This window comes from Desmodus rotundus, chromosome 2 (assembly GCF_022682495.2).
Source record: "Desmodus rotundus isolate HL8 chromosome 2, HLdesRot8A.1, whole genome shotgun sequence".
NCBI lineage: Eukaryota > Metazoa > Chordata > Mammalia > Chiroptera > Phyllostomidae > Desmodus > Desmodus rotundus.
The window spans coordinates 7,943,299-8,085,484 of NC_071388.1; the positions used below are offsets into that span (position 1 = coordinate 7,943,299).

Here is a 142,186-nt window from a genome sequence, read left to right on the forward strand (position 1 = left end):
AATTTCCAGTGCTAATTCCAACTGGTTGTAACACATGGGGAGCTTTTTTCTTTTTAGTGCTTCAAAGCTTTGGGAGTCAAGGAAACATGTTTCTCCCAACTCTCAGGAAAAACATTGTAACATAGATTGAAGTACAAGGCAGTGGGCGCCCTTCCTTTCCACCGTGCGCCTGAGATGGACAAACTCTCTTTCTGATTTCCCAAAGCCATGATCTCAGACTTTAAGTCTTCCTCTTAGAATACAGCACGAATACTTCTTACACCTCAGCACCGTATGGTGCTAGTTACACGGAAAACACAAACCGCACTGAGATGCCCCGACGTCAGCTGTCAGGCTGGTCCACAATTATTCCCCACATGCATCCACGTACCGATCTTACAGGTCAGGCTCCACTCTCCCGGGGACTTATCCTACAGAAATGGAAACGTATGTCCGCAGAAACGCGAACACACCGGTGTTCAGAGCAGCTTTCCGAACTGGAAACAACTCAAAAAGTCCTTCAGCGGGTGAGGGGCTTAACCAACCGTGGTACCTCCGCACAACAGACTCCGCACTCAGAGGGAGCAAACAGCTGGGGCAGACCTCAAGGGTGTTCTGCGCAGTGCAGAGAAGCCAATCTTCGAAAGTGACACACTTAGTATACTGACTGGGGGGCAGACGCACAAGCCAAGGCCGGCAATGGATTTGTACAGCATTTAACACACACTCGCCCGCACACACACTCAGTCCCTCGGCTGCGCTGCCATTGGTATTCTGTGGCTTATTAAAAAAAAATCCAAAATGTCTTTCTTCACACTCCTGTAGGCTAGAAGTCCAAGATCAAAGTGTTGGCAGATGTCATGTCTGGTGAGGGCCCACTTTCTTGCTGTCCTCCGCGGGGGGAGGGGCAGGGAGCTTTCTGGGGTCCCCTTCATAAGAGCGCTGTCCCTATTCATGAGGGCCACCTACTCACTTTCCAAAGGTCCCACCTTCATGGGCAAAACTCAGAACAGGAGAGACGCCCTGGAGCCCGGGCCATGCTCCAGATTGTCACACAAGGTGGCGACTCAGCAGTGTTCAGGAGGAGCTGGGCGGCCCCGCGTGGGACAGACCTCATGCAGCGGGCGCGGAGTGCGGGCCCTCTGTCCTCCCTCTTCCAGGGCAGTGTGCTGGGCTGGGCTGTCTGTGAAGACACAGGTGGGTCTGCATCCTGTGGAAAGGACACCTTCCCGTGCATCTCCTGCTTTCCGGAGCAACAGTGGGAAGCAGACCTGTCTGTCCACAGGGAAAGAGCAGGCCAAGTGGCTCCAAGCCAGGTGGGTGCGGAACACTACGCTTCAGGTGTCCTCTGGGAACGCCAGCCGCCTGCGCCTGGGACTGGGGCATACGGACGCAAAGCCTCAGCCCCATGGGGAGCAGGGGTGGGTAGGGGTGCTGGGCCCAGCCGGCTCTTTGTCTGGGCAACCGTGGCCATATCGGGATAACTGTGCTGACTGCGTCACCACATGAGTATGCTCATGCATCCCTGTCATTGCAAAACAAGGACCCCTTGGCTATTGACGTGCTCAAGCCAGACACAAAAACTGAGGAGAGGAAGCAGCCGCTGGCCCAGCCACTGCCCCCCGCCTTCAGAATTTGTTTTTGATGCGTGTGAAAGGATTGTGTACGGGTGGGTGTGGCGCATTGCTGCTGGCAAATCGCTCCGCCGACATCCGACTTCAGAAGCACAGGGTGTGGATGAACCGAGTGCACGAACAGCACCCACTGCCGCCACTGCCCGTGGATACTCCAGATGGTTGGCCGCGTGCGGGAAGCACGCACGCAGGCCTGGCGCGAGGGAGGAGGTGCTCCGAGTGTGTGGACTGTGGCCAAATCAACTGCTACCTGCGCTGTGGACAATATGACTCAAGTGTCTATGGCAACATTTTGAGCTCAAATCCTTATTAGGTTGGATGGCGTTTCAGGTGTCTCGTTACTTTAAACTGGCCATCCCTAACAAATCAGAGTATATAACAATATCTGATCAATAAGGGATCGTTCCAGACCACCAGCCCAAAGAAATGCCTGAGTTAAGTTTTCCCCTCTAGCTACTCCTATTTTTTTCCAACTGTCCTCACTCTCTCTTTTTCATCCTCACCCGAGGACAGGCTTCTCGACTTCAGAGCGAGGGAACGGAGGGAGAGAAACACTGATCGATCGCCTCTCATTCACACCCTGCCCTGGGACCAAACCTGCAACCTAGGCATGTGCCCTGGCTGGGAATCAAACCGCCGGGAAAGCTTCAGAGACCTCACTGGACATTTCAAGTAATCCAAGCGCTGTACGGGTTCCACACTGCACAGAAATAAGGATGTCATTGTTGGTGACAGGAAATATAACTGTTCTCGAAGTCCATAAAATGAATCAATTACTTGGAAAAGGCAGTTTGAGAGAGGGCCGGTGATTGAAAAACACAGGTCACAGCACCTCTTATTTGTCATTAAACAAACTGATGAGACACCGAATATACCCGACTTCTCCAATCTCATCGCCTTTCAAAAGCCACTAACAACTGCCCCGAGCTGGGAAGCCGCGAGCTTTAGGCCTCTGGACACGAGAGCTGGAAAAGAAAACGGGCCAAGTCCGTGAGAATCGGCCTCCCACACCCGGACTCTCCAAAGCTGTGTCCCGTGGGACACAGGGAGGTGTCCCCTGGCCCAGAGAACACATCCCACAGGACAGTCCCCTCCTGGCCATGGAGCTCGGATGAATTCAGGTGTCTGAACTGGGGGGCAGCTCGGCAAGCTCCATGTCGCCTGTGGCCTAGAACTACACTACGTTACAAATTCACAGGCCCAAAACAAATTCTCATGATTTACTAGTTCAGAATAACCAAGCTGGCCTCACAGAGCCAGGGGGCCACAGAGGCTTGATCTAATTTCCTCTTACGGACACAGCTGTGCACCTGGGCTCGGTTAAAAACCCGAGCATGTCCATCAGTAAACAGTGACAAAGGCGCAGAAGCTAGACTCAATGAATGACACCTGGCTGAGCAGAACTTGGTTTTCTTGCCCTGGTTTCTCGAAGGCACATTCAGAGCGGCTGCCTGAAGATGACAAGCTGAGCCCATTTGCCCGACACAGTCACCCCATGAAGGCCAAACACGCCCATGGGAAACTCAGGAGTAAATTTCATTTTTATTTGGAGCTCTCACTTACTGTAACCAGAAGGATACCTGTGCGTCCGTTATTTAAATAAACAGTGGTCGTTCACCAGGCCACATAACCTGAATTAGGTTCTTTAAAAACATTTGATGCATTCTTACTCTTGGCACAAAAACAACTTCTTTAAAAAAATAAAACTGTGATTTAAAAGGCCTTTATTTCATAGGGAAGAAGAATAAAAGATAAATGATAGCAGATGTTTAATCATGTTTGGAATTTTTTAGTTGGTCATCCGCCCTTTCTATCTGCAAATGCAAAAAAAAAATTGTCAGTGATTTAAAAAAAAAAAATCTCAAGAACCCTGGCATTCTGGATGATTCTGTGGACACCTGGACCCCTTACAGTTGGAGAATGGAGACAATATTTTAGAAAATGTATCACCCCCCACCAAAATCCCTTTGATGAAACCATTATGTAAAAAGCAGTTAATTATATACATAAATAACATAAAAATAATTATCATAAATTAAAAAGTCAAACAATCTCCCACAATTAGTTCATCCGAGGTGAGAGCCGTGAGTGTGTGAACGAGCCGTGTGAGCGACGGGAACTCAGACGCCCCCTTCCCGGGCCGCCTGGGGGAGGACTCTCCTCGGTTCGGGAAGGCGTGTATTGCACAAAACAAATCCTAGCCCTGCCCTCAAAATCTTCCCCGTTGGAACAAAGTGAAGTGCTGAGAAAATCCTTCTGCATAACAAATCGTCCTTCGCCTTGCTGGCAACAGAAGGTAACTCCGCCTCATTCACCCACTACTGACTGTACTCAGTGTTTCTTCACAACGGCCTCCCAAGTCGTACAGGGTCTGGGACAAACAGCGATCAAGGACAAAATAAGGCAAATTTATCATTTCATTCTGGGCAGCGTTAAAAAAAATCAGGTGAGTAAAAACAATCACACTTCTTTCTGTGTCCCTGGCCGCCCCTGCTGCCCCGAGGCAGGCACACACACAGGGCAGCGGTGTCCCCGGGGGAGCGGGCTGGCTGTCCCTCGGCACGCTCAGTAGGGGTATCGACGCTTCTCCTGCTGAACTAGCCTCTGCTGGCGTGCCTGCCCGGCGGGACGCAGCGGCACCACCGCAGTTCGGGAAAGCGAGGCTTTCCAAGCTTATTCGACGCTGTCACCGAAAACTGGCCTGCAACCACACCGACCTTTGGGATTAGAGTTGAAACAGAAAGAAACGTGAATTTCTCCCCAGCTCTTCAGTTCAGGGGACTTTGGCGGGGCCTCGGTCATGAGGAACACGTGAGGGCGTCCACACCAAAGGTGCCACCAAGCAGGGACAGCACGGGGCTTCCTCGCTGCACACGACGGTGTGCCCTTCGCACTGGGGCGTGGTGTGGAACTGGACACGGACCAACAGTCCGACAGTGCAAACGACTTCAGCACGTTAAAACATAGAAACAACATGGCCACTACAGAGTCTTGAATACATCAACATGTGCTTGAAATAAGGTCTTTTAAAAAGTGAAAAAACGGTCCGGAAAGTCAATTCACGAATTAAATTCCTAAGAGACCTTTGCGCCCGAGTCGGCAAGCTCACGTGCCCCTTGCCCGTGATGAACCTGACCGAAGGCCAGAGGAGGGCCGTGGGCTCTCACAGCCATCTGCTTGCACGTGGTTTCCGCCCAACGTTGTGAAACAAGCCCCACGCAACTCGGGCTCCACAGGAGGGACGCAATGTTTCTTGAACTTCTACCAGCTCGCTTGCAAAAGCCACCCAGAGGAGAGAGCCGCCCGTCTCCGCAGCTGGTGTGCCACATGTGAGGACTGCCTGCATTCTGACACGGTGACTGAGCTCCTGATAACACAGCACTGGCCTCCGACGATCCTGCTTCTCTCCAAGTTTCGCTTCCCCGGGCCCATGTCCACCAGACCCATGCAGGGGGGGCGAGGCCCCGGCCGACGGGCAACCTGCTGGCACCTACGGCCGGCCTGCCAGGGCTCATTTCCTGAGTCAGGCTGGCAGACCTTCATGGTTACTGGGGGATTTGGAGATAATTCTGCAAAAACTAAGTCCACCTCACTTACGTTACCACCGTATGATTTTTTTCCTCTTTGTTTGGTATCCAGCAAACGCATCTCAACCAGGAACGAGGGAACCTGTCTGCGGCTCCCTCTGTGAGTCCTCTGCCAGGTGCCTCAGTAGCTGTACATCTGCTGCTGCTGCTCGGCCTGCACCTGGGGCTGCGCCGCCTGCGCTGGGGCGGCCTGTGGCTGCGGGGCTGGCAGCACATCAGTCTGCGGCACCGCCCGCCACGTGAGCGGGTGCTGGTCACTGAGCTGGTTCCCCAGGGGTGTGATGGAGTTGACCAGGGTGGTCAGATTGATGAAGTGGGCCACGGACTGTGGGTTCGAACTTTCCGGCTGGGGGTGCAACTGGATGTCGTTCTGGCGGTTGTGCAACATGGCGGAGCCACTGACTGTATCAAAGGTCACGGTCAGGATCGAGTTGTCCAGCTGCAGCTGACGTTCTGGGGTGGTTAGGTGTCCAACGGCCACCGGCTGTAGGTTGGTGAACTGGGTCCCGGCTGCCGTGGTGATGGGCGTCATGGTGATGTTGGTCAAGCCAACTGAGCTGGATGGAGTGGTCACGTTTGGGTCACCAAGAGTCACCACCACCTGGAAGAGTCACAGACAATGTAAAACAGTTAACAGTCGCGGTGAAAAGGAGAGTGACAGATGCAGGCGGTGCTACCATGCTGGAGCAATCACACGGCCACAGGGGAGCAGCAAAGCACCTTTGGGTGAATGATTAAATCAGGTTAATTTCGTCCTGAGACCAAAACTCCAGTGAAAACAGAGTAACAAGATACAGACATGATCACAGAGGCCACTGGGTAGAACTGAGAAACAAAAGATCTCACTGGCTACAAAGTAACAGAGGAAAGCAATGATGAGAGAGACAGAGAGCACCGTCTTCATGGCACATTCACTCCTCTGAAGTGTCGCTGGTCAGTGACAAGCCCAACTAGAAAGCTAAACGGGCGATGAACAACTCCGTAGCGCCAACAGCTAGTAAACCACAAAGAAAGCAGTTTTTCACATGCAGAGGATGAAAGGGCAAGTCAACACAGACGTCTGGGCAGCATCAGATGCACGCTGATGAAAGATTTGGGAGCCCTGAACCAAAGCGATGGAGGTTGAGCCAAGAGAAGATTCCATTAAGGAAAGCAGACCGGCGGGCTGCACATCGGCCCCTTCCTCTGACCCTCCCTGGACAGCCCCTTTGGTTTGGAGGTCCGCTTTCCCTGACTGGTCAGCAGATGCATGGGGACCACGCCCACCATGAAGGGACACACTTAGGCTGTTGGCAATCTCCTGGTTCCCAGCCAGGGTGGCTGGCTCTCCTTAACACCTGGAAGGTCATGCTGCTAGCCCCCGTGACAGGTGCGATTTCTAGGTCCCCACTGGGATTGCTTAGGTGGAAAACGGAACGTGTGCTGGTGGCACCTGCAGGCCTGTCAGACGGGGAAGGGAGCGGCACATGCGGGGCTCCCGCACCTGGGGCCCTGGCCCCTCCCGCCCCCCAGCGACTGGGCCCTGACTCCAGCATGGGAAGCAGCAACCTGCTGGATGCTCTGCACCGCAGAGTCGGTCTCGTCGCCCACGCCGCCCGTGAACGCAGGCTCCTTCTCTGAGTACTCGCTGAAGGCCGTGTCCTCAGGCACCGGCGCCCCCGCCTCCTCCTCTGGTTTCTGCTTCCTCTTGTGACTCCTCCTGGCGGCCTTCACTGGCTTCCCTTCTGCCAAGCCCTCCTGCTCCAGACCCAGTTCAGGCTGCAGGAAAAGAAGTGTCAGCAGCATTCAGATCAGTGGGGTCATGACCCCGTGGTGACAGTTGTGGTCCCAGAACAGGCCCTGGACATGCTCCAGGGTCAGCGACAAGGCTCTTGGGTCATGGAGCTGCCACAGGAAACAGAGTGACCACAGCTTATCCACTAGCTTGCATTTCTAAAGACTGATGGAAGTTTCAGGAGTTTTTGTTAAATGGAGCAAATTACCTACAAACCATATTTTTAAAAGCTATATTTTGTGCTGAAATATTAACAAAAATTAAAAAAAAAAGTTTAAGCCACCATTTCAACCCACACAAGCTCAGCCCCCTGAGAATGTTTCCACATCAGGCTCTCACCCCCAAATCAATCTTGGATCAAAATGGGTTTGACCACAAGAACCAGACGGTCATCTCCTTTGGGGACAGCAAATAGGCCCAGCCATGACGGCGGCTCCAGATGGTGCCCACACACTCCTCTCTCTGGGAGCTGGTGCACCGTGGCCAGTCTTGTGACCCACACCGGGCTCACTCGGAGTCACAGCAGCCACTAGGCAGTGGTGGTCAGCATGGCACTCCACCCTGGTCACCCAGCCCCTTCCTGGACCTCTGGTGCCATACCACGGGACTCGATCTGACACAGTGGCAGAAAGACCCGGAGGAAGCCCACCAGGGCACGGTCATCGCGGACTGCCCGCATCAGGGCTGCTGTGGCCTCTGGGGCGCCACTGGCCTTGTCATGCCCACGCAGCACAAGCCGGAGCCCGAGCACCACGCTCCAAACACCATTGGAAGAGAAAGAGGTATCATGCGATCTCAAAATAGCTCCGACTGAGACACATTCTCTTTATAGTAAAAGGAAATTTTTGTAAGGATGTTGACTAAAAGTTCCTTTAAAAAAGTAAGCTCATCTAAACCATTTAAAGTGAGCTTTCTTATCAATCTAATCATGCCAAGTTTTCCTGGAAGCCATCGGCGATGGCTAACTCTCAGTGGCAGCGTGGCTGGGCTAGGGTGCCGCTTGCCCGGTGAGGCTGCAGTCTGGACGCTGCCGTGAAGGTGTTCTGTGGGTGAGATTAACACTTAAATTGGCGAACACCGCGTAAAGCAGATGCCTCTGCATTCTGGGTGGGCCTCATCCAATCAGGTGAAGGCCTTACGAGAACAGACTGTGGTCCCTGGAGGAAGAGGGACTTGTCTCTGTCGGCCTTCAGACTTGAGCTGCGACATCAACTCTTCCCGGGGTCTCCAGTCTGTCCTCTGCCCTGCAAGTTTCAAACTTACCAGCCTCCGTGTCACAGGAGCTGATTCCTTACAGTTCTAGAAGCTTACAGAAGCTAAAAGGCTCTTGGGGAGAAGATGGGCCAAAAAGACAGAGTGTGAGACAAAGGGGAGACAAGCAGCATGGACCAAGGGCCTTCCCAACACGCTCCTGACATCTGCCCGCGTCCTGGAGGCCCCACCCTGCCGGCACCTGCATAGATGGAAGTCCCTGGGGACGCCGCGCTGGCAGGGCCACTCTGTGCTCACCTGCACGATGCCGATGGAGGAGGCATCGATGGTGGTGGTCTCTGGGAGGTGGTCCAGGTCGTCGATCCTCACGGCCAGGACCTGCGGGAGAGTGTGGGGCAGTGAGCCGGGACGAATATCCGTAGTCCCTCACGGGCATCCCCATGTTTCTGAGCCGGCTCCACATGGGGCTGACCTTGGGGCCTCGCTTCCAGAACCCCACGCAGGCCCGGGCTCCCCTTGCACCGCGTGCCTTCATGGCACGCGCCTGTGATGCTCCTGCATGTGGAGGGTGCCCCTGAACCCGTCTGGGCCTCACTCCATGCCCCCCCACCCCCGCCAGTGCCTGGGTGGGGTGCACCGTATTTCCTCCCTTTTTCTGCCCATATTAATGAGATTTCAGTCAGTAAAATTCCAGTGACTGTTGTTGTTTCAAATCAGTGTCCTACGAGGAATCACCAAAAATGAGATCTTTACACTTTAAACACTTTGCTCTTTAATTTGCCCCATGGGTGGGTGCTTTCTCCCCCACCTGCCCTCTGGGAGCCACACTGCCCGGCCCAGAGGGTGCAGACGCTGCACTGTGCTCACCCCCTCCCGTGTGCCCACACGTCCCTCACGCCAGTCACCGGGTCCTGCCCCGATTCCCGTCCCTGCTACTGTGATTAGTTAAGTGAATCAAATCGTAAGGGAGACCGTGGAACATGCCAGCAGAGAGAGAATGAACCCTCCAAAAAGCACAGTGAAGGTGAGCTGCTAAAAACGGGGAAATGGGACATGGAAAGTACAGGAGATGAGGGAAAACCGAGCATCTGCCTGTAAGGCTCTTCATCCAAACAGCTTTGCGAGCATCTACGTTTCTGCTCAACTAAAGCACACAAAGATGGAAAATTGTGGACCCCACGCTGTGCGTGTGGCTGGTTAAGACAGACCCGGGGAAGCACAGCGTTGGGGTGGCGGGCTGGCGGCGTCTCCAACAGGAGCGCGAACGAAGGGCGCGCAAGCTGCGGGTGCACGGAAACGCTGACGGTGGCGCTGAGGGCCCACGAGGGACCAGGATGCTGCGGAACTGAGTAAGAGCAGCCGGAGGCCACTGACGGGTTTGCTACCACTGTCACCGTCACTGCTGCCACCACCACCGCAACCAGGGCCACCAACACATCTACCACCACCATCATCATCATCATCATCACCATCACCATCATCCTCCTCCTCCTCCTCCTGAGCGGCGGCCTAGGCACATGGTCCAGAAGCTGACACCACAGAGCCGCAACCACAAAGGCATTCGTCAGCTTTACTCTCATTAGGAAACATGACCATAAATGGAAACTTTTTTGTGCCTTAATTTTTAAAGTGTTAACATTCATTCACACTGGAACGACCCCACAGTGAAGGCGTCACACAGCATCAACTAGGAAAGATCCCGAACCCGTGAAAGTCATTGGCGCCCAGCACCTGAACCCGTGAGTCTGCCTCCAGCGGCCGGAGTCCCAAGCCTGCGCGCTGTTGCGGGACGGGCCGCGAGGCCCACCGACACTGGCACCCAGCTGGCCTCACACCCTGGCAGAGCATCCCCCTCCCCGGGCCCCTGCCCGCCCCTCCCTCTGCCTCGTTCTCTGTCAGATGTCACCCCCTCCACATCACCTGTAATTACTTAGCTGCTTGCCTACTTCCTTTCCCTCTGCTCCCACCTGAGACTGGCACCTCCGGGAGGGCGGGGCTCACCCTGGTTGGCTGGCTCTGCAGCGCTCACCACTAGTGGGCGCTTACTACGCATTTGTCCGAACCAACAAAGAGAGGACAGCGAAACGACCCGAAGGATAGCCCAGAGAGAGCAGGCTACGGGCTTGAGACCAAAGGGGCTGAGGACTGAGCTGATGGCAGGAGAGCCCCCGTGGCACTTTCTCTCCCCTTCCAGGAGCCAGGTCTGCCAGCGTGGGCGTGCCTGAGGAGTGGGTGATGGGGACACACTGCCCCCGTTAGAGACGCAGCCACAGAAGGTGGCCTTGCAGAGCGATCTGTTTGGAAGTGATCATTATCCCCGGCAAAAGGACTTGGTGGACAAAAACGCTGTTGAGCCCCTCTGCGTGTGCCAGGCCTCTCTCTCCACCCAGCATCGCCCAGTCAGCAAACACGGACTGGCACATGCTTCTAACACCCGGAACGACAGAGACCCACGAAGTGACAGAAGGGCTCCGACTCGGCTCCTCGGATGCCGCTGGGTGAGTCTGCAGCGCCTGCTCTGAGCCCCCAGCCCCGGGCCACCGTGTCTGCTGACACTTCAGGGTCCTGCTCGGGACTTTGTTTTTCAGGGTTTAAACCCTGGCAGGGGGAGTTCTGGGGGGAACCCCAGCTCCACATATCAGAGGATGCAGCCCGTCGAAGGACCGGAGAGCTGGTGACCCCCTGCCCTGCCGGCTTGGGCGCCGAGGAGGACACTGCATGTATGCCCCCCCCGCCCCAGTACGGCAGGCTGTGCTCTTGCCACCACGGCAGAAGTGACTTCCGTCCATCAGAGGAGGTTATTCCACACAGAGTCAAGTGACACCCGTACCCTCGCCACGGGACAAACCCACTGTGCGGTGCTGCTTTCTCCCTTTCCTTCCCCACCCGTCTCATTCACACGGTGAAGGTGAGTGTTGCAGACACACGGACGCCTACGATGTGCGCTGTGCACGCTCACGCGGCGCACCCTGCTGTTGCTGCTATAAGCATTCCACAGGTTTATTGAGAATTCTGTTTTTAGAGAGTCCAGCATGTCGCTAAGCCAACGCTAACTTAACCCACTCCTCGTGCGTGGCATAGAGGCGCCCAAAGAATCATTCCTCACGTACTGGGGACCCGTCACGCTGCCTCCCAGAGGACACCCACGGCAGCCGCACCGTCACTTCGAATCTAGAACCCTCCTGCTGGGTCGCGGGCGGGGGAGGCACCTGCTACGTTAGCGCCCGTGTCTCTGGGACTCAGTGAGGGCGAGTTTCTCCTGTGCGTTCCCTCTCACAGTCTGCCTCTCGTGTACACACTGTGTTCCGCAGGCTCTTCTCACCCAACGCTACCACCTCTACTAGTGAAGGCGGCGCCTGGGGACTACAGTGACATCTCCCACACTTCCTGGTTTGCCCTCTGCGTGTTCCTTTAGCTACATCAGTTCTCAGTGTGATGTTGTTTATGTAGTCAAATTACTGGTGTTCTGTTCACAATGCCTTTCGTTGCTCTTATGCGTGGAGAGTCTTTCCCTTTTGGTGATCTGAGAGCTATTTACCTGCATTTCCTGCTAGTTTTATTTTCCAGCTTGCTTCTTTTTAAAGCAGAATGAATTATTTAATGTCCTGGACCTTCTTTTAGAACAAGCTTCCAGGCAAGCCAGGTCTTCTTGCCTCTACAATTTCCCCCTCTGGGTCCGCAATGCCACCCTGTAATCGGTCCCCAACACCACCTGGACACTCCCTGTTCTGCACATTTTATTCGTCTCTCCAGGGGGAAGAATGGGGGAAACAGGGCAGGGCTGCACTTCCATCTTGCTGTAATTCCAGGGAAAATTAATTTATAACCTTAGCAAACACCAGGTGAGGCTCTTCTGCTCACTCGTTCAGTGCCTCCCTCCTACGTGCCGGCCCTGCAATCAGAGGGAACGTGAGACCCAGGCCCTGCCTCCAGGAATTCTGGGTCTGCAAAGGGAGACAGATCCACGAGCCGGGTGGCGGAGTCTCAGGGTAGCAGGGGCATGCCCAGGGCGGAGGGCAAAGGGGCCAGGCCAGCGTGGGGTGGGGGCGGGGAGAAGGACGCTCACCTCCGGGTGCTTGCGCCGCATGTGCCTGCTCATGGAGGCCCTGGTGGACACCTTGGTCCCGCACAGCTGGCAGCTCTGCGCCTCGACCTTGTCGTGGGTGAGCTGTACGTGCTTCTGCAGCATGTACTCGGTGACGTATTTCTTGTCACACACGGAGCACGTCCACTGCTTGCCCACTTCACACAGACACGCACACACACGAGGAGGAAAAGACAAGCGCAGGCTTTGAGCGAGGCTGTCCCACAGCCTGCAGGACAGGCGGGGAGGGTGCTGCTTCCTCGGCACATGCTGCCGGGATGGCCCCCCAGGTCAGCCCGAGACCAGTATGACTGGTCTCCTCCCTCCCTGAGTGTGGAGCCACGCCATTGCTCCAGTATTTGAAAATTCCAGACCAGATATCTGGAAGTGGTATTGGGCTGATGTTAAGGGGGCAGTGGGCTGCCACTGGGGCAGGATGACACCAGACACCCCAAAACAGTCTAACACATACAGGGTAACACAGCCGTCCCTCCACGCGTGCCGGGACTGTGGCGCGTGGCCGGACACTCCCTCGGGCCGCACCTGCTCACCTGTGTGGATGAGCTTGTGGGTCTCCATCGTGTTCCTCTCGCTGAAAGTCTTCCCGCACAACTCACACATGAAGTCTTTAATCCCTGCGGGGAAAGCACACTCACTTTCAGGTTTTTCCAGGGGCTGTTACTAGGCACTGCGGGTGTCTTGTCCCTGACATTTGGAGAGGCCGCGGGGGAAGGTGGATTGCCAAGGGGCACAGGCAGTGAACAGAAAACTGTGGCTCGGAAAGGCTGCCCTCTGGAGGTGGCCGGCAAGGCCCTTTCCTCAGAAAGGGTGGCAGGTCAGTTTCAGCCTGGCGCCCACGGGACTGCCAGACACCCCGAACGAGCACAACCCAGGCAGTGAGCTTTATTCTGCACGGGCTCACAACCAGGGAAGGCAGACATGTTTGTGAAACTCAGGTGGGTACTGTTAGGGTTCCCATCGGCTCCAACCTAGATCCCAGAGCTCCCATTGGTCCCTCGGTCTGGGCCGATCGTCCCACTTGCCTGCAACCTGGTGAGCACACGGAACCAAGGCAGACAGGCTCCCATCAGAAATGTCACACTCTGGCAAAAGCCCTGGCTGGGGTAAGCCTCCTTCTGTTCTCACGTCTATCTTAGCGCCCTCTTACGTACACATTTACCCGTGTACACGTGTTTTATAAACAAGGGCGCATAGGTGACGTTGCAGAGGCTGCTTTTCCTCCTGTTGTACCATGAACTCTATGTAAACTAGCAGCATCTCATCACTTTTAATGGATGCATTCTTTTTTAGCCATTGTCCTAATGACAGACATTAAAGATGTCCCAGCATCTGACATCAGCTTGTGTACACACCCCTCTGGACCCGTGTGATTACTTCCGGGGCACACATTCCTGCAGAGGAACGGCTGAGCGGGGCAAGGGCCCTGCAGAACTGGCAGCTGTTGCCAACCTTGCGCTGGCGAGTAGGCAGCAGCCGGCTCCAGTGCGCATGCGCAGTGACGCGAGTGACAGGGCGCCTGCGGGGATTGGAAGCGCCAGCTGCTTACCCACGCCTCCCGGAGCTCCGAGCTCGCTGGAACCCGGGTTTAATGGGAGCTAAAGAAAGTGAGAAGCAGCAAGGCGCTCTTGACCGGGCCATTCCAGCACGAGGCGTAGCGGCTGCCGCACGCTTGCACTGCGGCCGGGACTCACCCGTGTGCCGCTTGTAGTGCTTGAGCATGTTGACCTTCTGCGCGAACTTGCGGTGGCACTCCTTGCACTCGTACTCCTTGATGCCCTTGTGCAGCTTCATGTGGTGGCGCAGAGCGTGCTTGGTCTTCATGCCTGCCGGACACAAGCAGGTGGGTGCCGGCCACGGCCCACCTGCGCCACAGACCCCCGACAGCGCCCCTGTCCAGGATCCCCGCACAGTGCCCTGCCCAGGAACCCCCCGCCCACTCCCAGGACCCCCCCCCACACACACAGTGCTGCAGGCACAGGTCTCAGTGATGGCAGAAAGGGTGAAGGGGAAGGACAGGGCTAGGGGCTCCTCTCGGGAAGGCTCGCCACCAAGGTGGGGGACAGGCAGTGGCGCCATTGAAGGTCCTTAGGATTTACTGTCAATGCCTGGCCAGCCCATCTCCGCTGTGCCCACCCCACCCTGGCGGTCAGTGCTCAGAACAATGAGAGCTGTCAGCAAGCATCCCCAGTGTGCGGCCATGGCCCAGTCGGCTCATTAGGGAAGGGCAGGACAGCCTCCTGGAGTGTCCTGTTGATACTGGTGTTGTAAAAGTAACGAAGATCAGGAATAAAGTCACTGACGTTCCAGCCTTACGGTCTAAGCCTGACTTTCAACCCACCTGTAGTTTAACTTCACAAAGTCAACCTTTGCTGAAGGCAATGAAATAAGCTACTGCCTTACTCAGGCCCACAGAGAAGGGATCACCCAGTTTGGGGTGTGAACGAGGGGCTGAGGGTCTTAGCCTGGGACGCCCACTAGGCGAGCAGTGCTGCACAGGAAGCACCACGGGGCAGCAGGCAGGGGCCCTCTGGAGCCGAGGGACAGCGGTTCACAAGCATGCAGTTGAGGCATCCAGTCCCCTAGCCGCAGGCTGACCCAGGAACTGGCCTCTGCAGGGGGTGGTGGGGGCAGACCACCGTCACTGCCCTCAGCAACAGCAGTGGGAGGACCCCGGCGCCCACAGAGTCCTCTAGGCTTCAACTGGTCAACAGCGCCCTTCCAGGTTACCTAGGAAACCCTTGGCCACGGCCCATGGGGATGTGAACTTCACCCAGCTCCTGACTGGGCTCTGAAACCCCGACCCAGATGAACCGCCAGGCCACTCCCTCCTCAGCCTGACTTGTACGCACAGAAAGGGGGCTCCTAGGCTGTGGTGGGGCGAGGACGTGTGTGGGCCTGGCACTGACTGCGGGGCAGCATCTTCCCCTTTAAAAAATCACACACACTCACAGTAAGAAAAGCAACAGGGGACAAGAGGTTAGCCCAGTGGATGGCTCTCCAATAGTCTGTCCTTCCAGGACCACACTCCTGGGTACATTCTGGCTACACACTCCGGGACCCTCTGCTGTCTGGCCACTTCCACTGGCTCCACCATTTGCTGTCACCTTGATTATCAGGCCCGGCCTGACCACCACACTGCTCTCAACAGCGCGCACCACTCATGGCGTGTGCTGCTCATTGCGGACGCAGGGGCGCCTGCCACCACCCAGGGCTGCACCAAGTGCCAGAGGGTGAGCAGGGAGCTGAGCAAGGTCCCCCGCTTCGCCGGGGAGGGGCAGACATGCAGAGGCAGAGTGCCACGTGAGAAGGACTGAAGAGGACAAAGTAACAAAGATGGCAGGAGTGCAGGCAGCCAGGATGCTGGCTTACGGAGGGGAGGGGCGGGGCATCTGAGAGTGACCTGGGAGACTGGGAGGGGCCGAGAGCTACTAGCGGGAACAGCATTCCTTGGGGGGGGGGGGGGGGAGGTGGGCGGCAGGGGATCAGCCAGTGCAGAGGCCCTGAGGCCGCTGTAACTGATTCCTCAGTGTTTCAACCCATCTGCCCGTCACAGGCAGTGCAGCAGGGGGCATGTCTTAAGTCTTTACGCAGCAAGCACACCCTGTCCTGCACTGGTTGCTCCCCCAGGCTGTGCCATCTTGGCTTTGACCCTTGAAGGGACAGTCACTGCGGGGTCAGCACCCAGTGGATGGATGGACAGAGGAAGTTGGTCTTTGCCCTTTGCCCCAACCAGCGCGTCCCTCCCACGTGCATCTAAGACGAACTTAGTCTAAATCACAAAAACAACACACGGTCATTCAAACACAAAACAGAAAACGCTCAGACGTAAAGGGACGACAAAGTCCACCGCCCATGCTGACCTCCCCGTCCCAGCCAGTGTTGGTGACGGTCAAGGTTCTCTTTCCAGTTTAAAAAAAAAAAAAAAAAAAAAAAAATCTGAGAACAGTTTTGAATTACACACGACTGCCACACGGTGGCCACTTGAGGGCAGACGCTTTAAGGCTCCACACTGTGATTTCAATTCAGTCTGCATCACATTCACAACTTCCTTCAGGGAAAATAGATCTTCCTTAAATACTTAGAATTCCCACCCTGGCCGGAATGGCACAATTGGTTGGGCACCATCCTGCAAACCGAAAGGCTGCTGGTTTAATTACCAGTCAGGCCGGTGCCTGGGTTACGGGTTCGGTCCCCAGTAGGGGCATGTGTAAGGGGCAACCAATAAACATTTCTCTCTCACATCAACGTTTCTCTCCCCTTCTCCCTCCTTTCCCTTCTCTCTAGAATAAATTAAAAAAAAAAAAAAAAGAATCCCCAAACCTGGCGCGGGCCCCTTTTTACCCTTTTGCATCTCCAAAGGCCTGGCGAGCCGGCCTCATGCAGGCCACACGGCTGTCTCACCAGGATCCGTCCCGAGCGTCTCATGGTACGTGACGTGTTTTTGAACGAGCTATTTTCCTGTGACCCTCGGCTACTACTGCTGCACGTGGAAACCCACCGGGCCTGGCACACTGGCCCCGGCTGCCAGGTTACAGGACTCCTACTATTTCTAACGGCCTCTCACCTGAAAGTCCCAGTAGACGTCGACTTGCTAAGGAAAAGTGTGAAGGAACTCTGTGCAAGGGCACCCCGGACATTCGTGGTGATGAAAGCTGTCCACACAGTAACGCTTAACGCACAAGTGACAGGGTCTGCTGACAGGGTGCCCAGGGCCAAATCCAGGCGAGGTTTTGAGACAAAACAAAGCTTATCTACCTGTCCTGACAGGGCAAGATGTCTAAGATGGGTTTTTAGGTACGTGAATAGCAAGGCCTGGGAGAAACAGGCAAGCACGGCATCTGCCTGCCCGTGCCGTGACCGTGGGTGACAGCAAAAGCACAGCACCGATGCCCCAGGGCTGTGTAAAACAACGTGGTAGCCCGAGAATCCACACCGGTGTTTGCTGAAAGCATGCAGGGCTCAGGAAAGAACTCTTTTAACTAAACAGCCGATCCATTTCAAATATGAAAATAGTATTATAAGATGCGCTCTGACCTCGGTGTCTGCCCTGGGCAGCCCTGCCTGCCCTGCCAGGCCTGCGGAGCGGCACTTGGTGGGGGGTGGGTGGGTGTGCAGCGCTGAGGGCCTAGGTGAGGTTTCTCCCTGCCTACCTGGAAGGGAGGCTCAATCACGCCTGTCTACCTCCAACCCTTCCCACCTCTACCCACCTCTACCGTGCTCTGCAGTCTCTTCCAGACCTGGGGGAGAGAGCAGGCGGTGGGCAGCAAGTGGGGCAGGGGCCGGGAGAGCTCGGGCACAGGCCGGGGCTGTGACTGGAGCTGAGCCAGCATGGTGCTCACTAAGACAGGCATAGAAACTGCTAGAGATGTTCCCACCAAAAGATTAACAACGGATCTTCGGAAGAGCGGAACTGAGGTCTGAGGCGGCAACAACAACCTGGCCTCGCACACCCACTTGTGCGTGGTGGGTGCCTGAGTTACTTCCGCAGTGAAACGGCCTGCGTGCTGCCCTCGCAGGAGGTGATCCTGGGAGACGGGGGAGAGGAAAGGAGCATCGCCTCGCTTTCTGCTTTTCTGGGCAGTTCATTCTCACAGCCTTTTACATGCAGTCTAATTTTAAGTGGGCTCGTAGGGTGATCCAGTGAGTGGAACTATGGGGCATTTGTGTTATCTTCATACTTTTCTATTTAATTTTAAAAACCAAATAGAGGAAGATGGTTTTACTGGTGATTTCTACCAAACATTTAAAGAATTAACACCCATCCTTTTCCAACTCTTCCAAAAAAATCAGAGAGGAGGTAATACCCCCAAATTCATTTCACCAGGCCAGCACTCCCCTGAGACCAAAGCCAAATGCGAGACACTACAAGGAAACCACAGACCAATATCCCTGATAAATATAAATGTAAAATTCTCAACACAATATTAGTGAACTGAATTTAACCGCACATTAAAAGGATCATTCACCGTGATCGAGTGGGATTTACCCCTGGGATCCAAGGATGGCTCCACAGCTGCAAATCAATTCACGTGCCGTGTGCCACACTGATAGAATGAAATATAAAAAGTGTGTGGGCATCTCAATAGACGCAGAAAAAGCATCTGACAAAACACGGCACCCTTTCATGGTAAAAATGCTCAACAAACTGGGTCCGGAAGGAATGTTCCTCAACACACTAAAGACCAAATTTGACAACCCCACATCATACTTAATGGTGAAAAGTTAAATGCCTTTCCTTTAAGATCAGGAATAAGACAAAGATGGCCACTCTTACCAGTTCTATTCAACTTAACATTAGAAGTACTAGAGGGAGCAAATAGGCAAGGAAGAAAAGGGTATTCAGATCAAAAAGGGAAGGAGTAAAATTATCTCTGTTCAGGGACGACATAATCTGATATTCAGAAAACCCTAAGCACTCCACTAAAAAACTGTTAGAACTCATCAAACTCAAGAGGAGGGAAGGATCCCAAACTCATTTTACCAGGACAGCGTTATCCTAATACCAAAACCAGATAAAGACACTAGGAAAAAAGAAAATTATAGGCCAATATCTCTGATGAACATAGGTAATAAAATCCTCAACAAAATATTAGCAAATCGAATACAGCAATGCATCAAAAAGATCACACACGGTGATCAAGTGGGATTTGTTCCAGGAATGCAAGGTTGGTACAACATTCGCAAATCAATAAATGTGATTCACCACGTAAACAAAATGAAGCATAAAAACCAAATGATCATATCAATAGATGTAGAAAAAGCATTTGATAAAACCCAGCCCCCATTTATGATAAAAACTCTCAGTAAAGTGGGAATAGAGGGGAAATAGCTAACCACAATAAAGGCCGTATATGACAAACCCACTGCCAGCATCATACTCAATAGGCAAAAACTACAAATATTCTTCTTAAGATCAGGAACAGGACAGGGATGTTCGCTTTCACCTCTCTTATTCAATATAATCCTTATGGGAAGTCCTAGTGACAGCAGTGAGACAAGAAGAAGAACTACAAGGTATCCAAATTAGGTAGAAAGAAGTAAAACTGTCTTTATTTGCAGATGACATGATACTGTACACAGAGAACCCCAAAGATTCCACCAAGAAACTACTAGAACTGATAAGGGAATTCAGCAAAGTAGCAGGATACAAAATTAATATCCAGAAATCAGTTACATTTTTATATGCCAATAACGAACTAACAGAAATGGACATAAAGAAAACATTCCCATTCACAATTGCTTCAAAAAGAATAAAATACCTAAGAATAAACCTAACCAAGGATGTGAAAGACCTGTATTTGTAAAATTATAAGACACTGAAGAAAATACAAAAAAGTGGAAGCACATACCATGTCCACAGATAGGAAGAAATGACATCATTAAAATGTCCATACTACCCAAAGCAATATATAGATTCAACACAATTCCTATCAAGATTCCAATGACGTATTTACAGAACTAGAACAAATATTTCAAAAATTTATATGGAACCACAAAAGGCCCCGCATAGCAACAGCGATCCTGAGAAAGAAGAACAAAGTAGGAAAATCATGACCTAACATCAAACTATACTACAAGGCCACAGTAATCAGAACAGCATGGTACTGGTATAAAAACAGACACATAGATCAATGGAACAGAGTAGAGAGCCCAGAAATAAACCCACACCTTTATAGTCAATTAATAGTCAACAAGGAAGCAAACATATACAAAGGGCTAAAGAAAGTTTATTCAGTAAATGGTGTTGGGAAAATTAGACAGATGCATGCAGAAAAATGAAACTAGACCTCCGTCTTACACCACACACAAGAATAAATTCAAAATGGATCAAAGATTTAAATGTTGGAGTCGAAAACATAAAAATCCTACATGAAAACACAGGCAGCAAAATCTCAGACATTGCCTGTAGCAATTTTTTATCAGATGTATCTCCCCAGGCAAGGGAAACAACAGAAAAAATAAACAAATGGAACTACACCAAACTAAAAAGTTTTTGCACAGCAAAGGGAATCTTCGACAAAATAAAAGGACAACCCACAGAATGGGGGAACATATACTCTGATACATCTGATAAGGGGTTAATATCCAAAATTTATAAAGTACTTACAAAACTCAACACCAAAAAAACAAACAACCCAATTAAAAAATGGGCAAAGGACCTGAATAGACACTTCTCCAAGGAGGACATACAGATGGCCAATTGATATATGAAAAGATGCTCAATGTCACTAATCATCAGAGAGATGCAAATTGAAAACACAATGAGACACCATCTCACACCTGTCAGAGTCGCTATCATCAACAAATCAACAAACAACAAGTGCTGGTGAGGATGTGGAGAGAGGGGAGCCCTTCTGTACTGTTGGTGGGAATGCAGACTGGCGCAGCCACTGTGGAAAGCAGTATGGAGATACCTCAAAAAATTAAAAATGGATCTGCCTTTTGATCCAGTGATCTCACTTCTGGGAATATATCAAAAGGAATCTAAAACACTAATTTGGAAAGAACACAAACACCCCCATGTTCATTGCAGCGTTATTTACAATCACCAAGATATGGAAGCGGCCCAAGGGTCCACCAGTAGATGAGAGGATAAAATGACTATGGGACAGTTACACAATGTACTTTTACTTGGCTGTAAGAAAGAAGAAATTTTTACCCTTTGTAACAGTTTGAATGGACCTGGAGAACATTATGCTCAGTGAAATAAGCCAGCCAGAGAAAGACAAACACTGTATGATCTCACTCATACGTGGAATCCAATGAACAAACTGAGCTAACAAGCACAACAGAGACAGACTCATAGACAGAGAGCAGATGACAGCTGGGGGGGGCATGGGTACAAGGTGGAGGGACTGAGCAAAACGGAAAAAGGACTCATGGACATGGACACCAGTGTGGTGACTGCTAGGGGGAGAGGGTATAAGGGGACTAAATGGTAATGGGAAAAATACAATAAAGATCAAATAAAATACAAAAAATACTATTAGAAATAATAAATGAATTAAGTTGTAGGGTATAAAGTCAATATACAGAAATCAGTTGCATTTCTATACACTAACAACAAATTACATGAAAGAGAAATTAAGAAAGCAATCACGTTTACAATAGTACTGAAAACAATAAAACACTAAGGAATAAGTTTAACCAAGGAGGTGAAAGACCTGTACACTGAAAACTGTAACACATTGATGAAAGAGATTAAAGAGGACACACACAAATGAAAAGATATACCATGTTCATGAATTAGAATTAATATGGTGAAAATACCCACACTAGCCAAAGCAAGCTAGAGATTCAATGCAATCCTGATAGAAGTTCCAATGACATTTTCCACTGAAATAGACTACTCTAAAATTTGTTTAGAACCACAAGAGGCCCCAAGTAGCCGAAGCAATTCTGAGAAAGAAGAACAAAGTTGGAGGTATCACTATACCCGATGCATCATATTATATATCGCACAGAACGGTAATCAAAACAGCATGGCACTGGTGTAAAAACAGGCCTACAGAGAGCCCAGAAATAAACCCTCACAGAAACAGCCCACCAATCTGTGACAAGGGCACCAAGAACACACAGTGGGGAGAAGACAGTCCCTTCCACAAATGGTGCTGGGAAAACTGGGTTTGCACACATAGAAGAATAAACGCCCATCTTTACACCACTCACAAAGACGAACTTGAATGGATCAAAGATTTAATGTGAGACCCGAAACATAAAACTCCTAAAGGAAAACACAGGGTAAAAGACCCTTGACATTGGTCGTGGCAATGATTACTTGGCTAAGTCACAAAAGCACAGACAACAAAAACTAAGACAAATGTGTGGGATGACATTAAACTAAAGAACCCTGCACAGCAAAGGAAACCATCACAAAGGCAACTTACAGAATCAGAGGAAATGGTCAAAAACCATATACCAAATAAGATATATGATAACTTGTATAACTCAATAGCAAAAGAAAGAAAGAGAGGGAGAGAGAGGAACAGAGAAAGATAGAAAAGAAAGAAGAAGAAGAGAAAGGAAGGAAGGAAGGAAGGAAGGAAGGAAGGAAGGAAGGAAGGAAGGAAGGAAGGAAAAGGAAAGAAAGAAAAGAGAATCCAGTTACAAATGGGCTAAGGACCTGAATAGGCATTTTTCCAAAGACTTACTAATGGCCACCAGGTACATGAACATGTGCTCAGCGTCCCTAATTATCAGGGAAAGCAAATTTAAACCATAATGAAATGTTACCTCACACCAGTTTAAGTGGTTTATCAAAGAGAAAAGAGATGATAAATGTTGGTGGGGATGGGGAGAAAAGGGAGCCCTTGTGTACTGCTGGCAGAAATGAACATTAGTGCGGTCGCTGTGGAAAACAGAACGGCAGTTTTCAAAAAATTAACAATTGAACCACCACATGATCCAGCAATTCCTCTTCTGGGTGCGTCCCCAAAAGAAATGGAAACGGAGTCTTGAAGAGACATTTGCACCCCTATGTTCACGGCTACATTCATCACAATGCCTAAGAAAGAAAACAACCCAAGTGTCCACCATAGATGAATGGATAAAAAGATGTGATCTATACAAGGGAATATTATTCAGCCCCAAGAAAGAAGGGGATGCCGCCATTTGCAAAAATGTGGATGGATGCTAAAGGTATTATGCTAAGTGAGGTAAGTCCAATAGAGAAAGACAAATACTATGTATCACTTATATGTGGACTCTTAAAAAGTGAAACTTGTGAGACCAGAGGAGAACGGTGGTGACAAGGGGCTGGGTGGGGGGACCAGGGAGAGGTGGTTTAAGGGCACAAGGAGCAGATGAGTAAGTTCCGGAGACGTAATGCACAGCGTGGTGTCTGCAGTCCACGCTGTCACATTGCAAACCTCAGAGCTGCTAGGAGCCTAGAGCTGAACTGCCCTCCACACAAACGAAATGACAATAAATACGGGATGTGGTGGGGGTTATCCAACCCACTGCAGCCATCCTACCTCGTTTGATACAAATGTGTCAAACCGATGCACTGTACGCGTCACACTTACACAATGTGGCGTGTCAGATATGTTTCAATAAAAAAAAAGGAAAAAATAAAACCTCCGTGGAATACAGAATTTCAACCGGACCCTAATGGTAGAGTGGACAACTTTATCAGAACGAGGGCAGGCCTGCTGCTCTCCACGCTGCGGCCGCTGGAAAGAGCCAAAGACGGGGCCCCTGAGTGAGGCCTCTGGGTCCTCGGGGTAGTACACGGTTAAAATCTTACCGTGTACTGGGGTTATCTATTTTTAAATTTCACTTGCTGGGAGATACTTCATGGATAGGCTTATTTAACTAACTTCACCTGATTAAACACAGGTTGCAGTGATCACTGGTCAGAGTAAATCAGTCTCAGCACCTAGTGGGTTGTGGTCGGCAGTAGTTCACGGCCAAGTCTCCACTCAGACCGCACAGTGATTCTTAGAATTATGTTGTATTTCAAACAATTACTATTTCCCTGCTCTCAAAACCCGTGGCTTGAATTCCTCGCGTCTGTGTGCCTTTCGGACTACTCTGTGTTTGTTCTCGGTCCCTCATTTAATGCTGCCCTCCCATCTGAGCTCCCTCTGATGGCCTTGGTGACCCTCCCACTGACGTGCCAGTTCTCGCAGACCCTCCAGTTAGAGCTCCGCAGCTGGCGGCACACCTGTGACCCCGGTGTCTGCACCTGGCCGGGCACCCGGCCCCGCACCTACCTTTCCCGCACTCGGCGCACAGGTACTCCCGGATGTTGTCGTGCACACGCATGTGCTCCTTCAGCATGTCCTTCCTGGCGAAGGACTTCCCACACTGCTCGCAGGCGTGGCTCTTCACACCTTACAAACAAACATCCAAATCTGAAGCTCGTAAGGCCCGCATCCTTGGTCACAGCATAAAGGCCGAAACCGGGAGGGAAGGCGGCCTCCCTGCAGCTGGAAGCGAGGATGCATCCCGAGGACTGGAGTGGTGACAAGCAGGGAGAGGCTATGCTGGGAGTGGACGAGGTGGCCAGGACGGGAGAAGCCAGGGACAGAAGAATGCAACGCGAGGGGGACGATGCAGGACTGCTCTGCAGAGAAGGCCAGTGCGCCAGGCTAGCCCTGGGCCTCGGGCCCCGAGGGGGACACCTACCCGTGTGGATGAGTTTATGCCGCTCCAAGTTCCCGATGCTGTTGAAGATCCGCCCACAGATCTCGCACGGGTGAATGTACCTGAAACCAGACCAAAGCCTCAGGGCGGCCCACAGCGTGGGGACCGCCTGCAGCCCCGCAATCAGCAAAGGTGGAACCGAAAAGGTATGACGGAGATAGCCACAGACACGCAGGTTCTACGGCGATCAGGGGCTTAATGTGGCCCCCACTCAAACCCACATCTATGCCCTAACCCTGACTCCCCAAAACATGACCAGATTTGGAGGCTGGGTCTTAACAAGTGACTGGGAGAAAACGAGCTCATTGGAGGTGGCCCCAATCCAGTATGACTGGTGTCCTCATGGAAAGGCGAGATTTGGACAGGGGCCTGGGTAACAGGGACGACTATGAGGACACAGGGAGACAGCCAAGTGCGAGCCAAGGAGAGGGGCCTGGAGCAGACTCTCTCTCACAGCCGGAGGGAAGCAACCCCGTGACGCACAACCTCAGACTCGGCCTCCAGAACCGGGATAGCATGTTCCTGCTGTTCTGGCTGCCCTGTCTGTGGCCCTTTGCTACGGTGGCCCGCACTGGCTACCGCAGCCTCCACCCGTCCATTCACTCGCTCAGGCTCAGAGCCCCGAGTCCAGGCTGCAGCCAGATGTGGGGCTGCCAGTCAGGGACCCTAATCGCTGGGGGACGGGCTTCTGGTGGCTCCACAGGCCTGGAAAGCAGCCAGTCACATGGAGTCCTGGCAGGGGCGTATGCGGGCCCGGGGCAAGGCTAGCAGAGAACAGGATCAACGGGGACCAGGCCGGGGCCTGCAGAGCAGACAGACTGGCGTGTTCCAGCATCGCTTCCCTGCACCTCCCTCGGCCACCACCCAGCACTGCAGCCCACAGCCCCGGGAGCCTCACTTCTGCACATTGGGGTCCGGCAGGTTCTCGCGGTGGATGACCATGTGGGCGTGGTAGGTGGCCTTCAGGGCGAAGCGCCGGTTGCAGGTGCTACAGCCGTAGCCCTTCTCCTTGTGCACCTCCATGATGTGCTTCAGGTACTCCTTCCCACGGCCAAAGGTGAGCTGCGGACAGGCACACAGCTTACCCCGTGCACAGGCTGGCCCCCGCAGCTCAGCACGCACTGCCACCCACCAGGGCACAGGGATGCCAATGAAAGCCTGTCATCCTGGCAGGTGTGAAGGGAACTCTTAGGGGCAGGGGCAGGGCCAGCGCCAGGCCAGACTGCAGTGGAAGGACCATGAGGAGTGGACCCCAGCCCCTCCTGTGCCCCCTGGCAGATCCCAGCTTCTCAGCCTCCTCTCCAGACCAGCTGCGCCCTGACCCCGCCTACTCTCCACCCACCTGACCTCCCTGTCTCTCACCCCTGCCTGATGCAGGTGCAGGGCCAGGTGCCTGGATGAGCACACAGATGCCAGTGCTCACAGGGAACAGGGGCACCTGCACTCCACAGGGGATTAACTGCGCTTTCCCAAGCAGCAGAGCCCCGAGCAGGGACCACGGCTCACTCGTACGGCAAGCTGCTGAAAATGGAGCCCAGGTCCCCTGAGAACAAACCACTGCTTCTGAGCAAGGCCCCCCTTCCACGCACGGGGCAGGTAGTGGTGAAGGGCCACTGGCCTGAGAGGGCGGAAGGAGAGAGGAGGGGAGGTCCCGCCTACAGCCGGCCTCCACGGAGCCAGATGTCCCCCCAGTTGCCACACAGCCGAATGCAAACCAGTCGGAGACTGGTTCCGAGAGGGTGATCCACGTGGCAGCAGTGAGACCATGCGCCACCCCTAAGAGGCAGTGATGGGGCAGCCTTTCGGGACACCTCTGACAAGGCCCCCGTGAACGGGGCCGCCACCAGGGCCAGGCTCACCGAGCCTGAGCCTGAGGGGTCCAGCAGCCCTGCACCCAAGCTTCCTGTCCTGATGTCCCCACGCTGGCCAGTTACCTGACACCTTTTGCAGCTGTACTTGTGAGGCTCTGAGTCTGCGCTCTCGTCAGAATTGTCATCGTTTTCCTCTGAGGAGATCCCGATCTTGCCAATAAACTCTTCCCTCTGGTGGTCATCCATCAGCGCGATGTCCTGCAAGAGTCACAAAGCCCGGTTTCCAACACGCCCGGCGGAGGTTCAATGGGTTATTTATTCTGCAGCTACGGTGAGGTTCAGCCACAGGGAGAAGGTAGTGCCTCTGTGATGGGAAGGCGGTCCTACGAGCTCCCTTTGTGGGACAGGCACGGGCCCGAGACAGCTGCTGTCCCTCGGGTCACCGGAGCACACCCCACCTCCCTGATGGTAAACCCATGGGGCCCCTGCTTATATTGAGAGAGACATGCCAAACCCAGGCTGATGCCACCACGCAGTGAGGGCAGGCAACAGAGAACTCCCTGCCCCCGTGCCTGGGGGTGAGCCTGGTGCTGCCTGAACTTGGAAACACCTCACGTCCCTGGCCTTGATGGTGGCTTCTGTCAATGGGGTGGGACTCTAAGGCCTCTCCCTGTGATGTGATGGTTATTGCCCTCAAGTTCCTGAAGTTCATTTACTTCTCTGAAAAAGACTGCAAAAAACACTCCGACAGTCGTTCCACAGGCTGGAAACCCCACGGAGGAGCAGCTGTGTGGGGGGTGAGCCCGGGAGCTGAGGAAGCAGCATTTCAGGGGCTCACCCTGCCTGGTGGTCAGCTCCCCGTCTTAGCCACTCCTTCCGATGGCCACAAAGGGCTGTCGGCCACTCACCCGGCCACTGCCCATTTTCAGGGAGTGGCTGCCAGGATGCACAGCACTGCTGGCCAAGTTTCATCAGAAAGCAAAACTTAGGACGCTGGGGGCAGTGGTGGAAAGTTCACTATCCTCTGTCCCCTGCTCCCTCCGTGCTCCCGCCAAAGCACAGAGGTCGGCAGTTCCATTTCTTCTACGGGAAATCCTCACGGCGGCTCTAGCTGATCACCTGTTGTCCATTAGCAGAGGAAGGGCAACGCTTGGAGAAGAGCAAGCCCAAGGAGGACGAGCACCCGTTCAGGGGCCACATACCGGGCAGCATTCAGACCTGCCAGGCCCTCACCTCCACTGGGTTTAGTTTGATCCCCTGAGAAGCCCACCTTCCATGGTAGGGCTCAGGGCCCTGTCTCACGGCGGGAAACGTGGGGGCTCAGAGGGTGACAGGAGTAGCACCCCGCAGGTCCCCACTGGGAACCTCCCGCCTCGCCCCCTCTGTCTCTCAGACCTGCCCGGTGAGACCCCAGCCTGTGCTGGGACTGGGAACTGCCCCAGTCACTGAGTTGTGGGCAGGTGGGGCTCTCCAGGGAGGGGTCTCCTATCTGCATTCGGGCCTCAGCACCCCATCACCTCTTCGTTTTCCCTGGATTGGCTCTTCTCTCACCCTTAATGATGACCTTGAGTCCTCACTGCCCCCCGGCTCCAGCCCTCTCCTCATTTTCCTCAAAGGCAGGGAGGAGCAGCGCAAACGCCACCACCCCACCACCTGGCAGGAGGAATTTTAATGGAGGCCCTGCGTGGGGCTGCACGAGACCACGAATAGTCACGAGGACTCGTGGGAGAAGAGGTGATGCGGCCCAGCTGGCAAGTGTGTTAGAACACAGCCCGAGGGCCCACCGTGCCCCGTGTGAGCTGCCGGGAAAGGGCGCCGCCACCGCCGACACCTTGAAGTGGACGTGGATGTGGTCCCTGAGCACGTCCACGCGGAAGAACTTGCGGCCGCAGATCTCGCAGGTGTACTTCTTGTCGCCGTGGGTCAGCAGGTGCTTGTTCATGTTGCTCCTGCAGGAGAACACCTGTGGGCCGAAGGACCGGGCATGAAGGCGCCTTTCCCAAACACCGGGCTTCGCCGGGAAAACCACAACCATAAACACAGTTTCCGTTTTCTCTGGAAAAGGTCAAAAAAAATCTGGTAATGTTGCTACACAGCAGCAGGCTGGGCCAAGCTGCCATTGGCCATCCAGCTGAGGCCATCGCTTCTCTAGTGTCTGGCCTGGTGGCTGCTGAGGATGCACCAGGGCTCCGGGGCCCCAGCACCAGGTGGCTCACGTGGACTGCACGTGGCTGACTCAGAAACTGGACCCAAACACAGGCCGGTGGGCACACCCCGCCACACCCCCTGCCTGTGGTGGCGCAGAGCCCGCTTGGGACCCCTCTGGGTCCCCCCTCTGCAGCACAAGCTCCGCATACTGAGAGGGACTCTAGTTCTAGTCCCAGGCACAGAGCCTACCTCGGCACATTCGCAAGTCATGGGAGGTGAGTCTACGGCGAGCACGAGGCCACGGAGCTCATTCACAGAGAACGCCAGCACTCTCTGTGGCTTGGACGGCGGTGCCAGCGCCAGCACGGGGCTGACTCGGGCCGCCCTGCAGGACGAGGCCCGAGGCCCCGCTGCCAGGCAGCGCACTTCTGGACATTTAGGGTACTATTCATCTGCTGACTTGGCCTCTCTGCTGGCCCACCTCAGACACACCCTGGATGGGTCTGCCCACAAAGGTGACGTCACCTTCGCTCATGCAGGGAACATGCCATGGAACACCTGTGGCCATGGGGCTGTTGGGCTGTCACTAAGAAATGCCTCGGGGGAGACCCGCCCCAGCAGACCGGCGGAGCCCCCAGGGCCTCCCGCCTCCTGGAGCGCTCACTCTGGTCTCTGCTTCAGTGCGGACAGTGTGAGAGCACACAGGTGGGGTGGCAGCAAAAGGAAACAGGCACTAACAGGGAAAACACTCACTTCTAAGCTCACTCACTAGAGACCCAGCCCAACAGCCAAAGTTTGAAATGACAAGGGGACCAATGAGTGGACAGTGCAGCCTAAGGCCACCCGAGGGTCCATTTCCCCCCAAACGTCCCCCCGGAGACTCAGGGGGCAGAGCTCTGAGCCGGAACATAGGAAACCTCGAGCTCCGGGTCTCGGGCTGCAGGGCCGCGCACACATTACCTTGCCGCACACAGGGCATCCGGAAGGCTCCTTCTTGTAGCGGACCAAGCTCTCACCGCTGGTCTCCAGGTCTTCTCTCTTCACCCGCCTGACTCCTGAAAAGCCCGCCCGCCCAGCGAGAGAGTCAACACGTGACAGCGGTCAGTTCCGCTTCAGCCCAGTGTCATTTCCTGAGGACAGCTGCCCACGGCGTGGGGACAAATGAATGAGTGGGTGGTGTCACTTGGACGTGACGTGGGCCAGCACTAACCGCCGCTCCTACACAGGGAGAGCAGAGACTGCGTGTGCCTCAGGTTCGGTGACACGGTTTTTGCACCTGAAACACTGGGAAGCCTGAGAGCAGCGAGCGTTTTCCCTCTCACAGCGTGGGAGAGTTACAATGGACGGCAGGGAGGGTGTTTGCACCCAAGGGAAAGGTTCAGAGAAAAGTCAGGCTGCTCAGGAGGGCTCTGGGTAGACAGGCTCTTTATCAAAAAGGGGCTAATACTCATCCTTCCAATTAAATCAGTTGAATCAGGATCAGGGTGCAAACTCAGATGATAATAAAATCTGTATGGTTTTAAAGCATAACTGTTCATAAATGGAATCAAAACACTTATAGAAGTTGGCATGAAATAGGTTACCCTTGAACAAAAGAGAGAAATTCACTTCTCACGTCTCTGTTTCTACACGTTCTGGGACATTCCTACGTAACATGGTGTGAAATGTGGGGCTGGGTGTAAGGACGCCTGAAAATATGTCGTCTCCACAGGCTGCCGTGGCGCCCGGCGCACCAGGCCGGAGCGGGGCCTGCACTAACTCTGGCATAGGGGGGGAGCCACAGAACGGCCACGGCAGCTCTGCCCATCCAGCACAAAATAACGAGCGACGCGCCACGTGTAACACCGAGCCGTGGAGCAGCCCAGGTGCAGGCATCTCTGGCCGTCGGGAAACACCAGGGCTGCGGCCGGCAGCCGGCACGTGGAGCTGGCACATGAAGCCGGCACGTAGAGCCGCACTCGGACTTCACAAGCGGGGTCTGGTTCAACCATCCGCCAGCCTAGGGAGTCCCACGCGCAGGTGAGGGAACGGACGCCACCCAGTCACCACACCTGGCTCGTGCGTCCCTGTGTGCACCCTGTCATGCGCCAGAGGAAGAGGCGGTGCATCTGACGGGGCCACATGAAGAACAGCCAGCCGAAGCAGCGGAGCGGACAGGCTGTGACTCCAGGCTGGTTTAACAAAGGCATGACGATGCGTGTGCCCGCACACTTGTGTGGCACAGTCAGGCTTCACACACTGCTTCCCAACAAGCACACACAGCAGGTCCTCAAACAACGTCATTTCAACATAAGGTTAATGACACGCCGAAGGACCTCGTTTCCATTAATTAGCCTATGGTAGAGCCGGTTCCGTTAGGGGTCATTTCACTTAGAGTCACAGAACCTGCCAACAGTGGTGACGGCGGGCTTAACTGTACCCCATTTGCAATTCTTTAGAAAATGGTTTTTTTCAAACTTCTGTGAAAAGGTGCTTCGCTCAGTGAGGGCTGATCAGCAGGAGAGCAGAGTCTTGTTAGGGAAAAACTCAGGACGGCCAACACAAACACGCCACCCTGAAAGAAGGTGAGCCGGGAAGGCTCCTTATGGAGGGAGGCCTCCGAGGGGTGAGGGTTCTCTACTCAGTGCTCATGCCCTCCCTTTCGGGGTGCCACCCACACAGCTTGGGGTCTGAGCCACCCCTGCCCGGACCTTGTTTCCAGCCCTGACTCATTGCCCGGCTCATCCCATCACTGGGCCCCTGAAGTCCATGCAGCCCTCACCCCTGACCTCTCGGAGACCTACTGCCTGGACAGGCAGCCCCTGGGCCCCAGATGGCAGGGCCAGGGTCCCCCACAGACAGCAGAGGAGCCAGGGAACATCAGCCACAGGCCCCACCAGCGGCCCACCCGCAACACTCTTCCCCGTGCACGTGGCGGAAAGCACACGCCACACACATTTCATATGCTGGTTTTCTCCCACCTTCTGTCATGTGAAAGGCATTCGCTCAGAATGTTAATGACTGCATAACATTCAGTCCTGTAAAGGGCCTGGTCTCCTTCACGCTTTCCCCTCTGAACACCTGGGGCGTGTCCCGCTGTTCTCATTAGCACGGGACTCTGGATCCTGTCTCCCTGCCTGAGCTGAATCCCCACAGTGCGATGACTCCCTGGGAGGGTGGCAGAGCCAAACTGCATCCAGCGTGCTTGTGACAACATGGGCGCGCCCCCCCCTCCCTCCCGGAGCCCAGCCCCCGGGCAGGTGTGCTCACCTTCCAGGTGCCTCCGCTGGTGGTCAAGCATGACATCCTTGCGGTAGAACATTTTGTTGCAGACTTCACAAGCAAACTTCTTGTCCCCGTGCTTCTTCTTGTGCTTGGAGAGGTTGCTGTTGGTGGAGAAGAATCTGAAACACATCTCACATTGGAACGTCTTGTCATCTGTCCGGAAAGCAAGCAAACACAGCAGCTCTTAGGTGAACAGCATCAGATGCAGGCTCCACGAGGCAGCCGTGGGAATGGCAGTGGGTGCAGGCGAAGGGCGGAGATGCACGAAGGCCACCCGGCCAGGGAGCAGTGTCACCGGTGCTACTGTAGCTTCTGCCCAAGCACCAGGCTGGAGCAAACATCTAGCTCACCTCCTTCCACCACCGAACCTCACCCCACCACCCTCCTCCACCTCCCACCTCCCCCCCCATGCCATCCAATGGCTCCTCTCCAGCAGACACAGCACTCTGTCAGGGACTCCATCAGTCCCCACCCTTCTCTCCGTCCCACAGCACTCTCTCCCTCCAGGTGCCAAGGACATCCCTCAGCTCTCCTGGCTCCCCTGAAGGCCTGCTCTGGGTGGGCGCAAGCAGCGTGGCCATTGGACACCTGCACCTCGTGGCCACCTTTCCAGGTGTCTGTCTTTGCCCGACCCACTTGGCCTCTCCCCTCAGCTCAGGGATCTCGGCCTCACGCCCAGCACCAGTGCCCAGCCCTCTGCTCATTCTCTGCTCTGCTCCTCACCCCACCCCCACAACACCTTGCCCCACCCACGGCCAGTTGCCCACAGGTCCATCACCTACAGGAGCCCCGGAGGGCAGCCCTCACTGCCCACGGCCCTCCTGGAGCACCGATGCCAAGGCTCTCAGTCCACAGGAACTGCCCCCCCCCCCCCAGGCCCTGGGCAGGTGGGCCTGACAGTGTGCAACACGGTGCACCTCCCTCTCCAGACCCAGAGCCTCAGACACACTGCGTCACCCTCATGTCTGGGCCCTGGGCTCAGCCTGCTGACCTCTGCTAGTGTCAGCACTCACTGCCAAACACACGCAACCCTGAGGCCGCACAGACACCTGCTGTTTTCTGCAGTGAATCTGATGTGGGTCTCACTGCTGCAGAGGAGCCCTGGGTGTGTGGAAGGACCCCCACGTCCAGCGTCTCCGACTGGGCTCTGCTGACGCGTGGGCCAGACCCTCCCTGTGGGGCCGACCTGGGCTCTGTGGGTGTTCTGCAGCATCCTTGCCCCAGCCTGCTGTGACAACCAACATGTCCCGGGGGCTCAGGCCACAGTTCTCAGGTGGCCCCGATGCACAGCCGAGGTGCAGCCCAGGTGCACCTCCACGATCGCCTGTACACACACTCACGTGTACGCAGTGTGTGTGCTTATGCAAAACACGTTCACGCTTACTTCAGTGGCTACGTGACAGTCCCTCCAGTTCACTTATCACAGTTTACTTCATTATTCTGACACTGCAGATAATTCAGTGATCTTTAGCAACACAGCTTTCTTCCCCCTATCTGCTAAATTCCCCCAGCAGCGCTTCTCAGGAATGGGACCACCAGGCTGAGGGCGCCTGCCACCTGTCTGTGAGGGCCGCCTTTACAAGGCTGTTCCGCCAGATCACAAAGACCCCTGCCTGGCCTACACCTGCTAAATCGCCCAGGTGAGCCCCTCTCCGGGCAGCTGCATCACTCCCCCGGGGACTGACAGCGTGGAAGGTGCAGTGCGCCCTGGGCTTTGGCTTCCTCTCTCACGAGTCCCTCCCAGCGTGTGGTGAGAAATCCCTTATAACCATCCCCGGCTCAGGTGTGGCCTCTGCCCACCAGAGTGGAGCTGCGGCAGAGCTGCTGGCGCCAGCGCCCCACCCAGGGCGGCTGCTCCCGCCGTGGCATCCAGGCACTGGTCGGGAACGCAGACAGTGTCTGGTGCCAGCACTGTCTCCCACCAACAATCCGGGTGCCCTCGGGCTCCACGTTCATGTTTCCGTGGAATGCAGCAACAGAGAGCAGAGGCCTGTTCATTGGGCTCTGGCAGAGGGTGCGGGCGCAGGGTGACCCCGAGACAAGGTGGTGGATCTCTCGGGCAGCCGACCTGCCCAGGAGCCTGAAGGGCTATGTTTTGCTTGAGGGCCTGGACGGGAAGCCTTGCTATCCTAGAGTGTGATGGTCAAGGGCAGTGCAGGGACCACTTAGAAGAGTTACACCAACACCCTGTCACACCCAAGACAGGGTGTGGTGAGCGAAAGCTTGAGGAAAGCCCACCAGACTGCACATTCCAAAGCTCCTCCCTCACATCGTACACACTCGTGGTTAACGGTCAATGGAAGACACACATTTTCCTGATGTGAACAGATAAAAAGTATAACGGTATACGAATACTATGTCATGCAAACGAGCTCCATTTCCAGGTTTATCCTTCGTTTTCCATCCAAAAATTCTAAACTGTGGAACGAGAGCACCTTAGGAAAAGAGAAAGAGCAGAGCAGCCACTGCTGCTCGGCTGCTTCCCGGGAACAAAGGAGGTCTGGTCGGCCAGAACTTTAACTGACACGTAGCAACCATGGCTTTGACCTCTGTTGTCACTTTCCATTTCATCCAAGACCAAGGAAGCAGTTGGAGAGGACAACTCCTCTTCCTGGACCCGAGGTGGCTCACCAAGCACTGGACAGGGCAGGGCACCACTCTTGCTCCCGACACCCGACAGCCCCACCCCATTCCTGCACTCCTGCAGATCCTCGAGTGGCCACACGGGGAGTCATCCCACCCGGCACCACAGTCCCACCTGCAGGTCTCTGCTGCTAGTGCAGCAATGGAGACTGCTGGGTGGTTTTGCCCCAGATCTGTGGCAACGCCTGGGGTGCAGGGCTCCAGGGAATGCAGGCAGTGCAGAACACTGGAAGTCTGTCTGAAAGCTTCTGAGGTCACTTAGTGTCACGGACACGGAGGCTGCGGAGCAGCTGGAGCTCAGATGAAACGAGACTCGCCCGCATGGGAGCAAGAGAGGCACCATGGACGAAAGACAAGCCATGGTTTCAGACAGGAGCCCTCACAGCAGAACAAACAAACAAATGAACCAAACGAAGGGACACAGCAGACGCCGCTGGGCCAGGCACTGGCTGCGGCAGGAGGGGCCGTGGAGCTTGAGCTAATGCTGGCTACATTCCCCAGAGACCCACCTTACCGAGAACCAGCACAGAGATACGAGTGACGCACACAGAGGGCCAACAGGAAAGGGTTTGGTATCAGAGGCTAACCTGGTAGGTCTCTAAGCCGACTGCCACTGGTCCCCCCCTCTCCCGGGAGTGCTAGGGTTCCTAGAGAGAGGGAGAACGCAAGTCACCCACGGGCACAGGGAGGGCGCAGAGGGGATGGGATGGGGGCTTTCTCCGCCGGCTAGGCTCCTATGCCACTGCCTCCTTGCAGTGCGTGGGGAATTCTATATTACGTGTGCTTGCCAGCCACCGGCTCATCCAGAGACAGCGCCCGGCAGGCTTGTCCAGACCCCTGGGCACAGCAAGGAGTAAAATGAGGTCCTGTGTCACTTTTGGAGACTGGCGGGCAGGAGTGGGCTCAGGGCAGTGTGGTCTGGGCGTGGCGGTGCAGCGCCTTGTTCTGGCCACTGGCAGTTTCACACGGAAGGGAAGGGAAGGCTAATGGTTACGGAAGACCCTGCCAACAAGGGAGGGACAGGCACTCCTGCAGGCACACCCCACCCCCTCTTCACTCCTCACGTGGTCCTGGCACAAACGCAACACCGCTGCTTGCCACACTTAGCGAGGGTGACGTGGGGTCCCAAATGCAGGGCATGCACACCAGGAAGTGAGAAAAGTAAGTCCTTTCAGACGCAGGGAGTTCCCATCTGGGCCTTTATACTAGCTAATGAGTGGTGGGAAAGGTTAGAAGTACAGTTATTTGTTAACTCCATCTTTACTCCCTTCTAACATTCCCCACGGTCTCCATCCCGTCCCCTGGGAACCCGCGCTGGACAGCGCCCGCTCACCTGTCCGGCAGTTGTGAAATTCCAGTGCGCTCTCGATGCGGAAGGTCTTCTCACAGGTGCCACATCGGTACCTGTACTCGCCGTCCACCTGGGCAAAGGGCAGTGCATCAGCGAGAGGAGGAGCCCGAGGAGGTTCAAGCAGAACGAGCTTCCTGATGGAACATTCTAGCAACTTCCACGTGTGTGTGGTTTACAACACTCCTCTATGACTCTCCTACTCAACTTGGGAACATGAAAATGTTTCCCTCCTCCCACCCAATTGCCCTAGAAAGAGCACCCCACACTCAGGTACCCACACAGCCCACAACGGCCACCTGCCCCCCATACCCCCGACTCCTCCGGCCCTCCCCGTCTGTGCCTGGCCAGGCCACCGAAATGTGTCCCGAGCTGCCGGGCTCGGCCGTTTCAGTTCGCTCCTCTTTCCCGACTCCAACTTCTGCCCCCCACCCTGACGGTGGGTCGAGGGCCCGCGTCACCCTGCAACCAGGAAGGGAACCCACGCTGCACCCACCTCGTTCCTGCTGTGCTTGTACGAGACGTGCTGCTTCAGACTCTCCTTACGGCTGAACAGCTTTGCACACTCCTCACACTTGAACAGCTTGTCACCTGCGCAACCAACAGTGAAAAGTTGACCTGATGGCAGGTGTGACCTGAGACACGGGTGCCCCTGAACCGCTGGCTGATGGGGCCCGCCTGGAACGGGCAGCCCCTCAGCCACTCGGCCGACGGCAGGGGCGACAGCCGGGACTCACCGTGCGAGCGCACGTGCCTGCTCAGGTTGCTGCTGTTCTGGAAGACCTTGCTGCAGGTGCTGCACTGGTAGACGCGCCGGTGCTCCCCCAGCTGCCGGACCAGCTTCCTCCGGATGCCGTGCCGGCTCGAGAGGATCAGACTCCTCTTGAGCGTGATGCTGCTGCTCTGGTGATGGGGGAACCTGGCCGGGGAGACAGGCGAACTGTGAGACACCTGGGGCACTGGGCTGCTGGGGGCAAGAGTTCAGGGCTACAGCCATCTTGGAAAGGGTCCTCCCAAATCGTCCTGGCTTGCTGGGAGAAGGAAGGGGACAAGCTTGGGCCTGCTCCAGAGGCCTGCGCATCCAGAAGGAGGGGCGGCTGGAACACACAAGGGCGCAGGAAGCTGTCTCTGTAACAGCCACACGTGCCAGGAAGTTTAACTCCGGCCACCAGGAGCCTCAGGCTCAGTCTGTGCTTCAGCTCAGGCAGCCACATCCACTCGGCCTTCCTCACTGCTTCCTACTTTCCCTGGGCCTGATTTTTAAAATGTCTTCTTCCTGTGAGGCGTGTTTCCAGCCGTAAGTCATGGAAACCCTCGGGGCACTTAAGATAGACTGTAAGTAATAAACAGGTCCCCGCACTTCTAACGTGGCTTTCGTTTCAGTGCGTCTACAGGTTTCCGGACTACGGAGGACCGGGCACACGTGACGGCGTAAGAGGAGCTCCAGAAAGAGCCAGAGGGGGGAAAATCGCCACCAGCTTATTCAACTTCAGGGTGAAAATTACCCGGGAATAACAACGGAAGACAAAATACACTTTTCCTTGTTCACTAAAAGAAAAAGGAAGACACTGAGTAAGGTGCTAACTTTACAGAAACTGAAATATAAAACTGCTTTATCATTACAGCCGAGAGATAGAGGCAACCCGTGTGCGTGCTCACTGAAGCCGGAGTGGAAAAGCAGAGTCTGCCCACGAGGGTCTGCCCACGTGGCCAAGTGCCACTCAGCCTTGAACGGAAGGCCGCATGGGCCTCGGGGGCTTCACGCTGACTGGCATAAGCCAGGTACAAAAGGACAATGCTGTGTGACCTCACTTACACGAGGTCCCTCCAGTATTCAGATTCATAGACACAGAAAGTAGAAGGGAAGGGAGTAATTGTTAAGTAAGTATAGTTTCAGTTTAAGGAAGATAACGAGGTTATGAAGATGGATGATGGGGAATTTATGTGAATATACTTAAAAACACTGAACTCTGCTCTTAAAGTGGTTAAGGTGACAGATGTCATGCTAGGTCTGTTTTACTACAATAAAAATATTTTTTAATTTTTTCACAGTGCCATTAAACTCCTAGGTTCCTGTTGCTTCCGAGCTTGTCTGTTTCCACCACAAGAAACAACCCCCCCACCCCGCCCCTGTCATCAGGCCTTCCCACTGAGAGGTGCCTTCCCTCCCAATGGGATTCGCGGCCACAGCGCTTCCTGTCCCGCGTGCTGTGGCAGACTCACTTGGGCACAGAAGCGGCGTCGCTGGGGGTGGCGGCCAGCTTCCCCAAAACCAGCTCCACGATGTGCTCCTCTGGGGTCGCGGCCGCAGGCTCATCCGGTGGCACCTCAGTGACGATCTCTGCCACTTGCTCTGTGCAGAAGGGGACAGGCCACGTCATCGCCAGAGCAGGGGCAGAACACAACCCAACCGAGACAACCAATGTGCCCAAGGGCGCCACAGCCAGGCCCAGGGCATGGATTGCAAGATTCACACGGGCAAAAAGAAAAGAAAGGAAAACCAGCACCATTTTAGAACCCACATGTTTACCTGCACATACAGAAAAACAGAATGATATTCTTAACTCAAAACTGGGGCTGTGCCCTGCGATACCTTTTTAAAGCCACAGCAGTCGTAACGCTATTTCAGTCCCTCTCCATGCCAAATGAAAACCGCATTTTGATAGTTGGTGGGATCTTCTAATTTATTACATTAGTCATGACAGAGATTTAGAGATACTAATTTTATCATTAGACGAGCCACCTTGGGTACATTCCGAAGCAGATAGCCACTCAGCGCAACAGTGAGCTACAAAGTAACCACAGCAGTAGGGGCCCTGGCCTGGACCTCTGGACGGACAAGACGTGGGAGATCACACAAAGCGTTAGCACTTCTCCGACTGCTTTGCCCAGCGTGCGTTTTCCCAATGCAACTACCCGTCCGGGAAACATTCACGGAACGGCTCTGCCCCTTCACCGGCCCCCTGTTCAGACAAGGGGGGGTCTAACCCCCCACCGCACCAGCCCCACAGAGCACACGTGGGCCCACAGAGTGGGCTGCACACCGGCCAGCAAGGGGCGAAGCTGAGGATGCTGAGTGAAGCCTGTTCCTCTAATTCTCTTTCTAATTTTCAGAGAGAATGGGAATTTTTGTCTCTTACAACAGGAATCCTGAGATGTAACAGCAGCACAGAGAAAAGTACAGTGGTCAGTACAGAGGGCAGTGAGGAGACCCATGCCACAGAAGTGGGTCAAAGTTCCCTCTAAACTCAAGTGGGGATGTTGTCACGGAGACTGAGCTTCTGCCGGGGCCAGGGACAAGCTACGTGCCCACCCACAGGTGACAGAGGAGTTGTCATTGGGGCATCCACACAGTGGACAACACTGCTTGGCCACCAAGGAGGAGCGGCTGAAACCCAGCATGGACAAATCACCCCACACGCCACACGCAAAACACCCCATGCTGAAGGAGGCCGTTCACACAAACTCCTGGGGTGGGCAAGACCGATTCATGAGAGACCGGGGGAAGTGGCTGGGAGAGGGAAAGGTTGTCTTAACCAAGTACTGCTTACACAGGTGGACCCGCCCGCCCAAGTTCACAACTTGCTCACTTTGGAATGTGAACTGTATCATATGTAAACTGTCCTCCAAAAGAACTAATTTACAGAAAAAGAGGACTTGGATTTCACCTCCGCGTGGGCTCCCAGAGTTCAGTTTTCTTGCCCCAAATGCAGGTGACAGATGACAGGGCCTCAGGTCCCTCCTAGTCTCCCAGGACCGGCCCTCACCTGCTGGCTCTTCTCCCAGGACTAGCCCTCACCTGCTGGCTCCTTGCCTTCAATGATGACCAGTGGCTGCTCTGGTTTCGAGGCTTTGGGTTTTCTCCCTCTTCGAGGCTTTTTCTTCTGCTCTTTGGCGGCACTGATGCTCTTGGGAGCCGCAGGAGGATCCCCCCGAGACGCGTCTGGTTCCTTGTCCAGAGCCCCCTCCTGCTGGCTGGCCGGGGCAAGGCTCTTGGTTTGCTCCAAGTGACCCAGCAGATGCTCTGCAGCAGAGGGAGGCACGTGCACAGGGCATGGGAAGCCCGTCAGCGTGGCCGCCCTCACCCCCTCGGTTTGTTTCTTCAGTTTTATTTGCTGATCACGTGCCCTCCGCACAGGTAGATAAACTTTATTCCCACTGCTTCTGAAAACAAAGCATTCCCGCTGCACCAAACGTGACTAGTGCTTTAAAAAGCCAGTGAGGTGAAAAAACAGAGCAGGTTCACCACGCACAGGTGTGTACAAACTAAAGGCTGTGTACACACGTGTGTGCAAACAGAAGTACGGAAGGATATGTGAGAACACCAATGGTCTCCAGACGGTAACGGGCCAGGCCGCCTCAATTTTCTTCTTTCAGCTTATTTGAATTTTGTAATTTTTCTACAGTAAGTACATAACACGATCACTTAAAAACGTAACCTCTAAGAGGAATATGAGAAATACTCAATTCACGTCTTTAAAAACACTGCATAAAAACAAAAACCCCTTTGCTTTGTTTTCAACCGAAGAAAGCCTCTGAGATGCCCCAAGCCGAGAGACCTGGACGAAACACAGGAGGCAGGTGGGTGCACAGGTGAGAGTGGCCAGGCTCCCCCGGGCAGGTGAGCGAGGCTCAGACCAGCAGGGGCTCAGGGCACCAGCAGGCAGGAGGAGGGAGGGCCCACAGGACAAATGGGGACTAACGCCCTCACATGTACTGGGGCCAAGGACTGGTTCCTCCTACTGTGGACGAATCTCCACTGGTTCAACTTGGGCGCCATGTATGAAGTATTTGTTGCGCCTTCATGGGTGTATATTTGGGGACACTGCGCTGGCAGAGTGCCTGCAAAGAACGAGTGAGGGAGAGAAACACACAGCAGACGCAATGCTGCGTGACACCTGTCGGAGGAAGGGTTTGGCAGCCGAGCCACACACAGCAGAGCAAGCTAACAATGACTTGCCTGGCTGAAAACACTTGGAAAGACGAGACACAATCAGAGCCTCCCCCGACCTAATGCACCGCTGTGCTTACTAAGCCAAAGAGAGTAAGACCTAGTGATGCCAGACGCTCAGAGTGGACCTTCAGGCCAAAGCATAAAAACGTGAGCTGAGGGAGGTACTGGGCGGACGGAGGGCCTGGTTCCCACACAGGCAGGTCTGAGAGGCACAGGCTCCGGAGCCGAGCTGCTCCAGGAGGCTGGGGAGTATCCCGGCGGCCGTGCGTTGTGCCGTCCAAAAGGCGAGGTGTACAAGTGACAGCGCAAATCCCAGTGACCAACCTGGGACTTCGAAAAGCCTAATGCCACAACCCGACCCTCGCCCCGCACCCCCCTTACCATTCAGGAGCTGCAGCTCCAGGAAGGTGGCGGAACACACCTTACACACCCACTGGCTCGGCTCCGATTCCACCGGGGCACTGTTTTCCGGGGTGCCTGCAGCTTCAAAACAGAGACAAGGTGATCTACAGCAGCTCATCTGTCCCTGAAGGCCCAGCCCCACAGAGAATGCACCCGTCCCTACAGGGGACAGCAACAGCAGCGATGGCTCGTGAGCACTTTCAAGGGTCCAGGCACCGCTCTGGTCTCGGGGTTTACACGCATGGACTCACTCGGTCCTCGTGAATCTCCCCACTTCTCAGATAAGGAAACTGAGCACCGAGAGGCGGAGCCACAGCAGCCTCATGCAGGGTCTGTCTCCAGTCACGGAAACGTGTCTTCCTCCAAGAAGTGAGTCCCGTGGGACCAGGCGTACGGTTCAAATGACCTCAAGGAAAAATATGCACCCTACAGAAGAAATCAAATTCCTCGATCTCTTATCAGCTCACACCACGAGAGAGTAGGACCCAAACAGTGGCCAGCGAGCCCCGAGGCCAGTGTGGCCGCGGCCTCAGCCCAGCGCTGTCCACCACGCTGGAATTCTGCGTGACAGGAATTCCATGTGACACCATGGTCCTGGATGCCGGCCGCATGCGCTAGTGCCCCAGAGGGAGTGAATTTTTAATTCAGTTTCATTTGAATTTAGACTTAAATAGCCCCCCAGGGCAGGTGGCTGCTGTCCAGGGAGAGCCTCTGTCTTTCTTCCTCGCAGAACCACAGGGGCCTAAGGAGGCAGAACGTGACCAGGGTCCATGGAAGACAGAGGGAGACCCTGGCTGGGAGGAGGCCAACAGCAGCCTCCTCTAAAAAATGCCTGAGGAGATCACAGGGAGGGTTATCAGTGGGGAGAGGGTGGGGGAGAATGGGGGGGAAGGTACAGGGAATAAGCAGCATAAATGGTGGGTACAAAATAGACAGAGGCAGGTTAAGAATAGTGTGGGAAATGGAGAAGCCAAAGAACTTTATGTACGACCCATGGACATGAACTAAGGTGGAGAAATGCTGGGTGGGGGGGAGGGTTGCAGGGCGGAGGGGAATAAAGGGGGAAAATGGGACAACTGTAATAGCATAAGCAATAAAATATATTTTTTTAAAAAATGACTGCTGTTCTTGTGGGACCTAAATGTCAGGGAGTGGACCTCCTGGCCCGGCCCGGCTTCTCTGAACTGCGCCTGGCAGCCTGTCCAAGCTGGCCTGGGCCCCAGCCGTCACCACCACGTCACCACTCCTGTCACTGTATAGCCTGTGCTGACACTCGTGGGCCACTCACACAGCAAACTCCCAGGTCCTTAATGAAATCATCCAGAATTGCGACTGCACAGGCTTTCACTATGGGGGGGGGGGGGGCGAGCACAGATCTTTCTGTATCGAAAACGAGCAACAAGGTTGCAAAGAATGGAAGAAAAAGATGTGCACCTTTGCTACAACTGTTTACATGCACTTTCTGAGTCCTTACAAGATTAAAAAAAGAAATGTAAGTGCAATATGAAACTTTTGTTATACTAAGAACAAACAGTGAGCGGAGGGTCAGGAACAAGAGGAATGGGAAGCAGGAGACTGTGATGGGCTGCCCCCTCCCAATCCCCCCCATCTCTGCACAACCCTCTGGGAATCCCCACGTGGAGAGTTTCGGGACATCGGGACGAACAGAGGTCAGAGCCAAACTCCCGTTTCTCACTTACCTTCTCAAACACACGGGCTTCTAAAAGGAAAACCGCCCTTGCCCAGGGAGTCCCAGAAAAGGAAGAGACACGGGTCGGCTGGAAGCTGAACCACGTGAGTCAAGGTTCGGCTCCTGGAACAACGTCACCACCACCGTCACCACCACCGTGAACGCGAGTTCAACCGACCTGAAGCAGGAAACCCCTGAGGCTAGGCCAGCAGGACTAACGAGACTGGGCTGACGACTGTGTCCTCATCAGGGGAAGGGCTTTGTGTCCCCAGAGGTAAGCACTTTTAAGGAAGAAAACAGCCAACAACCAGAAGGCAATGCCTGACGGCCAACACAAGAGCAGCGGGTCCCCCAAACGTGACACGGTGGCCATGAACCAACGCCATAGACACCGCGCCAACCGGGAAAGTGCCTGCACCAGGGGCAAGGAAAAGGTGTGCAGGTCAGTGAGAGCGGGCAGCAAAACGGCACACACGGCAGGGCCCGACCAGGTGAAAACGCACGGCTTTTTAAAGTAGGAAAAGAAACGGCGGAACACAGAGGGCAGAAGGAGCTCGCCGGCCGCCAGGGCGTGGCGTGCGAAGCCCGTCTCTGGGTGAGAGCACGTTCTGCATGTCGACCGTGGTGGGGCTCACACAGCTGCACTCCTCCGTCAGAGCTCGGACCTGCACCCCCTAAGTCGCTGAGTCTTACTGTACGTCAGCCACACGTCACCGGTGCTGCTCTAAAGAATACTAGAACGAGCTTGTCAAAAACACTGAGCCGTTGGGTTAAAATGGTGGTGTTCTGTGTGATTTAAACACGTGCGCACATGCATGCAATGCGTGTGTGTCTCACCTTTTTCATTAGAAAGGCAGTTGTGGGGACCCAATGTGGGCGGCCCACCCTGAGCCCCACAGCCGCCCACTCAGGCCCACGGTGGTGGCCAGTAACTTTCACTACATCCAAAAAGCGCTTGTCATTTGTCCCAAAACAGACAACCATAGACAGTGTGTCCAAAATTTCAGAGTGTCTAAATTCACTGGTCCGGGGGACCACACCTCCCATCCTATGCTGGCTGTCCCATCATTAACAGCATCCCATGTTCTCAGAAGCCTAGAAGAGGGACACGGTCACCCTCGTAATCCTGTCTGACGGTGCTTAGGATGACACGGCACCAGGCTAACTTCATCGAAATCTGTTCTCTCAAAAACCAGCTCCAGGGAAAGAGCTCTCCGGCAGGTAAAAGCAAACGGAACAACTCTAACTCTAGTAAGTGACACCAGCCTTTGCTTTGACCTTGACCTTGAGCATCATGAAGGACATGCTATCATCCAGGACTAAGAGACAAGGTCAGCCTCTAACACCCCAAATCCTGATGTGCAGTCTGGGCTGCTCCCAGGCACACACGGTGTCAGCTGCTTGGGCAGTAAGGCATCAGGGACACGAGAAAACCAGGTCAGAAAGAGCCCGGTGACCTTGGGCAGTGCCTGGTGAGGCCAGCTCGGCATGCTGGGAAGTGCCGCCTGACCCAGTGGGGCACCACAGCGGTGCCTCCCTCAGGGGCCAGGTGCCTGGTTGTAGCAAATCGTAGAGGGTGGTGCAAAGTCATCGGTCTCTCCAAATTCTTTCTGTCCACTTCTCTATCGAAGTAAGAACACCCCGTAAAGCCTAGTCTCCCCAGGAATATCTCTGTGAAGGGGCAGACCCCCACTGCCAAGCTTCCTTTATCTTCCTGCTGCCACCAGACCAGGAGTGGGGGCCGCCTGGTGCCCCCAACGTTTCCCATGGACAATCCCGGGGGCTCCCCACTCCACCAGCCCCCACCCAGCCTGCAGTGGGTTGGAGAGGGACCCCGCACTCAGGTGCACCTAGAAGCTTTAGATAGAGCCCCTGCAGTCGTCAGGAAAGTGTGGTGAGGTCAGGCTGGAGTAGGGCGGGCCCCACCCCCAGTGATTGTTGGCCTTACAAGAAGAGAACACGGACACAGGGAGAGGCCTTGTGAAGCCAAGGCAGGGATCGGAGTGATGTAGCCCCAGGCCAAGGGACGCCAAGGGTTGCCCGCGGCACCGGAACCCAGGAGAGGCCTGGAAAGGGTTCTCCCTCAGAGCCTCCGGAAGGAGCCAGCCCTGCCATCCTCAATCCCGGACTCCTGGCCTCCAGACTGTGGGACAGTGTCGTCCTGTTGTCTGGGCAGCGTCACGGAGTCCTCCCCTCACACAGTGGCGGGTGTGTCACCTGGGCCGCTAGCCAGACCTCAGCCACATGAACACACACACAGGACAGACAGACCTTCCCAATGAGGCGGCTCTCGCCCTGGAGCCGTTTCCTATCACACTGGTTTGTAACAAAAAGGAAACAAGCCATTCGCAGTTGCAGTCCTGCCACGAGGGGGCATAAGGGCGATAATCTTCGTGGCACCAAGAAGCAGGTCCCCCCCACGGCCCCAGTGCAGCTACCACAGGTTAAAGACGTCCAGCGTCAGCCATGTCCCCGGTCTCTCAGGGGTCTGCGGAGAGGACCTGCCCCACCAAGACCCACAGGCAGGAGAGATTTAAACTCAATGGGGCTCCTTCACAAAGTGGTGCCGGGACCCTGCTTCTCCAGACAGGACTGATCTGCTTTTCCAACAGCAACGTCGGGTTTGGGCCAATCGCACATGTGATCTTCATCCGGTCTCTCTCTGGATGCGCGCACACATGCTGGCACACACATGCACGTACCCCACATTCTGGAGGAGGCTGTAAGGGGGACCGCACAGCCCCAGAGCCAGATCCTCCATCTCCTGCACTGTGACCGGGGCAGGCTCCTCACCCTCACGGTGACCGGCTTCCTCTGCCCCAAACCAGAACAGCACCCGACCTCAGAGGACCAGGAGGAGCTGCTGTGTGGGAAACCTGGGGAGCAGGGCCGGACTAGCCGGCTGTGTCCGAGGGCGGGGTTTACTGCAGCAGAGCTGAGAGGCACAACTTCCCACCAGCAAGCGTCTGCCTTAGGGGCAAGCTCTTCTGTTGTCTATCGGCCTGCACACGTACAAGCAGAACAGCAGACCCAGCCACACGGGCTCAAGACCACCCCTTCACTCTCCCCACGCCCAGCCAGCTCGCCAGGCACAGCCCTGCACTGACGCCGGGCCCTGCACGCAGCCCAGGGGCCCCAGCCTGTGCAAGGCCACCACATACCGTGGGCCCCGGAGCAGGCCTGCTTCAGCATGGGCTTGTCCATCTTCTTGGCGTAGAAGGCCGCGTACCACACGCGCAGCTCGGTGCCCGGCGGGATGTCCCGCAAGGTGGTGAAGTACACGTCGCTGCCGTGCTGGTAGGCCGTCAGGTTCTGGTGTGCTGGCTCCGCCGCCGGCCGCACCAGCATCATCCAGTTGCAGTCGTCCTCATTGGAGGTGTCGAAGCACACGGGGTGCCCGTCCTTCTGGAACACCTGTGGGGGATACCCACCAAGGAGGGTCTGGTTACCCACCAGTCTGTATGTCAGCATCTTGGGGGAGGGGGGGGCCCAGGGCGCGGGCCTGAGCAACCAGTCTAGACGGTGCTACCCCGGGGGCCAAATCAGGCTCCATACCCATCCTGCTTAGGGGTTTGCAGTGATCAGGAGGGGCTCAGACAGGTTGGCTGGTCATGGGCCAAAGGGAAGCAGTAGATGGAGTGAAAGACCCAGGTGTCATTGGGAAACCCAAGCTCTCTACACATGGTCCAGGTGGGAACTGAGAGACCTGAGCTCCACATCTGGTCCAGGTGTCGCTGGGACACTTGGGTTCTATGCACAGCTCAGCTGGGGATGGGATGCCTGATTTTGACCTGTGGTCCAGGTGGGTGGCTGGATGGTTCTGCCTGTGGTTCAGGTGGCACCAGGAAACCTGAGGCTCACAACTAGGCCCAGAGTTATCAGGAGACCCAAGTTCAATGTTTGGCTGAGCTGGGCAGGGGGACATCTGAGGTCTCCTCAAGGTCTACTCGTGGACAAACTCTAATCAGTTGTCAAGAGGACAGGAAAGCATCTGAGTTCACGCCTGGTCTAGGGGGTGCCAGGACTCCTGAGTTCTATTCCTGGTCCACGAGTCACTGGATCGTTAGGCTTTACACCTTGTCCAGGTATAAGTGGGACACCTGAGTTCTACATACGACCTCACTGGGAATTAGAATGACCGAGTTCTACTCCTGACCCAGGCGCAAAACGGCCTCCTGAGCTATACACCTGCCCATGGCCCAGTTGGGAATCGGGATGCCTGAGTTGTACTCAAGGTGCAGGTGTCATTGGGATATCTGGGCTCTATTCCTGGTCCAGGTATCATCAATTCTCCTGAGTGCAACGCATGGCCCAGGTGGGAATTAGGATGCCAGGTCATACTCATGGTCCAGATGGGCATCAGGACACCTGGGTTCTCCAGTCTCTATTACAGGTGCTCAGTGACTTTGGTAAAGTCCCCTGTCTTCCTAAGATGCGCCCTCCTCTATAACAGAGCGCTGTTTCTTATGAATTCAGTGCAAGCAGGGAGCAGGGGGAGAAACAAGTATTTTGAAGTTCAAAGTAAGCACACAAGTACAGGGGGTTCTCATCCCCTACTTTCTGATGTAATTGTTACTCCCTCACTGAAGGAGAAAAATCTCTCTCTTCTCCTGAGCTTTTCCAGTAGGGGCTCCCCACTGCTAATGAGCTGGAGGCCCCTGTGAGGAGGGAGCCCTCAGAAACTAGGGATAGGGCAAAGGGGGCCACCAGGTGCCTAGTGACCCCAGGTGCTGTGGGGGCATGCTCCTGGTGGGCCCCCGCCCTCCCTCGAGGGGGCAGAAAGCCACCCCAGGCACACAGGTGCTCGATGCTGAGCCTGGGCCGAAGACAACGCGTGCCAGATGCGGACCCTCAGCACTAAGTCACCAAGAGAAACCAAGATGCACACGAAGGGCAGTTTCAAGGGTCTCAGCCCCCAGAGGCTGTGTACCGTGTGGCCCGGGTCCCATGAAGGCCAGCAGCCTCTCTTCCTTCCTTTCTCTCTGGTAAACAAATCAAGTGCCTTTCCTTTTCCCTCATTTTGCTGAAATCGGCCTTGCAAGTTCCATTTTCCAAGGACTGCCCCAAACCTGAGGTCATTGATTTTGTCTCTGTCCCAAACTGTGGGTCCCTGCTAAGGGTCTCCAAGAAAAGTCCACCTCCGTGGATAACTGCAGCCCGACCAGTGCCCTGCCCTGTTCCTCGTTGTTCCTTCTCAGGCTTGCTCGAGGCCAGAACTACGCAGGGCACAGGGACAGACTATGAACAACACCTGAGTCCCCTGGACTCGTGGGGCTCCCAGGGGCCACAATTTCAGTATTGTAAGCCCTCCCTGCGACTTCTATTTCACTCTTCTCAATTTCACATAAGAGCTGCCCCGTCCCAGCCTGATGGGCTTTTCAAAGCTGCCACACGGTGCCGGGGTCCATCAGGGCCCAAACAAGGCACCTCCCTTTGGAAAGAGCCGGGCAAAGTACATTCGCTCCACACAGGTGTGGCTGTAGCCATGCCAGCGCACTACTGCAAGAAATGACAGGACTGCCCACCCCTACAGCCTGTCAGGTCCTCCTAAGTAGTAACAGAAGTGAGGGCAGCAGCTGGGTCTCCTCGTGCCCACATTTTAAATGCACTCTCTTTAGAGTTTGCAAAGTTGAAAATGACAAAATGCTGCCTTAACTTTGATGCTCCCGTGTCATGAAAAAGCAACCCGAAGAAAGAAAGGGGACGTTCTGCTGGAAAGTAGGCACAACTGCGCTCGTCGGAGCTGCTCCCAGGACATCCCAAAGCCACGCACTCTGGCTGCCGCGCCCGCTCGCGCAGAGGGCGGTCTCGAAGCGCCGGTTCCACAGCGCCGTTGGCACGGCCTTTACCTTCAGCGGAAACGCAGACTCCTTCTCCCATTTGGCGACTCTCCTCGACTCGAAGGGACCAAACTGGGTCCGCTTGACGAGCTGCGTTACAGCAAACACGCCTTCGGCTCCGTCTTCCAGTCGCCTGATCTCCAAGTTGGAAGGAAGGGACGACCTGAAAAAGTAACGAAGTCAGCCCCTGAGCGCCACCGGCTGGAGCCAGGCCTGCACCCAGCACACAGGCAGTGAAGATAAACGAAAAGCTCGTGCTCACCCACCACCCAGGGCACTCAACGGAGGGCCACGTGTTAAAGGACGGTCACAATCCCCACCTGCCTGAGGCAGAGCCAACACACCCACACTCCGGGTGCCGGGTGCGGGGGGCCAACAGGGATGGAGTGGACAGCCCTCGCCCACAGAAGCACACGGTCCCGGAAGGAGGAAGACTACAGGAGCCCCGAGACCAGGCGCCATGGGGAAAGTTCCACAAGAAAGACAGGAAGAGCCGCGGCATTCCAAAGGCCAGAAAAGGGCTTCCAGGGGGGCTGAACTGGCTGGTTCCATGGAGGATGCGGCCTTTTTAAGTAAACCAGGAGAATGCCAAGGATGCGGTGCTGGAGGAGAGGGCACAGGGGCCGGGACTCTAGCACGTGCCAAAGCATCAGCGAGGAACCCGATGACGGATGGTCCCACTGTGGGACTGAGTGTTCCTAGGGAGTTCTGAGGGCAGCAGCAGGCAGCCGCTGAGGGTTTTGGGGGAGAGCTGATCCAATCTCTACTTTAGGCAAAAATATTAATGTCTTTGTTTTGAGAAAGTAAGTCATGGTGGGACAAAGTAAATAAATAAAGAGGCTGGACAACCAGTTGGGAGGCTTCTAGCAACAGCACTGATACGATAACGATTCGTCTCCATGTGCCAGGCACTAGACCACGTGTAATGACACAGTGATTTTACAGGGGGCACTGTTACTCTGCTTGCTTTACAGATGACGCAACTGAGGTGCACAGACAACGCCTCATCCAAGTTCAAGGAGCTGGCACATGGCCGACATGGGCTGTGAACCAGCAGCCACTCAGCCCTTGCTCTGGCCCACCAGGTGACATGGCCCCCACAGGGACACATGGAATGGCAGAGCCGCCGAGCCTCCTGACTAGATCTGCAGGTGCTTATTCAGAAGCTGCTGTGGCTTAGTCTTTCAGCCTGTACTCACTGCAGCCCCTGCCCCGCCCTACCTGGCCCAGCCCACAGTGGGCGTCTGTCAGTTAAGAGGGCAGGACCACATCAGGCCACAGGGAAACTGTGTGAGCAGACCCGCCACTTGGCCGTGGCTCCTCAACCCGTAAACCAGCCCAACCAACGGTTCTTCCACGGTGCCTGTCCGGGCCTCCGCCTGGCTCCTCAGAGCCACGAACCAGATACGAGCCGTCCCCTCTACAGCCTCAGAAACACGCCTGGCTCCTTCTGGAGACGCGTGATGCAGCCCACGGGGGATGGAAGTCACAGATGCCCTGGGAAGCCGAGGACAGCACTCCTCACTGGAGTCTGTCCTCCCCCTTCGGCAGAGTCCTCCCTTCCTGCGGACGTGGAGGCCGCCAGGCCCTCGCTGCAGCCGCCACGCAGACTACCCCGTCGGGCAGGCAGAACTGTAGGAACAGCTGAGGCGGTCACTCACCTGGCCCTGCTCAGCACAAAGGAGTCCTTGACCATGACCACGGGGCCCAGCTCAGGACACTCGGAGTCGTGGTACTGACTGCAGTCTTCACACCCTGCAAACAGATGTCCAGCATCAGGGCGGGATGCCAGATGGACACTGCTCAGCTCCTAGCCCAGGAAGCTCGGACTCCCAGCCCAACAGGGGACTGACACTACCCCCCACATGGACAAAACAGGGCAAACACTGGACGTGCCCCCCAAGGGAAGGCCCAGCTCTGTGGAGCATTTCGAAGCAAGGAGAGTCTTCCCGAGTAACGACAGTAAATGAAAACGCACCCAATGCACGTGTTTACTACGAATCTAACGCATCGTAAACCACTTTCTGTAGCTCTGGGCTACTTTTCTGGATCAACTGCCACCCCTGCGAAGTACCCTTTGCCAGGGATTCTGGGAAAGACGAACTTCTTAAAACTACACCCCTACCACACACTTCTCGTGTAATAAATCGTGTTTCTTAAGGCAAGAAAAATCATTTCAACCGAAAAAGAAACAGCGCTTCTGTACTGGAAAGACACAGTGTGGACCCGAGGACGCGACTTTGCCCCGCCAGCCAGCGCCACGCCCGCCCGCGCTGGAGGACAGGCTCGGCCACTCACAGATGAACATGATCTCCTCGCTGCCGTCCTCCGCCATCGCTGCCACCTGTCAGGACACAAGACAGCGTCGTTAACGACGGGCTTTTTGCCAAAGAACTTCTGAAAGGAAGTTCCTGCGTGCGGCCTCCCGGTGCCTGCGCTTCCCGGCAGCGAGCAGTGGGCCGCCATACGGCAGGATGGGGCTGGGGATCTTGAAATGTCCTCTTGCCTAAAATAATGTTGCTTCTTCATATGCGCAATTGACTTGAGTGCCTTCTAGATTAGGAAGCCTTCGTGAATTCAGACTTTTACCTTTTTATATCAGCCATGCTTCCATTTGTAAAATAAATGTGTCACCATTTCTTAAGAGCCAGTGTTCACATTGTCACTCCCCCCCCAACTGGACTGCGAATTCTTCCCGGACAACCACATCTGGTGCAACCTCTTTTTCTTCAGCTGCCAGCTGGTGCCTGAGACCCAGGGAGCACCTGGTTCTCCTGGGCCGAAAGCAACCAGGACATTGCTGAGGAGGGCCCCCCGCTCACCACAACGCCTCTCAGACCCGGTCACTCCTAGTTCCTAATCGTCCTTTGAGGTACGGCTCAAGAGCCACCTCCACCGCGGGGAGCTGAACTGAGGCCCCCCGCATATCTGCAGGGTGATCTGGACAGGTTAATTCTAGAGCCTGGAAATAAAAAGGCTCACCTCATGCAGTTCTGGGGGAGCAGAAAGGGAGATACACCCAGCATGTGCCGCTCCGTAATGATCCCCCCCACGCCCTCCATCCCCAGAGAGGCCACTCCAGCGTACCCCTCCTGCATCCCACCACTTCTTGTCCCAGCCCGTGATGTGGACACTTTTGGGGAAGGAGTGCAGGATGGTGCTTCCTGAAGGCTACTCCACAAGCCACCCCTCACCCAGGAGCTCGAAGAATGACACACAGGCAACCAAAGTCCAAACGAGAACTCGGATTGGCCGAACACACGTTTGCATCAGTGAAGAAGAGAGGGGGTGGAAGGGCTCGCTGTGGCAGTGAGTTAACATGGAAACAAGGCAGAGAGACGGGAATGCCAATTTGCCCTGAAAGTGACAGACAAATAACCAGGGGGGTATTTTTTCCTGCAGTCCCTACTACAAACCTCCCTTGACCACACCCCGCCTTCTCCCGCCTGGACATGGCTCTCCTGTCCTACCCTTTTCCCACGCTGCACACTGCTCTTCCAGAACATGAGCCCAATCGTGTCGCTTGCCAAACTGAAACTGAAGGGCTTCCCACTGTCCCTGGGACCAAACCCAAACCCACCAGCCTCCTGTGCCTGCCTCCCCCTCGCTGACCCTCTCTGGCCACAGTGGCCTTGGTTTATTTAGCTCCAGCTCCTTTCTGCCTCCAGGCTTCCCCTATGCTGCTCCCTGTGCCCTCAACCTCAGCCCATCTCTATGTCGGGTGGACGCCCACTCGTTCTTCTTGTCTTAGTTTAATTGTCACTTCTCTGGGCAGCACTTTCTGATCCACCTGCCCAAATCAGGGCCCTTGTAACTCTTCCTCCAAGCAGTCCGCAATCTCCCTTCACCACAGTTTTCACGGCTGAGACCACCCACGTGTGTGCGCTTATCTGCTGTCTCTCCCCTCAGTGGGCCTGGGGGCCAAGAGGCAGGGACCAGCTGCACGTGCTCAGCACCTGTGTGGCTGGGCTCTGGGTCCCACCCCCAAGCAGACCAGGCGGGGAGCCCAGGTCCTTCTCCTCTGTGGCCTCCTGGGGGGCGGCTGCACTGGCCTGTCCTTGCTTTCACAGGGCTCCTGCCTCCCCGCCCTTGGACACTAAGATTGGTTACGGGTTTCCAGCTACATATACTTGAAAGAAAGTTTAAACAGAAAATCTCTGCTAGTCAAGAAATCTTGCAAACCAGCAATGCTCCTACAGGCAAGGGCAGCTTTTCAGGAAAGCGCCTGGTGTCCTTGAAACGTTTTATCAGCTCTAATAAGACAACGTCCCTCTCTCACCCAGGCATTCCCAGGACACCCGCTGCCACCACCAGGTTATGCTAACAGATCGCTTTAGCCGGGGTGGCAGGCCAAGTATGAGCCTCTCTTCCCACAGACGCTGCAGGATGAGGGGCCGTCGTGGGCCTGTTGGAAGGACAACAAGGGGGTTGGGGGACAATCCAGATTTGGCCGAACAAATGTGTCCTCATCTTCCACTTCCAAGGAGAAGCTGGCAATACTTCAGCTCCCCACGGAAACACTATGCATTCCAGAAGGGGGGAAATATCTAGAACAATGTGCTTTCCTGTGGTCACCAGGCAGGTTCGAAACAGTGACACATCTGTATGAGGCATGAGAGCGCCGAGCCCGTGTCCCCCTCCCCCCCAGCGATGGCCCAGCACTCCAGGGGCCACAGGGACCACGGTGCCAGAGCCCGGCCCTCGGGCAGGCAGTAAGGGGGCCGGCTCCTCTCTAGGCTGCAAAAGCGCACCATCCAGGACTGAGAATGTAAACACACCCCACGGCTACCCCCAACGTAGCAAACACAGAGCCCTCACCACACTGCTGCAAGTTTTGCACACATTTCTGCAAATGCACAGCGCTTCTGCACCACCACGCAGAGTTCTAAAGCCTGCCGCTCTTTAAGTGCTGGCCTGAGAGGGTCGGGGGAGCAGCCCTTTACCCAGCACCGGTCCCCACACTCAGTCCCCAGGCAAACAGGGCCCTGCAAGGGTCCTAGGGGAGCGGAGGAAGTGCAGGCTCAGCCCACGGCAGCAGAATGTGCCCAGAACGTTTCTCAAGATGATTTAATACGGATGTGACTACTCTTGTCCCTCAAACACACGGAGTCCCACAGTACTGGTCTTGCTGGCCTGGCTGATTTCACGCAGCATAACGTCCTCACAGTTCGCCCACGTTGTAGCAGGGGCCAGAATGTCCCTCCTTTTCAAGGCTGAAGAACACTCCATTGTCTGGATGGGCTCGTTTTGTTTATCCGTTCGTTTGCTGTTGGGACGCCTGGGCTGCTTCCACGTTTCTCCCGTTGTGACCAATTGCTGCCGGGAGCACAAGGGTGCAGATCCCTCCGGAAGGGATGTCAGCACTTGGGGTACATGCACTGGGTTGGCCAAAGAGTCCGTTGAGTTTTTTCAGTAAAATAAAGGACGTGTTTTTCATTTTCACCAAAATTTCATTGATTTGGATGTTTTGAGTATGTTGGCTATCTCCCGCGTGGTAGAACATTGATTGTTCTCAGTTAACGTCTCGATTTGATCACTATCAACTTCAACTGGCCTTCCTGCCCGTGGAGCACCCACCGCCGGGTGAGAGATCTCCAGCACGGAACTTCTCGAACCGCACTTGACACGTTCGCTCAGTCCCAGCACTTTCTCCGCGCACAGCCCAGATCTTCTCTCGAGTCTCAGTTGCGGCTCTACCTTTCTTGAAATAATAAAGCATCATATGCCGAAAATGTTGCTCATTTTCTTTCATCTCCAATATTAAAATGGCTACACAAAAATTTACCAATCTGGTAAGTTTTTTCAAATGCATTCTGATATGACAGCTGTCACAGTGCCATCTAACAAAATAATTTCAAATGAAGTTAAAGACAACCAAGCGCTACAGGAGCCATCGTGTGGAGAAAACCAAGGGATCTTTCGGGCCCACCCAATGCTTAGAATGGGGGTTGCCAGGCACGTGGCAGCTCCACCTGCAGTCCTCTGAGGGACCCCCACGCTGCTTTCCGCAGCGGCTGCACCGTTTTACATTCCCCCATGGCACACAAGGGTTCGCATTTCTCCACACCCCTCCAACACGTGTATTTTCTGATTTTTAAAAAATATAGGAGCCATCCTAATGGATGTGAGGTGGTAAAAGATTATTTTTTAATGTGACCTAAAATACAAAGGCTGGGCTTTAGGAAAAGTAATCAGCTTTGAAACACTGGAAAATAAAAACCTTTATAGTATTAAAACACAGGTAGGTAAAAATAACCCAGAGAAAAAGGCGTTTTCAGGGAGGCCGTCAACGTGAATGTGAAATGAAGATTATCTGGTTGGTCACCCTGGCGGGAAGTGCCTGGACACCCCCGCCCACTTACAGGAGGGAGGGAGACAGATAAAGGAGCGGCAAGCAAGGCTGACGCCCTGGGATCTGTCACTGGCCTGGATGGCTTACCACTGCCTTGTCGGGGTCCAGAGCAGCACTGTGCAAGGGAAACGGAAAGTGAGCCACACATGCAGTATTATTTTGGCTGTTGTTAAGTTTTGAACTATTACAGATTCACAGGAAGTTTCAATTATAACACGGAGAGGTCCCATGTACCTTTCACTCAGTTTTTTCCCAAGGCTTGTATCTTACCTAACTATGTACAGTACCAAGACTCTTATGTAAATGCAGCACTAAGAACTGCAGGCTGTGGAAACCAGGGAACTGACCTTGGCCCAGCACATGGGCACGTAATGCTGTGTCATTTTCTCACAGGCGTAGGTTCATGCACCCATCACCGCAATCAAGACTCAGGACTGTTCCTTCGCTGAGAAGCCCTCGATTGTGGGTCCCCTTTACAGCCACCTCCCGTTCCTCACACCACCCCTTACTCCATCTCTGTAGCTTTTCACTTCAGGAATATCATGTGAATGGAATCATACAGTGTGCGATCTTTGGAGACAAGCTTTTAAAAAAAAAAAAAAAAAAAAACCTCCGCATAATGCCCTGGAGATCCACCAGGTTGCTGCATGTATCGATAGTTCATTCCTCTTTCCTGCTGTATAATATTCCACGGCACAGCCGGACCATTCACTCACTGAAAGGCACTGGGGTTTCTTCCCATTTTTGCCTACAATAAACAAAGCTGCTATAAAAACTTCGCTTTGGCTTTTCCTGAGGATGTAAGTAGTCAACCCTCTGGGATAAATGCCCACGAGTGCAATCTCTGGGCCGCCGCGTGTTCAGTGGACACTGGGAAAATGGAAGGCGGCAGGAAAAGAGGAAGACCACGCACGAGATGAAGTGACTCCGTAACAGCAGCCACAGGCATGAGCCTTCGGGAACTGGTGAAGACTGCACACTGTGGGTGTCGGGCTGGGCTGGTGACGTAGCAGAGACCCAGCTTCTCCCCTCGAGCCAGCATGGGGCTCACAACCGTTACTGCGGCCATTCTCAGATGTGCAGTGGCTCTCGCTGGGGTTTTTGTTTGCATTTCCTTCCCTAACGACTGATGAGATTGAGCATCTTTTCACGTGCTTATTTGCCCGTTGTAAATCCTCTTCAGTAAAATGTCCCCTCCTGTCTTTTGCCCATGTTCTAGTTGGACTGTCTGGCTTTTGGACTGCTGAGATTTGAAAGTTCCTTATATCCAGATCCTTCGTCAAAGGGGCTGTTTGCAGATATCGTCTCCCTGCTCACAGCCCGTCTTTTCATCCTCTTCACAAGGCCTCTGCAGAACAAAGGCTCTTGATCTGGGGGAATCCAACCCATCAGTCTTTCCTTTAATGGATCGCGGTGTTGGCACCGTGTCTAAGACCTCTGCACTAGGCCCTAAGCCCCAAAGATGTTCTCCTACACTTCTTGGAAAAGACTTACAGTTTCACATTTTACATTAAGTCTAGTTTCCCACTGGAGTTAATTTTTATGTATGAGGTTGTGGTCCAAGTTCATTTTTGTGCTTATAGCTGTCCAGCTGCGTCAGCACCATTAAATTGCTTTTGCACCTACATCCAAAACCAGTCGGCCACGTTTGTGCGGGTCTATTTCTGGGCTCTCGCTTCTGTCCTATTGATTTCCGTGTCCCTCCGTCCTCCAACACCACACTGGGCAGAGGTCGCTCAGTACCATCTCGATGTCCATCATCGCTTTATAGTAAACCCTGCAATTGGGCAGACCGGTTCTCCTGCGTCCTTCTACTTCAAAGTTCTCTCAGCCATCCTAGTTCCTTCGTCCTTCCACATAAACTGTAGGACAATCTCGTCTATATTGGCAAAAATCCTTGCCAGGATTCACATACGTAAGTTTGGTTACATTTTATTTAACAGAAAATATCCCCAATACTATCATTTCACCATGTAATTCATATTAAAAGTCATTCACAACTTTTTCCATATGACGTCTTGGAAATCCAGCCTGTATCTGAACTGTGAGCCCATCCCAATCTGGACCAGCCACATCACCAGCACTGGGCAGCCAGTGCTGGTCTAGAGGCACAGAACACTTTTTTAAGCAAGCAGGACGTTTCCCGAAGGACACGCCCTCATGACAACATTAGAGGCATCAAGGAAAAAATCGTGAAAGGAAAAAAGCTGACAAAAAACAAGCGATTTTCACTAACATGCTGCAAAACTGTCCCGAAAGGTGCTCTGTGGGGGCCCAGGTGCGGGCAGCAGGTGGGCAGAGAGCAGTTCTGTGACCAGCAAGTCTGTGGCATGTTGCAATCTCGATTCTGGAGTCTTGACACAGAAGGGCACACAGTTAAGGCCCTGAGAGGTCCCACAATAAAACCTGTGGGAATGCGTGCGGTTCCTGAACTAACCCGGACCGGAAACCCCCTGCAGCCAACGATGCACATGCTAGAACCACAGCCCGGGGCACAGGGTGGTCAGTATGACGGAAGGGGCTGGAGCTGTTGTGACAGGACAGCAGCAGGAACCAGGGAGGCAGCCTGGCCCTGCCATTTCCTGGATGGGAGGCCTCGAGTTGGTTTGCCCTCCGTGGGCCTCAGTTTCCTCGTCTGTGCAAGGAGAGGGTGAGAATATCTACTGAGCCCCTTCCCAGCCGGCAGAGGTGCACACCACTTCCCATTCCAGTTCGCTGTTAGGACCTCCTGCAATGGTGGCTCTCGAAGATTGCCATCCCACAATCCTCTACCCGGCATCACTACTGTGCTATGGATGTGTTTGTCAAAAGCCAGCTTTCCTGTTATGAAGAAGTGGCATACTCAGCAATCACTCCTCAAGGCGTATTAACCGAGAAGGTTCAGACTCATGCATCTGGCACTGACAATTCTGTAAACTGGCTGGGACCTCCCTTTCTTTCTAATCTTACTTCACATGATACGTGACGCACTGCTGCAGCCAAAGAAAGTGACTCCCCTGCCCCAACAGCTTCCACTTCTGGATTTTCTCTGATCCCCCATCACACCCCCTCCACCCACCTGCACCACTGCCTCTGTCTCGTTAGGGTCCTTTCTCCCTCTCTGTCTCAGTCTGTCTGTGGTCGCAAGGGCCATTGGTAAAACCCCGGGCTGCCGCTGGTTGGCCCACATCCTTTCTCACTGCCACAGTGAGGCCGCCACGAGAGCAGCATCGGAGTCCAACACAGCCGGGCCCAGCCCCAGGCTTGGCGACTGTATCTAGAACATTCATCACTGTATCTAGAACATTCATCACCTTGGAGACTACTTTCCCAGAGCCACTTCACCTGCCCCACCGGCTCCCAGTCTGGGATCCGCAGGCTGATGGAGGGTCGCGACAGTGGGTGGGGGAAGCCCAGACCAGTGGGTCTCTGCCGTGACCACAGACAGCCCGCCTGCAGCTGCCTAACTTCAGACCTGGGAATCGGGGACAGCAGGGGCACTGGAGTGTGTGACACATACCCAAATGGCCTACATGGTCAAAGCCAGCCCCCAGGCCAACTCAAGCCACCTCTCAGGGCAAGGCTCTTCAGTATGGCAGAGGGGCGGGTGTCTCACCTCCACTGCTTGCTTTTGTTCCAATATCAGATCATTTTTACTCTAATGTGAACAACTGTAAAGCACATGCAGAAGCCAAAAAGCTCCCCTTCTGCCTCCCTGCTTGCTGATCCCACTCCCAGGTCGGCCACTCTCAAGTCCTTGGGTTCTTCTGCTAAATCCACTTCCACATCTTGAAACAGCAGGCTTCTACGGGGATCCCCAGAAGTCTCAGCCTCGGGGGTTGCAGTTTTAGTTCTTATTATGGTACACGAATGGTGAGCTTCTCACACGCTCTCCCCTCCCGTCACTCCCCATGTAGGTCTGGTTAAACCAGAGTGTGTAGTGTGGTGGCTCTGAAGGTGTTACCAGGGCATGATAAGCTGCTCTGCAGTAAACGCTGAAGTCCATCACCAACACATTTCTTTTCTAGGGGCCACCGAGCTAACATTTTATTTGCTGCGGCAGTGTCGGTTTTACCTGGTTTCACGTGTACGTTAGCGTCGTCGTGATTTGTACAGGTCTCGTGTTGCTGTGTGTGTGGCGGTCTTGTTGGGTGCAGATTTTGCCGTGTGCTGTTTCTGCTCTTTGTGGGGAGGTTTGGTCGTTCTGCGTAGGCCTTCCTGTGCTGTGTGTAGGTTTCGTGCGGCTGTGTGCGGATTTGTCGTGTGCTATTTGTTGTTTGTGCGTGGGTTTATTGTGTTGTTTTTGTGTAAGTCTTGTGTTGTGTGTGTGTGGATTTTGTTGTGCTGCTTTTTCGGGCTGTGTGGAGGTTACGTTGTGTGTGTGTGTGTGGAGTCTGGTGGCAGTGGCAGCAGGGCGGTGGGCAGGGTACCCACAGCTGCATCCTTGCCCATCCTGCAAGAGCGCCTCCTATGGTTTGTTTTTCACAGCGTCCGGCCAATGGTGGACCAGGGGTGCATGGAGCCCATCCTTCCTGTCCTGGCTGCCCGTCAGGTCTGACGCCGGCCGGGTGCTGGGCCTTCCCTTCACCATCACCTGGATTTGTCCATTCTCTTGGTATATCTGGAGCTCCTGTTCCCTGAGGCCTCCTGCTTCCATTTTCTTGGCTTAGTCCTTCAGTCTGGGCAGCACATGTGCCTGTAGTTTCCTCAGAATAGGACCTAGGAGGTACATCTTCTGAGAGGGCTTACCATATCTGCAAATGTCTTTATTGTAATCCCACGTGACAGCTGGTTTGCCTGGGCACGGGGTCATTTTCACACAGAACACAGAAAGCAGCACTCCATCGCCCTCTGCCTTCCAGTGTCACGGCTGACGAGTCTGGTGTCTTTCTGGCCAGCAAGTATGTGACTTTTGTATGTGACTCCTGACCTCTGGATCTTTTAGAATTTTTGTTTTAGCTGCAGGGACCTCAAGTTTCATGGCCTGCCTCGATGCTGGGTACTGGCTGGCCCTTTCATCCCGGCGCTTGGGTCCTTCATCCCGAAAATCTTCTCGCGTGATTCCTTTTACAATTCCTTCTGTTCTCTCTTTCTTAACCTCTTAGTTTCATCAAGGACGACATCTGTATTTCTGATTTTCATGTCTGGTTCTTTAAGAGGGATTTCTCAGCAAAGAGGTGAGACAGGTCTTCACTCTGTCATCTTAAGAATAGAAACTCGGGTAGCATTAGCGTTTTTACGTTGGTTAGAGCTTTAACGGGCAGTCATCTTTTTCCTTAACAAAAAAAGAGGTACGTGAGCACTGAGCCCTGGTGTGACAGACAAGAAGGTTTAAAACCAGGCCCACTGGGGCCTTTGGAAGGCCCTCGTGCACCCTCAGCACAAGGTTGGAGAGCACCGTAGAGAGAATGAGTCACGTCAGAGAGCCAGGTCCAGAGCAGGCAGGTGTGCTGGGGGAGAGGGACCAAGAGGGACATCAGGGAGCCAGACAACAGGATCAGTCAACAGTGCTGAAGCGGCCTGGTCAGACTGGGATTTCTCTAACTCTCTTGACTAAAAAGGTGCTAAAATTACTTCATGGTTTTGGTCACAACAAAAACCAAATTTACTGTAACTAATTAGCATCCATTTCTTGGAAACTTACAACAGGCCAAAGGCCTTGAGAGTTAGTTACTAAACACTCGGAACACTCCTTCTCAAAGGCAGACTCTTTGTCTGTCAGGCACAGTCCCCTCTCCCCAGAGAGCAAGCAAGAAGTGACCGGCCTCTTGCAGGAAGCATGGCTGAAGGGCACTCTACTTCTAATGAGTTTGCTGCCAGCGGCCCCACGGGCAGAAGGCCAGTTGATGAGGGTGTTCTGACAACTCCCGCGGCATATCAGCGCTTGCAGCTATAAGGTGGACACGCAGACTGCACTGGGCGCGGACAAGTCACACGGAGCCAGAAACACAGGGCGCCTCTCAGGTGAGGAGGGAAGGTGTCATCTCTGGGAAACCCGAGTTTCAATTTCATGGAAGTTTGTGGAAATAGGACACCATGGGCTCTGAAGGACTCGAGGGGAAGATTTGGAGTTGGGCTTCCTCAGATCTTACTAGGGCCCCCACAATGACCGTGAGCTGCCTGCCCAGCCTGTCCAAGGGCTCCTCTCCACCCTAAATCATCCAGGACTAGCCTCTACACCCCCTTCTTCTTATTTCCTCCTCCGGAAACTCTCCCTCTGCCCAACTCCCATCTGCTCTTTAAGACCTCATTCGAATGGCCCTCTTCCCGGAAGCCCTCTTGGCCACATTTGCCACACACCCTCCGGGCACTCCACACTCACCTTTCCCAAGGAGGCCCACCCTTGTTATCACACACCCCTCGCTGCAGCAGCGAGTCACGCCCCCTGGATTATGCATACCAGCTTCCAACAGCACCCACCATCCCTTCCCCCTCCACTCTACTGCCCCACTTATGTTTTCTCCAGTTGTAAAAATCCCGCGAAGGGCTTCCTCACCTTCCATTCTCTCTTCAATGGGAAAACTTGCCCCCACCATTTCACCTGGCCATCCATCCCTCCATCAGCTCCGGTCCCTGGGCAGCATTCCACAGGGGGCCCTCACACTCCCTTTGGAAAACCTTTCTTCTGTGGTCTCCAGTGTTTCTTTCCATCCTGCTGGATGCTCCTTCCTAAGTCCCTCTTTGTTCCCATCTCCTGTCCAAAGCCACCGTAGCAGGTAAACCAAGCTGGCCCCTTGGTCCTCTCTCCCTCTGCACCCAGCACTTACTCCCATTACCTCCTAAGCCCGTGGTCCACTCCAGATTGGCCCTCCCAAGACCCCAGACTCCGCCTGATGCCTTGTTCCAGGCACCAGCAAGTATTTTGCTAATATTCCTGCAAAAGTGTTTTACCAGATGCTATTCTCTGCAATTGAGCTGACAGCGTAAACTGGCATCCCTGGCTTAAACAGCTGCAAGAGACATAAATTTCCAGTATATTATAAATACTGACTTCTTAAAATAAGAGTGTTATGTCACTCTTCTAAGCGTGTCCGCTAGACTCTAAGGGGTGCTGCCCACTGCCACCTATTTACGAAGCACACGAACGAGCTCCTCTTCGGCTGCCAGGAAGTTCATGGCACCTCCTTCTCTCGCGTCTCCTAGCCCCATCACTGCAGTCGCTAAACCCAGTGTTACATATTCGTGCCCGAAACAGCTCTATCGATCATACTGCAGATGTGCACAGAAACCAATTAGTCCGGACTGTCTATGGCCACAATGGTGTGCTAATTTCTTCCGGACTGAGTTGTCGCTGCCATCATTGAGACCCCACCAATCAGAACAGAAATGCAGCGCCTGCTTCGGTAAGTGGTCACTAACACAGGGCCGTGGTGTCACTGACTGAGGCAGGCAGGGCTTTCCCCACAACCGGTTCACAGATCGTGGGCAAACGTTCTGCTGGGCCCCGGTCTTCGTTTTTACACGTGTGGGTGCAGGAAACCTCGTCCCGTAGACACGCAGATGGGACATGAAGAGCTTGGTTATGACCACGTGCCCACAGCCACTTAACCATGACCACTGTCAATGCCAATGGGTCCCCACTTCCTCTGTCAGCAGGAGAGCCCCTTCCACCTGCTGAAAGTCTGGTCTTATCCACAGTGGGCGCACTGCCCAGACACCCACACATCTGTGGGCACCCTGAGGTTCCCACAGCCCAGGGCCACGGCCCACACCAAGACTGGGGGCTGCGGGTCGCTGTCTCCCGGACAGTATGAGGGACCCTTTCTCCAGAAGGCGAGGGGCCTGGACCCTGGGCCCTGGGCAAAGGTTTATTCCACCCCAGTGGGGCAGTCGGAAGATGCTGCTCCTCTGCAGGGCCCTGAATCTCCCTGGTCACATCCCACCAAGGTACACCTGCCATCTTCACCTTAGTAAATGGCACCTCCTGTCACCTCCCGCACATTCCCCATCTAAACCAGCAGTAATGTCTGCCTTGATCCAGAAATATACATTGTCCTCATTTCCCCTCTGCCTCTCCCCATTTCTAGTGGAATCTTTGGAGCCTGTATTTCCCACGTGTCAGCCACGAGGTCATCAAAGAAAAGACACAGATTCTGTCCCTTCCCTGCCCAAAGCCCCCAGTGGTGTCCACTTGGCACTCAGGACAGCCTGTGCTGCCCTCCTGTGCTTTCTCCCCTGGGCCACACTGGCCTTTCTCATCCTTGGGCACACAAAGCTTGTTTCCACCCCAGGGCCTTTGCACTCGCCATTCGTCTGCTAGTGACACCCTTACCCCAGATCTCCACTGAGCGCCCCTAGCACTGGTCTCCAGCTCAGACAGACCTTTCCGGTCCCAACTGCCCAGGTGTACCCACCCCTACCTGTACCACGGCCTCCACTGGCTGGCCTTCCTGCCTCTCCATGCTCTACCCACCCTCGACCTGCCACAGCCTTATTGTTCGTCGTCTTATCTTCCTCCCTCCAGACCAGTGGTCCGCCAGGCAGGATACTTCTCTTGTTCTCCATAGTGCCAGGCACACAGCAGTTGCCCAGGGAATAAATACTTGTTGAATGAATGGCCAAACGAATGAACGCACACATTCAGGAACCAGGAGGTGAACTAGACAGGGATCGCCCACACTTTACAAATGTCAAAAGAAAGAAGAAGCTGAGAAAGCATTTAAGTGGCTGCTTACAATCTTAAGCTCTGAAATCATGTGTCAAAAAGAGTTGTCTTAAATCTCCCTTCAATCTGCAAAGTGGCAGAGTGGTCTTCTCCTGGCCTTCTAGGCAGACGTTATCAAAAGAACAATACAAGGGTATGTCCTAAGGAAACAGAGTCCTTTCTCAAATACAATTGCTCCAAGAATAGCTATTAACCCCTATTGGTGTTCATTTATTTGTCTGCCAAAAAAAAAAAAATAACAGGATGTCCCTTCTGCTTCCAGGAGCAAACATACTATAGGCCTCGTTGGCAATGTTTCTGCACAAGTATGAATCAAAGCTGTTGGGGGTAACGGACAAATTTTACTGCGTTTCCCTTTCAAAATCCAAACTGTAGTTCTCCTATTTCTTAACCATTCACCACAAGGCAGTGATGTCAAGGAAATGCAGAGGAGCCGAGTGGAGCAGTGAAAATGTGGAGAATGTGGAAATGTCCAGGTTTTGAAACAAAATATGGTGTGGTGTGTGTGAATGGGGGGGAAGGATCTCACTTATAAAAACAAAGTGTCTGCATTGGTACACTCTCCAGAGAGAGTTCTCATTCTTGCCTTTTAAGGTTTATCACAAAACCAGTTGCTCATTTACTTTTCATCCTTAAAAACACCCTCAGGAACCACTCTGGGCTCTCTGGACTCATCGGGTGAGTCGGACTGTCTGAGAGAGGCTTAAGCGAATGTAGTTTTTGTGCCCGGGCATCTTCACGAGGGGTCCACCTGCCGTTGGTCACACACTTGTTTCTACCATTTTAATCTGCCCTCGAGGGGAGAGGAAAGTAGGCAATTTCCGAGCATTCGTGGAAAAAACCCTCATCCACTCCATTAAGGGCTTAATAAAGGTAAACACATAATAACTGTAACTATCAGGGAGACCTGTATTTCCATAATGAGTTTTCACTTCTAAAGCTGACCTCACCGAGAATACCTGTCCCTCTCATCAGAGGCCACATGGCCAGCTCCTCCACCTGTCTGCGCCAGGGCGCGCCCTTCCCAGCCCAGCCACCCACTCGAAGGCGGGCACATGTCACCTGCTCACGGATTTGACTACCTTCCCTCTCCACCCTGGGGTTTACAGAAATAGGATGCAGAGTGCCCTTGGGGGGCCTGGGCAGCCCCATCGCCCAGGCTCCTGCTTCTCTAACCGCGGTGACAGAGGTCCAGGGGCCCTCTCGCGCGCCCCGGGGGCTGTGCCCCGGTAAGGAGAGAGTGACACCCCGGGGGGGCCATCGGCGACCAAAGCACCGGAGGCGGGGACGGCGGGCCGGGGGCGGAGGAGCCCCCAGAACCGCGCCCGCGGGCCGCGCTGGCCGGGGACGGTGGTCGCCGGCTGGTGGGCGGCGGGCGGCGGGCCCCAAGCGCCCCGGCGGCGGGGCGGGCGGCGGGCGGCACTCAGGGCGATCCCGGAGCGGCTCCGGGAAATCCAGCCGGGTTTTGACTCTGATCGCCCACGGTGCCCACAGCCGGCGAATGTAACAAAGAACAGTCGGCATGGCGGATGGACCGGGGCGGCGGCGGCAGCAGGCCGAGCGGGGCTGGGGCGGCGGACGGACGGGCGCGCGGAGGAAGCGAGCGCGGGCCGGGCGGTGGCGGCGCGCGCGGGGACGACCGGCGGGCGCGGGGCCCCGGGCTTTACCTGCCTTTGGAATGTGCAGAGCGGGATCGGATCCGGACTCCGGGTTGCGATCCGCTCCGGAAACTGCGCAGCACCGGAAGCCGGGGGGCGGTGGCGGGGCATTGTGGGAGTTGTAGTTCGCTGCGGGGCGAGGGTGGCGTGGCCCAGGAGCGGGTGGCGTGGGAGCCGGCGGCCTGGTTGTGGTAGCTTCGATTGGGAGTGGGCAGTATGGATGGAGCGGCGGGCAGTGTGGTCCGAGAGCAGGCGGCGTGGACTGGGGAGCAGGGGACGCGGGGTGAGCGGGCCGCGTGGATCTGGAGCGGCCGGGAGAGGAGGGCCGCGTTGCAACTGCCCTGTCCCATGCGCTACCGGTTACGGAGTGGCTGGGCCGGGCCCCGCGACCCCGACTGAGACGTGCGCGGACGACTCGCACAGCCCTCCTTACCCTTGCGGTGGCTACCTCGAGTCTTGACTTCCTTGGGGGTTAGGTGGGAGAAAGGGTCGAATTTTTCTTTAAACCGGGCCTGGGGTGTGCTGCCCAATCATAACTTCGGAATGTAGCCGATGGACTGCTGCGCGTCTTGGCCATCTTTCTAGTCCATCGGTAAACACAGCGCTTGCTCTGCCCCCAACAAGCTCTTGAAGTATTAGATGCCCAGCAGTTGGCTGGCGAGTGGCAGAGCCAGGCCCTTGAATCCTGGTAGCTCGGGCTGCTAAGTGGGCAGTCCCAGAAACGCACCTCTGCCCCAGGGCAGAGGAAGGTTCAGGCCAGACCACTCCCTGGCACCGAGTGTTTCTTCCCCGCTTTTCCCTTTATAAGCTTGAGGGCTTGTGCTGCCTCTTGACCCCATCCATCCAATGGAGCTCGGGAACAAAATATCAAATGGAAGGGACTAGAGGGTCTTTTAACCTAGTCCTGGCCTTTTAGCGCCAGAGAAGTAAACTGTCTTGTTCACGTCTGCCTGGCCAAACTCGCCATTAATAATGTCAGAGAGAGGCGATGAACTGGGGGGACGTTATTTGAAATTGACATGGACAAGGATTCATTTGCCTGGTACATGTAAAGCTCTTACGAGTCAATTTTTTTTTAAAGTATAAATAATCCAACAGAAAAAAAACAGTCTATGGACAGTTCACAATAAAATACCAGGGCACTTAAGGTTATGAGAAGCTGTTCAAATACTGTAATAAGAGAAAAAGTAAAGTGCAGTGATCATTTTTATGTTACATTAGCAAGGATTTTTAAAAGTATAATAGCATTGTTTTAAAGAGACCATCGAAAACCAGCTATCTCATCCTTTTCTGGTGGGAGAATAAATTGGTGTAAAGGGGTTTTTTATCCCACCGCCAGGTTCACTTGTGTGAGTTGGTACATGTGTAAGGTTAGTCCTAAGTCCCTATCAGAAAGGCGCATCCACAGGTGGAAGGCTGACCGCTAGAGGGGGAGGAGTGGGGCCGTGTGGAGTGCCCTGCTGCTAGGGACTCCTTTCTCTGCCCTCCCTGATACCCTGCAGTGACTTCTCAGCCATCTGGACCCCAGCCTCCCAGACCCGTCTTGTTCCTCTCACCTCTGTGGGGCTCACACTAGCCGAACCTGCCTCTGCTCTGCAGACATGGTCTCAGAGTCCTTTGTACCCACTCCTTCCGTCTTGGAACACTTTCCCAGGTTTCCCCGGTCTTTGCACAAATGCTACCCAACCTCGCTTAAGGGCACAAACTGACCACTATTGCTAATGTGCACCCCTCCCCCTGCCCACACACCCTTTTGGTGGCATTACAATTCCCGCATGCCCAGACGGCTGGTTCTCTGGGCCTCTGCGTACTACCCAGGTACCGGCACACAAAAGCAAAACAGGTCATTCGCAGAAAAAGTGACAGGTCGCACAGGGCTGGAAAAGTGGATGAGCTCAACCCACATAAAGGCATTTCTTACAGCCATACGGGGGCATGGAGCTGGGGCTTGCAATGTAATCATCGTCTCCTCAAAAGGGTTCTCCGCGAGTTCAGTGTATTCCTCTGTGAAGGCTGGAAATGGTGTCTTTTAAGACATATTGATATCCAAAACTTTTAAGGTAAAAAACTTTGTTGCTTAAAGTTTTGAATTTTCAGCGATTACAGCTGATGCAATGAATGTACAATCTTTGAGCCCCGGGCAGAATAAAAAGAAAAGCCATCTACAAAGGATGTTATTGGAGAAATTTGAATGTGGACTCGATACTCGATAATAGTATTGAATCAATGAAAAGTTTTCCACGCATGGAAATTGTGCCAGATATGATAGGGGGACCCTATCACAGAAAATGCATTCTGAAGAAATTTAGGGTGAAACATGATACCTCAAAATGTCACAGAATTGGTGAATCTAGGTAAAGGGTCATTCTGTAGGTTTGAAATTTTAAAATTAAGCTGGGGGAATTTAAAAAAAAAAAGACCATAAACAGAAGAGCTTCCATTACTACCCGTGAGTTTTCCCAAGAACACTATCTTCTCCCCAAGCAAAGACCAGCTGTGGCATTAAGAAGTTACCACTCTACGGTGTGATCCTGGGTTGGGAGTGATGCTCCCGGCCCTGACATTGGTCTGACCCATCTCATCAGCTCTGGTTGCCGATTTAAGTATAAAACTCCATTAGTACAGAACATTGTGGACATAATGTATCCTAAGCCGCTTCTCTATATCCTCTCTAGCTTTTGTTTTCAATCTGGCTAATTTTCCCCATCCCGATAAAGAGAGAAGCCGTTAGCAGATCATTTAAATCCTACTATGTGCAAAGCATTGCATCACACATCATATTATTCTTACCCATAACAGGGAGCATTACCCTTACAGTGCAAAGACCACATGAGGCCATAGTCCTGTTCTCTCTGACACAAGGTAGCAGACTCGTGGCTTGGAGCACGGATTCCCCAGCCAGACAGCCTGGGCTCAGATTCTCTTCTACCACTTAACCTGCTGTGTGATCTTCGGCAAGTCACTTAACCTGTCTGTGCTCCATTTCCCAATCTGTAAAGCTGGGCCAGATCATAACTCACAGGGTTATCTCAAAGAGTACAGGAGCCACGATGTGTAAAACACTGGAAATGATTCCTGGTACATAGTAAGTGTTCAATTAGTGTTAGGTAGTATCACTGTGATCTCAAGTCTTTCTCTATTTTTCATAAAAAATATCAAGTAGACACCTTGTATGTAAGGCACCTAAGCATCTAACTTTACCTCATCAATATTCAGGATATCAATGTAATCAATAGTTTTGAATGCAGAGAACCTGATAACTGGCATGGAGAGGTGCCATCAGGGGCTATACGGGATGTGGCTGTCTGTGTTTCACTCTAGACCAGCTGCCCTGCCCCACCCAGGAACTGCTGTGAGGCCCATGCAGGTGCAGAGCCACCTGTCCCATGAATCTCTGGTTCCACGACCCTCTGGCCCCACATGCTCTGCGCTCACCCGTGGGCCACCCACCGCTGGGCATGGCATTGATAACGGAGGGTAAGGGATGGATAAAGATGTCCTCCTCAAGGGGACAGCGCCTCTCAGGTCTCTGGGGATCACCAAGGGTCCCGCAGGCACCTTGCACCAGGCTGTGCCACTAGGGGGCCAGTCCAGGCAGACAGACCCTGACCGGCAGTAATCACAATTCCCCACGACCCGGGAGTTCACTGCTAACACTGATGTCCTAGTAAGTGGTTTAGTCCCAGGCCTAAAGGGTCCTAAGTGACTTGAATGTCAAATAAGAAGGATGTCAGGAGGAAGGCCCTTTGCCGGGAACCAGCAAGGAGGAAGCCTCTTCCCTTACACCAGTGACCAGGCTGGTCATGTGCAGTGGCTACTGACGCACCTGACCAAGGAAAGCCCAGGTCCGAAGCCCTCAGGGAAACCCTCCGGGCCAGCGCAGGCTCGGCAAAAACGACTCGGTTTTAGTGTTCCACATGTACATTTATTCCTTTAAAGACCATTCACGTTCCAGCCCCATCATCCCCAAACGCACCCACCGCACAGGGCTGGTGCGGGGCTGGAATCAGGTTTTAAAGTGCCAGCAAGGAATACAATCATTGTCGTGTAAATTCATCAACACACTGGATCACAAGCCAAACCTTTCCACATGCCTAGAAAACCTTTAGTTTCTTCTATTTTTTTTTTAAATGTAGCTTTAGGTGTGACATCAGGCAAAAAAAAGTACAAGCCTAAGTTATAAATGGTACATTGCTGACAGCAGGAGTGCTAAACCAACCTGCCTCTTCACACGTAAAGCGCGAGTGCTGGAGAAAAGGAACCAGAGGTGACCTGAGTTTGCTTTGCAGGACTGAGCGGCGCGTGGTTCCTGTGCCGCTTGCTTTGGTAATCACGCCGTGGCAGTTCGGGGCAGTGGGCTGGCCGCAGGGTCTGTGCCGACTCGAGACCCGCTTCCCATCTGGGAGAGGTAAGTGGTCTGACCGCCAATGTCCACCGGCTGGAACTCCAAGTTTCCAAGGGCCATGAGATTATTTACTCAGAAAGCATCCGCATTTGGTGGCAGCAGTGCAAAGTAGTCTTTCCCTTCTGCTCAAGAAGAAAATTTGCCACTTTCTTCTACAGATGTGGCTTGAAGAACCAGTCAAAAATCTAGACAGGCTTCTAATTTGTGATTGGTTGCCAGTGACTGGCCAGGTAAGTAGCCATCACCAGGAATCAAGGGCTGATTTTGAACTTCAACTTAAGACTTGACTTAAATAAAGTACTCTGTCTACGTAGCTGGTTTTGAACAGAACAGTGAGATGGATACTTCCGTTAATGTTACATTACTTAAAGCTCCATTCCCTTCCTCCACAAAGACCACAGGACGCCCTTCTGCAAAGCGCACAGAAGCGCTGCCAGCTCATTAAAACCCTCACACACTCCTGCTTCCATACACACATCAGGTTAGCGTGCATGAGGAATCGCTTTTAAAATACCACTCTGAAAAAATTTCATCAAGACCAAAAAATAAAAGGGAAAGCCCTGGAGCTACTAAAGTGTGTCAAAAAGGTCAGGGAATCGGTATTCACAGATCAGCGTGTTTTGTATCCGGTGTATAACCGTAATTGACATTTCACCTCAATGACATTGACTTTAACATAAGTACCCTGCACCAATAAAAAACACACCTGGACACACAGCTTGGAAAAGAAACATTCACAGTATCAACTCAGCCCACTGTCTCACGGCGCTCCCCTGACGTCCTCTTCTCCTGCTGTCCCCTGCTTCATTCCGTGTCCCCCGTAACTTCCGAAAAGGCCATTATGGAGACAACGTGTGTGTATCCGGAGGATGGGCTCCTGGGTCATGGTCAAATGCACAGGGGTCTCACGTCTACCCCGCAGACACAAAGAAACGTGGATCTCCATGACAACATCCTCCACGCCCGTGTTAACTCACTTGCTCCGCACACAAGGGAGGGAGGAAGCCAAGGGGGCACTTGCCCAGAATCCGGGAGAGGTTTCCAGTCACGGAGAAGCTGAGAAAGCAGAGCTCTTGACAAAGACATCAAACAGGGAACAGGGTACTCCTGGGGTCAATCTGGAAGTGGCAATGGCTAAAAAGTTTTTGTTTTTTGTGGGTTTTTTTTTTCCAGGGGGGAGGGGAGAACAAGCAAAACTCAATGTAAAATTCTGATAAAATCACACCGAATAAATTGAGTCCATTTCAATTTCAAGATTAAACAAACACAAAACTGTACTAAAAAGTTCTGACCAGTGTCTTATTTTCAGACGATAATGTCCTCTTCAAATTAATCCTTGCGTGGTACATGTTTGCTTACCGTAAGAACAGAAATCCTTCAGGTAAAACAACACATGAAAGTGACCACTGTTCCAAAAGGACCAGTGATTACTGTAGTGTTCCAGTAGTGATTACTGCCCCGTGGGGACTAAATTGCTGTTAATGTGTTTTGTAATGCCAGGTGCTATTTTACAACGATTAAAATTGGAGTATAATCTACAAAAACAAAGAATGGCAAAAAAGAAGTCATTTTACACTTGCTTGGTAATTCCTGGGACACCTAAGAATTTTTAAATGTGCATTTTAAGATAAAATTCTTAATGCAGTCTTCTAATTTCTCCCTCCAAGTAAAAAAAAAAAAAAGTCTATAATTTTGGTTTTTATAAACGTTTTTGCTCGTCAATGGCTCTACTACCCCTGAAATGTGTGTTTCAGGATTAGCAAAAGTGCCTGAACGAAGGAGAGCCCCCAATTTCACATCCGTGACAGAAGTCAAGTTTTCATAACAGCCTTTGAAATCCTGCTGGGGGAAAATGAATCTCATTAAACCGTCAAAAGCGCCCACCCTAATGACAGACACTGTTTCACAAGTGCATCTCCTGAAAGCGGCACATGCGGGTGGGGGGGGGGGGGCGAGACAACTGTGGGGGAACCTCAGTGGCGTATTGACCAGTGGAAAGCGCTCTGACAGGCAGGCAGGGGTAGTCAAGTCGCACGCCGAGCGTATCGTTTTTTCCACTGGGAATCAAGACACCAAACGTGTGTCAAGCTCTGTTCAAAGTAGAATTCAGACGAGCTGCTGAAAGGAATTTGATGCCAGCTCGGGACACTTTTTATTAACCTTCCATTCCTGAGACATACAAGTTTCCTTTTTTGCCCTAAAAGTACTTTGTTTCAGCAAAACTGGCAGTATCTGGCAAACCAACCTCGGACTAAGGAAAATCCAGGTACGCACGTGTGGGTGCCACATCCTCTTAGCTGTCCCTTACGGCCCCTAAGTGCACCAGAGAGGCTTTCTACGTTCCTGTTTTGCAAGAGCCCAGCAGGGACAAGTCCTCGTGTTGACTGTTCCATGGGAACGGTGGGAGCTTTGGACACCGCGGAGAAAATGTAAAAACCATGTAAGAATTTACATACGTAGTTCCCACTTGCAAATAGGCTCCAAGTAAACTTAGAAAAGTGTTCAGCATAATATGCATAGGATATATTTAGTATTTGCATCCTGTTTCAAGTTCTATGGCTAAGAGCAAAGGCAAATGTCTTCCTGCGTCTGTCGTAGTGTCTCCGTCCCTAGCGTCATTCCTGTTCACGAACGTCTGCCCATGTCCCACCTCTGCACTCAGGGCCAGGGGCACCGTTCATCCTGAGCAGCCATACAGAAGAGGTGACCTGTGTATCCCATTCACAGTGACAGCACAGAGGGTTGTCTCCTCCTGGTGGCGTGGTCCAGGCATGGACCCAAAACAATACCCGTGAGAGCACGGAATGGGTGAAACCGAGGCCCCACACCGGCCCCATCCCCGCCTACTGTAGTGCGCTCCCTAGTTCGTCATGTAACTCTCCTTCTAATATTGAACTTCGGCTCTTAGATTTGAGCACAGCCCACGTGGTGGAGGCCTCCAGTCCACTCTGACGTCTGGTGGTAAACAGGTTTAGTCCGTGCTCTCTGGGGGAGTCTCCCATGGAGACTGCACTTTTTCCTCCCCTTTAAAAGACGGTACTGTCGGGAAAACGCAGCTAGACGAGATGGGCTCCTGACACCTCGCTGGCACGCCCCACTGCACACGGGCAGGTCATTGGCGGGTCCACGTCTCCAGCATTGCTGCGAAGGAGGCCGCCCCCCTCGGCCTACACGCCGGGGTCCCCGGGGGCACCGTTCATAGTGATCTTGCTTCGGTGCTTGGACAGCAGCTTCTTGTTGAGGATCCTGGTGAGCGTGACCCCCTTCCTCCGCGGCCCCTCCGGCTGCTGCAGGAACACCAGGTCGTTGTGGGACTGGCTCAGGCTGGGGTCCTTCTGCTGATGCCGCCGGCGGAAGAACAACTTCGCGCTTTTCCTTAAAATGCCTCCTGGAAGAGCAAAGCACAGGGGCTGGTCAGCGGGGTGGTGGACTCAGAGAGACACTGAGTGCCTAGGCCAAGTTGAAAAAGAAATGAGGAAACTTGGATGACCCTAAGAAGCAACAGCTTTACTCCTCCAGTGTGCCGCCGCTGTTTGTGCAAGGAAAAAGCACTGGAGTCTGGCTGGTGCGGAAGATGAAACAGCAATGAGACTATGAAAGCAGCAGCAGCGAGCTGGACTATCCCCTGGTATCCCTGCCAGGGCAGGTATTTAAATCACTGACTCTAGGCAAACCAGGTGGCGGCAGGCTGTCCTCGGCTTGGCCCCTTGGGTTCCCTCAGCCCTCCACCCCCGACTCCCCTTTATTAGGAGCGGTGTAGATGGCAGAGCAGTCCTAGGTAACCCCCAAAGGTTGGTCCCGCTACCAAAACCAAACAAAGGACCCTGAGAACAATGGTGTTCACTTCCCTGGAAAAGTTAAATATTTTACCGTATTTTGCTGTGTATAATGTGCACTTTTTTGCCCAAACTTTTTAGGAAAAAACAAGGATGCACATTACACATGGGTATAATAATTACATGCCATGGGTATGATAATGGGAATAATAATCCCGTGTATAATGTGCACAAAACCGTGGGTGTGCATTGTACATGGCAAAACACGGTGTTTTGGGGGGATTAAGATTTTTTTATAACTCCACATCAGGCTAATCTTGTGAGATATCTGTTACTTCACCGTTTTTTACCTACCAAAGCTCAATTTTGGATGGCTCGACCAATCTGTACATAAGGTCAGGGAGTGGAATATGGAATGAAAAACAAATTAGCAGCAGCACCAGTAATTTCAATTGCAAAGACTCCTTGAAGATCAAATGCAAGCTAACACAGCAACGGAGCTCATTCATCTACACTTTCACTTTCGTAGCTTAGCATCCTGGAACCAGGGTCCAGCACAGTCTGGTCCGGGAGCCTGTCCAGCCAGCCTGTGAAATTCATTATCACTTGCGTGTAGGTGTGAGGGACTTTGAAAGAACAGAGACCTGCAGATCACAGAGGGGGCTTTATAGTAAATTTGGCAATGCATTCTTTTCCTGATAGATTTGACAAATTCTTCAACGGCCTTGACCTACAAAAGTACCCACCGTATCTATTCAAACGGGTGGGGAGGGGAAGAGCATCTGATTTCTCTGCCCTGGCTCTGTCTGCAGACGCTGGATAATCAACTCTCACCCACGGGAAAGCAGCACGCCCGTGACTTCAAGAGGCCACTTACTGGACCTGACATTGAGGATGAACCCTGTGTCCCATGTGTTCTGCCTAGACTGACTAAGCAGCAGAACAGAGCGGCTTGAGAACGCCAAGAAGTGGACCAATTTAATCCGCTCGGAGCTGCTGAAAAGACTTTAAAACATGTTTTTTCCTCTCTGGGCCCAACCAGGTCGTCAATTCTGAAAACTCACTGGGCACTTTTTACCATGATCTCAAGTTGAGAGCCATGTGTGGGTTCAAGGACAGCTGGGAAGGCGATGGAGGAGGAGGGCGAGTATAGGGGTGCCAGTGGCTCTGCTCTGGTCCCCGGGCCTGAGGTGTGACATCTGTGGGCTGCGTCCTTCCTGCAGCCGTTCAAACCCCTAGGACAGGCAGTGTCATGGAAGGCCGGAGTGTGTTAGGATGCAGACCACCACCACCAACTGCACTTGACCTTGCAGTCTGGTCAGTGGGGTGCATGCAGTGGTGCCCACTGGTTAATTACCTGGCACATCAAATGCCTGGGTGCAGTGAGGGGGCTCCCAGCCTGACCAGGCAACCTCAGGCTGGGGTCTTCGAGCCATTCCTGATCTGTAGGCACCTGCTTTTGGTTAAGCTTGGCATTCCGGAAGGACATACGGTGTGGGGCTCTCTTATTACTCTCCTTCTGGGCTGCTGGGGTGGCACCTGAGCTGGAAGGGGAGGGGACCCACCCCTGAGAAGTGGCCACTGGGAATCTGTAAGGGCATGTCTGTAGGCAGTCACTGGGGAGGCCACTGGTGGGCCGATGGATGGCGACCGTCAGAGGCTGTCACGGGGCAGAGCCCTGCACCCTGCATGGACGCCAACCGGCTTTCTGGAACGAGGCAAATCTCTCGAGAGGCATGCTGGTGGTGTGGGTAGGAGAGGACATTTGAGGGAGGCCAACCCTTCTCCAGGGCCCACTGTTTAACTCATTAAGCAGGAAGAATAATGAGCATAGACAGAGGTGCTTCCATCATCACTTCTGAATATAAAAAGTGAGTCTGTGTAAGCTCAGTCACTACCTCCCAGTGACCTTAGGGGTAAACAGTGCTGGAGGGACTCGACGCTGCACAGTGGGCATGGACTCGAAGCACAGGCAGGCGAGCATGCACCCTTGTCAGCAGGGAAGCCACACTGAACAGAGCTTCCTGGACTAACGACCCTGTGTGGTCTGTTTTCTGTGTCGACTTGGCCCATGCACCCGGTGATTCACCCAAGCCTGATCTCGGTCTTGCTGTGAAGGCACTTGGTGGATGTGGTTAACATCCACACCAGGTGGCCCGAGCTAAAGGAGGCAACCCTCGATACTGTGGGTGGGCTTCATCCAATCAACTAGATGCCGAAAGAGCAAACGCCAAGGTTTCCTGGAGAAGTTCTGCCGCAAGCCTGCATCACCAGCCCCTGGCTGCACGTCAGCCCCCAGTCACGTGAGCCCGGTCCCCGAAATACGGAGCCAAATGGTTCTGGCTCTCAGAGAGCCCTGACTGGGGACCCAGACAATACCCAATGGTCTGGTGTGTCGCCCCTGACCTTGGGCCCACAGACTCTGCCACCTTCGCTGACAGGAAAGCCTGCATGAAGGGGAGCCAGGCTGTCTGGGCTCCGTAAGCCTGACCCTCATTCCAGCCTCCCTCCTGCACACCAGCAGGCAAGAAGCAAGGCTCACCCACAACCTCACAGATTCCTTGAGGCAAAACTGGGAGACAGCTTATGTGTCATATGAGGCAAATAACCAAAACTTAAATGGGGGACAGGAAGAAAAGAAAAAAAATCTTTCCCTGGTTTTAGCAAAGTTTAAAAAAAAAAATCACAAGAAAAGGCTGAAGAATAAACAATATATGAAAGAATTTGAAAATTCTTCTAAATTCAGCTTGAATAAATGTATCTCTTTGTTTCCACACAGCCTAACAGACATAAATAGCTCATTGAAGAATCTGCCCTGAAACCTGATGGGTAGGAAACAGGACAGAAGGCAACGTTACAAACTGTCGTCGGCCGCCCAAAGAGCGGCTTGGATTTCAGGCTGAGCCACAGACGGGCCGGTGCTAACAGGGACTAGTGGGGGACAATTAGAGATCGGTCTGTATGCATGTCACAGTGAGGTGGTTTTGTCCCATCAGCTAACAGAGACATGCCCTCCCTGGACCGGCCGAGAGGAAGCTGCTACACCCATCTCCCCCGGGGCCCTTTCCTGGAGGACCGTGGGAAGACTAGCGCCCTGGGGAGTAAAATTAGAAAGGGGCAGGGAAAAAAACAAGGGGCAGGGATTGATTCCTGCTACATTATATCATACATGCTTCCCTTATAGCAAGACCACAGTTAGTTTTTATAGAACAATATAGAAGACGAAAGTAACTTACTGTGTAGGGAATTAATTCTGGCTGGCATAGCGATCCTCTTAAGTAAAAGGAAATGAGCAGGAGATGAGGAGAGAAGGAAACCAGTACGCAAGCGCAAAATAAGAACGAAAGACAGTGAGTTTTGAAGCACATTAGACATACGCATGCCGTTACTGGGCAGGACACTCGGTAAGCCCCTGCTCACTCCCTGACACTTCCGTTCTGCTCTGCGGGAAGGCGCAGAGCTTAAACAGACCCTCTCAGCCTTTCCTAGGCGCACGCACGGTCTGGTCCGTAGCGCGAGGGTCATTCATGTTACTGTGCGACCACGTCAGTGTTTAGTTGAGCTAAAAACACGCCTAACTGCGGGGAGTCGATTTCCTGTATTGGCTGCAGCCTGTCGACAGGTACATTTGCTCACAGCAAAACTCCAGAATCCCACCTGGGCCGCCACTCTTGGAACCTGGCACAGAGCTGGCTCAGAGGGCTCTGACGCCAACACCGTAAGCTTGAGCTGCAGCCCGAGGCCGCACGCCACACCACTGCTCCCTGTGTCGCCAGTCCAAAACACTTGGGTGGGAAAGAGAAATGATTCGGCACCCAGACCACGTGACTGGCGAGGGCTCTGACACCACCTCATAGAAAGGCTGTGTGCAAATCGCTTGGGAAACACTGGAATGAAGAAGCCATTTTAAAACACCGCTGGATCTGTCCCCTTTAAAGCCTCGGGTCTGCAGCACCCCGGGCCTGACACCCTTGCAGCGGCCCCAAATGCCAGCCCTCGGTGGGGAGCAGTGGACTTGGAGCAAGGGCTAAAAGCGCCCCTACCACACCTGCCTGGCACCTCAGTCCCCAAAAGTGCCCTTCTGGAGGGGTGCCATCCACCTGGCTGGTGGCGGGGAAGGGGCGGGATGGCCACGCGCAGCAGGGATGGAAACCCAAGGGAAGGAAAAGCCGAGGGAAAGGAGGATGAATGCATAGCGGCCCCTGAATGGGTAAGGGGTCAGCAAGGCTTGGCCTTTCTGAGTGAACCAGGAAGGCGGGGTGGGAGGTTTGGGTTCCGTGAGGAGAAGTGGAAATGAAGGGAGGGAAGGGGCACCCTGCGCCTCCTGGTTTTCTACCTTGCTGGGCACCCACCCACCTGCCTGGGGTCCAGGTGAGCTCCCTGGGGCTGCCCTGGCCCTGGACAAAACCAGGCTAGAGAGGGGTATGCTATCCCATGGGCCGGCAGCCGGGCCGGCATCCAGGCCACCTCTTCCAAAACCTGGGCCCAGAGGTCACTGTGCAGGTCACAGCTCCCCAAGCTGCTCCAGGTCCTCAGACTTGGTCCATGGAATGACATGCCCTGGAATACAAGCAGGCAGATGGAGGCCCGTGGGCCCCTCACCATCACATGGCCTAGACACAGTGCCCAGGAGTGGTCCTCTCTCTCTCTTCTTCTGACTTTCAACTCCTTGCCTATCTGTCCCTGCTCTGCCCCAGCCAGGGGGTGGGTCACAAGGGAGAGACATGAAGCAGACGCGGATGGAGGTCGCTGAGAAGGGATGTAGGTTCCTAAGCTCAGCCCCATGGACATGGGGCCACGGGCTGCTGCTGGGGGCGCCCTGGGCACTGAGAGGTGTTAAATAGCACCCCTGACGCAGCAGCACTCCCACGCCCAGTTGTGGCCTTGGGAACTGTCTCCAGACACCGCTAGTGCCCCTGGGGCTCAGTCACCCTGTCTGAGAACCACTGGTCCAGGGCACCTAGAGCAGAGGAGCAGAGCAGCTGAGGCAGGACAGCTGACCAGGGTACTGATGGGGATTTCCTGACGTCTACAGGCTCAGCTAGTTACACCGTCTCTTCCAGCTTGGCTCAAGTCCCCAACGCTGTCTCCCTCGCTGGGCTCCCCTCCCCGCCCGGCAGGTGGGGTTTGGAGGGAGGAAGGCACGGCATCCCTGTTTACGGAGGAGGAAGCTGCGCCTCCATGAGTCCCGAAGTCTCACATGTGGAACCGACCCTGGCCCCGACGTGCCACCACCTCATTAAGTGAGGAAATCCGCAAATTTAAAGCTCTGCTTTAGAGAGGATGGAAAAGCAGGGGCTAGTCTAATGAAATGATTACCTCAGCACCACACACATCCTAAGCTAATGGGTTAACGCTCTGGGGAGCGTCTCTCCTCGCGGAGTGGTTTAGGTCCCTGCGGTGAGGGGTGGTTCGGTTTTACGTTGGAAGGGAGAGTCTGAGAGGCACTAGTGAGTGAGTACAGGTGCTCGTCTCCACCCTGCAGAACCCCGTCTCTGCCTGGCTTTGTTCTGGACAGTTCTGCTTTGGATGGGGGGCAGACAGAGGGGGGGCCGCCTCTGGGCATGAACACAAACTGTCCCCCAATGCGGAGAGATGACCCTGCCACCCACGCAGAAGGACTCTGAAGCACCCACCCTGCCCACAGTGGCTTCAGACCTTCGGCGCAGGGTTTGTGCCGGGTGGGGACGCTGAGCCGGGATGGACCGACCACACAGAAGGGGAAGGGGGCAGGTCAGGAGACGGGGAGTTTGGAAACTGGCACAGGAGCAAAGCCATCAGCTGGGAGGTGGGGGTGCGGGGGTGCAGGGGTCAGGTACCTTTATGCTTTTTGGGAGCACCCGGCTCCCAGGCACTCAGGGAGCTCTCCGACAGCCCGTCCCCATCAGGGTCCAGCGAGGCTTGGCCATCCCACGCCTCAGCCTGTGACTCCTTCTCCAAGTCCCAGGAGGGCAGCTCGCAACCCGGGGGCTCCAGGGCCAGTGGGGCCTGGGCCGGGGCTTCCTCCTCGGGTGGGGCAGTGGCCAAGGCCATCTCCGACTGGGACGAGGTGTCCCCCTCTTGGGTGCTGTCCATGGAGGCCGCGTAGTCCAGCATCAGGGCGGCATCACTGTCCTGAGATAGGGAGGTCTGTCCAGGGAGAGAGGAACAGTCGGCATGAGGGAAGAGGACAAAGATTCATGGGAAGAAGCCCCATCCAAACATCCGACTGATTTCAAAGTGTCAGAAGAGGCCCCGGCCCCCATGGAATGGTCGTTTAACACAGCAGCTGCACAGCAGGGGCTGAAGCTCAGCCAACACCAGAGCAGAGGCCCAGCCTCAGTTTGCAGTGTTGGGGGGATCGGGGGGTGGGCAGGGGCTGCCAAGGAGATAACATCCTTCCCCCAGCAGATGGGCCACCTAGGAGCCCTGTGGGAAGCCCTGGACAGACGTGAATTGGAAAAGTGAGCTCGTCCTCCTAAGTCTCAGAGACAACACAGGGTGACCCAGGACGTGACCTCAGAACCCCGGATTCAGTTCATCTCTGATTCTTTGTTTCTACAGCATCTTTATTTTTTCTGCAGTAGACACTCATCGGCACACGCCTTGTACCCCAAGAACTACACTTGTGTGTAAAACCTGTGTAGGTGCTAAACCCCCCAGTGGGGCTGGCAGGCAGGAAAGTGGCTTGTTGGAGGATGGGAAGTGACTATGGGGGGTACACTGGGGAGGGGGGCTCCGTTGAGGCTGGTCTGTGGTTCTTGACCTTCGAGCAGCTACACAGGGGTGTCTGTTTAGTGACAATGGGCAGCTGCTCTTCTGACTCGAGTGCCACCTTGCAGAAGTGCCCCCTGACTCAAGGCTGGACAACCAGGAGCACCAGGAGAAATAATAACTACATTGAATGTTAAGATCCATGAGTTCCTAATGATTCTGAAATAAGTCCTTCGAGGAGATGGTCACAAGTCTCATGCTTATTTTATTCACATGCATTCAGAACTTTAAAAAAAAACCCAAAATACAACCCTTGGGTCAGGGAGCTTCCAGAGATGCCATCGCCGCCTGCTGGCTGTTGCTGGAAGTGCATGCAGGAAACCCAGAGAGGCGTGACCTGGCCCTTGGGTGATGCTTGTCTGTGCGGGTTGGGACTTGAGCACTGGCCACCCACGCCCTAGTTTAATGGCAACCCCGGTGATTCACCTCTGGCACCTCCCGTGACCCACTCTGGCCTTTCTCCTGGTAGCTGAGAGGTCGATTTTTCAGCCTGCCCTACACTCCTGTCCCACCCTCTGGGGGGCCTCAAAGATTCAATTCGCCCTCAAGGTCCAACAATTCTTCCTCCCCCATCATCAAATCTCCCAGCTGTCCCTCCATTGCCCACACTCTCCTCCTTCGTTCTGGAATGTCCGGAAAGAGTAAGGGACTGCCACGTGGCCCCTCGCCCCAAGGGACGGGCCTCACACCCACCGTCGGCTCTGCACAAACGTAGCCGAGCAGAAGGAAGGGGATCGGGACTTGTTCAAAAACAAGCTTGTTTCTCTCGGACTGCAGAAGGCATGAGACATTCATTGCAACGAAGGTAAAGTGGTTTGGAAATGTGTAATGTGGAAAGGGAGAGTCCCCCATAATCGGGTGGGGATCCAGGTGGAGATTCCATCCCCAAGGGGAGTCTTACAACCTGTCTGCCTTTCTCTTTCAGTAACTTTTCTTCCAATGATTCGCCAACCCCTGGCCAACCACAGCGCCCCCGGTTAGAAACGGTTACGTTTCCTTCATAAACAGGATAAGCTGCGTGAATGAAATGCCACGAATCGCCCCCTGGCTGGGTGAGGGGCGTGCCCTGACTTTTGCACACAGAACTTTCTGGACGTCGATGGAGAGCTCGGGCCAACTCCTGCAAGGGGAGGGCCAGCAGGAGAGGACAGACATAGGTACAGCACAGATGGACGCACCTTGGAGATCCCTGATATGATGATGGTGCTCTTCTTCCTCGGCGAGTTCAGCTTCAGCTTCGAAGACTCACGCAGCTGTCGGATGGCGACCTCGGCCACTGGGTCCGAGCCATTCAGCACCAGCAGTTCTGCGGGGGGAGGGCAGCGTTGACACCTTAGCAAAAATTGAACTCTGTTTGCGGACCCTCAGTGTACAGCTGATGCCCTGTGTGTGTGAGTTTTTCCTTGATGGGGGAGATGACAATGTCAGCTGGTAAACAAACCTTTGGGAGTATTTTGATCTTTGAGGGGCAGTACCATCCCCTCCTCCTCCCTGGCGAGACTGGGGAAGCACACACTAGTGTTCAGGCTATGAAGGTCCCGGGCACACAAGCAGCTCCTTCCCACGGTGACTGCCACCCACGGTCAACATCTGGGGACACTCAACCTATACGAGGCCAAGCCATGAGCTCTGTGCACATTATTTCAATTGTCCCCCAAACCTGGAAATAGGTAGTTTCTAAATCCTCACTTGAGAAATGGGACATTGTCAGGCAGCCAGGCGGCAGCAAAGCGGAGAGGCCCAGCCAGGTGTCTCGGGCACAGGGCTGATGCCGAGAACTCACACTGTGCTGCTTGAGTGAAATTAAAATGACAAAATGTTCCTGCAGACGACAGATGCTGCCTTTCCAAAGGGTGCGGTGACCAGATGAACACAGCCCAAAACTGCCTGGCCACCACCCTCGGTGGGAAGAGAGAAGGGTCACGAGAAGGGGTGTGGGGAGGGCGCTTTAGGAAAGAGCTGTGCCTCGAGTCCCAGGGACACCGAGGGGCAGGTGTGGGAATGCCACCTCTGCACGCCAAGCCCAGTGGTTCCATGCTGTCCTCGGAAGGCCCTGACAAGGTGGCAGGTGGACCCGAGAAAGCGGCTGCAGCCCTGGCTTCTCAGTGTGGGAACTGACGCTGGGGGCTGGCTCCACTGCACAGGAACACGATGAGGGACCCACGGCAGAAACGCCAGCCCCAGACTCTGCCCAGGGGAAGGGACCCCACAGTATGGGGCGGTGGGGTGCACTGCCATGGGCAGAAGCTGAGAGACAGCCCTCGGGACTTTGCCTGTGTCCAGGAGGCTGTGGCTTGGGGGAATCCTGCGGGGCTGTATCCCAAGAATCGTGAACATTGCCACAGGGGTGGGGACCATTTTCAACTCTCATCAGGCTGAGGGGCCACAGAACCACCCTAAGACAACACCTGTCAAGTAAGAACCCCTGCCGCCCCCGGCCCTGCCAGCTCCTCCTTGCCCCATCCTTGACCTTGGCAAGATCAGAAACAGACTCAGTGAACCGGGGCAGAGCCAGAATAAAGCTGCCCACATGCCCCTCCTCTGACCACAGGTCCCACAAGCGGGGGGCAGAGGGTGGGGTGGGGGGGGATTTAATCCCCACATTTAGATTGTGATGTGATTTAAAGAGACAGGAACACATCTCTTCAAAGACATTTATTACCTGAAAGTGACCATAATCGTGGGAATTTGGAACCCAGAGTTCCGGGGGGAAACCCACTCGACTCCACAGGATTCGTGGGACCACGGAGACAAAGACGAAGGTGGCTTTACGATTGTGTCCCCTGAGTCCTGCTTACTGTACGAGACTCATGAACCGGTATGTCGAGCCACGGAAAGAAAACAACGCTCAGGAGTTTCACACAGTGAGGTGGAAGCTGGTTTTGTGCCCACTTTGTTACAGTGCCCCCTCAGCCACAGCAGGGTGCCAACGCCGTTCCTGGTGCCCAGCCAACTTCTACTTCCCTCGTCTCCTTCCAGGTTTTTCCTTGTTACTGAGAAAAACTTCCCAGGCTCTCAAAGGCAAGGCTCGCCCCTCCCCAGGTGAGCGGCCCCGAGGAGAGTGCGGCGGGCGGGCGCGTGGCGGCTGTCCCCTTACCTGTGTCTGAAGAGGACAGGGTCTTGCTGACGGGAGCACCGTGGCAGGGGACGGCTTGGACGGAGATGTCCTTCTCGATCACCCTCACCTTGACGGGCGTCCTCAGGGGAGACTCTGCCAGGGACAAGTCCTGATTACAACGGCCCCCCACGCTGTCTGAATCCAGGTAGGGGAAGCGAGCTCACGCCTGACTTCAGCTCCTTCTCATGTCGTTGGGAAAGGCATGGGCCGAACCCCAAGAGTTTTTAACAATCTCTCTTATTCTTTTGTTTTTGGTAGGGGAGTGCCAAAAAGGAAGCTCAAGTTTAAATAAAATTTCAGAAGTGTTTTCATTAAGGGAGAATTTCATGTTACGTTTTGCATTCAAGAACTGTGTCAAGCAATCTATTCTGGAACGATAATGCTTTTGTATGGTCAGATAGGCAGTATACATTTAAAAATAATAAGAATCAGCCCTGGCTGGTGTGGCTCAGTGGACTGAGCGCTGGCCTGCAAACCAAAAGGTCACTGGTTCGATTCCCAGTCAGGGCACATGCCTGGGTTGTGGGCCAGGTCCCCAGTAGGGCGTGCATGAGAGCCAACCACACACTGATGTTTCTCTCCCTCTCTTTCTCCTACCCTTCCCCTCTCTAAAAGTAAATAAATAAAATCTTTAAAAAATTTTTAATATAAATAAAGAAATCACACACGCATGCAGACATGTGGCCAAGGCGCTGGCTGTGGGGACAGGCACAGAAGTCGGCCGCGTGTGAAAGGACGGCACATCAAGCCTTCTGGTGTGTGACTTGTACCGTAAGACACTCGCACTGACCACTACATCCCATGTTTCAAGAGCTGTCCCCACGTAAATGTGATGGAGTTCCTATTTAACCAGCTGTTTCATCCCATTATCTCAATTGTAGCTTCAGAACATAGTACAGGGTTGACACTCGCTTCAGCTTGTCATTGACGTGACAAAATAGGAAGCTGATTTTCTTTAAAAAAAAAAAGCTACACGAACGTCTTGCTGAGCACCACGCTCCCCGGGCCACGAGCCGACCTCAGCAGCAACGCGGCAGCCCGGGGCAGACATGCGCAGGAAGCGGGGCCTGAGGGCTGTCACAGGGACACAGTTTTGTCCTCTCACCAGAGCTCAGCGGGGACGCCCTCCCCGTGTCAAAGCGAGGCTTGGTCTTCACGGCAGTGACGGTCGTGACCACAGTCCCACAAGGCATCACCGTGCGGTCTTTTTCTATCTTGGCAGCAGGCACAGGCGGGGGAGTCTGCCAGGACTTCGCTTCGGTGGGCTCCACGTAACAGAACTGCGGGGAAGGCGGGCCGTGTGTCGGTGGGCAGTGTGAGGGCTGCCCCTGACCTCCTCAGTGAGCTGCGGTTAGTGGTAAAACGAGCCCCGGGCTCCCTGGAACCGACAAAGGATGAAGAGACCCACCACGCTCAAACCCAGCCGCGCAACACATGTGATGGGGACACAAACTGAAGGGACAGATGAAATAACAGCCCTTAGTGGGTTAGGCCCACGGGGCGCAGCCTCAGGAGGTTATTTCACATGGCAGACAACTTGACCAGGTCATAAGCAGCAAGGGTCATGGTCAAGTCTAGAAATGCACAGCTCTTCTCAGATGAGCTTCTTATTTCCCGCTCGAGCCACAGCAAGACTGATGGACGCAAATGAAGATGCTCCTCATCTGAAGTGGGAACGGGGCCACCTACCTCTGCGGTGACCGAACCCAGCACTGAACCGCCCGCCGAGGGCCCGCTGGTCAGTGTAAAGCTCTGTGGCCCGGAAGGCTGCTTCTTAAACAAATCCAAAGGGACAGCTGTCGTCGCCAGCAGGGCTGAAAAGGCAGGACACAAGCAGTGAGTGCTGTGGAGGTTTCCACGAGAGCAAAACGGTCGGTGTGAGCCGCCGCGACCAGACCGACTCCTGCTTTGTCCTGTTCAGCTGAAAACATCTGACAAAGGTCCAGGGCAACAGGACAAAGGAGGAGAGGTGTGGTGATTCCGGGCAATGGCTGAACCTGTGCCGGAGTGGAAGACAGCGCTGTGAGTGCCAGCAGTGGGTCCCACGACAAAAACCGGGGACACTGGATTAGGGACCTGGATCGGCATCGACTCAGAGAACTGATCTGAGCGCACCATGGACTCGTGAGAACATCCCATCCGTGAGAAACACACACTGAAGAATTTAGGGCTGAAAGGACCGCGATGCGGCAGAGACGTCCTCTCCAATGGTCCCCACGTTTACCCAAATGTGCGTGCGCGTGTGTGTTAACAGAGAGACCACGTGCGCAAGCGAGGGTGACCGAGTGTGAGCACAAATAATAAAGGAAACGGAGCAAATGTTAAAACGTGTGTCTGAGTAAGGCTGCATGTTTGTTCTTTGTTCTGCATGTTTGTTTAAGTTTGGAATTTCACAGTCCCCACCCAGCTGGGCTGGGATGACATTCCAACGGAGCCAACAGGAGGCGGGGTGGGAAAACGCGGAGTCACTGTCCCCCGGCAAACAGTGGCCCCATCAAACTGGGAGTCACTGTCCCCCAGCAAACAGCGGCCCCTCAAACTGGGAGTCACTGTCCCCAGGCAAACAGCGGCCCCGTCTTATCTGGGAGCAGCCCAGCCCGGTTATCTCAAGACTACAGGCCAAGGGGGCTACCTCAGAATTCTTGAGAAGCAGCAGAGGCCTGAATGGCTTTTTCCTGCATGTTTGCACTGTTAGGAGATAAGCAAATGGCTTGGGTGCACCTTGGGGTAAGCCAGGTAAGGCCCCCCAACTTCTTGATTTTGGTTTGTTTAATGGGGATTTCAAAAAATCTAATAAATGTCAAAACTAGTGATCTGTACACAGGCACATGTCCTTCATACAGGTTTACATTCACTTTAGAATTTTTTTTTTACCTCTAATTGCTGCTTTCTTGTATCTAAAGCAGGTGCTCCACTTGAACTCCTGTGGCTTATTTTACAAGAAAAGCCAGGTGAGAGGGGCAGAAAGTAGACGGTGGCGCCAGCAGCGGGGGGAGGGGAGCTGGAGGGTGACAGGGACAGGGTTTCTGTCTGGGAGGGTGGACAACTTCTGGCGACGGAGGGCGGCGATGACCGCACCACCGCACCACTGTGCTCACGGCCGCTGACCTATACTAATTAACCATGGTTGAGAGGATACATTTTGTTACATGTATTTCATCACAATGAAAGTTTTCTTAAAGAGGTCTATTGAGGCTAAAAGGGTTGAGAACTGATGCTCTGAGCCAAGAACTGTGAAATAAAAAATTTTGGTTATTTGTTAAAAAAACAAACAAGCCAAAATAAAAAAACTAAACCAGTTGAATATACCGTATTTTGCCATGTATAAGGCACATGTTTTCGCCCAAATTTCTGAGGGAAAAATAAGGGTATGCAGTATACATAGATAATAGTAAAATGTAGGTACGCGTTATATGCAGCAAAATATGGTACTCTTTCCCAAAACGTACAACTGAAATGGACTTTCAACTAAACATTCCCTTGGGAAGCCCCAGATGGTTTGGGGGAGGGGCGGGCCTCCTCTGGGTCTCCCGCCCTCCCTGGGTTCCCACGGCCCTTGCCGGGCGCTGGATGACCCTCCCAGAGAGCAGGGTCTCCGCCTCCATCTACCTGTTCACCACCCACCTTCTGAGGACGGCCCATCCTCTGAAATCTGCAGGTACAGCTCCTTCGACTTGGCGTTCAACTCACTGTGCAAAGGGAAAACAGCTGTGAGTCCTTCAAATGCTTTCTTATTTTTTTGAAATAGTATTTTCTCAGTCATCATCAATATTTTAAAACCTGTGTGACGTATAGCCAAAACTATAAAGATTATCAGCAACCTCACTATCCAGAAACAGTTACTGTTAATAGGTGTCTAGTATCCCACTATTTGCCCTTAAGAGATTTCACTTAGCCAATCACCAACCAACCCTTAGGAAGGGGTGAGTTGTTCTACTTTTTCATCATCGTCAACCAGCTGAGCGAAACCATCTCCTACACGCATCTTCACGCACCTGCGTGATCACTTCCTTAGGAAAACGGTAATTGTCAAATGGTATGTGCCTTTGAAATTTTATTTTGCACACACTGATGACCTCCCAAGTAGTTATTCCGATTTACACTTCCACCGGCCATTCTCCCTGTCTTATTCTTCACCCACCTGAAAGGTGCAAAACAGTCTCTTCTGTGTAAGTTTGCCTTACTTTCACTGGTTCTGAGATTAAACATATTTTCTATCTATCTCCAGTTCTTGCTTTTTTATTTCTAGTTTGAAAATTTTGCCCAATTTTCTAAGAGAGCGTTATATTTTTGTTAATGCTTTATAAATCTCTTTATATTCTCCGTGGAATATTTTCTATGTTTGTACTTGTCTATTGTTCAAGCATCAGAATGTGATTTTTATATTTTTATATTTTATATAAGTTTATATAAAATATAATTATATAAATATTTATATAAATTTGTTTAATATTTAAAATATTTTAAACATATATTTTTAAATATATAAAAATTTATATATTTTACTTTTTCACTTTAGTGAAATATTGTTTACGTTAGTTTTTATATTATTATTTCTACCCTATGTCCGTTACTACTTCTAATGGTGTTAATTGTTTCTCCCGAGTAGTCTAGACATGCAGTACCAGCTCCAGGAAACGACCCGCTTTGCCGCCTCCTCGCCTGTGGTTGGAGAGAGTTTATCTTATGTAACTGCACTAACCAGAGCTTCTGGAACAACCAGTGGGCATCTTTCTCTTGACTTCAGTGGGACTGTTTCTGGTATTTATCACTTTCAGTGACTTCTTAAAAATCTCTTTAAAGACATGTCCATATATCTTGTTCTAATTAAGATTTTTAACATTAGAAATGGACATTAAATGTCACTGAATATCTTTTGGCCATAGAGCTGTCTTCAAAAAGGAATCTATGTTGGGGGGCGGGGCGCGGGGAGAACGGGGACATCTGTAATAGTGCCAACAATAAAAATAGAGTAAAAAAAAGAAAAGAAATCTATGTTTGACTTAAAGCTACCTTGGATGCTTAATACACGTTTTTTATATTTAAAAAAAAAACCACTTTTTTTGGTGCTACAAAATGATCACAGGAGTTGGCAGTCTTGAGTAGGTGTCACCATGGAAACCCAGGCCCATGGCAACCGAGCAGCACGCACAAGGTGAACTCTTCTTCCCAAGTGAGGTCAGCAGAGTTTTTCGGGAGGGCGCTGGAGAACTTCTGCACAGGATCGTCCAGCTGGGCTGCACAGCGGAGGTCACCCTTGCCTGTAACCAAGCAGAGGGGCATCGCGTTGCCTGTTACTTTGGTTTGTGAATTGCTCTGAGACACTTCTGCACATAAAAGAAAGGCTAAAGAAAATGCCTAAGGTCTTGGTTCACCCACACTTCTGCGGGGCCGTTTTATCTTTCATTTGCCATTTACAAGCTCTCAAGGCACCCCACTTCATTTGGGGTTAAAGGTTTTCCACCCCCACTTCATAGGCACAGCCCCGGACTGACCCCAAGTGCCTGCTCACCCCTCGTTTCTGGCTGCAGGCACAGTTTTACAGTGAGGGGCCCTTCCTGGGGGCGACCTGACTATGGCAGAGACGTGGCCCCCACTTTTGGACAAGACTCACCGCTCTCCAAAGGCAGGGTACCTGGGATGACTCACACAGAACCCACTGCCCTGCATACAACATACAACAGGTGTGTTCTTCACACCTGACTCTGCTCACTTCAAACCTTTCCTGGGGTGTTGTTCCAGGTAATGAGACAGTCCACGCTCGGGCAGCTGATTCTGCTTCCAGGCAAGGCCTGCCCATCCTCACATGGCCGTAAATACAATGTGTGGTCGACAGTCACTGGAATCCCTTGATCCTTTACCATGCGCCTGGTGGCATTAGGTGTTTCACACACAGCACCTTACTCATTAGTCTTCACAGTCAGCTTCCAAAGGAGACGCGGACCCTGACAGGGACCCCAGCCCTGGCCAACCAACTCCCAGGAAGACCCTTCTTAATCACTAAGCGCGGGGTCTCAGAGGGCAGCATGCAACCGCCTTTACCAAAACCACCTCCCACAACTAGCTTTGCAGCGTCTTGGCTGTTAAACATGGCCTGTCTGCACTTGGAACGGGAAGAAACGCCTTGCAGACAAAGTAATCCCCATCAGTCTCAGATGAGAGAAGAGAAGTTACTCCTGTTCTCGGCAAAACAGAATCGAAGGGGAGAGCTGAGTCCTGTCCTGGGCTACCACGCATTTGGGGTCTCAGCAGCGATCCAGAACCCCCTGAAAAGTCATTTACTCTGGGGATCACTTTCATCCTCACTCAGCAGCCTTTCTGCACAAAGGGTCCCTGCTGGGGCCAAAGCCCTTCTGTACCCGTAAACCGCTCATGTGGCACCTCACCTTCCAGGACAGCAGATAGGTCGGGGATGCTGAACATGCATTTTCAGGGTTGATGGGGGGGGGGGAAAGAAAGAAAAGAAGGATAGTGCCTTCCAGACTCAAGGAGAAGGGCAAAGCTACAATTGCGCTCCTTCCTTCCTTCACGTATCCAAAATCCAGGTTGTACGGTAGTGGAGTTGCATTATTCCAGTTTTCGGGGCTCTTTACTCAGAGGCAGGCTCGCACTGCAGACCCAACTGGAGGGAGCCACCGAGAACCCCCAGGTCACCCCTCCCTCTGCTCATGCTGGGGGACAAAACAGGCCCTTCTATAGCTGGCCAGGCACCCGCCATCACCCGGAGCTCCGGCTGGCCGCCACCCACCTAAAGAAGCACCAGGATCATTTAGCAGCGAGGCTCGGATGTTCTTCACCAGCAATTTGAGGTCGTGAGCCCTTGGAGGTTTGGGAGGGCAGGGTTCCTGAGAAGTGGACGGAGTGCGCTGGAGATTCTGCAGGAAGAAAAGGAGCAGTGACTGGCGGGGAGGCAGAGGGCGGGGTGCTGGCTGGAGCCTGAACGGAGCCTGAGCAGGGCCTGCCCGGTGAGTTTCCCTCCTCAAGGGAGTGTGGGGCACCATCAACCAGAACCGTGCCCCTGCTTGGGAGCCATCTATATCCCCAAAGCAGCAATGCGTTCAGCCAGAGAGGGCCCTCCAGTATTCAGCCAGTATCGTGCTGTGGGTGATACTGGAGCGAACATGTGGGCCCAGGGCTGACCCAGGCCAGGTGCTGAAGAGGCGGTGGACTGCCTTCCGCAGGCTGCGGGTCCCCAGGCTGTCCTCAGCCGGGACCAGACAGTGTGCCTATCCAGCGCCTTGCACTCCCTGCTTCAGGGCACGTTCTCGTGGCTAAGTAGTTTCCCCAGGTACCTCAGTCCTGGAAGGATGAGGTCCAAGATCATAGTCTCTGAGTGGAGAGTAAAGAGTCAAGTTTAGACTCCTGAAAGGTGGAGACTCAGACTATGCTGAGTGGCCCTCCTCCTGCCATCCCATGGGGCTCTGCAAGCCTGTGCCCTGAACTCAAAGCTTCCCCAGAGCATGGCTACTACTGGGCAGCAGGCGGGCCCTGGCGCAATCTCGCTCTATCACGGCGGGGTGGAGGGGCGTGGAAAACACACACCGTCTCTCCAGAGAGGCGGACCACAATCCCTAATGGGGGCTCACACCCCGTGAACAGTTTACCTGAACTTCCCTCATGTCCACAGGTTTGGTGCTCAGAACCACCGACGGGGAGGCGGAACTAACCAAGTACTTCAAGATGTCCTTGAGAGTTTCACAGATGACATTCACCTCCGCTGCCTGGTCCTGCCGAAAGAGGAGGAAGTCACCACATCATTTCAGAGCCACGCACGCATGCAAAAGGACAGGCGAATGCTGACTCTCAGCGTCACTGTGTTCTGAGATGAACGCACTTGGTGTTGCCGGCCAGGGCTCCAGGAGGTCAGATTAGGACCCGTGAGGTATCTGGGAAAGAGGGTCCTTTTCACTGACCTCAGAAGCAATTCACCTTAAAAAATGTAATCACGTGCACCAAAGAAATGTTAATATTTCTGTGTATATCCTTTTCAGTCCTTTTCCCCAAACATGTAGACACATGGTTTTTCTTTCCTGGACATTTGATTATTTTTGAAATTAAAAAGTATTCAAACACATGGAAAGGCCTGACAGCAATGAAGACAGGCTTTTAGAAGAACAACGAAGTTGGACACGTACACAGCCAGACGTCAAGATCTCTAAAGCTACAATAATTAATCCCCAATGGCACTGTGTCCACACATTCTAGAATGTTCACAGTGCCGCGAGTCACAGCAGCCCCAAACTGGAAACTACCCACGTGTCCATCCACAGCGGAACGGACCCACGAATCGTGGGGCCGCCACACAACGCAGCGCTGCAGGGCGATGAGCACCAACAGCGTGAGCCACACACGCGACGCAGACGGCTCCCGCGGATGTGGTGTGCAGGGAGAGGTGCCGAACCCAGAAAGGCCCTACTGTGTGCTCCCTGTACGTAAAGTACGGAAACAGGCACAGACAGTCTGCGCTGTTTGTGGCAGGCAGGAAGGACTCCACGATGACCCCACCTTGAGTGCAGGCGGGCCCTGAGGCTTGCCGTCCGTCAGTGGATACGGCACAGGTGACACAATGACAACACGCATGTTATATATGACTTCCTCTCAGCACACTGGAGATTTCTCCTGCTGTCCTTGAAGCAGTCAGCTTCCACGTGTGAAGGGGCCACAGGGCAGGGACTTGGGAGCTGAGAGCAGCCCACAGCCGACAGCCAGCAAAGAATTGGGACCTCAGTCCTACAGCCAGAAGGAACAGAGTTTTGCCAACAACCACACGAACCGGGAAGAGGACCCTGAGCTCAGGAGAGATGCAGCGTGGCCACGACTGTGATTACCGCCTGTGAGCCCCTTCTCAGCCCTGCCCAGACTGACGGACAAAAACTAGGAGATGATACGCACGTGTTGTTTTTTGCTGCTAGGTTCGTGGTGATTAGTTACACACACAGATAACCCACACGCGGTGGAAGTCAGGAGGGCAGTTTACCCTTGGGGGGGGCCGGAGGCAGTGAGTAGAAGGGGGCAGAGGAGGTCCTTCGGGAGCTGCTCCCGTCGTTGTTGAGCTGGGTGCTGGGCACCCGGGAGCGTGTGAAAGCCCGGAGCTGGGCGTGGACGACACGGGCAATTTTCTGTATATCGTATCTCAGGAACAATCTTCTTTTTTTTTAAGATTTTACTTACTTTATTTCTTAGAGAGGGAAAGAGAGGGAGAGAAACATCAATGTGTGGTTGCCTCTCCTGTGCCCCTCACTGGTGACCTGGACCGCCACCCAGGCATGTGCCCTGACTGGGAATCGCACCGGTGACCCTTTGATTCACAGGCTGGTGCTCAACCACTGAGCCACACCAGCCAGGGCTCTCAGGAACAGTCTTTAAGCAAGCAGGATCTATTTTTAAAAACTTCAATTAAAATCTTGTTTAAATATTAATTAAAGCTATTGTTCTGAACTCTTACAAACTGACTCTGGTTGGAACAGACTATGTCCAACACGGCTGGCTGTGCAGGCGTCCAGGCCGTCGCTCGTGGTTTCGGGAGAGCAGCTGCCGTGTAGTGTTTGCCGGCGCTTGGCAGTGCCGGTCCCGATCCTGGCTGGGCCACTGAAGACTCCAGGGCCCCCTGGGGTCCCTTGTCACCCCTGTCGTAAAGACCTTAGATGTGGGGCTGCAGCCCATCCCCTCCCTGCTCAGGACTACAGACTGAAAACCTCCCTACGTGTGCGGCTGGAAGTGACTTCAGAGACTGGTCTGCAGTGTCCAGAGGACCACCAGCTGGCCGGGCTTCGTTACAGCAAACTCGGGCCAAGTCTGCCATTTACTGAAAATCTACTCTCTGAACTAGTAAGAATCAAAATAGCTAATACTTATCACTCTTAGGACGTGTCAGGCTTGATCTTACACACTCACAATTACGAGTTTGATCTTCACAACCGCCTTGAACATCACTGTCCCTACTTTCCAGAGGAGGAAACTGAGGCACAGAGGTGAATTGGCAGGGGAGGGTCACACAGCTCAGAAGTGCCTGAGCAGGCAGTCAGACCCGGATGTTAAGGCTCCGGGGTCTGCACTTCACAACCATTCTGACGCCCCCTTTCTCTTCAACCGGTCCTTGATATCTTATTTTTTAATTGAGGTGAAATACACATACCCTAAAATTAACCATTTTACAGTACACATTTAGTGGCATTTAGTGCATTCAAAGTGTTGTATGACCATCACATCTGTGTGGTTCCAAAATACAGTCACCACCCCCCTCGGAGCCGGCTGGGCTCAGCCCCAGCGGCAGCAGGAGAGTGGCTCTGACGACCAGCTGTGATAGAACACCGAGGAAAACCAAGGTTTCATCACTTCAGTGGTTTGCAACCTCAGCTGCACACGCACACTGAAAAACTTCCCAGCTCAGTTACACCCGCATGGGGGTGGCAGGCAGCCTGCAGGATTCTGCACGGCTGCCAGGTGATTCCAGGTGCAGCCCGGGGCGAGAGTGGGCACAGAACCCACCCCAACACCCACGTGTTCACAATACACCGCTGGGGCTCCGACAGAAATGCACGGACTGACCTCCCCCGATGCTTGGGGCCGGATCGTAATGGCCATCTCTGGCATGCTGACGAACGACCACCGGATCTGAATGTCCTCCCTCTTCTCTTTCATGTGCAGCTCCAGCTTGAAAAAGAAAGCGGCAGGGATTATCAGAGGGCTGTGTCTGCACCAGGGCTTCACCGTGCATCTCCCTGTGTGCGCGTCTGGGTGTGCTCACTGTTTCCTTAGAGAATGGCATCACCTCCCTGTGCCATACCAGGCGCTTTCGCAATAAAGAGGGTCCCACCCTCTGCCCTTCCCCTTCACTACCAGCACTTTCCTCTGCCGCCACCTACCACTCAGCAAGGAACTCAGGGCTGGTGGCTGAAGGCCAGATATCACTGAAGCTCTGCAGTCTATTTCAAATTCTCTGTGCCCTGCATTTCTCTTCATCATCAAGCAGTAAAGGGGAAGGAGTGACAGGTGGGAGCCAGGCTGCCTGGGCCAGCCCCGCGCCCTGAGGGCCGTGCTCACAGTGCCCTGGCATTCTGGTCCTCCTTTGCCTGAGCCACCACACAACCTCTACCTGGATTCCGATCTCTCCCAGTGTCCCATTCAACCCTCCCCATCCGTCGTGGCAGAAACGTGGCCCCCAAAGATGTCCACGCCCCAATCCTTGCAACCTGTGAATATGTGACCTCACAAAGTCACAAAGGGACTTTGCAGGTTCTTTGCAGGGAAGAACCCTGAGATGGGCAGGGTTGTCCTGGTGAGCCCAAGGGATCATATGAGCCCTTAAAAATGGAAGGCAGCAGAGCACGCCAGATATGTGGCTTGAGCATGGAGGACGGATGCCCGGAGCCCAGCAATGAGGCTGCCTCTGGAAGCCAGGAACTGCCCACGGCTGACAGCCAGCAAGGAGCCGACCCTCCGTCCTACCACCGTAAGGAGCTGATTCTGCCAACAACCCGAATGAACAAGTAACAGGTTCTCCCCTGGAGCTTCCCGAAAGCCCACCAACACCTGGATTTTAGCCTGTGTTGGAACCAAACCCCCAGAACAGTAACATCATAACTCTGTGCTGTGTTAAGCTGAGTTTGTGGTCATCTGTTTTCACAGCCACAGCAAACTAAAACACCAGCCTTCGCTTTTCAGCCAGAGCCAAAAGCCTCAGCTCTTCCCATCTCCAACCTCCACCATACCCCCAACCAAGGGGAGGAAAGGATGGCTTCGGTATTTCTGAATACTCAGGACCCTCACCTGGTGCTAGTGAGAGGGAAAGAGAAGGGCTGCCCTCCCACGTAACTCCAGAACAAGTGCACTTGCATGTCGTCGACACAGGTCCCCGAGTAACCCCGCCAGGCGAGGGACGGGGCTGACAGCGGGCCCCTACATGCCCCTTTCATTTGGAGAACGAAGAGAGGCGGGAGCCTGCGGCCTTGAGCACTCGTTAATGATGGACTGATCTCTGCCTGGGGACCAACCCCTAGGTGGCTTTGACACAGCGCTAAGGGATCAAAGATACATTGTGCTGCTTCTATCTGAGCTGCTCCGATGACACGTGAACCCCATCCCAGAAACCACACTTGCCTGTTAGTGTTTCGGGTCCTTGCTGGACTCACTCAGTCCTGCAATGTGTCAGAGGTCCCGTAAGTGAGTCCCACACTCGGAAGTTGCTTTCTAGACACACCATCCAAAAATTTGGGGGGAGTAGGAGGCACTGATGTCTGAGAAGTCCATGAGGCCAACACTTAGCCTCTTCAACTCAAAGAGGGGGTGCTATCATGGGGGTGGGGGGCTAGATTTAAGGAAAAAAGCTACTTAGGTGGCCAGAAAATCTTGTCGGCCCAGCTTATTTAAAACTGTGGCTTTGTGAGAAAAGCCTATGGAGTATCGTCTTCCCTTCTGGTTGAGAACCCTGTGTGACTTGGGCTCAGCCCCCCAAATTAGCAGCCAACCACAAGGACAGACGGGAGGAAGCACAGGGTTGAATAGACAGTGACCCTTAAAACACCCAGAGATTCACAACTGTCACACACCACTCAACAGGGGCTTCAGCAAGCTTCTGCTTCACGTCAGGGACGCACAGTTACGTGGCAGCTCAGTAGTCCGGAAGTGTCACTGACAAGTCTACTATAATTATTATATATGCCTCTCTACATAATCGCTGTATATGATTATAAATGTTCATAGACAATGTATATGAATATATGACTCATATATATAAATATATGTGAATACAAATATATAAATATAATTCAATGTGATTCATATATAATTATGTATTTGTTATAGGTTGAATTATGTATATTCGTAACTGAATTCTATAATTCAATTATATAGACTATTCAATTCATTGACTATGAGTAGACATATAAAATAGTTATATATCTATTATAATTATAATATCTATTATCTGAATTATAATGGTAATCCTCATTTTTTAACTTATAAAGATAATAAGGGGTCTTTTAAAGTTGACGTTTTCTCAAACTAAAACAAGGAAGCCCCAGTCCAGCCCCTAAGCTGATTCTCCAAGTTGCAGTCGACTTCGGCGGCCCAGGGATGATTCTGAAACAGCCACTCCCCTCACCTTCCCTGCCGCTCGCCTGCCCCTACCCCCACCAGTCGGCGGCACCCTGATCTGTTCAGCACCTCGAACAATGCCACCCCCCCATTCTGACAGATGAGCAACCTCGAAATTCACCGCACACACGTGTGTACACGCATGTATACATGCATGTGTGCGCACATGTTTGTGTGTGCGTGCATATGCATGTGTGTATGGGTGTGGGTGTGTAATACACGTGTCGCACTCATTTTTTTATTTCAACAGAGACCACCTGGAAGGCGGGTGACAGCTGGGAAATTAGAAAATGAACGGCAATGGGCCCTACAGGTTTCTGGGAACTGTCCCCCACGACTGGCACCGCCCACCCGGCCTCACCTGCAAATGCAGGGGCGTGAGCTGCACGCCGTACTGCCGGCGCCCCGCGTCCTCGGGCGGGGCTGGCCCCGTGCTGACCAGGAACTGGATGCTCTTGCCCACCACGTAACAAGACACCACCTGAGGAGGGACAAGGTAAGTTTAATGGAACTTTAGGTGCAGAGAGAGATCAGCAAGGATGAGACTTTAGAGTTTCAAACTTGGAAAAATATCCAGATTCACATCTTTTCTATTATTCAGAAAACTGGAAAAAATACTTCAAATCTTTTCTTCCTGATGGATTTCTCAGGAGCTAAAGTCTTTCCTCCCCAAATCTAGTTGTTGGGCTCTCTCCACATGCAAAGATTCTTCTCTTTAAATATTACTCTGTCCTATTTCTCCACACGGGCTGATTTTAAATTCCCCAGACAGTTCCACATTCATAAAAGTGAAACCCATTAGCCATCAGCTCTCACTAAAAACTGGACCTTAAAAAGAAAATTAAGTTATAGATGTGACAAGGAAAAATTTCTTTTTAAAAATGTATCCAGAACACAAGAAATTGTTTCTATCTAAATCAACTTGAACCTATCATGGCTTTCAAAGATGTGGGAATAATTCAAAGAACATATGAAATAGTAAAGTTATGAAATTATACAACTTGATAAAAGTAGAATGATCAAATGAGCTGGTTTAGGAAGACAAGTAACTACCCCAGGAAATAGCCAGGCCACACTCCTGATACAAATCACAAACCATTTGCCCTGGCTGGTGTAGCTCAGTGGACTGAGCTCCAGTCTGCAAACTGGGGGGTTGGTCACTAGTTCAATTCCCAGTCAGGGCACATGCCTGGGCTGCGGGCCAGGTCCATGGTTCAGGGGGTGCAAGAGGCAGTCGATTAATGAATGTACTTCTCGCATATCGACATTTCTCTCCCTCTCTTTCTCCCTCCCTCCCCCTCTCTCTGAAAATAAAATCTTTAAAAAAATAAGTTACCAAATGTTTTAGAGGGACGATTTCGATAGTTGTGAAATACCCAGCGCCTGGCCCAGAATTCCTCTACAGAAGCAGGTCTTGTAGAACGAGGGTCGGCCACCCTTCTGGCAGAGCGTCAAGCAAGCCCAGGGTGCGATGACTTCCGGGCCAGGTGCCCGGGGTGCACGCGTTGGCAGACGGGGCAGTGGTGGAGGATGGAGGGAGGCTAAGAGGTGGCCGGCATGTCTGCCCAAGGCCAGGCCATCAGAAGGCCGAGAGTAGCACAGGACAGGACAGGACCCCCTCCACATCCCAAGGGAACTGCTGACCCCATGTGGGAGGCTGCTACTTGGGAAGAAAGAAAACGTTTTTTAATTCTCTGATGGGTTTATCAGAATGGAAAATACCAGTGGAAAGATGATCAAAACAGTCCCTCAGTCGGGGCCTGCTCGTTCACAAAGTTCAGGCTAGAATGTCCCCCCTTTCCTTTTTTTGGTATCTGGCTCCTTCGTCCCAACATCCAGCATCTCCCCACTCCAAGCCCACCTGCCCGCACCAACAAAAACACACCTGTATCCCGGGCCCCCCAGCAAGGGACCCATTTCCAGTGGCCACCGCAAAAGGCCTCCAGGCACAGACCCAGAAAAAGAAAATCTTGCCTATTCTCAATACTGGCAGGAAATTGCCAACCCTTATTTTTGTCTGTCCTTGGAAGGCCGCTCTCCAAAAGACTAATTTACGTGGATTAGCTACAACATCCTCATCGTATTATGGCGTCTCCAGAGTTCACAAGAGGTTGGAACAAGAAAATGTTTGTATAAGAAAGGTCATCTATTCATTTTTTAAAAATAAATGCTCTATAAACAATCCTATTTGGAGGCGCATGGTTCGATGCCAGCTGAGTTCGCCACACGAATGACATGACGCAGAGAAAATTCACTGTCCCTTGTCTCAGCAGCCCACGCCTTTTTTCTGCATAAAGTAAAAAGCCAGACAATTGACTGGTTTACTTCTCCTATTACTTTGGGATCTTCTATACTAAGCCAACTAGAATTTTACCAAGAAAACTGACAACTTTAGCCCTGGCTGATGTGACTTGGTTGGAATGTCCTTCTGTAACTGAAGGGGTGCAGGTTCGATTCCGGGTCAGGCCACATGCCTGGATTGCGGGTTCAATCCCTGGTCCGGGTGTGTATGGGAGGTGACGGATCGATGCTTCTCTCTCACATCGATGTCTCTCTCTCTCTCTCACTATCTCTTTCTCCCTTCCTCTCTTTCTAAAAGCAATGAAAAAATGTCCTTGGGTGAGGATAAAAGAAAATAAAACTTAAAAAAAAAAAAAAGAAAACTGACAACTCTATTAGTGCCCTGACTCAAGCAAGCAAGAGATGGTTTCCTTTGATCCAGTTCTACAAGGAGTCTTCCTCCAGCTCCATCCCTTGATACACAGCCAGTGCAGGCCCTTGATTAAAACCAAATAAATACGCAAACACACACCCAAACAGAGACTTTAAAAGACATTAGAGCCCTGGCTGGTGTAGCTGGTGTAGCTCAACCCTGGCTGGATTGAGCTCGGACCTGCAAACCAAAGTGTCGCCGGTTCGATTCTCAGTCAGGGCACATGCCTGGGTTGCGGGCCAGATCCCCAGTGGGCGGCACATAAGGGGCAACCACACGTTGATGTTCCTCTCCCTCTCTTTCTCCTTCCCTTCCCCTCTCTCTAAAAATAAATAAGTAAAACCTTGAAAAAAATAAAAAGACATTAGAATTTCCAGAAGGTTAGTCTCCAAGGACCACAGTCACCACCCCAGTCATGTCAAGGAGGTACATGCCGTCACCAAAGAGAGTGACACATCCACGGGTCCGAGTGGCTCTTCCCACTGACCCGCTGGAGAGCCCTCCCAGCTGACGGCCTCCCGACCCACTAAATACAACCACTTCCCCCACAGCAACCGTGTCCTGGCCTCCCTGCAGCTCTCTGCTTGGAATGCTAACGAAAACCGCCATTGATCCCACCTCGACGGTTCCATGTGGCCAAACAAAACACTGCCACTGTCCCCATGAGGCCAGGTGCAGGGACAACGACTGGGCCACATCCTTTCCAGGCCAGCCTCTGCCCCTGCCACCCAGAGAATAACAACAGCCCATTTGGCAAATGGACGAGAACCAAACGCAAAGGAGCTTTTATAAATTAAGTAATCTCCTTCTAGGGTACTAAGGTGTTATCCACAATGGGGATTAAATTCCGTCAACCCAGGGGACAGGGGCAAGGCCTCGCCACCTGGAGGGTCCCTCTCCTGGACCAGCAGAAGGCAGAGTCCCCAGGGAACACATCCCAGCTGGTTAGCCTCCCTCAGTGGCCAGAATGTCCAGGGCTGACAGCTACTGCAGACAGAGGCCCAGATCTCTACCTACCCCAGAGTCCCCCAGCCTGCTGCCATTTCCGGGTTAGCTCCTCAGACAGTCCCACGGCCTGGAGCTCTTCCACCCTCAAGGCTTGGCTTCCCCACAGAGCAGTCTGATAGTGACGCTGGATCTTTCAAGCTAAAGAGAATCAAGGTCTCGTATCTGTGCTGGGACCAAGGACCTGTCCGAGAACAGAAGTGAGCTCAAGGGCCCCAGAGCACAGGAATGAGGGCCCGTGAAAACAGGCACCATGAACGCACTGCGTTATTCCTGAGATAGTTTTTCCCAAGCCAGCAAGGAACTCCTGGATTCCATAAACCATTCCAAAGTCAAGTAGCAGAAGGCTGAGCTGTGTGTTCCAGAAAAATCCCCTTCCTCTGCACTCAGGAAGGCATTGAAGGGAGGGTGGGCCACACGTGGGAAAGGTCCCAAAGGCAGAAGTCTTGAACTCCAGGAGCATGTTGACATAAAAACATACAAACCTGCAGAGAATTTGTATAAAAATATATTTGAGCCAAACAGAGGACACACCTAGAAGCAAGATCCCAACAGACTCAGAAAACTGCTTCCTAGAACGGCAGTGTGCAGCTTCTTTTATGCATGTGGAGGTAAGGAGAGGCCGTAAGGAAGATTACAGGATGGTAGGAGAAAGCAAGACCTGCACCAGATTACAGGACGGTGAAGACCGGGTGCTCGCCGGAAGGGCGGTCGAGCTTTAGAAGGAGGGGTCTGAAAGGGAGCGTTTCAAAGGTGTGTTAACCTAGATGTACAGACAGGAGGAACAGGGCGTGGCTAAGGCAAAGCTAAGGCCTTTTTACTAAAGAAGTTACACGCCTGGGGTCTGATTACGCAGGATGACCTGACCAGTTAGGAATTTAAGATCAGACCACCCTGGGAGGTTACTTCCCATAGAACCTTTTTTTTTTTTTTTTTGTCCACCAACACCTGGCCTGACAGGTGAAGGTCAGGGCATCCCTGGTCCACTTCTGGGATGAAGAGAAAAGGCAGCAGACAGAGGCACCATCGGAATGAGAAAGCGAGAGCATTTCATCACGACCTGCACACCACGATCCCACTTCAAGACCCTGAACACTCACATACCTGTACAAATAGTTCTTATCTTGAAACTCTATTCCTTTGTTCAGCGCAGGGCCAAAGAATTCCAGACCACGCACTCCCAAGTTTTGCTATTGCTTACCAACCAGAAAAGTCCCCTAACGTCTTCGCCCCTGGACTCTTTCCACTTTCTCTTTCAATTAAGCCTTTTGTACAGTTGCCTCAGCTTCTTCTCTTAGAACACTTCGGAGAACTGGGAACAATTTAATTACTTTTGTCTCCAAGAGAACTAGGAACACAGCCGAGAAAAACGCATCCAAAAAGGTTTATGTCATTGAATAGTTTTCTCTTGAATCATCCTGTGTAACGTCCTGAGAAGAGGAACTCCGAAATAAAATGGAAGGAAAAATCCTTCGCTGATCATTTGGAGTTCCCAGTCAGATTTCATTCCCGACTCTGCAATCTAGTTTCAGCTCTGTTAAGATTCCTTAAGACAGCATGGGCCGAGCCTTGACAGGTGTGGCTCAGTTGGTTGGGCATCATCCTGCAAAGCAAAAGGTTGCTGGTTCGATCCCCAGTCAGGGCATGAACCTGGGTTGTGGGTTCAGTCCCTGGTGGGGGCGCCAGCGAGAGGCTCACATGGGTGTTTCTTTTTCTCCCTCTCTCTCTCCCTCCCTTCCCTTCTTGCTAAAAAATAGAATAGATATATTTTTTTTAAAAGACAGCATGGATCTGACATAAAATATTGTTTCTACTCTAGAACAGAGGCTGTTTTAAAAATAAAATCCATTAGAGCTAAATATTATCAGAACATCTACAAAGTAAGTCTTACTTGTTCACAATATCTGGCTGAAGGTGGATTTTTGTATGGAACTCACCCAATGGACTGAGATGGAAAATGCTGGAAAGAAGAGGGCAGCCAAGCCCAAGGAATGCTGGGTACATGCTCAAGGGGCATGCTTGGACCACCCCAGCTCCAACACCATGCCCCCAACCATGGTATCCATCCCTTCTCTTGGGATACTTTAAAGCGCACAAGGAGGCTTTCAGCAACAGTCCACTTCCAGGAGGCATTCTCACGACAGAGTGTGGTTTAATGTGCACGTTCTTTAGCCTCAAAATCTGAACGTGAAGCTCTCTTTCATTGACTCTATGTACAAAGAAACGGCCCTGGCTGGTGTGGCTCAGTGGCTTGAGCACTAGACTGCCAACGGGTCGCCGGTTTGTTTCCCCGTCAGGGCACATGCCTGGGTTGCTGGCCAAGCCCCCAGTAGGGGGCCTTTGAAAGGCAACCACACCTTGATGTTTCTCTCCCTCTCTTTCTCTCTCCCTTCCCCTCTCTAAAAATAAATAAATAAAATCTTCAAAAGGAAACTTAAAAAAAAAAAAAAAAGAAACACATGCAATACATTTCCTTTAAGATGAAGGGCACGAGACTGGCTCCTTTCCAGGCTGGCTGTCAGGGTCTGGTCTGGGGCCAGGTCACTCTGTCACAAGCAGCCCTAACACCCGTGCTGTTTCGACACCCAAACAAAACCACAGCTGGCCCACGGGTGCTCTTGCCCCGTCCTCTCCAGGTGTAGTCAGGCTACACCCAATGGGTACTGAGCCCAAACAAACAGGTGGGCCTCCCAGGAGGAAGCTCTCCCTGCCTTTGGAAAGACCCAGTTCAAAACAATTTCACAACCTGTTAGCATTTTAGCATAAATGCCAGGTTAATGGAGTACCTGGAATTTCAAGTCATGCAAAGTAAAAAATAATAATAATAATCAACCAAACATCCTCTTTGCAATAGAGAGAAAACATGATCAACTTTGAACAGGCTACCTTTGCAAACCAAGGGACCCGCTGAGGTTTGGAAAGAGCAGTGGAGACTCCAGAAGCTTGCAGAGCATATGTCAGTATTTAAATGTATAACAACAGGTAGCCTTAGGAAAAAACCATGTGTCCACAATACACGATGCACACCCAGTGCCAGCTGTAGGATTCCCCGACACGCAATGCAGAATGATCTGGGGGGAAATTCCAGGCGATTGCCCAATGCTGGGTTGTTTTGGCTTTATAGAAATGAAGGCTGATTAGTGCCTCTCAGTTCTCTTTTCCTATCTTCATTATCTCTTTCCTGGTGAGGGTGAGAGTGAGTGCTAAAGTGAAATAATACTATAAAAATGCAAAAATAATAGTCACGGGCTGCTTACAGTGTGCAATGGTGGGAGCTCATTTCTGGGGGCCAACAGGGGTTCAAATCCAGCCTCTGCTACTTAACAGCTCCTGGACCCCTTGGCCAAGTGACTTAGACTCTCTTTGCCTTAGTTTCCCCCTCTGTGCGGTGGGCACCACACTTGTTCAGGCAGAGGAGTGTTTCAGCACAAGAAGATGGACGAGAGCCCATTGCCCAGGGCTAGCCACACCTGATAGCATCGGGAGTGGAGAATTGGCAGCATCCTGCCTTCCTGCAGGGCACCGCGCAGGCTGCTGCCCTCGCATCCCCGCCGGGGACGGATTAACACTTCACACACACAGCACCTGCAGTTCGGGAGAGACGGAAGCACCCAAAACAAGCCCAGATCCAACCAGCGTCTCCCTGGCTTCACAGCTGGCCCCTCCGTGATGCTGGGTTATTAAATTTACCTAAAACTTTGACCCCCAGCTAGTCATTCATTAGAAGCCTCTATTTATTTATGAATGGCGCTGAAATCCAAGATACGTAATGCTCTTCACACGACACCTGGCCTCACACTAAGAAAGCCAGCAACACTGTCAATCTCTAAAGATCGCTCCCAGCATGTTCACTGACAAGCTTTCCAAGTAGATGTTATTTCAGAGAGACATTTAGTCTGCTTCCAAAACAAAAGAAGTCCATGGCTACTTCAGCAGAGTGCCCGTCACAGGGCAGGCCCCCAAACCCTGACACACGTGAAGTTTCCACGCCGTACTCCTGGACCTCACACCTGCAAGGAGCTGTGCGTAGGACTTGGAGCCCAGAGACGTGACTCCGGAGCCCAGGGACAAGCCGGGGAGGGCTGTTGCTGCATCGTGCGGAGGAAGAGCTGGCTCGCAGGCCACTGGCAATATTGAAATAAAGGTTTCCTTTTTCTGGGTCACACATTCTAGAGCGAGCCTCTCCCAGGACGTGAGGAAAGGGAATGTAGGTAGAAAGCCACTGCTCTGTGTAAGGACGTAATTACAGTCTGGGACAGAGAAGAGTGCTCAGTGCTTGTGGAGACTGGACAGGAGGTGGAGGGAGCCCCTGGAGGGGGGTGTAAAGGTGGTGGTTCCCTGCAGAGCGCCCCAGGGTGGAGGGGCGGCCTCTCCATACAGCCCTCGCAGGTCACCGGGCCTGGGGAGCCTGGGCAGAGTGTGTACCCCCACGTGATGAGCCCAGGTGACAGGGATGCTTGAGGCCTTCTGAAAAGATGCCCAGCCGGCTAGGCCAGCACGGGCTCCCTGCAGGGGAGACTTTTCTTAGGAAAATGCCACAAGCCCTGCAAGGCTGCTGCTTGTAATAAATATTTGGTCTTTGTCCCCGGTTCCTGGCACCCTGCTCCAAAAACCCTTGGAATCTCCCGAGTGATGTGTTTTGAGTGCTGGTGGCTGGGGCCCTTGGATAGCTCGGGAGGAGGGCTGGTCACCAGCAAGACCAAGACGGGACTAGAGGGGCGGCTGAAAGTTCCAGCCCTACTCCCAACCTCCCAGGAGGGGCGAGGGGCCAGACTGAATTCAGTCAGCAACGGCTGGTGATTTAACCACTCCCGCCTACATTATGGAACCGCCACAAGGTCCCCTGGACAAGGGGTTCATAGGCTGTGGGTTGGTCGGCATGAGAGGCGCCGGGAGGGCGGTGCCCGCAGAGAGAGCTGGAAGCCGACCCCTTCCCCACCTTGCCCTGTGCGTCTCTTCCACACAGCTGCTCCTGAGCTTGTGTCCTGTACCACAAACTGGTAACAGTAAGTAAACGGGTTTCCTGGTTCTGTGAGCTGTTCTAGCAAATTATCCACCCCAAGGAGAAGTGGGGACCCCCGACTTTATAGCCAGTCACTCAGAGTAGGGGTGGCCCTGACCTGGGATTGGGCTCTTCGGTGGGGGACAGACTTGTGGGGCGGAGCCCTTAACCCACAGGCCCTGCACTGGTCACTATGCGAGTCCAGCTGAACTGCTGAACGCCCGCCGGTGCCCTGGGAGCTGGAGACTGGTTGCTGGGCAGAAGGGAAAACCCACGCACTTGGCGGCGGGAGCATTGTGAGCACACAGCTCAGCCCACCCGACTCCGCCGGGCTATGGTGCGGGGGGCCTGCGGGGCGGCTCTGGCTGCTCCAAGCGAGACCCCGGTTTCTGTGCAGGACACCAAGGTGGGTTTGCCGAGGAACCGGGTGTCTGCAAAGGCGATGACTTTGGCACAGGGGGGCCTTCAGGGGCTGCAGGAGGGAAGTCCAAGTGTAGGGCACCCAGAGGGCAGGGCAGGGCAGGTTCTGACCCTGGGGGGCTGCAGGGAGACTGGAGACCAAGCACACGTCAGGAAGAGGCTCCCAAAGGCAGACCAGAGCCCCCATTCTCGGCTACGGGAGCAGAGACGTGGCTACACACCAGACCCCCTTGGACCAGGAAGGCGTGTCTCTGTCATCAGCTCAAATGTCATCCACGTGTGGCAGGCTGAGTCAGACCAGAGAGATACAGCCGACACCGTGGAGGGAACTGGAAAGGGGAGGGCCACGTCCGTAAAATCACACCTCGTACTCCTTTTGCAACAGCTGTTTGTGGGCCTCGGGTTCTGTGAGTTTTTCCTTCTCAGGAGTTATGCCGAACAGAGAGAACACACGACGGTGTGGACATAGGCCTCGACGTACACTTGAGGTCCAGCCGGGGGAGGGAGTCAGCTGCGCAGGTCAGATCCCAGAAGCAGGAGGCGGACAGCACCGTCGGCATCCTCCCAGCAGGCAGCACGGGAATGCTAGCGCCGTGGGCTCACCTTCATCCAGTGCAGGGGTGTGAAGGAACCTCCCACCGGGGACCGTTACAGCAGGAACTCGGAGCAGCCTGGGTGGATCCCCTTGCCAAAGGACGCCCTGAAGTGTGCCGTGGTCAGCCAAGATGCTGGTCCAAGAGTGGCAAAGGCCACGCACAGGGTCCAAGCACCCGGGTGGGTCTTGCTCCCAGCTTCCCAGAAGCCAGGCAGATCCCAGCAAGGTGTCCCCACTGGTGGGTGTGCACAGGACCCAGGCCACCCAGTGCTCCCACCAGACACTGCACTCCCAGACCCTGTCCCATGCTGCGCAGGGCCCCGGGGCCTGTCCACCAGCCAGCTGGCCAGCTTGCCCAAGGCGGGCAGCATGAGCCACAGCACAAGGCAATGACAAGTTCTCATGTCTTCGTCTGGCCGAGAACACAAAAGTCAAGAACTCTGAAGAAGCTTGTAAAACAAATCAGGGCCGTGTGTATACTTCGCCATCTGCCTACGGTAGGTGAAAGGTCTCCAGGGGAGCCGAGGGAGGAGGGCTCAGTGCAGACGTTAAGAAAGGAAAGTTTCTACCCTTCTAAACTGTCTGTGACTTTTTAACGAGGAGGCAGTGGTTCTGTGGTTGTATTAAAACAAGCGCACGTTAACCCTCCCCTTTCTCTGGCACTACCTACATAGTGAGACCTTTAAAAATGGGCTCCTGCTGTTTCCAGTGTCTGCTCCCTCCTCTTCACCTCCGGGCCAGCCCTGAACACTCTGTCCCTCTCTTAACTGGCACGGTGGCAGAAAACACCAAACAGAAACTGCCCACGCCAAAGGGACTCGGTCCCTAAGCGCCTGTCACGGAGAGGGCGCTCGCGGCACCAGGAGGCGCTGCCCACGCAGAAGCCTCGTGTGGGTCAGGCCTGCGGGGGTCTGCGCCTCGGGCCCCCGTCTGTGAGACTCGGGCATTAGAACCCCTGCTCGCCCCGCCCCTTCCAGCTCTACACGCTGTGCTGGACTCAGCATCCTGCATCGTTGCCACCGGTTCTTCCTGTAACCCCAAGGACTTCCAGAGACCCCCCGCACACACACACACTTGTTCTGGAAAACCTGGTGAAGCGGAAGCGCGCACACCTACAGCCTGGCAATTCCCTGCCCACCCTCACACAGCCCGGTGCGTGCGCCTGAGGGCCTAGGACACCGCACACATTCGAGTTCACTACAGCGGCGGTGCACTTGTGAAAAAGAGAGAACAGCCTAACTAGCCACCGACAGAGGATGGAGAAAGACGCTCTGGTCCACCCAGACCCCTGAACGGTAGTTAAAGCAAGTGAACAGAGCTCCACAACCGGCCTTGGTGACGCTCAAACTGCCACATCCGATCCAGAGAAAGCTCACGCTAGGGTTGCCTACGCAAAATGATAAACGTCTCAAATGCATGAACGACACCCTAGCTGGGACAGGGAGCAGACACGTGGGGGGCAGGGGTCCAGGGCCGGCACCGCTCTGCCTCTCCACCTGGGGTCACAGAGGTGTCCCTTCCTCACCGTCTGCTAATGGCGCGCTTTAACGGAATAATACAACATAGAAAGATACAGGGGTAGGCCTTGTGCTTAGGGGAAAGTTTTTTAGGCTCTTGTACAGACACTTCCCGTTTTTAAAAAAATCAGTAAAATTATTTATGGTATTTGACGAATGATACGTAATTTCAGCTTGTGAACAGTTAGCAACTGTAAAATGAACTCTACATAATACCTGAATGGCTTAAATCTACATACCATATTGCAGAACATATACATATATACACACCCATGTAAATGTATATTTTACCGAGATAATTCACATACCATATAATTCACCCTGTTAAGCTGTAGAATTAAATGTTTTTAAGCTACACTTCACGGGGATGATGAAACCACCCCTGCCATCCCTTTCAGAACAGCTTCATCACCCCCAAAAGAAACCCTGCACCCACAGTAGACACCGCCATCTACCCTTGAACCCCAACCCGCACCCAGCCCTGGCGACCACCAATCTACTTCTGTGTCTGCTGATTTATCTACCCCGGACATTTCGTATCAGTGGAACCCTACAGTACGTGGCCTTTTGTGTCTGGCTTCTTTCACTGAGCACGAGTTCAAGGCTCATCCACACTGTGGTGTAGGTCAGAATTTCGTTCCTTTTAAGGCTGAATGATAATCTATTGTACGGATAAACCACCTTTTATGCATCCACTCACCAGCTGGTGGAGCAGATTTTGTTAATGTAAGGAGTCTGCCTTTCCCATAATTCTAAGGCAGAATAAGCTACCCCCACCAGCGTTACAAGCGCTTCCCGGGGAAGGAAAGGCCCACGCAGGTGGCCGCTCCCAGCTCACCTTCTCCTGGGCAGACCTGGCCGCACTCCAGACTTGCTGCACCGCCAGCTCCAGGGGCTGCTGCTGCGGATCTTCCTCGAAGGACAGGGACAGTGGGCCCTGGGACAGAAAAGCACAGTCAGCAGATGCACGATGGTGATGCCTGGCTTTTAGAAAAAATTATGTACTTCCTATAAAGCTCTGCAAATCTAAGAAAATAAAATATGGCTTGTTTTTGTTAAACCTGTGCTTCCAAAGGGCAGCAATGGTCAAAAGTCAGTAAGTGCATGCCCCTGGGGACTGGCTCGGGCTGGATTTAGTTCTGGGACAAGGATGGGAAGTAGAGAAACATGGGAACAAGAGCAAAGCTGTCACAGTCAAGGCGATGAGCGTGTTCTGAATGCTCACGTTCACCATGCAAAGAACGCAGGCTCTGCGGGAGGTGCTCGTGCAGATCGGCAGGTCCCAGGGTCCAGCACCTTATCTACATCCTCCCCTTCTTCTGATGAAAACCCTCTGTTTTTAGAGAATCACCTCTCCCTGATCCCTGGTTGCTGGCACTGTGCTTAAGGTACCCCGCTTCTCTTTTCCCACTGCCCCAGAGGTGGGTAGGCAGGGGCCCTGCAGTGGCCTGCTGCCTCTCCCTTTAATTGGGACCCTTGGCTGGAAAGGAGCCCGAGGAGTGTGTTCCTGGGCTACCACTCCCCACAGCCTCCTGATCCAGCCCCGCTTTGGCTCTGCCCATCCTCCCGCACCCTTCCCTTAAACTCCCCTGTGGCTCATAACCCTGCGTCCATGTAGGTTCTTGCGATTAAAAATCTCCAAGTGAAAGGGATGTGATATTAAATTAATATGACCCCCAAGGCAACACGACTGCCGTTTATGAAAGAACAAACCAGGGCTGGGGTAGCCAGCTGGGTCTTGTCTGTTTTAAAATAAATTCTCTCGAGAGGCCAAACCCTTAGGCCAACAGCTTGACCCTGGAATGAAACTCTTCTTAAAAGGCTTCCTGATGCGCATTGTGGTCAAGCAGGTTCCGATTGGGGGTTGCAAGGAAAACGTCTGCCCACAGCTTCCCACCACTCCCCACCCATCTCAGAGACTCCCCGTGGCGGTGAGCTGGTTCCAACTACAAGACATGATCGGGGCGGGAAAATGAAATTCTGCAAGAGGCACGCAAGCTCTTCTGGCAGACACGGCGCAAACGAGCAGGCGATGTTGTCACCAGGGGCTACTTCTTAAGAATTCTGTGCAGTCCAAAGGGAAGCGAACGGGCCCAGAACACTTGCGATCACCTCACCCTGTGCCAGCCCTGCTGGCCTCGCTGCCCCAAAATCACCAGCGGAGAAGTAAATCCACTCCCCGAGAGTGATGAAATCACAGTTTGGGGCTGCTGTGCTGACACTTTCCACGGCTGGTGCTTGTTCTGCTATGACCTGCTGGCCAGGGGTAGGCTGTGAGCCTGGCAAGGACACGGGCCCGTGTACCAGGCTGGCTGGCTGAGAGAACAGCCCCCAGCATGAAGCCCGGTGCCAGGCAGGGAACTGACCCATCAGCAGAACTGTGACAGCTGCCGGACAGCACGGTGTAACAATGCACCTTCTGTCCCAGCCTCAAGAGCCTCCTGGACGCAGCCTCAGGCCTTGGGCCTCGGTGGGTGCAGTCCACGCCCTCTTACCTTGCAACCTTGAGGATTAAAACCCTGGAAAGATCCTGCCAGGAAAGCTAATGTGAATGGGTGGTCTCACAGAGGAAATAAATTACTAAGTTAAAACGAGGACACGGGCTCCCTTTCCCTTTCTGATTGCCTAATTGTCGAGTTTCAGGAAGCCTTGCGTGTGCACAGCACTCAACCACAAACTCACATTCCAAGTGCTACCTACCCTGCTTAGACTAAAGCCAGACTTCATGTCCACCTGGGAAAGCGACACGGAATTGCCAGGAAAGCACTATGAGAGGAAAACCATGAGGGGGACTAGCCCTGCCAGCCATCAGCACCCACTACAGACCCTCTACATTTCAGACAGGGTGGACGGGGCATGAACACGCAAATGGAACAGGGGACAGGCGCAGAAAGTCCCAAACAGACCCGGATACCTGTGTAAACTTAGCGCGGGACAAGGGCAGCATCCCAGGTCACTGGGTAAATACAGATTCTCTCTTTAATCAGGATGTGGGAGGAACCCCGCATGGAAGGCAAACACTAATAAATGAACCTAACTGCATTACAAACGACTATCATAACTGCCCGAGGCGGTGGAAAAACCCAGGTCTAACAGGCCTAACCTAAGACGCTCTGGGAAACAATACCCTGACCGCACACAAACACTGTAACCTAGGCAGTGAGCGTGTTCTCGCAGGGGCACAGGTTAGCAGTTCAGAAGCTACTCCATGTGAATGCTAGACTTGACCAAATAAGTAAATACGTGCCAGATGACAAGTGCCCGATGCCTCCCTCCTGGAGAAGGAAGTTCAAAATATGGAAAGGGCCAGATGAGATGAACTCCGTGCTGTTGCAAGTAACCAGCATCGAGTCACAGTTTTGAAAGTACAGACGGAAAGATAGAGAAATACAGACGTGTGCAAGAGTGTATTGTATGCACGTGTATGTTTCCCAGCTCTGTCCGCTAAAAAAGTGCAAAAGCAATGAGACCCCAGCAGTAATGAGCACACCTGATGCCCAGACCTTGGTTTCTAAAGGCCTCGCCCATAGAAGGGATCGGGGTGCCTGGAGAAGTGGCTGAACCCAGGGCTGAAAGAGGAAAAAACACAGGAGGAGTCTAGAAAAAGCACCTGTGGGCCCAGGAAGTGAGGAAGTGCTACACACACACACACACACACACACACACGCGCGCGCGCGCGACTTTCTACGTTGATGGAAGAACACAAAGGCCTCTCCCACCAAAGCAACAAGACAAATAGCAACAGCGTCGGATGTAGCGCACCGAATAAAATAAATACCCCTGAGTCCACACTGACGTGAACAATCAACGAAACATATCCATGGAGGAGAAGTGGCAGCTCTTTCTTACAGTGGAATTCCAACGAATAAATGTGGGAGAGACGAAAATAGAAGAAGACTCACCCTTGAGCAAACTCCGCAGAAGGAATTGTTGCAGACTCATCATACAGATGGATGCCAAAATCAATCCACAAAGAGTAAGGAGAACAGGATGTGTATGGTTGCAAAGTATCTCCGCAAAGAACCTTTAACTCCAGAGGGGATGGTATGGTACAAAAGGAGACAGAAGACAGAAGAGAACCCAGCAGAAACCACCTTTACCAAGGGATCAGGGCCAATGTCCCCAGCAGTGAGTTACAATGACATCATGAACCCTGTGACATAGTATATGCAGAGGGGCACATCACTTCTGTGGTATAACCTCAGGCCAATTGTGTAAAAACACAAAATTGAGGGACATTTGGCAAAAGAATAATGAACACTATTGAGAGTGGCCACGGTTGCGGAAACCCAGGGAAGACTACAGAACTGTTCCAGACTTCCGGAGACCAAGGGGAAGCAACAACTTAATGTCATGGGGACCTGAATGGGACCCTGGAACAAGGAAAGGATACTGGTGGAGAAATCCACGAAATTCACATAAGGCCTTCAGTTTAGTTAAAGACCTTTGTCAATGTTAATATCTCATACTGTTACAATGTTAATGTCACTGTCCTGTGGATTATAGTAACATTGTGCCTATGTTAATTTCTTGTCCTGTTACATTAATATCATTGTACCATGAATTATAGTAACACGGTGCCAATGTTAATGTCTTACACTGTTACAATGTTAATATCATTGTACTGTGAATTATAGTTACATTGTGCCAGTGTTAGTTTCTTGTCCTGTTATAATGTTAATATCATTTTACTATAAATTACAGTAACATTGTGCTATAGGTATATGACACTGGGTAAGAAGTATATGGAAACTCTCTGAATTATTTTTGCAACTTTTCTATAAATCTAAGAGCAATAAGAAATAAAGTTTTCTTTAAAGAGACTTGAGAAGAAATCAGCTGGCCTTTACTGACTCTATTTGCTAAAAGCCTCACAGAGATATCCTCTCATCCAGAGTGGATTCTGTTTTCCATATGGAACCCACACTTATCCCCTTCTACAAATGAAGCACAGAGAGGTCAGGTCTTGCCCAAAGTCACACAGCCCCAGAGCTTCCAGCCTGAGCAGTGAACACAGCTCTTCCGAGAGGCTCAAGAAGTCCCCTCCCAACTCCGCAGCCCAAGAGGAGCAGGTAGGCATCAAGTTGGCTTTGGCTGCATGTTAGTGAGAACAACGCACCCACTCTTCCTTTCCCTGAATGGTTGAGAGTGCAAAAACCAACCTGACCTGGTGCTTATTCCTGGGTTTCATATGGACAATTTGCAAAGTCATCAGTGAGCCAGCCTCCTTTAATGTCAATTCTTTAGAAGTGAAAACAAAGCACATTAAACAGCTTGTTTTCCCCAGCCTTGGCTGGCTCCCAAGCAGGGAAGGCCTGTATCCAGCTGGGGTGATGCTCATGGCCGCCATGTCTCCCCCTTCCCGTAACAAGTTTCTAGCAGGCCCCACCATTCATCCCACACCCCCACCCTCTCCCCCACCCCCACCCACCCCTGCCTGCTCTGAGCCAGCCTCATACTGGACACCAGGTGGGCTGTGCCCGGACAGGCAGGGCTCTGGCCCAGCTCACAATCCCATGAGATACAAGTGACCACAAGGTGCCATTCGATTCAGGCACAAGCCCAGGCTGCAGGGGTGAGGGCGGGGCAGCATCCTGGAAGTATGGAAGGACCAGGGACCTTTCTGAAAGGTTTACAGAAGTTAAATGAGGACCAAGGTGAAGTAAGTGTTCCAGACAAAAGGAATAACCCGTGGGAAGGCCCCCACAGACAGAACCCTGAATGTTTGAGCAACAGAAGTGAGCCCAGTTTGGGGGGTGGGGGTCACAGTGAAGGGTGCCCCCCTCTCATCCAAGGTTGCCTTCATATTCTTGCCAACTGACTTCTTTCTTATACTGTGGCCACTGTGGATGGTACTGTGGAACGGGAAGGAAAGCTGTGAAGGCTTGTCGCTTTGTTTGCATGTTAAATTGCTGAAGCTCATCTGCAAGTCTGAGCTAGGAATAACCTGCTCAAAGCCACACAGCATCTTTCCTGTTTTTTCCCCTGAAAACCACAAATTGTCCCAGTCTTGGTCATTTGCATTTAGAACACCCATCTGAAAAATGTCCCGAGGCAAAGGACTGGAGAAACAAACAGCTTCCAGGCGGCCCATTGCTGGACAAGTCCAGGAGACAGCCCCCACTCTGGGGCCAGGACTCAGCATGTGTGGGCATCCGCCCAGGGAGGGACGTGCAACCCAGCTAACCTGCAAGGGTCTCCGGGTCACAATGCCTGGCTTCCACAGCCAGTGGGCTGCTGTGGAAATGGCAACCCAGAGGCCCCCAGCTGGGTGGCAGGGGTGTGGACTGTCGCTGGGTTACCTGTCACTAGTGAACCCTTTTGTAGATGTCAGTGTTACGCGGGGGAACTAAAGGGAAAGCCTCAGCTGTTGCTTTTGGGTAACAGGGCATTCGCTCCAAATCTAGTGCCCGAGAGAGGCAGCTCCAGGGTCTCTGTTCTCCATGGCACTGTGGTCAGACGGACTGGAATTCGGTGTTTGCCGCACCGGAGCGGAGAGGCAGGCGGTGTCGGGAGACCGGCTAAGAGCTGGCGTCGGGACAGGCTTGTACCCAGCAGCCTCTCCCTAGTGAGAAGCTGGCGTGGGGAAGCTCCCCATGCCCCCACCAGCCTCCTGAGTCCGAATTGCAGGGAGGGGGAGGCATGCGGATTTTTTCAAAGCTCTCCAGACAGCTCACCTGTGCTCCCACACACCTGGCATCTGCCCAGCCAGCTGGCAAGGCAGCAATGGTTTCCTCCTGCGTCTCTCCAACTCACCACCCTGTCTAATTTAAAAATAGCTCCGGAGTGAGGGTCAGGAATCACAGGGCTGCCCCAGTCACGGGTCACCCAGAGTCAAAGGAGACCCCACGGGTTATCGCTCAATCCTCAGGTCTCCAGGGGAAAGGGCCCCGTAGTTGGGGGTGATACGTTAAACAGTGGAACATTTTGTATCCTTTCTTTAAAAAAAAATGATTTATTTATTTATTTTTTAGACAGCGGGGAAGGGAGGAAGAAAGAGAGGGAGAGAAATACTGATCGGCTATGTCTCACACACCCCCAACCAGGGACTTGGCCTGCAACCCAGGCATGTGCCCTGACCGGGAATCGAAACAGTGACCAACCTTTCGGTTTGCAGGACAACACCCAACCCGCTGAGCCACCGCAGTCAGGGCCCCTTGGTACCCTTTCTTGCTGGACCTCAGGTAAGGGGGCATCCGCGTCTCCAAGTCAAATTTGCTGCCCACAGGGGAAGGTGAGCAGAAGTGGATGGACCATGAAGTCCTGGACCAGGGTCTAGGTCAACCTCGGCAAGTCTCTCCAGCTCATGGACCACAGTCTCCCCGCTGGAGAAGGAAGGGGCTTTGCTAGAAGAGTTTAGGATTCCTTTTGCTCTTAAAATACAAAGCTGGGTAAGACTTAGAATGAGAGGAGTTACTGTCTCCATGCAACAGAGTTCCACTTTTCACAAAGATGCTGGATATGATTGATGGTGTCCCCTGTGCCCTCAATCCCCCAGTGACAGGCTGAGAAGTGCCCTCTTCCCCAGCCAGGGCAGAGAGATAACAGGACAGGCTGGAGCGGGCCACTAAGCTGTGGCTCTCTGGGCCTAGCGGGCATGGAGCGTCACCCCTAATCCGGGATTAGCGGGAATCGCATTGGAGGGAGGGCACAGAGAAACTGCAGAGCTGGCTGACGGGGTCAGGAAACCCCGAGAAACACCAGCCTGCGCAGCCAAACTGCCATCAGTGCTGCAACGGTGACCGCCTGGGACAGCTGAGAGTGTGTGACAAGTCAGGAGGAATGGGCCCAGCTCCCCGGATCCGATCTGCCTGCAGAACCTTCCATTTGAATTCAAATCAAGCAACTCATCCAGGCCCTGGGGAGCACAAGCAGATCCAATCCACAGCCACCCAAGGCTGTCAGGGACGCCTCTGCATGGCTTTCAGCTTGGACCCTGGGCACTATAGCCCCTCCCAGGCAGGAGTCTGCAGACACCAATGTCCGACTACAGTGCATGGTCAAGAGCAGAGAGAGAACAGAAAAAGCAGAAAGACACAGACAAGCCCAATCTCTCTCCACTCCCTGAACACAGAGCCTTCCCTGCTCCCACAAACTCAAGTGAGTTGGTGAAAGGTTTTCTTTCGAAATCTTCGGTTCCTTTAGGGTTCTCAGCTTCGCCTGGCCAACCAGACATTCTAGAGAGGAATTTCCAACACCCCAGGGCAATCTGGGAGCAGTGTCTAGGGCAATCCCGTTTCCTGCAGCCAATCGAGAAATGGCAGGACATGAGAGCAGAATGGGTTACGCAGGGCTAACCCAGCTCACACACAGAAGGTAGGGCCCTGCCTCTGCACTTGAGACTCCAGGAGGAGGCCCAGGGTTGGAGCGATGGACCCTGCAGGTCACTCACCCAACACTCCCTTGAATTTGAGAGCAAGCAGGGACAAGGCTCATACACGCTCACACCACCAGCCAAGGTGGGCTGAGCTCCAGAACCTGGCCTGTGACACCAGGTCAATCAAGGGTCAGTGACGGCAGCCTGGTGGGGAAACAACTCTGTGTTTGCCCCCCGTGTGAAGTCACATGGCTTTAGGGCTCCCACAAGAGATGGGGTGGTCCCCCTGACCAGGAAATGCCCAGCTCTGGACAACAGGGACACGGACTCCAGGTGCCAGGACGGACGGCAGTCGACTGACGTTGTAGCATTTACTTTTCGTTTACAGGCTTTGTTTCTCAGACCCACGGCCGTGTGAGTCAAGGCCGCGGCCCAGAGACCAGGCACAGGGCCCACGCAGGGACACTTCAAAGGCTGGCGGGCCCAGGCACACTGCATTCACTGCTGTTTCCACACAGTGGCACAGGCTCTGCCCTGCCCCACCCCCCACACCCGCTCACGCCTGGGCAGGATCTGAAAGCAAAGGAGGGCCGGCAAAGGCTGGGAGGCATCTCCGCACTCCCACCAGGCCCTAATTCCTGCCCGGAAATAGGAGACAGCAGGAGTTTGTCACTAAACTAAGATATCTTAAAAGTAAAAATAAGTCACCATGTCATTAATTCCGGAAGAAACCAAACCACAGGAATGTGCGGCATCAGGGCATCGGTTAGGTCACAAGCCCCTTTGCTTCGTTTGGGGCGGGAGGTAGCTGGATTCCAATCCCAGCTCTGCCCAGGGCAGGCTGCGTGACCTTGGGCGGGTCACGGAACCTCTCCGGGGCTCCCTTCCTCACCTGGAAAGGGTTGGCCGTCCCAGGAGTTGTGAGGATTCGAATATGTGCGCCAAACACCCTCGGCGCAATGAAGCAGCTGGCTCTCAACAAATGGTCACTCATTCCATATGCCAGGAAATGCAAGCACACCTTTTAGAAACGCATTCTTGGCGAGATACAGCCCCACCGATGGAAGCATATTTGGGTCACAATTACTCCTACATCAGGTGCAAACGCAGAAAGCGTCCAGCCAGGAGCCAGAATCCACCTGGGACTCTGGAAGGGCGGGCGGGATCCAGAAGGGAATGGGCCCCGCTGACAAGTCTCTCCCACAGCCAGCACCTGACACACCTCCCGTGTGGTGAATAGGGTCTGGTCACTTCGTCTTGTCTCCCCAGGGTCTTTCTCCTAACTCTCGAGGATGCCGTCCCCGGGGAAGGCTCACTTAGGACTAGTAAAAGGCTGTGTGAGGCTACAGAGGAGGCTCAGCGCTGACGGCCGGCACCTCGCCGCCAGCCGCACCCGACCCGCAGCACCACCACCGCCCTCACAGAAACTCACCCCCTTCCGTCTGGCCTCCTGATTCAGGGCGGCCACCCAGGCGGCCTGCCACTGGCTCCTCCAGCTGTTCAGCGTCAGAATCCAGGAGAGCAGCACGTCCGACTCGGGGCGCTGGTCCTCGCCAGGCTCCACCGCCCGCCGCAGGGACGGTGATCGCACCCTGGCCAGCGCCCACTGCGCCAAGTATAGGCCCACCGTGCCCAAGGCCACAACGAAAAGCGACACTAAGACCAGCCACTGGACTTCACCGATCCACGAGTCCAGGCGGGACATGGTGATGGCGCATACCCGGCGCGCCTCGCCCACAACTTCCCAGGGCAGCCCCTGGCGGGGCGCGTAGCCCGCGGTGGCGAGCTCAGGACATCAGCCAGCGGCCGGCGGGGGGCGTGGAGGGGCGCGGCGGGCTGGATCTGGGAGGCTGGCGGCGCGGGCCTGGGGGCCTGGACGCGGGGCTCGGAGTCGGGAGCCGGGAGACCAGGCGCGGCGAGCTGGAGGAAGAGCCGGCCGGCGCACGGCGGCCACAGTCCGGGACTGCGCCCCAAACCCGCACACCTGGCAATGGTGACGCGGAGACCGGCGTTCCCGACTCGGCGTCTGGGTAGTTCCCGGGGCCGCAGCCCAACGCGCTTCCTCCTGCGCGCACCGCCCCAGTCTTTCCGCCTGCTGCCCGGCGGTGGCCGGAGACACTCCGGCTGGGGGGCGGGGCAGTGAGGCGGGGCGGGGCCGGGGCCGAGGGGGAGGGGCCTGGGTCGCTCGCGCCCCGGCCACCCTCGCCCCCTTAAAGGGCCCGCGCGTCCAGCTCCTGTGGGCACCGCCCCTGCCACCGCTCTGGGCTCTGATCTGGCCACGTGCGCGCGCCACCCGCCCCCTCCCGCGACTTCCCGCGCGCAGCGGCAGCGCGGTAGCCCTGCTGGGGGAGCCTAGCGCGGCTTTCTCCAGCGCTGACATGCTCGCGGCGTGGCGACGCAGCGCGGCAGCGCGGTGCGCGGGACTTTCCAATTAGCCGGATTCCAGGGATGCTGTGGGGCTGGTGACTCGGCTTCCCTGCGCGTGTGCGCGTGCATGCGCGTGTGTGTGCACGCCTATTTGAGGCTGTGCGTGTGGAAAGGTAATTTCTAGGATCACCAGGTGTCCTCCACCATGACAGTGTCTGGTTTTGACACAGGTGGAAAGTCCCTAGGAATCCAGGACTCGCACCCCAGAGTCAGGAGGGCCTGGAGACTTGTCATCTGCGCACGGATGTGTTATTTGTTAAGAAGGTGCAGGCACACCTGTGTCTGGCAGCCCCACCCTGCGCCCCTCGCCTTGCAGTCAGGCCCCGTCACTAGGCAATGCCACAAAATACTAGCCTAAAATTCTCCAAGGCCTAAATCATAAAAGTGATTTTTTCCTGCAGCTGTATTGAGGGGATTTGACCTCGAATTGGGTTGGCTGGATCTGACATTTAGCCTTTCGTTACCTGGCCAGAGTCTGCTGAGGGCCGGTCTCATGGGCAAGCCCGGTTGTGATTCTGGCTGTGCCCATGCAGCCCAGGGGTGCTCACTGGTTCCTCCTCAGCCCCTCCCGGCCACTGCACAGGTTGCCTTAGAACCTGGCCAGGGGGAGTTTTCTAAGAAGACAGGCAAGTTGGGCAGATCTGAGATTACGATCTAAATCTGGTTCCCAGGCTAGTGGCATTTATTGTCACCAATTAGGCAAAGTCCCTGGAACAGCAGCACAGAGAGAACCACAGGTGCCGCGATGGATCTGCCCTGGATACCAAGTGCTAAAGGCAGGGAGTGAGCTGCCTTCTAAAAAGGAGAGGTTAGTGTAATCATCTATGCAGAAGTGTGTGTGTGCATGCTTGTGCAAGTGCAAAGGCCCTGAGGCCTGTGTGTAGCTCCGTACCCCTGAGGCAGAGTGCAAGGGGGTGGTGTGAGGGCTGGAGGCAGTCGGAGGTGGGCTGGGGGCTGCTACTGGAATACGGGGTAGTAGACTGAGTCACTGACAAAGAGAAGCAATGCACTGTTGGAAGGACAGAGTGAAAAAATTGCACTTTACAAAGATCACTCCCAGCAACAGGTAGAGGAGGCTGGGTTGGGAAAAAGTGCAGGGGGGAGAGAGCCCAGCTAGGGGGTGACCCCGAGGTCCATGAGAAGGGTTTAGTTAGGCTAGAGCATGGCAGGGGGCGGGGGTGGGCCCCCCAGGAGAGGGTGTTCCTTACTTAGAGGCTGGAGGCCAGGAGGTGAGAGTGAGTTTGAAATTGTGGAGCAGAGAGCAGCAGGAGGGCAAAAGAAGTTTCGAGGGCCCTGATTTTCTTTGAGCAAAAGGAAGGAATTGGGAGGCAGCTGGACCAAGAGCCCTTTGTGAGGAGCAGAACAGGAAGCTGGTAGGGAGCTGAACTCATCGAACTGCCCAGGTGAGCTGGGCAGGGGAGAACCGGCCCCTACGAGGCAGGTCTGATAATAGAAAGTGGAACTACAATGACCCTCTGAGCTTTCTGTAAGTCACCTGGTCATTAAACACTAGCTCTCCCTTCATCCCACAGTCCCTGAAAGGTTGGGGGCGTGGCTCTCCTTTGCCCAGAAACCTCCTCTTCTTTGGAGCAAGACTCCAGTTATTTCCCGATCTGCAGTCGGATCCGTGCAGTTGAGTGACTCGAGCCTGCTGGCCCCCTGCCAGCATACCAGGGGGCACTGGGTACCTCGGCTCCCCGGCTCCCTACTCCAGCACAGGTCCACGTGCACACGTGCGCACTGGCTGTAGCCAGGGTGGCAGTTATGAGAGGGCCCGTCCTGAGTGACTGGTGGAACCGGTCTCATTCTTCACGGCCACTTTCCAAGGGATGCACACCCCCTTGGCTCATCTAGAGGCTTGTAGCAAATTGTAAACTAACAACCACCCCTGGTTTGGAGTTTTTACAAAGGACTGTACACATTCAGGTACTGAATCACCTCCGTGTCGAACCAAATGGAGGGGAATAAGGAACTACCTGGGCTTACAGGAAAATGCAGTTGACCAACACATGCCACAGGAACACCGTGTAAATCTGTGAAAAAAGCCAGGCCACCTGCACTTCTGCTCCCAGCCCGACATCATGGTCACCCAGTGCCATTCATCCAGTGTGCAGAGGACACTGGACAACTCGGCTCTCTGTAAGGGCAGCATTTTCCCCTCACGCGGTGACATTCCCTGTTCCCAGCATGCTGCCCTCTCCTCCACTCAGCATCCCTCCAACCCAAGGGGCCAGGCTGCTGCTCCGCCCAAGAAGGACGCTGGTTCTCACCCAGCACACCTTCCGATGGGTCAGGTCCGCCACGCCTTGCTCTGCAGAGGTCGTTTGCTGGCTTTGACGCTCCTAGAAGGAACCCCCTGTGTTTCGAATGCTGCATCACGCGCCCATTGAGCGTCTGTGAGCAGGTAGGGAGGGCCTGGGGCGTCTGGGCACTGGCTCTTGCCCCCAAGCCTGGGTCTTACACTAAGGATGGGGGGGTGCTGAAGCCAGCTCACAGGGGCCCTAGGGAACCCAACTTCACATCCACCTACAGGACCCACCAGAAGCAGCCACCTTCCTGGAATATTCCGGAACCTCAGACCAGGTGGGTCCCATGGGGACAGAGAGGAAACAACAGAAACTATATTTCCAAATTTCTCTTCAGAATATTCTACGGTAACTAGTTGTGAGACTGGAGCACAAGACACAGGAGTAAATGTTCCATTGTTCTGTTTTTCATTTTTAAAATGTTTCTGGCCCTGGCTGGTGTGGCTCAGTGAATTGAGTGCCAGCCTGTGAACCAAAAGTTCGCCGATTTGATTCCCAGTCAGGGCACAAGCCTGGGTTGCGGGCCAGGTCCCCAGTTGGGGGCGTGCGACAGGCAACCAATAGAGACAGCAGATAGATGTATCTCTCACACATCCATGTTTCTCTTCCTCTTCCTCCCTCCCTCCCTGCCTCTCTAAAAATAAATATATAAAATCTTTTAAAAAATAAATAAAATGCTCTTCATGGAGATAAGTATTGCTTGCTGGGTGATCTTCACCTAGTCACCCTGTCTCTGACCCTAGTCACCCCATCTCTGACCCTAGTCACCCCATCTCTGGGTGCCTCCTCCATACATCCAAGATGGAAGTATTTTAACGTCTTCCCCAACTTGGCCCAAGAGATTCTGTGATAGTTACATTTTTTTAATTAATAAATATGTCCGGTGTCATCTAGGCTTCATATCTATAATAAAAATTATACTTATTAATACTAGAAATTAGTCATTACCATTGAATCAGATATTCTTATGGGTTTATAAAATACTGAACAAAAATTGGGATGTATACATAAATACTTGTCCAAAATTTTGCTAAATTTCCAATGAATTATTGCAAATTTCTAGAAGGGGAAAGGAGGGCGTCAAGGGAGTCTGTCGTTTGTCTCTAACTTGGCAGAGAAGCTTCTGTACCCTGTGGCAGTTTGCTGGATGATGATGATGATGGTGGTGGTGGGATGGGTTGAATTACCAGGTTATGCCCAGCGCCCCGATGGACCAGCACCCTGGACCCCGGCAGGGCTGGGGTGAACGACCTGGATGGACAACCTGGGGATACAAATGGCCAGCTTCCTCCAGTGGCCCTTGAAGGAAGACATTCTGAGAATTCTCTGTTAGCAGAATGCTGTTAAGACTTGGCTCCGTGCCCTCCACAGTGGGGTCTGTGTAGAGGCTGTAGCCAATCTCCTTGACTACAATCACACGGGCTTAGTCATTTCCACTGTCCGGAGGCCCGGGTGTGCTTTGGGTCAGTTTCCTGTCGTGCCTGCGGGTGGATTTCCGGAGCCTTAAACCGAGTCAGAGGTCACCTGTGGCCAGAGCCGGAGCCTGCAGCAGCAGTGGGCTCCAGGAGAGGCCCTGAGTGGCCCCACTGACCATTCCCATGGCTTACTGAGACCCTGTTCATGGTGCCTCCCTGGGAGAAAAGCAGCCATCTTTTAGCCTAATTGCGGGAAGTCCACAAACACGGCTTCAGAAGGGCTGGGAGGAAGTCCCTGCGCCTGAGGGCTGGGCCACAAGCCAGCTGACCCTGGCACAAGTGCTATGATGGAGATGACGGTCACCAACCAGCAAGCTCCTTCCAGCAGCATCGCTGCACGTCCCTGTGGTGGCAGTCCCCACAGGCACACCCCGAGTGGCAGACACAGAGGTCACAGCTGTGTGTACCAACAGACACAAGGGACATCTGGACGTGATGGGCCCACCTAATTCTTATGGCAACACTCAGAGGATGACATTACCTGTTTTAAAAATGAGGAAGCTGAGTTCAGAGAAGTTGAGCCACTTCTCCGAGGCCACACAGCAAGAAAGTGGCAGAGAGAGTTCGACCCCAGGGGACATGGACCCCAAAGCCCTCATTTTTCCCATCAAGTTTTACAAAGCAAACAAACTCTAGTAAAAGGAGAAACATGTGAAAAGGTGGAAATGAAGGGGTCCCATTTCTCCTGTCCTTGGGCAGAGATCTGTTGAAAGAAGACGAATTGCCCTTTGTGTTCCAAAGTCCTGGAGACAATGAGTCTTTCAAACCCAGAGGGGAAGGAAATTCCCTTAGATCCCTCTAAGGACTTGGATGGGGCTTCTGCTGTGCCCCCCCCCCTTGCCTGGGGAAGACAGAGGTGAGTCCCACCCCAGAGCCTGCCTGCTGTGGAGATGGCTGGGCAACCAGAGGACCGTCCTGCTGGTGCCCATGGAGGACGATCCCCCAGGCTGGTCCCCGCCCACCCTGAGCACCGAAAGCCAGTAGGCTGACCATCACCCCGCCCCCCCAGGAGCCTGAGTCAGGCCTCGCTGCGGGGAGGCTGCGGGGCAGGGTCAGAAGCAGGGCTGCCAGCCTGCTGCAGCCCAGCCAGTCTGCCAAGGGCCTGCCCTGGGCCACCCGATGACGTGGCCCCTGCAACTCACTGCCCACGCCAGGCAGACGGAGGAATGTGACCCAGATGACCGCCTCTGTCCCCGCCAGGTGGCTCAGTGAACCCTCCCGAATGATTGCCCAAGGGCTGGGTGGTTTGGCAATGCAGCCAGCGCCCAAGGCTGGGACCAGCTTATGAATGAGAATATTTAACCTCGTGTTTTCTATTTGCTGATAAAGCGCCTTCAAGGAGGCTACCACCTAAATTGTACGTTTTCCCGACACAAAGGAAATGCTGACCGTGCCCTTTGTCCACTGATACCTGAGCACACACTGTCAGAGCACGTGTGTCCACCGAATCGCATAGAAGTCGAGGGCCCGGGGACTCCTTTGGTGGCAGCGGGATCCCGGCGGGAGAGCACACAGAGGAAGAGAGAGATGAAGGCACTGAGGACAGGTCCCTGCCCAGCCCCCGCCCTTGCTGGGACTTTGCTGTGGCCGCATCAGAGGCTCCAAGTGGGGGTGGCTGCTGTGGGGCCTTGTTGCTGGGGACGGACCCGGGGCCACACCAAGGGGCGCCACTCCGAGCTTCTTAGAACCTGCTGGATACATACACCTGTTCAGTCCCATTGATTTGGCCATTCCAGTGCTGACTTCAGAATAACACAGGCGTGATGGATGGCTCAGCTAGAGCAGGGCATGCTCCCTGCTGGTCATGCAGAAGGGAAGGTCACATCTCAGCATCCACTGGGGGACCCTGGCAAGGTACCTTCTGTGTGAGTAACATTTTGCCTGCATTTTGACCTAAAATTGTCCATTGTGTTATGTGTTGTTTTTTTAAAAAGCCTTGCTGGGCACAAGGCTAGAATCAACTAAATATCTGGAGGGATATTAGCCTCTTTAAGAGTTAAAGGAAATGACTATTAAAGGACTTTAAAAATAGCCCGGCAGTAGCTGCCTTCCCAGCAATAATTAATGTGCTCCTTACAAATGGCTACTATCTACGGCTGTGGCTCCCCGGCACGTCCAGTGGGACCGAGTGAACACTCTCGCCGGCTCGGAAAATACTGAAGCCGGGAAACAACTGGTCTAGTGACGAAGAGAGGAAACACGGATACCTCCTGTGCGCCCAGCACCGGGCAAGGTTCCTGTAATAGAAACTCACCAGGGATACCCCGGGCTTCTGGGAGGCAGAGCCAGACGCGAGCCCACGTGCTCCCTGCGAGATCCCCCCTACAGCGAGTCGGCATGACGTCCCTGTGGAATTAAATGACGTCATTGCGGAAGTGAAGTGCAAGCGTACACACGAATATATGGCTTCATTCTATTTTTCACTGATTCTGATGAGCATCATCCCCCAGGCTACTCAGGGTGGAGGGTGTGACTGTACCTGTGAACCCCTGAGGTCGTTCCAGGCATTCTCTTGATGCATCACTTCCTGGCAGAGTCACCTTTGGAAGTTCTGACAGCTCCCCCCTCAGGGAGCCCCGGGGAGGGAGGAGCCAGCCGAGCAAGGGACGCCACCGCCTGGGACTCCAGATCCCTCCTGGTCCATTCCACCCTGGTTCTCCTTGAGCTAAAGAGCCAGAGAGGAAGCAGGGAGCTCTCAGGAGGCAAGCAGCCCAGTCCTGGCCCTCCAGGCTCTTCTGCAAGTGACAGAAGGAAGGCGGATGGGTCCCAGGGGGAGAAAAAGTCCCTCTTGGTCCCCACCCTTGCAGTTTGTGTGAGCACCTGGTGATCCTGCCTCACGTGTATTCTAAATGCCCAGCACCTGATTACTCATGTACACCGTTTTAACACCCCGCTTCTCTGTCCAGCAAGAGGGAGACAAAGCACCCCGCAGGGACAGCCCTGCAGTGCACCTCTGAGAATGCCCAGCCTTTCACATGCACAGCCAGGCTTCGCTGAGCGGCAGGGGTCTCGGGCTGGCCCAGCAGGAACAGGAAAAAGAAGGCCGGGTGATTTCCTGATACTGCCTCCCTAGCTCTGGGGCAGGACCCAGCAGGGGCAGGCTGGGTGGCCTCCCTCACCAAGGAGTAGCATTTAAAGCCACAGGGAGCAGATGAATGGGAAACAGGTGATAATGAGACCTCCCCCCCACCTCCTCGCATGGAGCAGAGCCTTCAAGGGAAACTGGGAAGAGAATGTTCCAGGAGTCAGCTGGTCCACATTTACACCAACCGCATGGTCTCAGGAACTCATGCAAACATTCCCATAAAAGGGGGCATCACACTGGGAGCACCCGGCACATCCGCGGAAGCCCCGCTGCCGGCAATGTCGTTCATCTTCGCTTCCCTTTCAGCTGTCACCCCCAGCCAGCCTCCCCGGCACACTGCCAGGCGTCGTTTCCCACACGATGCCTTGATACAGGGGGTCTTTGGGATGCTAGAATCTCCATGGACCCATTCTCACGCCCCACCCCATGCATAACACAGTTCTGGAAGGGCCCTTCTCTTTCCTGCTCCCGCAAAGTTCATTTCTTCTTAATTTTGGCCTTGCCCATGGTCGATTCGATATTCTTCCAGCTTGATTTGGTCTGTAAATTTGATCAACACCAGTATGCTGTGGAAGTCTTGGTTCAAGAAGTGGGAGTGAGCACTGGCCAGGGCGTGGGAGAGGTGGCGCAGGACAGTCGCCAGCCATGGCCGGGGTCCGCAGCCTCCGTTCCTGAGGCTGGCCCTCCAAATGGCAATGGGGCACAGAGTTGTCTTCCCTTGAGTATTTCTTGGGTTCTCATTCTGACAAAAAGACCCACAATTAAAATGAGGTTGTTTACTTTCATTCATTCATCCACTCATTCACTGGTACGCGCCTTCATTCACTCAGCATCCCTTGGGCTCACCACCCACGCTGTGGCAGGAGCTACCGTCCCTGACCTGGGCCACACCTAAAGAGATGCAGTCCCCACCCGGTGTCAGATGCTTTGGGCTCCACCTCCGATCCTCCTGACCCACTTCTTGCCTCAGCTCCGCTCTGGCAGCCAGCTGTGCCCAGGTGGAGCCTCGCAGCCCTGTGCCCCAGTGGCTCCAGGTGTCTCTGCCCTGAATTTCTTTGTCGCCTCTGCGCTGGACTGTCACAACCATCTAGAACACACATAGACCTTAAAATGACAGCCTCTCACGTGCCCTGGGACAAACCTTGACCAGTGGTGACAGGAGATGAAGGACGACCCCTCCCTTCTTGTTGTCTGCCTTCTCAGACGCCCCTCCACCTGTCCACAAAGGGTTCCAGCAGGGCGTCTTTTCCATCTTGCTTTTCCACCTGTTCCCCATAACTGCCTCCAAGAATAAACCACAGGGGAGCAAACTCTTGTTCTTTGGGGAGATGGCTAAGGCCTCCCCAGGGGGCTCACAGCCTGGTGGGATGGACAGAGTTACCCCAAACCATTACTTACCAAACATGTGTTGACAGGAGTATTTCACAGCGTGGAGGCACAAAGAAAAGAGACCCCGACCCCGTCACGGGTGGTCGTAGGCCAGGGGAAGGTTGACCTGCACCCTGAGCGGAAGCAGAAGCAAAGTTGAAGAGGAAGCAGGCTGGGAGGGACAGACATTCTAGACCGCGTGTTCAAAGGCCAGGAAACAGCCCCCGCGGTGCTGGAGGTTTCTGGCTGGGCCTGGATCCACAGGAAAGGGTTTGCTGGACCTGGCTGAAATGAGTTTGGGAAGAGAAGTCAGGGCCTGGCCCAAAGTGACCACGGAGAGAGTTCGGTTTTACACAAAGGGGAACTGCCTGAGGACTTGGGCACAGAGGAAGCATCCCAAGTTCGTATGTCATTCAGAGCCTCGCTCGAGCTGTGGTGCCACCTGGGAGCTTGTTAGAAATGCAGATTCTCAGGCCTCACACACACCCCCAGACTCGAGGAACCAAAACATGCGTTTTAATCAAGGCCTGGGGAATTTCAGTGCTCGTTAAAATGTGAGACGTCCCATCCCGGCCACTTTGCAGGGGGTGCTCTGACTGGGGTGGTGTGGAGGTCGGGCACTGGAGTTCTGTCAGCGCTCTGCTGGGAGACACGAGGGGGCAGAGGGCTTGATGGCACCTACTAAGGAGTCTGGCCGGGTGACGCAGAAGAAAGAACCCGGGACACCTGGCCGGTCTCATCAAGGGCGGGACGACATACCACATGGAAACGCAGGGTGAGAGCAGCTTGGAGGGGTGGGAGGTGAGTTCTGCTGGGAACAGCCGCATCCAAGGTGCCTAGCAATGGGTCCGGGACTGGAAAACCAGAGCGGTTCGCTGGGGGCCAATTTGGGCCAACTGCTGGCCTGGGGTCCGGGCTGTGTTCTAAGTCTCCGGCAAACCATCTGCTGACTGATCCAATCCCAACTGCAGTCGGGGATCAATGTCCACATGACCAGACTGCAATTTCTAGGGGAAAAAAGCTCCTTTCATTTGCACCTTACGTTGGGACCTCAGAGTGCTCCCCCAATAGCACCCCTCTTGCTATCCCCGCACTGAGTGGGGAGCGGAGTGGTGAATAAACAGGGGCGCAGACGGTCTCAGTCAGTGCTGGTGAGCCAGTCTCAGGGCTCGGCCTGAGGTCTCTCAGCCCAGTCGGTCTGTTACTGCTGAGCCCTCTGGCCAGGTAGATTCAGGCACCAAAACCCCGGCTGGCTCCGCGGGCAGGGCAGGCCCCCTTCCTGTAGGCGGCTCCTTCCCACTTATGCACCTGCTCCTAGGAATCTGCCAATCACAGGGCCACGCCCCCTTCCCAGGGGCAGCGTGGGAAAGATTGGAGTAAAGGAGGGTTCTCTCGTGGTGCCCCATCTCAGGAGGATGACGGGTTGGGTCACCACACAACTAACTCTGCTCGCCTGCAGGCTCTGGGGCATCTTTGTGTTGACTCACCTGGGCCTGAAGACCTGCCGCCCCCCTCCCGCCCCCAGCGCAGTCGCGAGGGCTCTGGTCTGGCTACAACGCCCCGCCTCCCAGTCCATCCTGCGGAGTGAGGTGGGGCGCCAGAGCAGCAGGGCCCCCAGCTCCTGGCCTCACTTAGGGACATGCTGGAGGTTCCGGTCTGTCTCCAGCCGGTGGTGTGCTCTCAGAAGCTCTGTGGAACCTCCCTGGAGATGGGGGGTGCGGGGAGCGCGGAGGGCGGTGGGCCGGTCTCAGGGGTCCTGGTGTCCAATTCCCCATCCCTGCTGCGGGTCTCAGGCAAGTCTGCACAGCACCCACAGAGGGGAGCTGTCTACCGCGTGGAGTGTGCTCCTGCCCTGGCTGATTTCTCCTCCTATCCTTTTTAAAATTAATTTTTAAAATGTTTTATCCTTTTTATTGTTGTTCTATTAAAAAGCGGCTTTTGAGATTCCTTAAGCCAACCGTCTCATTGGAAGAAAAACAGTGCATTCTGTGGAACTCCTCATCTGAATAGAATACTGGGACACCGAGCAGCGGTTTCCAAACTTGCCTAAGGATCCCGGGTGCTCATTTAAATGCAGGTTCCCGGGCTCTCCGAGGGACTCACACAGATTGGGTTACAGCCTCGCTGCTCCTGTGTCGGAAGGCATCCACCTAGGCTGGGAGCTTATTCTCGTGAGAACAAGAATGCAGAGTCCCGGGCCCTGCCCAGCCCTGGGAAGGCAGAACCTGCATTTTCTCAGGATGTCCTGGAGACTTGCACCCCCGCAACAGTCTCGGAGGCGCTGCTCCCAAGCAGCCCTCTGGAGCTTGGCTGCCCGTTTGGACCCAGCAGAGTCCACAGAAAGGAGCAAACTCCCTCCTGCCTGGGGCGCAGGGAGGACTTCTGATCGGTCCGCAGTGGGCCCTGGTACTGTGTACTTGACGTTTACTTTTGGATGTTTGCCGAAGTGTAATGGACACGAGGAAAAGTGCCCGCATCGTGGTCAGTGCCCTGGGTTTCCCCCAGCGAGCCACACCCCTGTCACCCAGACCAGGAGTCAAAGCGTGATCAGCACCCAGGACCCTGCAGACGCCCTCCCCGTCGCCACCCCTCACCCCTCCAAAGGTAACCAGATACTGACGTCTCACAGCCCGGGCTCTGCCTGCGTTGCTCTCTCTATAAGCCAGTCAGACGCTCTGTCCTCTTCCGTGTCTGCCTGTCTGTCTGTCTTTGGCCAGTGTGCGCTCCTGCAGCGCTGGCTGTGGGGTGGTCGGTCCATCCCCATCGCTGGACAGAAGTCCCTGGAGTGGACACGCCACTCTACCTTTCCACTGCCCAAGGGCATCGGGTTGCTTCCGGTTTGGCGGATCGTGAACGTGACACCTGTGTTTCCTGACAGTTACCATGGCGATTTTAATGTCCAGCCAGGTTTGAGAGCCACCGGCCCACAGGATGCCGCCACACCTGCTGGGCTGGAAACAAGTGTGCCCTTTGCTGTGCAGCAGCCCGGTGGCGCCTCCGCCGGGACCTTCAGGACAGCACATGCTCAGCGTGCACCGTGGGGGCTGTGCGCACGGCTTAGGCACAGGGAGCCCCTCTCACCAGGGAACAGCCAGGGCCCTCCGCACGTCCCGGCTCCCAAACACGAGCTGGGGGCCAACCTTGCAGACTTTCTAGGAGAGCAGTGTGGTTGCGGTGGCACCCTTCTGCACTCCCGACACTTGTCACTGGCCCTAGGGAGGCTCTGTGTTCTCAGGGATCCTCTGCCCTCAGGCAACCCAGCTCCCCCCACTCTGGCTCCAAGTTCGTTAGCTTCCTGGGGGTGAGCTGGGGGTGGGGGTCAGAAAGTCCCCCTCCTTCTTACCGGTCTGGTAATTCAGCAGAAAATGCGTCTTATTCAGAATCCAAGTGCTCCCGAAGTAGGAAATCTCCTTGGGGCAACTCATTCATCATGGGTCAGAAATGGAAGTGCTCTCTATTTATTTTTAAAGAATTTTCAAAAACCCCACTAGAATTCCCAATCGCAGCGATCAGGCTGAAACACACACACACACACACACACACACACACGTTGGGAGGTTGTCGCCCCCCGAAAACTGTCCTAGCAGAGATTTGGAAGCGCGAGTTCCCGCCTCTCTGTCCGGGGTCTGTTTCTCTTGGCTGGCGTGCAGGACGGCCTGCCTCGTTTCTTCCCTTAATCAGGGCTGCCTTATCCATTAAGCACAGTGGTTGGGGCCCATGGTACGTTCAGGGAACCACAAAAATGTTTTTCTGGGGCACCGCAAGAGCATTTGAATTTCTTTAAAAACCAGAAAGAAGAAACTGTGCTTTTAGGGTCAAAGAAAATGTTCTAATTTTTAATTCAGCCGGGGTTATATTTTTCTCTATGTCAATGCAGTTGTAAAGTAGAATTAATGTATATATTTTTATGGAAGAAAATCTCCCCCAAAGTTCTAGGGCCCACAAGAATTGTAACAGGGCCCTGCCTCTCACGCATTTTAAAAAACACCACTTATCGGTAACATAGTATGTTTAGCTCTCTGTCCTGGCATTAGAAATATGGTTATTCCAACGGACAAAAGTCCTCCAGCTGTACACACGGTAAGACTGCTCCTCGGCTCTAGAGCTCTCAGCTGTAACTCTTTGGCCCCATCAGCATAGGTCTCCAGGAAAAGAGCTTCAGCTCCTGAATTGTGAAAGCCTTTCTTTAGTGATAGCTACAGTTGTTTCCAACTGTTAGGTAAAACAAAACAAAACAAACAAACAAATAAAAAACCCTCAGGAAACATTCCCTAGATGTTTTTAAAATAGGGGTGTGAGGGGCTAGAAGTAGAGGCCAGCCCTTCTAGGAGACCCAGCAGCACTTGGTATAAATTATGTTATTTTTTAAATTCTCACCCAAGGATATGTTTTTATTGATTTTAAAGAGAGAGGAAGTGGGGGGGAAGGAAGGAAGGTAGGAAGGAAGGAAGGAATGGAGGGAGGGAGGAAGGGAGGAAGGAAGGAACAGAGGGAGGGAGGGAGGAAGGGAGGAAAGAAGGAAGGAAGGGAGGGAGGGAGGGAGGAAAGAAGCGGGGAGGAAAGGAGGAAGGAAGGACAATGTGAGAAAGAAACACCAATGAGCTGCCCCCCATACACATCCCGAATGGGGATCAAACTGGCAACCTGGGCGTGTGCTCTGACTGGGGATTGAACCTGTAACCTTTCGGTGCACGGGATGATGCTGCAACCAACTGGACAACCTGGCCTGGGCTAAAATAGTTTATTTTTAATGAAAGGGCCAGTAGGGTATTTTTCCACCTTATGTTCTTTTCTGAGAAATCAGACAAAAATAGCATCAAACATTACACTCTATCTAATCATCTGTCATTGGTCTTCGATTTTGTGAACAGAACTGGTCTTACTAAGCTCTATGAACTCAACTTGAGACCCAACTTTAATGCCTGTGAAAACCTCCTTTTCATCACGGAGACCATTAGAAGCAAACCTCTGCTTCCTTATGCACCGGATTCCTGTTTCTAGTATAAAATAAGGTCTCTTCCTGATTTCCCAACATCTTTATCATGTGAGAGAGAAAAATAGGCCTAGTGTGTCTGCCATTTTAACTACACGTCCTCTGTCACCCAGGAGGTTGAGAATCAAAAACGATGGCTGCCCCTCTGGCCAGCAAGTCGGAGGCCACTCAGCCTCTCCTACAGAGCATGTCCTTGCCGGCCAGGTGGCCTGAAGACCTGGACGAGGTGAAGGCTAATGACGGGGTGTGGCCAAGGCTTTCCACCAAAAACGAGCAAAATAGACAGAGGTTGATTTACTGTGAAGCTAGCGGAGCTTAGGCTCCAGGGCCCCTCCCCTGTACAGACCGCTTCCGAGTCACGAACATCTTTCTGTGGCAAATTTGATGAAAACGTGACCAAACGTAAGCTGAACAGAGAGACAGGTCTGTCTCTTCCCATTCTAACGTCCCTTCCGCCATCATTGCTTCCACAAAGGTTGGTATTGAGGTGAATGTAGCCTTGTTTTGACCTGACTACAGGGGAGTAGAGGAGGGGATACATTTAGTTTGGATTTGGTGAGCTGTGTATGTGATTTTTTGGTCATGATTGAGAAAAATCTCTATGGACTCCTGCCATGCTTGGAATTTGGGAAATCCTCCCACAGGCATGTGCGTGTGTGTGTGACACCCACAAACATCCGGTGCTCAGTGCTTAGGACACGTTAGCTGACCCGCTGGTAATAAAATGTTTCAGTTCCACTCCCGACCAGGGCAGGGTCATCAGGGCTGGGTTTACTGTCTGGCAGGAAACTGCTAAATGCCCGGCAAAATACGTGAAAGAGTGACTTTCAAGTCACTGAACACCAGACAACAGACAACAGTGAGCACTGAGAGACGGGGAAGGGAGGAGGCAGACCAGCAGCGTCCCTGACGGAGGAGCTGAGCGGGACGGCCCGGGGGGAGGAGGAGGAGGAGGATGCTCGGACAGCGGCCCCTGGACTGATCTGCACGTGCCGAGGAGACTTCCTGAGGCCAGGAACAGGACCACCTGCAGGCATTCAGAACAAACAATCCCTGGAGCCCATGCAGTGCTTGAAATACCTCGCAGGACACGGGTAGAAGGATTGTTTTTGCCTCAGTAATGGAGCAGTACTAGCTCTAGATTAAATGTTGCTTTGATCCCACTTGAACAGTTTGAAAGCAAAACCTAGCCCTGGCTGGGGAGCTCATTTGATTGGAGTGCTGTCCTGTCCATGGAAAGGTTCGCAGGTTCGGCTCCCGGTCAGGGCGTGCACCTGGTTTGCGGGGTTTGGTCCCAGGTCAGGGTGCGCACGAGAGGCAACAGATGGATGTTTCTCTCTCACATCAGTGTTTCTCTCTCTCTAAAATCAATGAATATATCCTTGGGTGAGGATAAATAAATAAATACATAAATAAATAATAAAAGCAAAACCTAAAAGGGCAGAACTGGTTCCCAGTAAGCTAATTATGCCCCGCAAACAAGCCCCCAGAACATTTACAGGGATACAGAGTATCCGGCACCACAAGGGAAAGTTCACAACGCTTGCCATCCAACAAAAATAATTACCAGATATGCCAAGAGGCAGGAAAATGTAACCCATAATGAGGAGGAAAAGAAAGACATTGAAGGCGACCAAGAAACGGAAGTTGTCATAACCGTATTCCATGTGGAAACTAGAGGAAAGATCGAATGTGATGACTGTGGGCATAGAAGATATAAATAAGATCCAAACCCAGCTTGTGGTGGGGAGGTCCAGGCAATTCAGATAAATCCAGGGGTGTGTGTGTGTGTGTGTGTGTGTGTCTGCTGTCCCTCTAAGTCTGATCTCGTAGGGACTGGGAACGCACTTAACGCCCCTATGTTAGTTATCACACAATACTCTCCACTAAAAGGAATCATATTCCTTGGAGAAAGGGCTTTTTTCAGGGCTCTGGCAGGGAACAAACAAGAGAAGCCTAGAACATCCTATTGTGTGAGATAGTAAGAAAACCCTCAAAGAATAAAGGGGACATGTCAAACGTCAAAGAAGCCAGTTAAACACTCTCACTGGCTAAATCTTGCAGTTTGAGAATCAAAACTTAAAAACAATGGCAACTGATTACAAGCCATAGAACAGACTAGGGTTCCGGGACCCAGAACACTCAGACAAATGAATAAACCAATGAGAATAACGGCATACTTTTTTCTTGCAGTAGAAAGCCCTCAAATAAATGAAGACAGAATGGAGGTATGAGAGAAATCTCCACTAGGCAACGACTATAAAAATAATTCGGCCACGAAACATCACCAGATGCTAAAATTCATGGATGAAATTGAGATGAGGCATGAGTAGTCTCAAAATATCTCCCCACAAAATATTTATTAACTGTGAAGGGCGAAAAGCATGGTGGAGAAATCTGGCAGAGATGGTTTTAGTTAAATGACTAAAATCAGCACCGTCCACAAGGGGACAACCTGGGGCCACATGCCGCCCACAGGGGGTGGAAAGAACACGGCCTCCGTGACATCCGGGTACAAAACGCATGACTTGGGTCGAATCATGAGGAAACTGGACAAAGTGAAATCGAGGGACACTCTGTAAGGTGAGTGGTCCATAATCTCCAAAATTATCGAGGCCACAAAAGTCGAGGAGAGACTGAGAGTAGTCCAGACTGAAGGGAGAAGGGCTGACGGGGCTGTGAACAGGCAAGGTGGGGGAAGGGAAAGGAGCCTGTTGCTACCTTAGGAATACTGCATAGGCACGTGCCTGACGCTTCACCTAGCAGGAGGCGCTCGCTGTTAGCTGTTACTGTGATCCTAGTAATAACCAGTGCTTAGCTCTTACTATTCTTAGGTTTACTGATGGATGAGTTTATTGAGAAAACCCGCCACACTAGGGTGACGTAATGGGCACTTTAGTGCCAGTGACACAGCACGCGCACACCCAAAATGAGTGCGTGTCATCTGCAGTCTGAAGGACTCGCCCACCCAAGACCAGCCACCCGAACATTTCCGTTCCTCCCAGAGCTCACTGAGAACCATATAAACCTTAAAACACTCTGGGTCTCTTGCTGAGCAGCTGAATCAAAATCTGGGGAAAATATGCCGAGACATTCGGGAAGTTTCCTTCTAATCGCGGCTTCAAATAAATGGGCCGGTTGTCTCTCACCTCTGATGAGAGTTCTTCGCTGTATTTATTGATCAGACACTTACCAGGCCCCTTCCCTTTGCCCGGCCTTGGAGACACAGAGCTGAGTTTCAGCCCCTAGCCGGGGCCCTCCCGGGTCTTGTGTAGACCACACAGCGGCAAAGCAGTGACTGGACTGTGCGGCGGTTTCTGGGAACACAAGGTCGGGGTCGTTAGGTCAGGCTGGGGTGAGGAGCAGGAGAACAGGCGCCGGGAAGTATTTCCCAGCCACCACGTTAAGATGCTGCGCTTGGCAAAACGCAAGTTTGCATTATCGTGAGGTTGACTAACCAGCCAGAGGACACCACAGCCCAGGACGGGAGCCCACGGCCGAGCCTGACACCTGAATTCTGCACAGCAGGGCTGCGGCTGCCCTTGATTTCCCAAGGACTTCTCTGACAACGGGGGGGGGGGGGGGCGTTTTTCTCCAGACAGAAGCTTTATATGAAGAATACCTGCCACTGAACTCCACAGTTCCCAGGGCTGATGCCGAAGCAGCCAAGGCCGCCTCTCTGGCTGGTAAAAACACCACCCCCCGAACACGTTTCTGGCGTGTGTCTGAGACCAAGGAGGATGCAATGGGAACATGACAATCCCAAACCTCGGGAAGCCTGTTACTCAGAAGAAAGGGCAGATGCAAACTTTCAGAACAAAATTATTTGGTGGCCAATAGAAGGGCTAAAGGAGATTCAAATAAAGCTTTTGCCATTTATTCCTGGTGCAGTGTGTTCAGGAAACTCTTAGCCAGAGGATCCCCAGAAAGACTAGTTTAGGGTGTCGGGCAACCGTCTGAAGAGGCCAGTGCAAACCCAGGGGTAGGAAATTAGGACGGCCCCAGCCGGTCTTTCCTCCCCCAACTCCACAACCAGCTTGCTGGTGGTGACCTGCCTTCTACCGCTCAGCGCCTCGCTCCACAGGGCAAGCTGACCCACTGCACCCGAGTCAACGAGTGCTGGGGTTGCGGAAGAGCCACTCGGAAGGAAGATGAACTTACCAAAGAAAACCAGCTTATCAACTTGCTGTGCTGAAATGTTGATGTAGGGTGCTTAAAAACTTTATGCATTTACCCCCACCATCATTTTAAAAAACACTAATTTGAACAGTAAAGAGTGGATAGGCAGATTGCTGCTCACGCGGGTCTAGTTATATTTGCGGTGCCCAAATCAGCGAAGCCGTGGTGCAAACAATTCTACGAGCACCCTGGAAGTGTTGGGGACAATTTCTTACAGCTTGTACATGGCTATTCCTATCTGCCAAATAGAAGGGTTTTATCTTCACATTCGTAAGTTTAAATGCTATTAATCGTTATTGTCAAAGTGTAAAACATTCCAATCAGACTGAGACTCAAAACAAAATACAGTACAAATTTATTGACTCCCATCATTTTTAGTCAAGATTTAAGCAAAGTAAACAGACAACAGAATTGGATACAAATAAGCAATGGATTAACATTCCACAGAAATCCTATTTGACTATGAATTTTCAGTCCAAAAAAGCTTATTTCTAAATAAAACCAAATGATTTATTCTGCTAAGGATGTAACAGCAAAATATACACAATTATAAAACCACATTTTTTCCTTTTATCAATAAGCACTTATTTAATGAAACTTAGTTTTGAAACAGTCTTGAATTAATCTCAACTAAGAAGTTATCACTTTTTGGAAATCAGTACCAACTAAGTGTAACTGGAAAATCTGGACAGCATTAATAAATGACCAAAAGCACTGAACTGAATTATTTTACAGATTTACACTAAAATACTTTGGTTCCCAAATGACTGTCTCTAAAAGGCATTTTTTAAAAGCCTGACATTAACTCACTGTTCAGTTTCCTCCTGGCCGCGTGGAAGTGCCACAGCCAGGGACACCGAGCAACACTGAGCAAACATACTAAAAAGTAGGCAAACCTCAAACTTCTTAAAGTGCTAAAGCCACAAGAGAAAAACCTATCTTTAAAACTTAAAAAGACCAGTGTTAAAGAGCTTATTAAAGAATGTGTATTATTTAAAACAATGTTTTTCACAATTATTGCAAAAATATTTGACATCAGAAACTGATGAAACTGACTTATAAAATTCCGACATTAGTGCAATTTATAGAGAAACTTGTTATGAATGACATCTAATTGTTTTGTAGTAAGAAAACTCAAATATTTCCTCAAGTTCCCAATTACAGTGGCACACGTGTGCACACACGTTTGAGGGCTCAAAGGCCGACTTCAGATGAATTTTCCGTCTGTCGCTCACCCCGTCCTGCCGGCCTGTACACGGAAGCGCCCCTTGCCTCTGTGACAGCGTGGGCTGTATTCTTGCCTCCCTTCTCAGCACCAGTGGGCGCTGCGTGTGGATTCAGCATCACCAGTTAAGTGCAGGGGCCTATTTTTAAAGGGAAGGCTGTTACCATCCGTAATAGTGCAGAAAACCAAGAACTTAATCTTTCCACAAATGCACAGGACCTCACTGTTGAAGTGTGAGTTGCGTATTTTGGTAAAATTATAAATGCGTACTAATCCTACCAGTTTTAAAGGTGAATATTCTGTTAATCTTGAGATTTGACTATAAAGAATGTGTACTACTTGTTACCTCCATTGCTTACCTTAACACGTGTTTTATGGTGTTCCTCCCTCCCTCCCCAACGTGAGGAAAATGATTCAAGAACAAGTTCTCAGATTAACAAAGAATATATTAAAACATCTTACATTCTTTCCACAACTGCGTAAAAAAGCAGGCATCCTGAATACTTACAAGGAATAATGAATTTTCTACATTTTCAAAAATTACAATCCGAAAAAACTTTTCCAAGAATATATTTGCTAGCTGAAGAGTTGCAATGAAAGACGAAGCTGTCTCACACCAAGTATTTGTCTGAGAGAAAGTTTTTAAAAACCTCTTTGTTGAATAAAGCAATTAACTCGTCTTTCATTATTTCACTTCTTAACATTTAAAATAGTTACATGAGTGGAAGCATATTTTATTTTTTGACCACCAAAATAAACTCTTTCAGCCTAATGCTTTCAAGGTACAGTATAAAAAGTAATAGAAAAGCCAGAACTGCATTATAAATGTTTTTGGTTCAAAATTTTATTTGAAATCTTATGTTCCTTGCCTAGACAAAAATGTGAACTAATAAGAGAAACCACTGGCAATTTTTAAAATCTAACAGATTTGCAGAGCTTATATTTAGATACAAAATATTTGTTACTAATTAACTTTATTAAAAAACCTCAAAAAAATAGAATAAAGGTTCAAGTCCTGGGATACTAAATTTACAATGCCAAGATACTGTCTACCATGGAATTATTAGACACTTGAACAGCCATAAGTAATGATTACTCTGAGGGAAACTTCTTCTGAAGTGACAGCCACCAAGGTGTCAGAGTAAGAAATACCAAATTATGTAGGGAATGAACTCAATGGACGCTAATCCAACTTAATGTCTGACATAAAATCATATGCTTTAGTTTTGTCTTTAAAATGCACAGATTTCTTCAAGAAAATATAAAGATGGCAATAATCATTAACTGTAACTTAATTTTCTCCTCAAATTTAGGTAAGAACAGAAATAGGAAGTAACCACAAATATTTGGGGACGTCTAAGTTCTCAAATGAAAGAATAAGAGGGAAAATTTCCAATGTAACTTCTATAGTGTACAAAGTCAGTTAGTATTTTATAAAAACACTTGTAGTTCAAGTAAAGAACAAGCATGTCTTTCTCCGCACCAGTGTGGAGTGTGGGCACTGAGACTGAGGACAGTTCTGTTCTGCTGGAGCACAAACTCAGATAACTATTTCTTAGTCACAGTAGTTGATTTCTTTATTTGAAAGCATAGTTTGTAAAAAAAGTAAACTTGGGAGTCTTAACCCATATCACCACCTTAAAAGGTATTTGTAATTTCCCCAATTTTTCCACTTTTACATATCTAACTACCCCACACAAGTGAAACAAAAATTTTACCTTCTGAAACAGCTCCTTGAACTTTGGATAACACCTACTGAAAGGCTTTCAATTACAATTTAACCTCAAATACAAAATAGAAAGAAACCGCCCAAACCCTATGGGCCAAAAGAAGAAAAACCGATCTTGGACCCTTGGTCGTACTTCCGTGCCTATCTGTGAAACACCAAGCGGGGACTGAGAGCAGGGTGGTTTCACTACGGATGTGTTTCCACAATGAACTCCAACAGATCCTAACAGAGCTTTTCACAAGAAAAAGAGGTAGGAAACTGTGTTGTAAATATTGTTTCAGAAAAGCACGTGAGACTGCAGTGTGGCATTTCTCTCTCTGCTTCAAGTCTCTGGAAGTGAATGGTAACTCAGGATTCAGGGCAGCTACCCTGACTCTCTAAATGTAGGTCCCGCCCTTATTTGTTATACTAATATACTAATGTTAATTTCAGAATTAGTGCCATGTTATCTTTGTCCCAAATGCACTCGGATTCTCGATTTGTGGCAGCGTAAACGAGAAGAAACCCAACATTCAGTCCTTCCGGTAACGGACTGACTTAGAACTGGGATGCACACACAGCCTGCCGCAGCCGTTTGGATACAATGCCCATTGCTACTGAAGCTTTTGTACGTGGACTCCAGGGGCCTTCTAAAAATCTTAATATTGTCATTTCCCGTCTTCCATCAATAATTATATTAAATGACCCAAGAGCAAGTTTTTATTTTAGAGACATCTAAGTATTACTATTGCTGATTTAAATTTCTCAAAATTTTCATACAAAAAAGTTCTATGTGACCACAAAACGCCAAATATTTTTTATCAAGTGTCAGGATAACTTATTAAAGTTGAGGTTTATCATTTTTTTATTGCTAGAGTATTCTAAAGACCTAAATTAATGCTGCAAACTACTCCACTTGTTCCTTACAAGTTTTGGACTTAAGAGCATGGTTAAGACTTAACTAAAACTTAGGTGTCTGATATAATCAAAACAGAAAGCTTTTAATAGTATTTTACTAATTGCAAATCAGTGAAAAAACAAAACCACCTCAAGGTAAGGATTATACTGACACTGTGGAATGAGGAACCATGCAAACAACCAAAAGCAATCAAATTTCAACATTAATGAAGTAAAAATGTCCTGTGACTGTAAGGTCAGAAGCACTGTATTTTTTAGTTTTCCTAAGTTGAGTAAAGACATTACTAATTAACATCAGTTTACCTCAAACTTATATTCCAACATAACAATTTCCAACCTTTATTATTCTTTTGTAAAAAATATTTTGCTTCTTATATGACACATTTCACCATGTACGCTGAAAGCTGGGGACTGCCCCCATTTTGTTACAGGTGAAAGGCAGGTCTTTTAATTGTGGGTTTGTTCATGGCTCCAAAGACTGAATGCAGTCTTGAATGTCCTATGGCAAAGTTTACACATAAACTGTCTTTTAAATGTAATCGCTGAAAGGGGCGGGGCGTGGTAAAAAAGCGTGTCTGATTCTTGGGGCACAAACAGTTTCTCCGTGGCGGGAGCCGCATTTTCAGACAGACCGGTTGGGCTGTCCGGCTCTAGGGGCTGGATCTTGGGCAGTGGTGGTGGCGGGGGCAGAGGTGGCGGCGACGGAGAGTTTGTCGGAACAGGGCCCCCTTCAGATTCTTTGTGTGCTGAGTTCTCTGTAGCCTGAGACATATGGGACTGGAAGTGACTCCAGAGCCGGAAATTGGTACGAAAAGCTTTGTTGCAAACGTGACAGATGAACGGTTTCACAGAACACAAGAGCTCCTGGTGCCGCTCCAGCTGCTTGTGCACTGTGAACGTTTTGCCGCATTTCTCGCAGGGCCACAGGCCGGAGTCCTTGCTCGAAGCTGCCTCTTTGGGAGCTGTACTGGCCTCAGGCGCCACTTCCTCAGCTTCCTCCAAAGGCTCCTCTTTGACTTGGATCTTCAGTGGCTTCGAAAGGCTAAGGTCTTCCGGGAGACAGGAGGAATCTTCTGAATCGAAGTTGACTTGCTCTGAACAGTCACTGAATGTGTTGTCGTCTTTTGCTGTGACCACGTGGTTTGCTTTCTGAGGCTCAGGCTGGGCCTGGGGCCTGGAGGAGCCGGTGACTTCACCGTTGTGGTCCAGGATGGGTAAAGAGAAGTTTTCGGCTAGAGACATGGTGTTCTGATTGTGGACTTCAACTTGGTGGCGCCAAATGCTGAAGGAGGACTTGAACGTGCGCATGCATTCCAGGCACGTCAGCTTCTTGTACTCACACTTGCTCTCGTGCTCGTGCTTGAGCTCGGGCGAAAAGAACCTAAGGCTGCAGTAGGGGCACACGGTGGCGTTTCGGCACAGTCGCTCGTGGCTGCCTTGCTCTAGGAGAGAAGAGAGCTTAGCGTTACAGAGGCGGCACTGGAAAACCTCCTTGTTTTCTACCGGACCATCAAGAGCGAGCGCTTTCGGCTTAGCGACCTTGTGTCCTCCAAGGGGCTTCTCTCCCGGGTGCATCTTTATGTGCTGTTTGAACTGAGAGAGAAAGCGATAGGCCTTTCCACAGTAAGTACAAATGTACGCGCCTTTGACTCGCGACCTCAAGTTCCTCTTGATGACTTGAGCTGGGGAACTACTCTGCCCCTGAAAACCAGGCTTGCTGCGCCTCAACTTAATGATCAGGGCCTTCTTAATCTCTCTCTCTCTCACTATGTCAATCAACTTTCTTTGGAATTTTTCATCCAGAACGGCATGTGAACTAGAGGCTGGTGACGGATTCTTCACTATGCCGTGCTGGGTCTGACAGTGGGTCCACACCTTGAAGTTTGTGTGAAACCGCTTATGACAGATGTCACAGGCGTAGGGCTTTTCTGGGTTGTGGTACATGTTAATGTGCCGGTGAAGACCTGCTGTCGATCTAAAGATCTTAAGGCAATGTTTGCATTTAAATTTTTTGTTTGGTCTTGTTCCCTCCAACTCACCAAATTCATCTTTATTCAAGTCAGAATCTGGAAAATCTGTGTTGAGAGTGGGGCTTGAGCCTTCCTCAAGATTATCTTCTGACACGAGCGTGCCGTGCTCATCCACCTTTAACTTCTTCAACGGCAGTCTGCGGTCCGCCTGGAACCTCCGTTTTGCTGGGAGTCTGCTCATGTCTTTCTGGTCATCTTCCGTTTTCAGAGAAAGGTCTCTCGTGCCCGACGCCACCGCAGCAGCATCTCCCACGGTGACCCGAATGATGTCGGAGGGATCTGCCAGTGGGCTGCAGGGCTCCGTCTTGATTCGAACCTCGGCGACAGGGGGGGCACCCTCCCTCTCTGTGGTCTGAGAAGCACTGAAGGACCTGAGACGGTGTGGCTGTGGAGTCCCATCACCCAGAGCTGGTTTTTCACCACCCTCTTTTAAACATGACTTTTGAGATAAAGCACAGAACACATTCCCTGGTGCATCGCTGGGCACTGCAGATGACCCCTGGGAAGGTTTCAAATCTATTGAGGGTGAGTAGACAGGAACCTGGCTATCCATTGACAGTGACC

General features: G+C 52.9%; 3 protein-coding genes across 8 annotated transcripts in view; all 3 read right to left on the reverse strand.

Moving 5' to 3' along the window:
• Window positions 1–3,022: 3,022 nt before the first annotated feature.
• Window positions 3,023–65,244, reverse strand: PRDM15 (PR/SET domain 15). Of its 3 annotated transcripts, none has more exons than XM_024559833.3 (25): window positions 65,206–65,244; window positions 50,837–50,882; window positions 50,200–50,293; window positions 48,548–48,701; window positions 45,860–46,112; window positions 40,988–41,089; window positions 39,452–39,676; window positions 37,876–38,005; window positions 36,390–36,571; window positions 36,149–36,243; window positions 35,638–35,725; window positions 34,892–34,951; window positions 31,647–31,814; window positions 29,358–29,452; window positions 28,081–28,212; window positions 26,373–26,507; window positions 25,337–25,500; window positions 24,421–24,500; window positions 24,006–24,125; window positions 13,983–14,114; window positions 12,822–12,905; window positions 12,253–12,428; window positions 8,484–8,564; window positions 6,749–6,958; window positions 3,023–5,801 (listed from the first exon to the last, which is right to left on the reverse strand). In XM_024559833.3, the coding sequence occupies exons 2-25, from the start codon at window positions 50,871–50,873 to the stop codon at window positions 5,322–5,324; spliced, it is 3,477 nt and encodes a 1,158-aa protein (XP_024415601.3). In that variant the 5' UTR covers window positions 50,874–50,882; window positions 65,206–65,244; the 3' UTR covers window positions 3,023–5,321. The 3 variants fall into 3 exon arrangements, with proteins under 3 accessions (XP_024415601.3, XP_053773330.1, XP_071076640.1); XM_053917355.1 differs by having other exon boundaries at window positions 65,202–65,239; XM_071220539.1 differs by lacking the exon at window positions 34,892–34,951 and having other exon boundaries at window positions 3,024–5,801; window positions 65,202–65,239.
• Window positions 65,245–69,095: 3,851 nt separating this feature from the next.
• On the reverse strand, window positions 69,096–118,005 carry C2CD2 (C2 calcium dependent domain containing 2). Its single transcript, XM_053917367.1, has 14 exons — window positions 117,341–118,005; window positions 108,430–108,528; window positions 96,701–96,820; window positions 93,793–93,897; window positions 90,849–90,971; window positions 89,993–90,119; window positions 88,397–88,505; window positions 86,869–86,933; window positions 84,934–85,058; window positions 84,350–84,524; window positions 83,224–83,337; window positions 81,305–81,432; window positions 79,193–79,502; window positions 69,096–72,985 (listed from the first exon to the last, which is right to left on the reverse strand). The coding sequence occupies exons 1-14, from the start codon at window positions 117,611–117,613 to the stop codon at window positions 72,765–72,767; spliced, it is 2,094 nt and encodes a 697-aa protein (XP_053773342.1). The 5' UTR covers window positions 117,614–118,005; the 3' UTR covers window positions 69,096–72,764.
• A 19,386-nt stretch (window positions 118,006–137,391) lies between these two features.
• The window catches only part of ZBTB21 (zinc finger and BTB domain containing 21), a 16,579-nt gene continuing 11,784 nt past the window's right edge, over window positions 137,392–142,186 (reverse strand). For 3 of the 4 annotated variants that reach the window (XM_024561884.4, XM_024561868.4, XM_024561876.3), the window contains one exon: window positions 137,392–142,186. This exon is cut by the window's right edge and continues 1,036 nt beyond it. In XM_024561884.4, the coding sequence (XP_024417652.1) occupies window positions 140,040–142,186 (2,147 nt within the window). In that variant the 3' untranslated portion in view covers window positions 137,392–140,039. The other variant, XM_045196049.3, reaches the window with a different exon arrangement.

Bases quoted from the DNA above. Each gene is read 5' to 3' on its own strand.
- C2CD2 (XM_053917367.1), bottom strand. From the start codon at position 117,613: ATGTCCCGCCTGGACTCGTGGATCGGTGAAGTCCAGTGGCTGGTCTTA. The intron at 108,529-117,340 runs GTGAGTTTCTGT...TTTCTGTCCCAG, and splicing joins AGGAGGCCAGACGGAAGGGG to GGCCCACTGTCCCTGTCCTT. The intron at 84,525-84,933 runs GTAGGTGGCCCC...CCTTCCCCGCAG, and splicing joins TGGGTTCGGTCACCGCAGAG to TTCTGTTACGTGGAGCCCAC.
- PRDM15 (XM_024559833.3), bottom strand. From the start codon at position 50,873: ATGGCGGAGGACGGCAGCGAGGAGATCATGTTCATCT. The intron at 36,572-37,875 runs GTGAGTCTGCCA...CTCCCCGGCCAG, and splicing joins GACGCCGCTTCTGTGCCCAA to GTTCCCCCATCACCAGAGCA. The intron at 12,906-13,982 runs GTGAGTCCCGGC...CTTTCCCCGCAG, and splicing joins GCACTACAAGCGGCACACGG to GGATTAAAGACTTCATGTGT.